The 144,179-nt window shown below is 47.5% G+C and overlaps 1 protein-coding gene and 1 pseudogene across 1 annotated transcript; one reads left to right on the top strand and one right to left on the bottom strand.

The window, feature by feature from the left end:
- Positions 1-39,271: 39,271 nt before the first annotated feature.
- On the bottom strand, positions 39,272-96,115 carry LOC149346435 (uncharacterized; annotated as a pseudogene).
- Positions 96,116-99,026: 2,911 nt separating this feature from the next.
- Positions 99,027-123,439, top strand: LOC149346434 (uncharacterized). The gene is made up of 3 exons (XM_089541329.1): positions 99,027-99,126; positions 105,113-105,242; positions 123,304-123,439. Exons 1-3 carry the CDS (start codon positions 99,027-99,029, stop codon positions 123,437-123,439), a joined length of 366 nt encoding a protein of 121 aa, XP_089397455.1.
- Positions 123,440-144,179: the final 20,740 nt, after the last annotated feature.

The following is a 144,179-nucleotide window of genomic DNA, read 5'->3' as shown; positions in this document are numbered from 1 at the left end:
CACCGGGCACCAGGCGTCCCTTGGAAGGAGCTTAACCCAGATCACAGCCCTCTCCTTTCTTTTAAAGAAATTACTGAGCACTATCGTGCCGAACACCGGCGATACCCAGTTCCTATGAAAGGACAGGGTAAAGCTGGCGAACGAATTCTCCTCAGGCTCTTTACAAACACCCTGCTGTGCCCGGCGGTTCTCAAGCACTTTAATCCTTCTTTTGACGGCCGCTGCTCATTCTGTGGGGAGGTGGCCGACACCTTCCACATGGTTTGGGCATGCAGAAAAAATCCTTCTCTCCCGCCAATCACCCCTTCCCCTACCCGAGAGGACTGGGAGGCGGCCCTACTCAGCTGCCAGGATCTATCGGCCCAGCAGGCCCTGGTTCGGCGGACTTGTGTAGCGGTCTCGGCCAACGGGATCCCGGAATGAGGGACTCCGACTAGTATTGTAAGGGGTGAGACCCACTAGGGGCCTCTCCCCGAGCACCTCTCTGTACATTACCAAATAAATGCTTTTCTCCTCCTCCGCCATGTGGAGCTGATATGGGTGCCTGCCCACTCCGGGAATCCCGGAAACGAGGCAGCCAACGCTTTAGCCCGAGCTTCTCTCAACCGGGCACCGGCGGCCTCCGACCTGGGCTTCTCGCGGGAGCGCATGCACTCATTCAGTGAAATGACGCAGGCCTGCAAAGCCGAGCGTCGGCTCTACCCCCGACCTCATCCTTCCCTCGACAATTATCGTCAGACACTTTGGAGGCGGCTCCAAACACGCACTTTGCCCTCCCCTTATATACGCTCGCGATATCACCCAGTCCACACGAACCCTTCCTGTACCCTCTGCCACCACCCCAAAGCCACTCTCGACCATATTATTTTCATCTGCCCGGCGGACCCTCCCCCGCGGGGCCTGGATCACCTTACCACTTGGGAGGCTTGGGAGACCCTACTGCGCTTCGAGGACCCGGCCAAGCAAGCCATCGCCACCGGCCGGGCTGCCAGCGTCATGAGCCTCCGGGGCATGAACGGTTGAGTGCAGTGGGGCCGTGCGGGGGCCCAAGGACCGACGTGTCCAAAACTCCCTTGTTACAAATAAAGTTTTCATTATCATCATCATCCCTTCTACAGTCTGACAAGGAAGGCTGTTTGTTGTGCTGCCTATGGGGCGGTTCAGCGAAAAATGTGTGGCAACCATGGAAAAACATTTTGTAAGTGCTTCGAAAAAGCCGCCCAAGGTAAGGTCCGCCGCTGAGCACCTCCTTGAAGAAGTCAATTTGAACCACTTGTTCAGATCCGTAATCTTCGCGGATTTCGCTACAAGTGTTTTTCTCAGCAGACACATAAGCCATCGGTACCATTGAGAGCCATCGTTATAGAAGAGGGCTCGTGGCAAGAGGTGGTTGGACACTATCTTCAACGACATCTGAATAGCCTTTTTCCAATAGACTCTTTCGGGATTAGGAACTAAGCGGCAATCGTGCAGGAGCTCCAGCAAGACCTAAAAGGAGCAAACATGGCCTTCTCTGTGGACATCGAGGACGTTTTCTGCTGTATCCCTCACGACGAACTGTTGCATGCGGTGAAGGAACTGATTAAGGCGGAAGCCTTTAATGCCTCATCGTTGTAAGCAGCAGTTGTCGACAGAAATGTCACGCTTTTCAATTGGTCGAAATGGTCGGGACGTCACAGTGCGCTAATTTCAAACGGGGTCAATTGTACTTTGGCTACTAACCATGCAGTCAATTAAAGGGATCGTATAGTGGTGCTCCAAATAAGTGGGACTGAGTTTAGTTAAATGCTTACTTAACCAATTAGCCTAATTAACCTTTCTAGTCAGGCCAGATAAATAAATAAAACCGAGTAGGAAAACGGCCGAGCTTGGGAATCGAACCCCGGTCTCCGGAGTGCGAGACGAGCACGCTACCACTCCGCCATGCCAGTTCGATGGTTTGGAATGAACAAAGGCGCGTTTTGTGAATACGGTGTCTTCTTTTACTCCCACCTTCCCCCTTCCCATTACGGCGAGGTTTAGGTGTCCACCGAGATATGAGAGACATAGACATTTCCTTTCCTCAAAAACCAATTTACCGACGAGCAAGGCGTAGAACCGAACGGGCGATGGCGTTCTATCGACTCTCTGGGAGCGTTGCAAAGACGCTGTCGCGTTCCGCTCTTAGAGGCAAAGCTTAACATCTTAACCACACATCAGTGACAAAAGCAGCAACACTGCGCCTAAGGCTTTCGCCTCACCGCACTTTAGGTCAACAAAGTGCCCCCCTGAATTTTTGAAGAGTCTGGTGAAGTGGCCTTTCAAACAAGATGTGGTATTCAGAGCGAAAGTTTTTTGGAGCTTCTTCCAATGTGCCTCTCTTCGACACTGGTTGAGTTTAATAACAATTTTGAGTTTAATAACAAGTTTTATATTCAGAAAAATGGAATTTGTATAGGAGCATGTGTAGCTCCAGTGCTCTGCAATATTTTTTTAGCAAAGATTTACCGCTCCCTTAGAAGGTTTTTGAACGACGGGTGTGTTTTGCGAGTTGTCAGATATGTTGATGACTTTATAGTGCTTTTAAACATCGGACCTAATGACTCCTATCAGATGATAGATGAACATGTTTTGGGTGCCTTTAGGTGCTGCTCATCCCATTTGAAGTTTACTCACGAATTAGCCACCAACAATTCCATCCGTTTTTTAGACTGGTTGTTAACCTTTTCTGGAGAAGGCCATGTGTGCTGGAAGCTAGGTATTTCCAAGGCTTGTTTCCATAACCCCGTGAAAAAAAGTTGCTGCCACACCGTGTCAACCAGTGTCACAACGCAAGCCCAATGTCTGTCTGATGCAGGCTTCCCAGCAGAAATGCTGAGAGCGGTCGCTGAATCCGTATTGAAGGAGATGAACGGCATGGCCAAGAAGGGAAGCAATGATGGCACTGACAAAAGCAAAAAAGTCCAAGTCATGCCTTATTTGCACAAATTGGCGCAAAATGTTAAGAAAGTCGCCGAGCCCCAAGGGGTCAATTTGGTTTTTTTCTGCGCCAGTTAAGCTTTCAGCTCTTTGTGCACGAATTATGCCTGGCAGAAATAAGAAGGGTTGCACGACCAAACACAGAACTGTGTACACAAAGTGCCGGACCGAAGTGATCTACAAGATCCCGCTGACCTGTGGCAGACGGGCGACTGTGTGAACGAGGGGTTGCGCAAGCACAGAACAAAAGTCGGCGCTGGTGAAGATGGTAATCTTGCTCTGCATTGCAGTAGATGTCCCGGCAAATGTTAACCACGTTTCGCAGATGTCACCATCCTGAGCTACGGAGAAACACGCAAGGCTCGTGAAATCTTTGAGAATTTCCAGATTGCCAAACATGGTGATGCTTGCGTCAGTTCACCATCGATAGCGTTGACGGCAAAAGAATTTGATTGTTTCAGTGATAATGTTTGAGTGTTTGCTTTGGCGCATGCGTAGTGATTACCTGGCGGTCTGTACTCAATGAAAAATTCAGTTGTTAGTCTAGCCGTTTTCCTGTGTCGTTCTCTTCTTGTCTTTCCGTATTTTTTGGCTGGTATTCTCCCTTGACAAAGCATTCCTGCGGCCGCGGTAACGATCTGATCAAATTGTGTTCACTATTTGACTTTTAAATGCGCCTTACTGATATTACGCCACGCTGAGGACGTTATTGCGTGCCACTCATCTATTTCTCTCTTGCAAGCTTTTGCCCACTCCGACTTGAGCTTCTCCCACGCGAGCATTATTATGACCTCGCTAAGGCCAGCACGGATGCATGGAAGGTAGGCGCCTCCCTTTTGAAACGCGGTGGTCGCAGTTATCACAACGCTAGGATGTTCTTTTTATAACTTTTTAATTCTTTAGTCGTTAAATAAACCGATGCATAAATTGGGAATTTTATATGAATACAATTTTTAGCCGTATATTTCTAAACTTATGTCACATCTCTGGTTTTAAGCCACCAATCATTCAAACCGCTTTTTGCCCACTTCATCCGCAGATTCATTCACATGAACAGTTTTACCTCTAAACCCTTGCGCCTCAGGAAGAGTGACTGTGCCTGTATCAACATCGAGATGGATGCCGTCATATTCGAGTACTAGGTGTTCAATTGTTCCAAAAGATCTGCCACACGCAGCACATGTGTCATCTTCTTTGTCAAATTTCCTTTTGCAGCTGCGCGTTGTGACACACCCTGACCCAGCTTCAAAGAGTAGGGCACTTCCTCTTGAGTTGGTATACAACGATTTCTTCCTAGTCTGCCTTTTTTAATTTCGATGTGGTTCAACAGCCTGCTTGTTTTTCATTGAATTAATCGAAGTTTTACTTCTCCGTTTTTACTTGTCGTTTGAAGCTCGTGATTTCGCCGTCCTTGTGTCGTACACACTTACTGCTTAGTTCCTTCGTCCTTTTCTCCCAAAAAGAGACAACACTCTTTTCTATAGGTATATAAATACCGTATATACATAAAATTAGAACAAAAACGCATTACATGAAGCAAGCCCTGGTACCTCTATTGCTTTATAAATACAACAGTAATATTTAATGGGATAGAACAAGTACTTCGTACTTGTTCTGTCCTCATAATGCCCTATGTTTTATTATCGGGACATCTGTTCGCCCTTTTGCCCTAACAGTCTGTTAGTGCTTTTTCACGTGAATATTTGCTCCCTTTAACCATACCCCAATACACAGGGTCCGTTCTGAAAGTAGTAGGACTCACTTTTTTAAATAAATGAGAATTTTACAAACGATTAGAATTTTTCAAATTAGCACCCTTGCGCACGCTGCTGCCAATGAGTTTTCTAAGTTTCGCACGCCTCCAGGAACGCCTGGACCGGAATGCTGTTCAGCTCCCTCGCCACGGCCTGTTGAACCGCCTCTACCGATCCGTGATGTTTCCCCTTGAGCGTCGATTTTATTCTCGGCAACAGAAAAAAATCCGGCGGGGCCAAGTCGGAGCTGTAGGGACGCGGAGGCAGCGTTGGCGCCTTGTGCTGGGCAAAAAATCGAGGTCCTCATTCACATGATGAAGAAGATCCTGGCAGATCGCTTTCCGGTTGGCCTTTTGCTCCTCTGACAACACTCCCGTCACCAACTTGCGCACACTTTCCTCATGGCTAAGTTTTCTGTAATTTCTCAAAACATTGGGTTTGAGGAGGGATGGCGCTGCGATCGCCGAGGTGAGCGGACGCGTTCACATCGGCTCTGTCTTCTACAGATGTTTTCGCAGCGATTTCAACAGCATTTTACCGCCAATATTTCACCAACGGATCCGTGAAGTCGAGAGGCATCGACGGATACCCAGTTTTGAGGTGGGCCACCATTCTTCTCAGAGATATTGAATTATCTGCATTCCGACCACGCCGTAGCTTCGCTGGGCCTAGGCGCGTTCGCCAGACGCTAGGCCTAGCGGGCGCAACAGCTGCGCGCCGCTGACGAACGCGGCGCCAAGTGTACGGACTGTTTTGAACGAAGCGGCACAAGCCGACGAACGTCACTCAAGAATGAACGTGCAAGTGATGGGGGAAGACATTTCCGCCGAAGAAATTACCGAAGAAGCCGGATGGAAGACCGCCGGAGAGCGGCGTTCGAAAACCCGAGACCGCGGTAAGAGTTCGACGCACGACATCGAGGCAAGAACGAACGCGCATGGCACCAGCCAGCAAGGTACGAAACCCAAGAATCTCAAAGGAAAGGTTATTAAAGCGGGACGCATGCCCAGACTACCGAAGGAGGAAATCAAAATCGTGGTTCGACCACAAGGTGGTCTCGACATCGTTAAGGTCGGCGCCCCGACGGTCACCGCCGCAATCTTCGCAGCCGCTGGCATAACGGGAGACGAAGGTGCAGAAGACACGGTCTGTCCCAACTCACACCAGAACATCGTCGTCGTCAGCACAGCGAAACGAACGAACGCGGACCGCTATGCGAAAATACGGCAAATTGACATCCAAGGAAAATCACATGCAGTCAACGCGTATGAAACGGCACCCGATAATACAACCAAGGGAGTGATCCATGGCATCCCCATTGCGCACGGACCCCAGGTACTGGACGAGAACATCGTAAACCCGAGAAACCCACTTGCACTGGCGGCCAAACGCATAGGCACTACGACCACGGTCGTTATTGCCTTTGACGGACTGAAGGTGCCCAACGTCGTCAGGTACGGCGCAACACTCGTCCGTTGCACGTTGTATCGCAAGCAAATTGACATCTGTTACAAGTGCGGACGCCTCGGCCACCGCATGGACGTTTGCCCAAATCCCGCCAACCGCATATGCAGGGGATGCGGAGACCGCGACCCCGACAAGGGACACCAGTGCTCGCCCAAGTGTAACCTGTGCGGCGGCGCTCACATGACGGCCGACAAGGGCTGCAAGGCAAGGTACAAGACTCCGTACGTGATTCGCAGGCGACGATGGGAACGCCAAAACGCAAATGCCCAACTAACACAGCAAGACTTCCCGCCCATCCAGCCGCCCAGACTGAGATCAACGTCGAGTTCGCGTGACGGATCCCGCTCCCGCAGCCGGCAAAGGGACAGCCGCGATCAGAAAACATCGAGATCCAGGACACCAACGCCCGGAGACAAGGTGAGCTGGGCGGATACTGTCCGGGGCACCGCGCGGGAGGGGGTCGTAACAGCGCCTGTAGTCCCAGGGCAAAATCAGCAAAATCACAAAGCCGATAATGACATTTTAGAGGCGCTCAGGAAAGAGAACGCAGAAATACGAAAGGAGAACGCGGTAATGCGCGAACTAGTGCAAAAGCTCATGCTGGAGATGCAAGAACTCAGACGCGAGCACGCCGTGGTGGAACAAAACAAACAAATCGCACAACAGCAGGCGCCAACGAGCGTTCCGGACGCGAACGCGCCCGCCCCGAAGAAACGCGCGCTACAACAACAGCACGAGGGTGATTTCGAGACCCAGGTTCCAGCCGAAATTACAGACATCAAGACAATGCTGTGCACAATGCAAAGTACCATTGAGACCCTTCACGCAACAGTCCTCGGGCTAGCAAACAGGACCACTAACCTCGAAGGAAACATGCAGATAATAATGAATCATTCCGTATTCACGCAACACGGACACGTGCCGGCTAGCTGTGATGTGGGACCGAGTCACCATCAAGGGCAGGCGGACAACTCGCTTCAGCATCAACATGGCCAATGACAACCAAGGGATAGTAATATGGCAGTGGAACTGCCGTGGCTTCGCCGGCAAAAAGGCGGTTCTACAGCAACACATCCGGCACGCAACACGTAAACCGGACGTAATATTACTCCAAGAAACACTCACCAATGCGGCTACTTTGACTGGCTACAAAACGCATGACAGCAAAATCAAGGGGAGGGGTGTATGCACGCTCGTTAGGAAGCGTCTCACATTCGTTGAACACGAACTAAGTGGCGTCCAGATGGAACACGCTTTCATCGAACTGATACCCACCAAGCAGAGGAAACAAAGTATATTCATATTGAACGTTTACAGCAGCCCGTCAAAACACCGCCAACGCTTCCGTGCGCTGTTTCAGAAGACGCTGAAGATTGCCGGGTCCCGGACGTTGATTGCAGGGGGCGATTTCAACGCGGCAGACACAGCATGGGGTTACGGATACAGCACGACCAAGGGAAGACAACTAGGACAAGATGCGCATGAACTCGACTTCATGTTACTTACGGACCCGGCGCACCCGACAAGAATCGGTAACTCTACTACCAGAGACACGACCCCGGACCTTACGTTCGCCCGAAATACCGAGACGACGGCCACCACGTGGAAAAACACGTCGACCGACCTTGGGAGCGACCACATGATCGTCGAAATATACGTCCAGACGCCAGACAAGGCGCAGGGCAGTAAGCGAAAGTTCCAATGGACCGACTGGGAAGACTTAAGAAAGAAACGAGACCAAAAAGAATCTGCAGGTGATACAATCACGGACATCGAAGCCTGGACCCGCTCGCTGGTTGCAGACGCCAAAGCGTCAACCAAGACCGTCGAAACTGAGGTTGAAACTGACAAGATGGACAGCCGCCTGGCGCATCTCATCGAGGCGAAGAATTCGATCCTGGCCAGGTGGAAGGGCCAGAGACTCAATCGGAGACTTGGAAAGAAAATAGCTGAGATCAACCGCAACATCGAGGAGCACTGCCGAACGCTCAACCCGCCAGCAATGGGACGAGTTATGCAATGCAGTCGATGGACAACTGCACAACGGGAAATCGTGGAACCTGCTCAGGTATCTTTTGGACGAAACGAAGACCAAATCCCACCAGAGTGACTGCCTCGCACGTCTATTACACAGGGAGCTCGAGAAGTACGGAGAAGATGCAGTGACCGACCAGTTACTAGCCAAGTACTTGCCGCACACGTCGACTGTACAACACGGCCCTTATGATGGAGATCCGAATGTAGAATTGGATAAGGACTTTAGTGCAGAAGAGATCAGGACGGCGCTGCACAACCTACACAGCAGATCGGCGCCAGGCCCTGACTGTGTGTCGAATCGCGCCCTGAAGAATCTTGACGACAAATCCGTGGAACAGTTAACGGCATTTATCAATGACTGCTGGCAGCGCGGCACCCTCCCGCAACAATGGAAAACTGCGAAAATGATACTAATCCCGAAACCCGGAAAAGCACCGAGCCTCGAAAACCTTCGCCCGATATCGCTGACGTCCTGCGTCGGCAAGACCATGGAGCACGCACTGCTTAACCGCTGGCAAGCCCACTTAGAGCACAAAGGGGCATACCCACCATCCATCATAGGATTTCGCCCACAATTGTCCACGCAGGACGCAATGATACAACTGAAGCACCACGTTCTTGATGGCAAGACGAGAGGCACCAAAGCAATTCTCGGCCTCGACCTTGAAAGCGCGTTCGATAGAATCGCGCACTCGGCGATCTTACACCAGATATCGCGGCATAACCTTGGTGTACGCACGTACAACTACGTTAAAGATTTCTTGACAGACAGGCGAGCTGTTTTAGTGGCAGGGGACCTCCAGCTAGAAGAGCAAACGCTGGGGAGCACCGGCACCCCGCAGGGCTCCGTCATCTCGCCCACGCTCTTCAACCTGGTCATGATCGGCCTAGCAGAAAAGCTACAAGAACTGAAAGACGTCCGGCACACAATATACGCCGACGATATAACCCTTTGGGTGCACAAAGGCAGCGACGGTCACATCGAAACAGCACTGCAACTAGCAATCGAGACAATAGAGGAATACCTAGAGGGTACGGGTTTACGATGTTCGCCGAAAAAGTCAGAACTCCTACTCTACCGCCCCACGCAGAGGGGCAGACCACCCGGGAGTGGTCGGAATGCGGCAACGACAAAGCGCGAGTACGAAGAGATCAGACTACGTACGAGAAACGGAGCAACCATCCCGATAGTACACACAATTAGGGTCCTCGGCATGATAACCGAGGCCAACGGTGTCAACGGCGAAACGATCACTAAATTAAAGCACAAGACAGCTAACGCCATGCGAATCCTCAAGAGGGTCACTAGCAGAAGAAACGGGATGAGGGAGGAGAGTCTCACACGACTCATACACTCTTTCTTCATTAGCCATATTGCGTACGTTGCGGCATTCCACAACTGGTACAAGGGAGAAGAAGCCAAGATCAATGTCCTCATTCGCAGGGTGTACAAGATAGCACTGGGTCTACCCGAGTCTACCAGCACGCATCGCTTGCTCCAGCTCGGACTTCACAACACGCTTAGCGAAATCGCCGAGGCGCAGCGCACTTCACAACTGGAAAGATTAACGGGAACGACAGCAGGCCGCCAGATCATGGAAAGTCTCGGCATCCGTTACCACGTACAACAAGGCCAGAAAGTCGCCATTCCAAACGCGATCAGACAAACGCTAAGAGTCGACCCGATTCCACGAAACGTCCACCCGGAACACAACCGGGGAAGAAGAGTGGCCAGGGCCAGAGCTCTCCTGCACAGCCATGGAGACGATACGGGGACAAGGTTCGTTGACGCCGCGGAATACGCAGAACGCTCGCGATTCGCGGTTGCGGTCGTCGATTCGTGCGGCAAAACGCGCATAACGTCAAGTGTAGCGTGCGAACGCGCAGAAGAGGCGGAGGAAGTGGCGGTGGCACTCGCCCTCACGGATCCGACGTGCACCGTGGTTCTCTGCGACTCGCGTCAGACGGTTAGAAACTTCGCCAAAGGATGGATCTCACAGAGAGCGGCCCAAGTCCTGAGGAACCGGCAAGTCCAGCAGGAGGTAGAATTCCAAACCAGAATTCAATGGTTCCCGGCGCACATGGGAGAAGTATCGAGGACGTATCGCAACCGCAACGAGACGGCACACGCCAAGGCGCGCGAGCTCGCGAACCGCGCCGGCGACCGTCGTCCGTGGAATAGCACCAAAGACTGCTTGACCAGCTACAACGAAATTACCAAGGCCCTCTGCCTGGCCCGCCGAACCTTCCCTCCGCCCAGCGACAAGCTGGACAGGGCGCACGCGGTGACCCTCAGACAACTGCAGACGCTCACGTACCCCAACCCGGAACTATACCACAGGCTTTACCCCGGTACATACCCGACAAATATATGCAAGGTCTGCAACGCCAATGTAGCCACTTTAACTCACATGCTCTGGGACTGTAAGAAAAACCTTCACGGTGCTAATTCCGGAACCCTCCCGCCGCGGTTGGCCGCTGCCTTGCGCAGCCCCAGCCTCGGGGACCAACTCTGGGCCGTCCAGCAGGCCCGCGAGGCGACGGCGAGGCAGCGCCTCGACGTCCCCACGTGGGAGACCTAAGGCCCCGTCGGCGAAAGCTCTGCAGGACTATGAATAAAGTTGTTACCAACCAACCAAATTGGGTTTGAGGAATCCTCAGGTCATCAGCAATCACTTGATACTCATCCTACGATCACTGTTCAGTAAATGTTTCACTCGCTACCCATTTTCGTTGGTCTTGCTGGTCTAAGGGCATCCGAAGCTGTCGTCGTCTCCCACTCTTTCCTTACCTTCTCGGAACAGCTTGTGCCATTTAAAAAACACCTGATGTACATATGCAGCGTCACCGTAGGCCTGCTTAATCATGTCGCGAGTCTCTTTTCCCGTTTAACCAAGATTTGCACACAATTTGATCGCGTATTGCTTATCCAGTAAACGCTCCATGATTCTACGTGACGAGACGTTTCGACGGGGGTTCACAGTTCAAGCGACCTGCTCTCTTCAACGGCCGAGAGCCGACTGCCGATTTTCCCCAGCATTCCCCATATCCCCCTTCAACGATCCTGTACGCGCAGACCGCCTCTCGTCCGCCCGTGCGCCCAGAAAAAAACCAGTCCTACTACTTTCAGAACAGACCCTGTATTTGTATTCTGCCAGTCTGGATATGCCGACTTTTTGTTGTAAGCACCTGATCATCTCAGTCGTTGAAAATAATGAGACCTGACTTAATTTCGCTACAACTTGAGCCTAGAGCGTTCCTTTAGTTTCCGCATTAATTAGCCACTGTTCGCAAATTGCTGCCAACAGCTAACTGCTTCGTCAGCGCCACGTGTGGCCTCTTCCGCCCTGCTCATCTTATCACACAGCGTCACGGCCAAGCACAGCTTTCCTTTCCTTTCCTTCTCGTTTTCTTTGACTGGTTATAAAAATCAAAGCCACGAAATAAACCTCGTTCTTTTTGCTCCAGCCACCCGTCTCGTTTCGTACTAGCGGGCTACGCCGGCGATTCGTTGGCAGGCGTCCGCCAGCCGCCGGCCCGTTTATAACACAACTATTCGTGGCTACCTACTGACAGCTCATTACTGTCCGCATACAATATAACCGGGGTGCCTCTTCTCTTTCTCTCTCCGCTCTCTCTCCTTTCTGTCTTTCTGCCCCTGCAGGCTGTTTCTCGTGTCTCTCTAGCACTCTTTCCTTCCTTCCACATCACGCTCCGTTGATGCCGCTACTGCTGCGAGCCACCTCCGCTTTTAGTACCTCTTGCACTCGGATGGCGGCAGCTTCGGCGTGAGCGGCGCTAGTTCCTCGTACTGCCGCTAGAAGCATTATTTCTGGGTGTCCCTAGTATCGTTCCAGATGTCTATACAGACTCAAACTCTCTAAGCCCTAGGACTGCGATATTATTGGAATGAAGGTGAAAAGTTTAGAGCAGTATTCAGAATTTCAAATGCGTAATTGTCAACTGAAATTGTTCTTTAGAGAAGACTTAATTCTCACGCAACTTGGAAAAAATATTTGGCTCAGACTATAAAATAAAAATTTGCATTATGCCCCCCCTCCCTCCCTCCTGCCCCTGATCGTTTCATATGGAACGCTCCTAAGTTCCACCTAATCATCCATACACCCGTCCGTCCTCCTTTTCTACTCTAATTCGCTCGCGTCGAAGGGGAACGCCAGTTCCTAATGCTTGGTCTAAGAGCATTGCGGCTGGTCTCCTCAGCCCTCCCTTTCTCCTCTCATTTGTTCGCCTCGCAGTGTATCGCCCCGTCCTATGCCGACACAGCCATCTATCTGGTCGCAACGGCCACAACGACATATTTAGAGATTAGCCACCTTAAACTATGTGGCATTCGAACCGCCTGAAAGTTTAAATGTTTCAATAGAACTAAGAATTGTGCATTTAAGCATTGGAACGCGTAGTTTGCTTTTTTCTGCGATGCGTTCTCTGCAGCGTTACAGCGCGTATTCATGCGTTCCCTCAACCGTGCTGTTGGCCGCCTCGCACAAGCTTTTAGTGTCAGAATTTTGGCACTTCGTGTGTGACAAATCTTCAGTTTCGTAGTCTTGTTGTGAGCAATAAATATGCCTTCTTGTACCAATGATTACGAGGCTTAAGCGTTTGCACAACAACGCTCCATAAGAAGTTCCGTAATCAGCCTGATCTGCTTATTATCATAGCGAGCTGGCAATACCGGGAGAAGAAAATGAGAAGCCTAGACGTTTAGAAAAGGTGAGGAGTCTACGGAGACATGGTCTAGACGGAACGTCAAATTTGTTGCAAAGCAACCTTTACCACTGTCGTCACAAATATACTGCATAAAATTTTTTTAGTAACATTGATAGCTTTACATCATCATCGTCAGCCTGACTATGCTTACGAACAAGGACCTCCTTCATCCCTCTCTATCTATGAAATCCAGAAAATCCGTGATAAACCTTGCCCCGCCCAAACATAACCCACCTTACTTCCTGCTGCCCCTTGATACGCTCGGCTGGTCTTGGAATTCATCCGACACCCTTAACCGTCATAGGTTATCATGCTTATACATTACATGCTCCACTACTGCCCATTTCTTGCAGATTGCAAGAACGTTGGTAGTAACTCACGCTTTCTCTCTGACTGCCTCTACTCTAATGGTATCTCGAACTGTGCGTTAATAATGTTATTTTCGAAGGCTGCTTGCTTTGTTCTCAAAATGGCTTCAATTTTCCTCGCTATCTTCAACGCCTCATCAGCAAAGATGGGGGGGGGGGGGGGGTAAAATACCGTTTTGATATATCGTCATCTTGATAGATAACCTTAAGCCGCCTTTCAAGGTCTGAGAGTAGCCGCTGGAAACGTTCCGTCCTGTTTTTATTTTCATAGTTATTTTGTTCCCAGTGGTCCGGATCTACGCTCAGAAACGGCCATAACTATATACAGTGTGTTACCACATCCAACACTTCGCAAATACTTGCAAACTCCTTTTCCTTTCCGAGTCTGTTCAATGTTGATCATGCTTCCAGTTTGTCTCTCAACTTCTTTAACTAGGCAATATCTGCGAATGACAAGTTATTAACACATCCCAAACGCTTTGATATCCAGTTCCCTGAATGTCTCCTATAAAAAAAGCGGTGTTTAGTACCAGATTGATATGTTGCCGGTACTTGGACACCTTCGCATTTTTATATTTTATTACTTTCTCTATTTTATTACTACTATAAGACAGTGACTAGCGAAGCTAATCTGTTCACACTGGCCTGTGTGCGATTCCCATTGCATGAAAATTTTAAGAAATTTAATTTTCATTTCCTTAAGACGTAGGCACTAGCTATGACGTCATGAGGTTACGTGGGTTTTTGGTCTGTCTTGCGTGGACAACGACAACACCGGATTTTGGGCCTCATGTTCGTGTAATGCCTTCAAAATATTTATAAAGACAAAAATCAAGCAATCCAGCTTAAATGCAAGAAATTGCAAGAGGCGGTTTCCAGAACTGTCGCGCGCTCTTCTCTTTTGGTGTTATTTTCGTCTGACCAGGTTAAAGCTTTGATTAAAGATTTGCGTGAGTAACAAAAAATACCTATGAGTTTTGGGTTTCTTTTGGAGATGCTCGTCCCTGCTGGTTGTAAAGTTGCAACCACAGTTTTTTCCTGCCTCGAAGACTTGGTGCGAGATACCATGGGGAGTGCCTATTTCTAGACGCATTGTAGGGGTCAAAACTCTGTAGACTTGCAGTACCCGCGCCTGAGTGCAACCCAGAGACTGTCAGGACTGAGCGGTAGAGCAGCGTCTACCTAAATTTGCTGCGCATGCCTCGTTCTGCTTAAACTTGCAGCAACTGGAATTTTAAGCCATGCTTTGCAAGACAATTACTTACCCAGACACCGTGAGCCTCCTTGCAGAGACATTGCATTTCCACTCTTCACATATACCTTTCGGATATTCGTAGTCACCGTCTTTGATAGTGTGCCCATGGAAACGACACGTGTCTTTAGAAAAAAGAAACACTATTTAAGATGAAAAACTGGAGAATATGACTTGGCGCCACCATAATGACTTGCAGGAATGGGCATTAATGCATGCCTTTTTAAAGAGGGCACCAGCACCTCATTTGTTTACCTCATGAAAATTTGCCTCACTGACCATGGTTTTTCGAGGCTGGCGAAATCCACAGCGCGTGTTATATTTCACAGGGTTCCTCTGATATGTTTACAGTGCAACGGCTTTTTTATTAATATCACAAAAGTGTGCGCCACGAGCCTACCATAATAATAGCTTTTTAATTACAGATAGCTTTCATTTCACTCTTTAAACCATGCTTTGCGATATTTTTGAACGCTTGGAATTTTCCGCATTGATTTGATTTTCTTCGTTATCTTTTGAAATGAAATACAACCTCTGTCCGATTAGATACTCATTCGAGAAGGTACCATGTCCTGCGATGCTAGCAATTGGAACAGGATACTCGTTTACAGTGAGAGGAATCATGTACGGTAGTAATGCTCCACATGCAGTAACGGATGACATAGTTCGTTGTTAACCTAAATTTAGGGCTTTGTTAACACAGTACAGGGCACGGTCCTTTCTACATTTTGAGAATCTGCGAGCCAAAAGCGTTTTATCGCATGCCTCCATGAAAGCTGCAGTGCAGGTTTAATTAGGTGAGGCCTCATATAACTTCGAAATAAACACTGAAGACTGAATGGAAACTGATTTTTTTTGGTAAACTCAACACATTGTAAGACCATTTGTTTTTAAAGTGTCAGAGTTATTTTTTCCAGGAACAGGACACCAAAATCTATACTAGTGTTGCCTACAAGTAAGTAGTTCATACAGAAATAAACGATAACAAACTCTCTTTTAATAAAAATGAAAATTGGTTTTTAGGATAGGAAATCACGCGGTATCTGTCTCACATCTCGGTGGGAATCCGAACCACGCCATAAAGGAAGGGATGAAGGAGGGAGTGAAAGAAGAAAGGAGGAAACAGGTGCTGTAGTGGAGGTCTCCCACTATCCATCCGCCTCCACCGAAACGCCGCCGCCGCGGTGGGTTCGAACCCGGGTATTCCTGCTCAGTCGACAACGCCTTGTACTCTGAGCCACCGTGGCGGGTGTGCACTCTTGCCTTGATAAAGTTTCTTGTATAGTTATGGTACGAAAATTCCACCGAACAGTCCAAAATTAGCATCAATAATTTCTTGCTGAGCACAAATTTGGTGGCTCCTTAAATGCAGAAAAAAATATATTATAGCTTTATGACGCTCAAAACCAAAGTTGGTTTCTATTCGTAAATGCGCCGCCTCAACGAAAAAAGAACGTGGTTTCCAAAAACATTATTTCAAATACAAAAACAGTTTTTCCCAGTCTAGACATTAAATCCTAACATAACACCGAAGAAATGTCGTGCGGTAGCTTGTTGAATAAGAAAACTGCTTTTTCATGGCGTAAGCCGTTCTTGGCTCATGAGTGGCGTGTATGGAAGTTTAACCTGGAAATTGTCCGAACGAAATGTCAGTGATAAATTGTATGATAATGAAATAAAACGTAAAACTTGATTAAGCAACACTTGATATGCAACAGGAGACAAAAGATCTGATTAAGAATCGCCAAAGCATGAGGACGCCTAACTCCACAGAGAGAATAAAACTAGCAGAGCTATCCAAATTAATAAATAAATGCAAGGTAGTCGGCATAAAGAAGTTAAACATGGAGAGAATCGATCATGCTGTAAAAGAAGTAAGTAGCCTAAAAGCAGTGAAGTAAAATTACGCATACGTAAAAACCAGATTTATGCGCTAAGAGAGAAAAACGCCAATGTCAATAGAACTATCGATAAGATAGTTAAAATAGCACAAGAGTTTTGCACAAATCTATACCGTAGCGAATGTAATCAGAACGTTACTGAGAGAGGCAGTCGAGCCCAGCAATGGGACATCCCGCCAGCACCGAAGGAGGAAGTAAAGAAAGCCTTATGGACAATGCAAACGAGGAAAGCAGCTGGTGAGGACCAGATAACAGCAGATTTGTTGAAGGACGGAGAAGCGACTGTGCTAGCAAAACAAGCCACCCTCTATACGCACCGCCTTGTAACCTCTAGCGTACCAAGTGCTTGGAAGAACGCTACCACTTTCTTAATTCATAATAAAGGAGACGTCAAGGACTTTAAGAATTACAGAACGATTAGCTTACTGTCCGTTGCCTACAAGGTATTTACTAAGGTAATCGCCAATACGGTCAAGACAACCTTAGACTTCAATCAGCCATTTGATGAGGAGGCTTTCGTAAAGGATACTCTACTATAGACCATATCCACGCTATGAATCAGGTGATAGAGAAATGCGCAGAATATAACCAACCCCTGTACCGGGTGTTTTTTTTAGAAGGTCCAAAATTTTTAAAGAAAGGTAAATTCCTTTAGATTTATTTTAACCCTGGGGCTATACTGAGGGCTACGGCGGACACCAGGTAAGAGGCAAACTACTTTAATTAGTTCGCTGATTAACTGAATACTACGTTAATTAACTTTTATAATTTTTATTTTAGGGGATATGTTTTATTAGCAGTATTGGACATCGTCTTCCAAACAGTGCAGCCAAGAAAAGAGATTTTCATGAAAAAACTTTTTGCGCGCGTAACGAAGCGAGAAAAAGTCACCCTGGTAGGCAGCTTCACACTAACACAGCGTCTGTGAGCGCCTGTGACGTAGCTCGCTCCGCCCTGCGCTTTGTGCCAGTGCGTTTTTGTTCCAACGCGGCATTCCGTGAGGCCGCGGAGCGAAGCGAGATAAGCAGCGATAGCGCAGGCCGCCAGTCCGGGACGCGTGACGCAAAGCGCAGGGCGGAGTGAACAACGTCACAGGCGCTCCCGCCGCTGCGTTACGGTGTGAAGATGCCTACCAGGGTGGCCTTTTGCGCGCCTCGTAACGTGCGTGAAAAATTTTTAATTAAAATTGTTTTTTGTCGGTTGGACTGTTTAGAGGACGATCTCCAATTCTGCGAATACAACATATCCCCTAAAACTAAAATTAGAGAAGTTAATTAACATATTTAGTTAATCAGCGAACTAATTAAAGCAGTTTTCCTCTTGCCTGGCGCCCGCCGTAGCCTCCAGTATAGCCCCAGTGCTAAAAGAAATCTAAAGCAATTTCCCTTGTTTTTTAAATTTTGGACCTTCTAAAAAAAACACCCGGTATACAGCCTTAATTGATTAGGAGAAAGCATTTGACTCTGTGGAAACCTCGGCTGTCATGCAGGCATTGAACAATCAGGAGGTAAAAATGTGTTATGTGAAAATATTAGAATATGTTTATAATGACTGCATAGCTGCCATAATCCTCCATGAATTCAGCAATAAAATTCCAATAAAGATACGTGTCAGGCAGGGAGACACAATCTCGCCAATGCTATTCACCGCCTGCATACAGGAGGTAATCCGGGGCCTGAAATTATAGCAGTTGGGAATAAGACTTATTCGAGAATAGCTAAATAATCTGCGGTTTGATGATGACATTGCCGTGCTAAGTCACTAAGGGACATGAACTACAAAGCATGGAAAATGATTTAGACAGGCAGAGGAGAACGATGCTGCTAAAAATTACCATGCAGAAAACCAAAGTAATGTTCTAGAATCCAGCAAGAGAGCAACAATTCGAAATTGGTAGCGAGGTGCTGGAAGTAATAGGAGAATATGTCTGTTTAGGGCAGGTAGTGACCGCTGATCTCGATCATGAGAGGGAAATAACTAGAAGAATAAGAATCGAGTGGAGCGCATATGGCAGGTTCTCCTAGATCATGAATGGCAGTTTTCCAATATCCCTCAAGAGAAAAGTACGCAGGAGCTGTATCTATCTTACCGGTACTCACTTTTGGGGCAGAAACATGGAGGCTAACAAAGAGCGTTCACCTTACGTAAAGGACAACGCAGCGAGCTATGGAAAGAAAAATGATAGATGTAAGGCTATGAGATCGGAAGCGGGCGGAGTGGGTGAGGCAAAAAACGCGGGTGAACGACATTCTAATCGAAGTCAAGAGAAAGGAGAGAAATCAAGAGGAAAAGGAAGAAATGGGCTTGGACACGGCAAATAATGCGTAGGCAAGGTAACCGCTGGTCCTTAAGGGTAACGGAGTGGATTCCGAGAGAAGGCAAGCGTAGCAGGGGGCGGCAGAAAGCTAGGTGGGCGGATGAGATTAAGAAGTTGGCGGGGATACGGTGACAGCAACTGGCAAAGGGCAGGGTTAATTGGAAAGACATGGGAGAGGCCTTTGCCCTATAGTGGGTGCCGTTAGGCTGATGATGATAATAGGTTTCGTAATTGAAACGAAAGAGAAAAAATCAAAACAATACAAAAAATACGGAAAGAAAAATATAGTTACAGTAGGAAAGCAGATAAATACGGTTTGAAATAGCATGTAAAAATAAAAAAAAATTATAAAGGCTTAAAAGGGAACAAAAACAAAAGACTAGAAATAAAACTAATAATAATAATAATTAAAAGTCAAAGAAATGAGGTAGTAGAGAGCAAAGCGAAATGCTTTTGCATTTTCGCACTTTAGCAGACTCAAGGAATACTGTTATTTTTCCTACTTCTCCATAGCAAAACATTATTCCGTGTGATGGGAATACAAAGCGACGCATCCTTTAGAAAAAACGTGACGATGGTGGTGATGATGATCTTCTCAGGCTTAATAGCACTAGAGAAAACTTGAAGTATACTGTTCTACCCTCTCGCGCTCGGTCCTCTCTGTCGCACGATTCCACGGTGCAACCATGGGAAGGTATGTTTTCTGAAAGGCCTCTTTTGCTTTTCACTTCTTTTAGAGGACACACCGGTTTGATTCTTTTATGTGGTCATGTTTCTATCTACACATTTCATTCCTTCCCCGAAAGTTTCAGTATTAAAGCTGCCTGTATTGCAGCTAATTAAATTAACCATTATTAGCATGCCGCAACTAGTTAGATGAATGAAGCTCACTTGTTTTTTAAGAAGCTGGTTAAAGAACTGACACTGACAATGTGCGTATTATTTAAGCAGCTACTATTCTAATTGCATATCGCCTTAGTGTAAAATGTAATGTTCACAAAACTCTGTGACGGCACTAATCTCCTGATTCGAACAGCATTTAAATGATGTATTGACTAATACAAAAGTTAAATGAATCGCGAAATTTTTGCATGACAATCAGTGTTGAAACATAACACCTGCCATGTTGCAGCAAAACTGCAGCTCTTGAATATGGTTTGAAACAATCAACATAATAATTCTACTGCTTTTGCACAATAGAAATCGACATGCCTGCGCGCACACGCCGGCACACTCAAGGCACGCAAACACAAAATGGGAAGAACCCACAAAAAGTTCTTCTGTGAATGGAGGGAGCTTTGGTATGTAAATTTATTGCCACAAATAATTGTGCGAACGTGAACCATAAACAGGCAAAGAATTTCATTGCCGGGAAGACTGGGAATTAGTATTGCAAGTGGAATGGCGGTCGTATTTCCCAATGTTTAGCAGATTTTTGGAACTTTGTTCATTTCCGCCGTGGTCGGATATTATAATGCGAACCAAGCAATATTTTTTGAATTGTCATAATATTTAGAGCCGCTGAGATAAAACGTGAAATCGAAACAAAAAAGCCCACTTTTCGATATTGGTTGATGCTTTTAATCTTTTCTCGTGATTATGGTTGTAAATGGTGAGGAAGATTGCACATAACCTAAATTAACCTCGCCATACACAGTATACAGTAGGATATTTCTTTATTAATTAATGCTTTCTTAGTTGTACCTTAGTGTCTTAGTTTCTTAGTTGTAATTTTGACGTGTTTTTCAAATTTACAAGCGTAGACAGGTGGGCTAGTTGGTGTGAATAAATTTTGAGAAACAGAGCGTAAGACAGGACAACAAAAAACGAACAGTAGGAGCACTGAAATTTACTGACGATTTCATTTAAGAAGGCTCAAACATACGGGCTTCGAACGGCTTGAAACAAAAAGAAATGTAAAGGCACAACTCAGAATGCGATAAAGAGAGAGAAAGCATACGTTCCCAGCTCGACTGCTAAAAAACCTTGAGTATGAACAAAAACCAAACAAGATCAAGAAAGGGTCCACAAAAAACAGCTTGTAAACACTGACAGCAAAAGAATAACTTGCGTCTTGGCGTTTCTTAAGGAACTTGATATAGAAACGCTATTTATTTTTGTAACGATGCGAGAGATGGTGTGCTGACACAAGCTTTATTTTGCTTGCGCGGACGCTGGTCCCGATATTTCTGTTGGACGAGTCTTTGGCTAAGAGGTGATAGGCAACCTTTGCAACTGACGCTGTGAACAGCTGGGCTATAAACTTCTGTAACTAGAAGAGAATTATCGGGTTCGCGCAGGCTTTCACTGATGCATCTGGCGGTATTTCGTACGGACGACTTGCCACCTGATTGCGGTATTCCATATAATACACGTGTCTCACTCTGCGTAAATAATCTAGTGTAGTTCCTGGCGGACGCAACAACTTCAGCCTTATTTTAGTTTACACGCTCACAAAATATTGCTATCTTGCTAGGCGTCGAGAATACTACACGCACTCCTGCCGTTTATGCTTTTTAACGCGACAGCGTTAAGGGCCCCGTGTCGCAGAAAAGCCGGTGTCGTCGTCGGCGGCGCTGGCCGCGAGCGAAAAATCCCAGAAGCATTAATAAAAAAAAAATTGGCAGTGGCTTAGCTCTGCTGTGCTAGGATGTACGCAGCGTGAGGTATTGCTATTAGAGCACTGCACGGGCCTCAATTTGAGGCCCAAGCCCGGCCCGGGCCCGGCTCAGGCCCGCTAAATTATCGCTCTAGCGAGCCCTGCCCGGCCCGTGAATCCCGGAGTGAACCCCAGCCCGGGCCCGGCCCGGCCCGTTTCACAGTAACGCTTGAGGCATACTGCTCACTCTGAGCAAGTAGACTGCTACCAGACCAATAAGAAACTGGTCGACAAAGGTTCCGAAACCACACTTTAGCTTGCAGAAAGTTGGTTCTTTTTGACCCAGAAGGAAGCGATTAAGAGTAGTGCTCGCCAGGCCTTCTATTGGACACTGATCTCGTGTAGGTGCGCAAAGATAAACTCGGAAGTTCCGAGAGCCAAATAAAAAGGGCTGCATACGCGCGTAATAGACTACTTTGCATTCTCCCATGATTTTAATCACTCATATTTTGCCGCCCGCGAAGTATAAACAATAAAGCTGCCTAGCAAGCAGTAGGATGACATTTTTTTTCAGTCAACGCGATCTCACAGGTGGAACTCATAGCTGAACTGGTCGCGTTTCAGGTGTGTTTTGAAGACTATAAGCGTCCTAAACTATTATGTCCTTCCCGAATGCATTTCTAATAGTGTATAGGTGTGTTTTGGGATGACCAACGTCAGTGGCCAATTAAGACCGGTTAAATTTTACTCTTGCTGGTGGAGCAGAAGATAACGCGCCAACCACGTGATAACTTACAGGGCAAAACACTTGTAATGTCAACCAGGCTAAAGAAGCAAGGAGGAATAGATGTGGTTATGCTATGAGATTTAAAAACACTCGCGAGCTTTTGTGGCTATTTTATTTACGACACGTTCCGGTCAGCTTATCAAAAAGAAAACCAAACGCGCTTTAGTTTGTGAATTTTCTCACATGATAAAAATATACCTATAAAATAAAAGCTATGTTTTGGGGTCTCAAGGGCCCAAGGGGAGTCAGGCTGTGAGAGACACCGAAGCAGAGGGCTCCGTATCATTCCGACCACCCGGGTTTCTTCAATGAGCAATGATACTACAAAGTACATGGCTGTCATGCTTGCCGCCTAAAGAGAAATGCGGCCGCCGAGGCTAGGAGCAAATCCTGGTTCCCCGGCTCAGTAATCAAGCGCCTTGACCACTAAGCACCGCGGCGTGTAAATAAGGAAATAAATAAGTCAATGAATAAAGCTTAGTTTTTTTCTCAGCGCGTACTATAACCCATAGCTCATCCGTGATGCTGCTCCTATGCCGCAGTTGTGTACATAACTCTGCAATAGTGAATGAATAGTCGGACACCAGCCGTTCCTATGCGGAACCAAGCCCGGCTCTGGTCCGCAGCTTTCAGCCCGAGCCCGTCCCGGGCCCGCAACTTCAGGTCCGGGCCCTGGCCCAGGCCCGGCAAAACACATCATGTCCCGGCCCGGCACGGCCCAGGGGCCGGGCCGGGCCCGGGCTTTCGGGCCGGCCCGAGCCCGTGCAATGCACTAATTCGTATAGCCTGCAGCGGCTAGCGCGCGAGGGGAGGCGCGCCAGCTATGCGCAGTGACGTCACTCGCTTCTCGAGCATGGGCAGTATGGTCGACGGAGGGAGCATGCGAAACGGCGATGTTGTGGACAATGTAGCTCACATTACAATAAAATTATCTCGGGTCGCAGGTTCGATTAGTCTATAAGGTTTTAACTAATCTAGTGTATAGACTACCCGGACGCGCAGACCTTGGACAGAACGGAAATGCGGCTACTGCGTTCGCCGAGTGCCTCTGGAAGTTTCTAAGCATAATGGGGGGAGGCGGAGGGGGGAAGCGATGCAAGCACACAGCCGAACAAACGACACACTGCTGCTTCGACCAGCTGCTTGTTGTTGATGTTGTTGCTGCTGCTCGGCCTGAGCCACAATTGCTGCCGCGTGCAGACAGAGGAGAGAAGAAAGATGTGAAAGAATAGATTGAAAGAACAGACGCACGTCGCAACCACCTTGTTTTGGTCACAGCGACGACGCCGGTTGGAACAATAGATACCCTCCTCATCCATATGGTTTGTGTGTTGTTGCGACTGACGCTGGCTGAAACAACAGACCGTTCCTTTCACACACTTCGCACTGACTGACTGACTGGACTGTCTAGACTGACTGGACTAACTGGACTGACTTGACTGGACTGGACTGACTCACTGACCGAGAGTGACTGACTGAGACTGACTGACTGACTGACTGACTGACTGACTGACTGACTGACTGACTGACTGACTGACTGACTGACTGACTGACTGACTGACTGACTGACTGACTGACTGACTGACTGACTGACTGACTGACTGACTGACTGACTGACTGACTGACTGACTGACTGACTGACTGACTGACTGACTGGACCGACTTGGCTGACTAAGACGCTGGCTAAAACAACAGATCGTCGCCTATCACACACTTCACACTGAGTGACTGACTGAACTGAAACACGATCACGTGTGATGCCGCACAACCCGCATATCTCCTGCTCTAGGGTTAAAGTTGAAAAAACAACAAATGACATAGCGGTCACTACGTGTCAACGCGATATTCAGCGACAGCTGTTCATGCAATATGTTGTGGTTGAGTATATGAGCGCGCTCTCTTATCTGTGTAGTTCTATGGCACTCTTTTCAGTATCTCGCACGCAGTCGTTTACGCACCAGCGTATACAGCTCGTTTGGTCGAAAAGCGTCGTAGTTGTAGTTGCCGGCACCACTCTTCGGATAAAATCGTATCATGCCAACCATTTGCAGCAGAATATTCCAGATGGCTTAATACATTCATCTTTTCGAGCAGCATAAACTTACGAGTTAAGTTAGACAGCTTGCGGCAGGAACTCGAACCGGCAACCTATAATCGGGGCTATGGGTGTCACCAGGGATTTGTGAGACAGTTGCTGCAACTTCCTTGCCTGAAATACAATTTTCGTTTCCTTCATTACGGGACCTCTCTCTCTTTTTTTACTCCCACCTACCTCCCTTTCCTCACGGTGGGGTTGGGGTGTCTACCGAGATGTGAGATAATTACTGAGCCATTTTCTCTCCTCAAAAAATGCGTTGCGTTGAAAGCTGTTTACAACGGGCGAGGCGTAGCGCTGAACGAGCGTTGGCGCTTCGTGGACTCCCTGGCAGCGCTGCAACACGCTGTCGCGGTGTAGACGGTACACATACGTAGCGAGAGTTACGGTATATCCTCTGCAAGCCTTCAACAGCCGAGCCCCTCGCGACCAATCGTACAATTTTGAACGGTGCCCAGTACCGTGACCTGAATGGAGGATTTGAACAGCTGGCTGCCGCAACGGACGCCGGCGGCTATAAAAACGGATCCGCGCTGAGCGCGTGTTGGCGGAGGAGGGGAGGCTTTCGGTTTGCAGCCTTTGGGCTGTATCTGTTTTTTCAGCCAGCGTCCGGTCCGGCGGACGCGGTTGTTGCGACGCGCGTATTTTCTCTCTCTTTTACTCTCTCCTCTCATCTTTCAACTCTCTTCTATCTGCACGTGGCAGCGGTGGTGGCTCGGCTTGAGCCAATTGGCAGGCCCGTGCACTTTTCCTTTTCATCTTTCTCTCAGTCACAACCAGCCCGTGTTGGTGAGATCGCGGCGTCGGCCGCTTATCTTTTTTTTTTTTCAGCAGCGTCCGCTTCGGCGGACGCAGTTGTTGCTGCGACGCACGTCTTTTCTTTTAATTTTCTCTTTCCTCTTATCTTTTAATTCTTCTCTATCGGCACGCGGCAGCGGTGGTGGGTCGGCTCCAGCCAGTAGGCAGGCCCGTGCAATTTCCTTTTCATCCTTCTCCCAGTCACAACAACAACAACAACAACAGCCCGAGCAGCAGACGGGCAGAAGAAGAGCCATCCCGCTGGAGCTACGCTCGCCGCCGGGCGCCGCCCTTCTTCTTTGTGCTAGCCAGTAGTGTCCTTGGCCCTTGTATCTATCATATAAAAGCCCTTGTACATATTGTACATAAACGTCCTTTGACTCACCGTCGCCTCGACCGTTTCTTGGCTCGGAGGCCCAGTCCCAACTGTGGTGGCAGCGGTGGGATCGACCGGCGTCAGCTACCTCGGCGCGGTGAGTAGCTGATGTTTTCTTCTTAATTCGCCAGACTGCTCTAGCACACGTGATTGTAGTTTAGAGTAGGGCTGTGTGTTGCACTGGAGAGAGCTTTGCTGTTTCGAGTCAAGTCGGAGTGCTTTGAAACGAAAACTAGTGCAGAGGGAGTAAACAAGGCGGTTTTGGAAAAAATTACTTGCGCTTGTCATGCTAGCTATTAGCTCTATAGAAGTGAACCGCAAGGGAATCCTAAAAGGTCAAGCTGCAAGAGACTATTGAGCGCGATGGAGAACCTTAAAGTGAAGGAACTCGTCGAAATTTGTGAAGAGCAAAGCTTTTCTTCCACTTGGCCCCGGATGGGTAGCCGTTGTCGCGGCCCCACCCGATAGGGGCTTTGGTGGAGAGGTCCGGCGTGCTGGTCGGTTAAAATGCGATGCTTGGCAAACGGCGTTTGTCGGACCTTCGGCGAGGACGAGGAGCACTCACTGTAGCTTCTATGGAGATTGCGGATCTTGTCTTGTCTGTTCGTTCCATGGGCAGGGCTGGGTTTATGTCGAAAGTGGGCGAGTTCTCTTGGTCAGGCGAATCTTCTACGGATGGGTCGGAGAGCATGAAGAAGTCTCGTATGTCGGATATTTTGTCGAGGAATGCAATCGTCGTTCCTCTGTTAACGTGCCGGTATTTTTCGCTGAAGTTAGTGAGCAGTACTTCGGCTTGTCCTTTGCGCAAATGTGCGATACCTCTTGCGATGTCGATTCCTCACTCGAGAAGCAACTGCATGTTCCCCTCGATAATGTCTAGTTTTATTCACTTCCGCGCCGCCTACGTTGAGGATGACGATTGAGTGGGGTGGGACGTTCCCTTGTTCCTCCAGGACACGCAGTGCAACGTGTCGTTCCGGAGTTCTTATCGAAGGGATGACCTCGTCTGGGGAAACTGTGATCAGTTTGGATCGCAGCTCGATGATAGCCTGATGCTCATTAAGGAAAGCCATGCCCAAGTTCACTACGCGGGAACATTGTTACAGAACAACGATGGTCTTGGGATAGGTATGCCCCTTGAGAGTCACTCGCGCTGTGCACCGTCCTGATGGAGCAATGAGGTGGCCCCTTGCGGTGTGAATTTGTGCGCCGTCCCACGCGGTCGTTACTTTCCTCAGCTGTGCAGCAAATGGTCACCGAATAATCGGCTCCTCTGTCGACTAGATCGGCAACTTTCTGGCAGTCAATAACCACTTCTAAGTCAGACGTTCTGGCTCTGGCGTTGCACGTCGTCCTCGGCGTAGGGTCACGGCTTCGTAGGGTATGTGAATCCTGGGTGGGGCGTGTGATCGAAGCTTTTCTTGATGGCAGAGTCGTTTTGAAGGCGGTTCGCGTTGTGATCGAGGTTGTCATTTTATACAGCGTTGGTGTACTGGGTGCGGCGTCTTCATACGACGTCGTCGCTGGAGGATCTTCGTCGTTTCCTTGGCAAGCAACCTGACCTCCACAGGTTACTTTCTCTAGTCTCCCCTACGGGGGCTAGGGGACTTTCCTCGGACAGCCGCGACGTGGCTGCGGCCCGGTGATGCAAAACGTGCGGTGGACGGCGGCGGGGAGCGGGAAAGACGGTTTGACAAAACGTGTTCCCCTCTGCTCAGGTAGACGCCGATTTCCCGTGGTCGCTGGCCTGGGAGCGGTCGTGGGGCCTCGATGGCGAAACCTCGCAGGCCGATGCGTCTGTATGGGCAGTGCCGAAGTATATGCCCTGCATGGCCACAATGGGAACACATTGAGCGGTTGTGAGGACTCCTCCACTAGTTGCATTGCCTAGTTGCGCTGGGTCGCTTGTAATTTGGGCGGGTGGGAGCTAGAGGTGGTCGTTCTTGTAGAGCTGGTGCCCGTCGAAGAGAGCTTGGGAGCAGCGGCGTAGGTCATGGCTTCACCTTCCGATGGAGCCGGCGGTGATGGGGAGCCAAGTGCATGCTGAAGTTCTTCACAGATGATGTCCGTTTGCAACGCAACCTCAGTCTGTTGCGTTGGGGATGGCAGCAGCCGAAAAAGTTCTTCGCGAATAATTTCGCGTATAAAATCTCGCTGGTTATCTCCATTTGCAAGGGTATCTTCTGGGGGGCTTACCGTCAGCACTTGAAGTGGTCGGTTGTAGTGACAGGTCCGGGCGTCAAAGGTCTTTTCAATGGTAGAAGCTACAACTCAAACTCGGCGACGGTTTTTCCAGGATCCCGGATCAAACCAGCGAGCAGTTGTTTCTTTATGCCACGCATCAAGAAGGAGTGCTTTTTTCTTCATTCTGTCGGTGTTGGCGCACTTGAAAAGCGTTTCACATCTTCTACATACGCAGTCACGGTCTCGTTTGGGCGTTGAATCGTTGAATGCAGCAGGACCTCCGCTTTTTCTTTCCACACGACGCTCTTGAACGTATACACTAGCGGCTTCTTGAAGGTCACCCAGATTGTAAGGGAAGATTCGTGGTTTTCAAACCCCGTTTTGGCAGTGCCGTCCAAAGCAAAATGTATGTTTCGAAGCTCAGCGCTGTCGTCCCAGGTGTTCAGCGCTGCCACATGGTCGTACATGTCCAGCCAGTCTTCCACATTATCGTGTGGTTCTGCACGAAAATCGGTGTCACGTAGTGGTGACTGCATGCCGGCGAACAGGAACACAGCAAGAATGTCTTCGAAATGAAACTCTTTATTTGGGCTGACTTGCGCCCGCAAAGAACTGAATCACTCCGCCGCGGTGTAGCAAGAAGCGTGCACGGCGGTCGTCGAAGAGAATGCCGGCCCCTCTCAGCCACGATCTTTTTAAAGCTTGTAGCGAAGATTCGACATAAAGCTTGGAAAATTTCTAGAACATTCTGGAACAACGTAGAATCGGCTCCGCTTGGATGCAATCAATCGAGTTAAATCTAGGCGCGTCTTGAATCACAAACAAAGCGATAAAGCGGCGTGCCGGCAGCATTGAAAATGAGCAAACAAGATGCCACGACATGACATTCGCGGCAATATTGTCTCCAACTCTCCATGCAAACGCGTCTAAACCTCCAGGGATCACGAACTGCACTCATTCAATTTCCGCATGGCGTTTCTGCATCCTCAAGAAAACAGCATAAAGGGCAGTAGCATGTCGAGTAGTCTCGGCACCTAATAAGCTAGCAATCTTTTGTAAATGGGTTAACTCAGATATAAATCGGTTACCTCATTATGTAGCATGTGAAACAAACCATAGGCGAAAATTTAGGCAATGTAAGACGATTTCTGCAAATAAACTACTGTTGTCAGGCAACTAAGATGATGGTGCTTCAGTGAAATTTTGTGCGAGCCCGCTAATTTTAAGGGAGCGACAACTGGTTGTAAGCTAGCTAATCACGGTGCAAGTTGCATAGATTGCCTTCCTCTTCTAACTAAACAAACATGTTAAAGAAATATCAGAACCAGCACACGAACAAAATTTGCAAAGCCTTGTTCATTCACAATAAAAGTCGTCTGCGTCTGCATACCATACATAAACACGTTTCAGAAAGAAATAAGTTTCTTCATCACCAGTACATTCAGACGCGCTAAGCAGCAAGTTTGCCATTTATTGTCGTTGATTGCAGACATTTTTGAAGCAAATGTTTCACTACACTAGGCAAAGCCAAGGTCACCGTGCTTGCAGATTTCACCTTCATTTGACCTTGAGGTAAATGTGCATCACACGCCTCCAGGGATAATGGACACTTTAGTTGCGGTTTAAGCTACGAAACACACTAAGAACGGAAGCTTCGAATGCAGGGAAAAGACACATTTTATCGTCTGTATCGTCTCATTCCTGTATAAAGTTTTTTTTTGTTTCTGAACCTTTGGCTCCGACCCATTCTCTGGCTTGAGACCGGTGAAATCTGGGCACCAAATGACCAAAAACTTCTTGACACTTGGTAGCTGTCCTCCGCTGAGCTTGCCACGCTGAGTCGAGGGCATTTCCTTTGAGTCCAATACTGCTACCCCCACACGCTCTAAGGGTGTCTGGGAACACATGTGGTGACATTATGTCCTTGCGTCCGCGACAGGATGTTTGTGTTTGTAAGCAGAGAGAGCAGAGAAAGAGTCCGAAGGAGTTTGCGAAGTGGTCGTAAACGAGTATGTAGCAACAGAATGATATTGTGGGTTGCCGCGTTGAAGTGGTTAGTGAGGTTCACCATATAGAAGTATCCTCTGCCTTGAAGAGTTCGGTCTCCAAAAATGAGCTTAGAGGAGCTAGTAGACCTTGGCATCCAGATGGGTATGACCGGAGCCGAACTGAGAAAATGGGTGGACCAGGAGAGAGAGACGGCTCGAGAAGCAGCTGGAAGAGAACGGAAGAGGAGAGAGGAAGAGGCCGAAAGGGATTTTCAAAAAGAGTATGCAATCCTTGAGACGATGCTTGCTAAAGTTCGGCATTTGTACGACGTCTGGAAGCCAATGGAGCTCAACCCCGGAGAGGCCGCGGGGAAGACTAACGAGTCTGATTTGTTGGAAACCACTGAAGAGGTTGTAACTAGCTCCACTAGTGAGATTGTGGTTTTCGAACAGTTGGTTTCTACAACTGGGATTGTAGAGAGTGAAGTCGAGACTAGAGTCGCGCTTCCGCAGGAAAGGGAAAGTGCAGCTACTACCGAGGTAGTAGGCACTGAGGAGAAGGCCAGCCTGACGCTTCAGTCAGAGGGCACTTTAGGGCAGTTGCCTGAAAATGAGGAAGAGATCTAGAGCTTCACCGAGAAGTCAGGGGTGTTCGACTCAATTTTGCATTAGTGACCACGAGAAGGAGCGGTTCACAGTCACAAAGTGCGAAAACTTCGACGTCGCCGTAGCTGCGCAGAACATTACATGTGCAAAACAGGAGTTGGTTGCGAGTGAACCCTTGAGCAGCGAAGGGGCCTCTCCCGCGGAGGAATGCGAAAGTGCGGCACAAGCAATGCTGCAGACTGAGAGAAAACCTTGCGACGACTGCTCCGAAACTGACGAGCCTAAGAAAGAATCAGAGGAAGCTGTATTGGAAACTCAGGAGCATGAATTTTCAATGACTTCTGAGCCGTGCTCAGGGCACTGCGCTCGAGCAGGAGTCAGGAAGAGGAAGGGTAAAAATATTGGGGGGAAAAGCATGCTTAGCCCACGAAGAACAGAAAGGGACAGAACTGTTGGCTTCATCGCGAAAACACATCTCGGATGATGCGTGTGGAAACGAATCGGGCGTGCCCCGCAGAACAGTTTGGAATAAAGTAAAGAGAAATAGAAGCGAATCGAGCACCACCCATGCAGGTGGAATCGAACAGGACAGGCCTCGGAGAAAGGTCAGGAAGAAACTGGGAAGAAAGAGAACCAAGCTAAAGACAGCTGAGTCAAATGCAAGCGAGCTGTAGGAACACCGCACCAAAGTGAGAAAGAAGTTCAGGCGAACGAGCCTAGCGTTCAGCAAGGACTCAGTCTGGAGGCGCTAACGGATACAGAAGAGCGCACGCCGAGAAGAAGAAAAACACGAAAATCGCAGACGTCATGAGGGCGTTACATTTGTTTGCTACATACGCGCTAGCCGCAGGAAAAGAGGAAGAGCTTTAGGTCTGAGCACAAACGCAGAAAGGAGTATGAATTGGAAGCGGAGTCAAACCACCGTAAAGAAAAGGAACCTCACTACAGACTGAAAAAATAGTCAAATCCGCGACAGGAAGAAAAGCAGCCGTCGCTTGCGGAAGAAAATTAAAAGTGCGACTGAAAGTTTACAGGAAACAATTCTATTCAGAACACACTGTGTAGGCCGAATGTGGAAGTATCGGCGAAAGTATGCCTTTTCCTTGTGCGCTTCAAATTTTTATTGTTTTGTTTATGTATTGCCCAATTACGGCGTATTTCATGTGCATTCTGTCCATTGCATTGTGTTTAGTATGCGAGAACGTCATTGTAATAATGCATGCACTTTGCCAATTTACAATTTAATTTGTGAGCGCATGCATGTGCGCGCGATTTTTGTGTTTTGTGAATATTTTTGAACAATCTTCTGAAGAGAAAGGTCAGGGTCACAAAATTCAGCGCATATTTTACAAAAAAAAAATAAAAACAGCGCCGCGCGGATGGCTCTGGCCGGCGTGCGTTCTAAAACAGGGAAGAAGGAGACCCCGGAAAGCGACTAGCTTTGTGTGTGGCTGCCCCCTCCACCACCGATCGCCGATGCAATGCGCCGACGGATTGCGTAAGTCGTAACGTCGATTGTTGTGAAATGTCGGAGACGTTTCTACTCGAAACCGACGTAGACGGTGTAGTCTTTGCGTGTGCTAAGAGAGGCCCTCCATTCTTCAGTGGCGCGTCAGCGGCGGTGCCGTATCGGAATGTTCTCGATGCTCCTCGATCCACTCCGCACGTTTTGACCAATGGTGACGCGTGCCCGGCGAGAGAAGGGGAAGGAGACCGCACGGCTGATACTGTGTGTATGTGCGTGCCTGCCTTGGCAGGAAGAACAGACAGACGTTAGTAAGCTTATATCAGAAGGGCATTGACCGCTGTCGACTACTCCGTGCTGCCATTTAAGCTTCAGAGAAGCGCGCCCGTTCGAGTCTCGGGAGAACACCACTCGCCCAGCCGCGGTTCAACGAGGCAGCGCGTGCCAGTCAGCGGGACGGCATCGTTGTGTACCTCTGGTCGTCGGACTGTAGCTGTGCCTGATGAAGAAATTGTGTTTTGTTTGTTTGTCTTTCTCTGGTGTTAGTGCACTTTAGATGCAATAATTCTCTGGTATTGTAATCTCTCTCGAGCTCAGTTTTGCACGAGTTGCATTGTTTTGTTAATCACTTTGTATGTGCTTGTACTAGCGATTGTGAAATCCTCTGTATTATCCCATTGCTGTATAAAGTTTGTTTTGTTTGAGAACCTTCGGCTCCAACTTACTCTCTGGCTGGCGACCTGCGAAAGCTGGGCACCGAACGACCAAAAACCTCTTGTCCCTCAGTAGCTGGTCTCCGCTGAGCATGCCACGCTGAGTCGGGGCATCTGCTTTGAGTCCGATACCGCTATCTCTACACGCTCTATGGGTGTCTGTGAAGGCACGCTAAACTGCGCGAAGTGGTGACACCGGAGGAGGCCGAAGAAGCTGCCATAGCTTTAGCCATTACCTCAACCACTGCTAAATACATCAGTGACTCTAAAACAGCAATTCGAAAATTTGCAAAAGGAAAGGCCCACTTCGCAGCCATCAAAATCTTACAAAGAGTCTCAAATATGCGCTTGTTTTCCGCCCGTTCGGGCCATCCTGGAAACAAGGCAGCGCACCAATTTGCCTGAGGATGCGTGGTAAACCGGGAGGTGGGCTGCCCCGTTCTCAGGTCGGCCAAGGAGGTAGTGACGACCTACAAAGAAATTACTACCCACTTCAAGAAAGGAAGACAAATCTTCCCAGAACCACATAGATCTCTTGGAAAAACACAACCAGTCAGTGGACGGCAGCTCTAAACAGACACTTTCTTTAATCCGTACATGTACTCTGTATGGTTTCCAGAGCAGTTCAGCCCCCGTTCGTTCTCTCTGTGGGCACCAAAGGGCAGACGCACCACACATCCTGTACTCATGCAATCAAGACAAGCCATCGCAGAGTTTCCAGCTCTCCACCCAATCTCAGAGGGAGGCCGCGCTGCTCAGCTCAGACCTGCAGGTTCAACTCCGATTCACAGAGCAGGCCAAGTAGGTCGCCGAACTACATCGTCGGTCAGCCACCCGGCATCTGGCCTAGAAGAGGAGCCCACCGCGGGGAGGGGAACGACACCCCAGCCCACGCCTAGGACCTCTTCTTTAATAAAGTTTACCTCCTCCTGGCCCCCTGGGAGAGTGGACACCTTAGCCGCGCTTTAAGCTATGAAACCGATGCGGTGCGGCAGCTTCGAAAGCAAAGGAAAGGCGCATAACTGGTTCGACCCACCGCATGCGGCAGCTTCGAAAGCAAAGGAAAGGCGCATAACTGGTCCGACCCACCCCATAGGCCGATCCGCCGCAGTGGCTCAGTGTTAAGGCGCTCGTCTACTGAGCTGGAGAAGCGGGGCTCGAACCCGACCGCGCCGGCTGTTTTCTCCTCCCCGTCCGATCAGGAACCCGATTTTAATCCGGTCTATACATTCAAAGATATTACAACATATTATCAAAATTGTCATCGCCTTTACCCTAGCCCATGTAAAGGCCTTAAGAAGGCGGATGAGCGGCTCCTTCTCCGCCTTCTCACCAATACATTGCTGTTCCCGGCAGCGCTAAAACATTTTGACCCCTCCTTTAGCGGCAGCTGCCCACACTGTAGTGCAGTGTCTTCTGACACTTATCACATGGTGTGGGCCTGCCCCTCCAACCCCGCTATTCCCCCCATCCCCCACCCAACACGGGAGGACTGGGAGGCGACCCTGCTCGGCTGCCACGACTTACAGGCCCTACAAGCCTTAGTCGGGCGCGCCCGGGCGGCGGCAACCGCCACTGGGGTCCCATACTAGGGACCTCCACCTAGTGTTTGTAAGGATCGGTCCCTTACGGGCTGATCCAAACATACCTCCTGCTCATTCGTAATAAATGTTTTCATCACCACCACCGGCCGCGTTTCGATATAGGCGGAAAGCAACAGGCGCCTGTCTGCAGTGCGATGTCAGTGTATGCTTAAGATCACCAGGTGGTAGGGAAGGGAAGGGAAAACTTTATTTACACTAATGGTTTTTCCTGCGGTTTGGGGGCATCTTCAGAGACGTCTTGGTTCTACCCAAATTATTCCAGACACCTCCACCACGGCAGCTCTTTCGCTCCAACCTAGCCCGGGAGGACTGGGCGGCGGCCTTGCTCGGCTGCTACAACTTACAGGCCCAACCAGCCATAGTAGTCGGGCGCGCCCGGGCGGCAGCCACCGCCACTGGGGTCCCATGCTAGGGACCTCTACCTAGTGCTTGTAAAGATCGCTCCATTACGGGCTGGCCCAAGCATACCTCCGATCCCTTCCTAATAAATATTTTCGCCCCGACCACCATCTCTTTCTCTCATTCAAGCCAACCTGCCTCCATTCCATTACGGTGCCTTCAGGTGTCCACTGAGATATGTGAGACAGATACTTCGTTATTCCCTTTCCTCAAAATACAGTTCCTGAGGCGGAAGCCTTTAATGCCTAATCGTTGTAAGGAGCAGTTGGTCGAAATGGTCGAAATGGCCGAAATGGTCATGAGGTCAGTGCGCGAATTTCAAACGATACCAATTGTGCTTTGGCTAGTAATGATTCAACCAATTAAGGGGTAGTATAGAGATCCTCAAAGTAAAGTGAATAAATGAACAAATAAATAAAACCGTGTAGGAAACTGGTCGAGTTGGGGAATCGAGCCAGGGTCTCCGGAGTGCGAGACGATTACGCCAACTCCGGCATTCCAGTTCGATGAGTTGGAATGTTTTTTTTTTAATGTTGTTTAACGTCCCAAAGCAACTCAGGCTATGAGGGACGCCGTAGTGAAGGGCTCCGGAAGTTTCCGCCACCTGGGATTCTTTAAAGTGCACTGGCAGCGCACAGTACACGGGCCTCCAGAATTTCGCCTTCATCGAAATTCAGCCGCCGCGGCCGGGATCAAACCCGCGTATTTCAGGCCAGCAACCGAGCGCCGTAACCACTGAGCTACCGCGGCGGGGCTGAGTTGGAATGAACAAAGGCGCGTCTAGTGAATAGGTGTCTGTTCACTCCCATCTTCCTCCCTTACCTTACGGCGACGTTCAGGTGTGCACCGGCGAGAGAGATGCGTTTCCTTTCCTCAAAAACCAATTTACCGTCGAGCAAGGCGTAAAGCCGAATGGGCGATGGCGTGCTGTGGGCCCTGGCAGCGTTGCAAGACGTAGCCGCGTTCCACTCTTAGAAGTGAAGCCTGACATCTCAACCACACGTCAGTGACACAAGCAGCAACACCACCCTAAAGCTTTCACCTCAACGCTATTTAGGTCAACAAAATGCCCCCCCCCCCCCCTGATTTTTTTTCGCCATAAGCTATCGGCGTTCATTGCGCTCATTGGGGTTGGCTTTGAGAACATTTGACTCTCAGATGATTTTAAGGAAATGAAGTGCGCATACCTGGCTCCATAGAACAGTGCACACCTGAATCATGCTTTGAAGTACGTGGGTTATTGAGAGAGAGGATGTGGCCTGCATGCGTTAGCACTGACTGCATTAACTGCACCATTCATTGGGTGTACAAACTCTCGCTATCAAGCATAAACTCCCACCTGCCAGGGTGGCAGGGTGAGCGCACTGCTTACTCAGTGTTCGTAACGCACTCAACGTTACAGACGCCAAGCCGATTATAGTTGCCCGATACCCCATAGCTTTCGCTCTCTAACCAGGCTCGGCACTAACTGCACCTAAATTTTTGCTGCCGCTTTTTGTTTTTGTTGTTCTTGTTTGGTTTTTCTGCAACAAGACGATCGCCATGGACGGTTTGGCTGCATATTTCTGAGTCTCGTGTTATAAGGCCTAGCCGGGACCTATGACACTAGCATGCAGAGCATTAAACACTCTTTGTGAATATCTCTTGTGCTAACTATCGCTGGAAGTGTTGGTTGGTTGGTTGGTTTATGGGGTTTAACGTCCCAAAGCGACTAAGGCTATGAGAGACGCCGTAGTGGAGGGCTCCGGAAATTTCGACCACCTGGGGTTCTTTAACGTGCACTGACATCGCACAGCACACGGGCCTCTAGAATTTCTCCTCCAAAGAAATTCAACCGCCGCGGCCGAGATCGAACCCGCGTCTTCTGGGTCAGCAGCCGAGCGCCAGAACCACTGAGCCACCGTAATTTCGGAAATAATGTCCCTGGTAGTGATGTAAAAGAACATTACCCTCTTTTGCATTTCTAAAGCCAGGTACTGAGCCTCTCCGCAGTGCTCTTTCTGACAGTCGTGGTTTGTTGGAGTGGTTTTTGCATTAAATCATATTAGATATCTTTCGTTGCCGTCTAAACTATTTTATCGACAGAAACCACGCTGTAAGATCGGATGGCATGCAGAAATAGAGGATTCTGTTACAGCATACCTTGATGTGCGTGTTGTGAAAGTGTAGCCGTGAGAAGGAAAGTAATTTCACACTTGCCAACGACCTCTGTGATTCTGAACATGGTGTTATGATATACAGTGTGTGTGTAGGTAGCGACCAGAGAATTGAAGAGTGTCGGTGCGCTGGTATTTCGCTGGCGTGATGCGATGCTGATGTTCTTGCTTTTCGATTGCTTCTTGCCATTCTTTTTTTTTTTTGAGAAAATAAAGAAAGGGAACGAAAATATTCTAGGCAAAAACTCCCTAATGGTTACGCTTTTCTGCATTGCTATTTTTGAGCGCTGTTGCTGTTGTATATGTAGCGTAGGCGACCGCACACGGAACGGGCAGTGCCGAACGAAAGCGACTACTTGTTTCGGCTTGGGCAGCGAACAGCGGTTCGCCGCCGCTGAGTCTCCTCTCGAGCGATGGACGACGGCGCGTAACTTCGCGCCCACTGTGGTGCCATCTCATAGCGGGTCGAAGCCGCGGAGCACATCTTCTGGATCTCGCGGCACTCTATTTCTCTCCTTTCCTCTTGGTGCTCTCTTAGCTATTGTCATATTCTGACCTTCCACGGTGCTTCGCATCGCTTTCTTCCACCCTCGGCTTTGTTGCTCGTTTATTCTACCGGTTGTTGTTGTTGTTGTTGTGACTGAGAGAAGGATGAAGAGGAAATTGCACGGGCCTGCTACTGGCTCGAGCCAAGCCACCACCGCTGCCACGTGCAGATAGAGGAGAGTAAGAGATCAGAGGAAAGACAAAAAGGAAAGAGAAGACGCGCGTCGCAGCAACAACCGCGTCCGCCGGAGCGGACGCTGCTCAAAAAAGAAGCGACCGAAGCCGCGCTCGCCGAAGCGAGAACAGATACTCCCCTCTTATTCTACCGGTTACGCTACTGTGGCAGACGCTCAAGGCGATGGACGCCGCTCAGCCCGCGAAACGATGCGTTAAGGTGCACTAAAGAGGAATCCAACTCGTCTTTTCACCGCAGAAACTCGATCTACACGCTCCGACCATGCTTAGAAACTAGAGTTATTAATGCGAAAGCACTTCTAGGCTATGTCGGCGGGGTCTTGTCACCAAAGTGTGTCCGCAAAACATGTCCGCAGCAGTTGTGACGTTCTAAGATCAGGTATCATCAAACGAGTGGCTGAAATCGAAAGAGGATCTTGTCAGGATGCTGCGCAAAAAAATATGTCGATAGGATGATGAGTTCACTAATTAAAGCCAAATATGTCGAAAAAATGTCGAAATATGGCAGACGTCCATAAATTGAGTGGACGGGAAAACAGCCGTCGATGGCAAAATAGTGGAAAAGTAGGAAAAACTGCGAAAATAAGGATTGAAATGAATTGAAATGTATTTGATGAGTGATAACTAATCAAACAAGTTTCATTGACATAGATTAATTAGTCAAATAATTATCAGCGAAAACCATTGGGAGGTTGAAAAGGCTGGACGGGGATATAGTACGTGGACGGGAAAGCAACTACGACGCCAAGTTTGGAAAACCAAAATGGTTGATTGAGATAAAATAAGGTGTAATCAGAGTTAATAAATTTACCTTTGATTAAAGCATAAGATAATTACGCTACTTCAGTAGCTAAATAAGTTAACCAACAAAGAGAGAACGATAAAGAGAGGCGGCTAGTGCCGAGGAGGCGTCAATGCTTTCGCATTCACCAAAGGGGAGTCACCGCAGTGATCTGAAAGATGTTATCTTGTGCGGCCTGCTTCCCTCATTTAAATTCGATTAGACGTCCAGGCTCCTGGCATTTTCTGAACTCACCGCTGACGGTACGAGGAGTCAATCAACCTTTCAGGCACGCCCGTTGCGGCTTGCCTCTCTGCCATCGGAGGAGTGATACGATGGGCGAAAGCAAAGAGACCACGCGCATTTTTATTTCCGTGGACCTAATGTGCAGCTATGTAGACTCTGACTGCAGCTATTTGATTATGAAAACCTAAAAAAACAAAATGAAATTGAAAGGGAAGCCATCACGCGACTTCCTGAAAGGCACTCAATGTGTTGGTTAACTCCTCCTACTCTCAGAGGGCAGTGCGTGAAAGAAAAAGGCGGTATCAGGGACGTTTAATCCTCTTTACATTAGGAAATCGGCCGCACAGGACAATAATTCAAAATTTATAAGATTGCACAGAGCGTGTAGATGGAGCTCTCGCAGTTGAAAGACGAGTTCAGATTCCTCTTGAGCGGACATTTAAGAGGTTCGCTACGAAGTGCTTGTGACCAGCAGCGGACTTGGCAGCGGACGCAACGGACCGAGCACACGCTCATTTTCTGCTTGTTTAGCAGGCGCATGTGAATACATACGACTCATATCAAGAGCAAGCCAGCGGGAAACAAAACAGCTGATACTGACGAACTGGTGCGACTGTGCTGGACGCCGGAGACGCCTTCTACGTCTGACCACGTGACCATTGTCTTCACCCGAGGCTGTGAAGAGGACGACGCAGCTGCTTCGAGAGACACTTGGCAGCGGACGCAACGGACCGAGCACTCGCTCATTTTCTGCTCGTTTCGCAGGTTGGAATCTCGCAACTTTGTTGCATTACTATTTCTAAGTCTTTCCCGTTACTTCTGCTGCCAGTTGCTATTACCAGTTGCTATTACCTACGACCAGTGTAAACGTGTTTGTTGTTCATCATGGGAACTGAGATAGCTGATTTCAAGCGTGAAATGCGCAAAGAAATAAGGGAACAGAAGGCTAGTCTAGAGCACATGAACAAAGATGTCGAGGACTTTCGGAGAGACTGTGCTGATCTGAAAAAAAGAGAATGCCGCTCTGAAAGTGACAAATGAGGAGCTGATCAAAGAACTTGAACAACTAAAAAAGATGGCAAATGAAAATTCGATGTGGATCACCGCACAGGATCAGTACTCGAGGAAAAAAAACCTTGAGATTAAAGGCATTCCTGAGGACGAAAACGAAAATTTGGTTGATGTTCTTGGCAGGCTTGGTGACGCATTTGGCGAATCTATAACACAAGAAGATCTTGAAATCTGCCACGGGGTTCCTGTGCGAAACACTGCTGCTGACCAGAAAGACGGCGACGACGATACTGTCGAAGAAAGGCCGCACCAAAACACGAATAGAAACAGCAACATTGTAGTAGCATTCAACAACCGCGCTAACGGCGATGCCATTCTTCAAAAAGCACGAAGAATTCGGTTCGGTGCAGATGAACTAGGTTTCTCAGAGAAACAGTCTGTCTTTGTTGATGAGCATCTGTGCCCAAAAATGAAAAAGTTGCTTGGGATGACAATTGGCAAGAAACGGGAGGTGGGCTGGTGTTACGCATAGGTAAAGAACGGCAGGGTTTACGCACGGAAAACGGAAACGTCCTGAGTTATCCGAATTGATTGTGAGTCCGACCTGGATAAGATGCGCAATGCAACCGCCTTTCCAAATGCAACCGCCTCTCTCTGAGTGCCTATGGCCTGCTCTGTTGTACTTGTCTGATTATTTTTGATGGCTGCTCCTTACGATGTTACCTGTCCTTCTGGCAACAGTTATATCAGTGTTCTGCATTGCAACGCCCAAAGTGCGCGAAGGAAAAACGACGAACTGGTTATGTTTCTTGCCGAATTCCGTTTCAAGTTTCAAATTATTATGGTTACCGAAAAGTGGCATTCTTCTACAACTGATGTTTTGAATCTCCCGGGATACGAGAGTTTTTTTCTAAACAGGTCCCACCGACGTGGTGGCGGTGTACTACAGCTGGTATCAAAATAGTTTGCATGTGCTATTCAGCCAGACTTTTCTGAAATTAATGCTGACTACGAGGTTATAACGACTCAAAGTAAAAATAAGTTGTTTGCTGTCTTTTACCGACCACCTATTCGGAACATGAACCAGTTTTTTAAGTTTTTAGAAACGCTCTTGAATTGCACAATTACGAATAAGCTGCAAATTATTATAGGCTGTGACTGTAACAGTAATCTATTGGGTAACAGTGCTGCCTCACGTGAACTTCAAATTTTGCTTACTTCTTTATCTTATCTTCTGGCAATGTCATAAGAGAGCCAACACGAATCACCAAGCATTCAGAGAGCCTTTTAGATTTCTTTGTGACTTATAATAAGAGTGGCTGTGTTAAGTCGGGTCGAATAATTACGGGACTAAGTGATCACTGTCCTATATACATGATCTACAAATGTAATACATTTCTTAAAAGAAAGATTAGCCACTCCGATTCGTACACTGTCAGAGATTTAAGTTCCAGAACCCTAGAGGTGTTCAGGAATGAAATAAGCAGTTTAAACTGGAGTCCGGTTTTTGCGTGCAAAACAGCTCAGCAAGCATATGAGATATTTCTCTCCTTATTTAAGTCATGCTATCACACATCTTATAGGCTGAAAACTGTAAACGAATCTAAAAAGTTACGCAAGCCTTGGATGACAGATGAGTGCTTTAAAATGACTAAAAGAAAGGAACAAATATACGCAAAGTTCGTGAACACAAGGCGCTTAGATGACCTCTCAGCTTTCAAAAAATACAGAAATTCTGTCACAACTACTTTGCGTAAAACAAAAAATCCGTATTTTGAAAACTTATTTAACAATTCAACTAGTCAGACTGATGTTCTATGGCGCGAACTTAACAAAATATTGAATACTGGCACACGCAACAACCAAGTACTTCAACTAACAGAAAATGCTAAAACACCAGAAGGGATGGACCTAGCGGACGAGTTTAACAAATCCTTTACAAACCTTTCCCCAGGAACACTTATACAAGACAGCGCTGAAATTAAAAAGATATTTAGGTGCACCAAATCCTTAATCTGCCTTTTGTGAACCGACTACTGACGAAGAAATTTACTCGACTTTTATGTCCTTAAAGAATAGTAAAGCCCAGGACATTGATTATCTTGAAATTAAACCCGTTAAGTACGTCTTAGACCTGCTGACTCCAGCTCTTTGTCAAATTTACAATACGTGTTTTTATACTGGTACCTTTCCAGATATTATGCAGTGTGCAATAGTAGGAGTGATATATAAATCAGGCGATCAAAATAACTTTTCAAATTATCGACCGATCTCAGTGTTACCCGTTTTTTCCAAAGGTCTAGAAAAAATAATATGCAAGCGAATCACCAGTGTCTGTGATAGGCACAAGCATTTATCTCCACAGCAATTTGGGTTCCGTCGAGGTATGTCCACTGAATTAGCTTTCTTGACGCAGAAGGAATTAATACTTAGACGGTTTGAAAGTAACAAAATGACCCTAGGTATTCTGATCGATTTCTCGAAATCATTCGACAGAATTGACCACAAAATTTTGTGTAAAAAGTTAGAGCATTATGGGTTCCGAGGAGTTTCTGGTAACCTTCTCAAGTCATATTTAAACCATCGTAAGCAATGCGTCGTGATTAACGAAGCTCACTCTTCCCTATTAAATGTCACTTCAGGTGTGCCGCAAGGCACTATACTCGGACTGGTTTTACTTGATATTTACATAAGTCATATAGTAAACACCTGCACACTTGCATCTTACATCATTTATGCAGACGACACAAGCATTTTTTTCCAATCAACCAGTATTGAAGAACTCACTGATTTCGCAAATGTTAAACTTGAAAAATTCTCTCAATGGACTCAAATAAATAGTTTACAAATTAACGTTGCTAAAACAAGAGTGATATTATTTACTCCTGTACAGAAGGTTATTAGTCGGGATATCGACATAAAACTCGGTTCCGAACAAATAAAAGTCGTTAAAGAAAAAAATTACGAGTAACTTTAGCGGCTTAAGTGGTGAAAGGCGAAAGCCTGAGTGCTGCATTCTGCTACGCGATTGTTCACTGCACATTTTGTTGGTGCATTAATTAACTGCCAATTAATGACGCTTAAGCTTCGCCTTTAGGACTGGAACGGGACAGCGTGTTGTAGCGCTGCCACGGAGTCCAAGGAACGCCACCACCCGTTCGGCGCGATGCGTTGCCCTTTGAACGCAACGCTTTTTGACGAAAGGAAATGGGGCTGTAATTCTGTGTCATCTCAGTGGACACCTGAGCCGCACCATACAGGAAGGGAGGAAGTGTTAGTGAAAGAAGAAAGAGGGGCCGTAATGAAGAAAATGAAAATTGTATTTGAGGAAAGGTAATTACGCATTAACTGTCTCACATACCTCGGTGGACACTAGTCGAAAATTGTATTTGAGGAAAGGAAGTTGCGCAGTAACTGTCTCACATATTTCTGTGGACACCCATCAAAATTCGCGCGCGGTGACGTCACGACAATTTGGACCAATCTGAAACCCGGACAAATACGCCTTGCTCGTCGGTAAATTGGTTTTTGAGGAAAGGAAATGTATCTGTCTCTCATATTTCGGTGGACACCTAAACCTCGGCGTAACGGGAAGGGAGGAAGATGGGAGTGAACGAAGACACCGTATTTACTAGACGCACCTTTTTTCATTCCAAACTATAGTGCCCAGAATTCCAAACCATCGAGCTGGCATCGCGGAGTGGTAGCGTGCGCGACTCGCACTCCGGAGACCGAGGTTCGATTCCCAAGCTCGGCCAATTTGTTACTGGGTTTTATTTATTTATCTGGTCTGACTAGAAAGGTTAATTAGACTAATTGGTTAAGTAAGCAATTAACTAAACTCAGTCAAACTTACTTGGAGCATCACTGTACGATCCCTTTAATTGGTTGCATGATTAGTAGCCAAAGTACAATTGGCCCCGTTTGAAATTCGCGCACTGTGACGTCACGACCATTTCGACCAATTGAAAAGCGTGACATTTCTGTCGACAACTCCTGCTTACAACGATGAGGCATTAAAGGCTTCCGCCTTAATAAAAATTACCGACGATTACGTTACTTCCTAATGCGAAATTTGAGCGCAGCAAATAAGCTGTTTCACCTTTTCGATAGATTGAGGCAAAGAAATCGAGCAACACATGTATGCGCTATCACAGAATTTTTTTTTTATTTTTCACACGTATTCCTTTAACAAAGACTCCACTAACAGTTCTTGACAGTCATGAAGGAAGCTTTGTGGTCGGAGAAATAGACTGATATATGTTCGACTTGGTACACCAATGCTTGATTCTCAAAGACGAGATCTATACAAGTGCCTCGCGAGGTTGTCACAGCCGTGGGACGCGTTACGAGCGAGAGGAACGGGATGTTCTCCCGCATAAGTGTTAGGAAATTGCTGTTTGTCTTTATGTCAACATGAAAGTCCCCCACTACTAACATCGGTGTGGATCGATGGACGGTTAATGCGAGTTGCAGGAAGTGCACGACGTCTTTCGTGAGTGCGGTAGGGGCGAAGTAGGCAGCTACTACCAGCAAGCCGTTGGGCAACTTTGCGGCGCACAGTTCGCCAACTTCATGTGACGTGCCAAACATTTCGACGGGTATTGCCGAGAGACCTGTGCGCAAGTAGATAGCGACTCCCGCCGCTCTGTTGTGGTCTCTGCGAGCACCACAGCAGTATAGGAAATCTATGATTTCGAGAGGCTCTTCGGGATCCATCCAGGTTTCAGCAAAGCAAAGTACAGAGGAGTGGCGCAGAATGTGATCGTGGTGTACGTCCTTGGCATGTGCGGCAAGGGAGCGTACGTTAAGAATGTGGTTGTGAATGATGAATCAAGTGCTGCCAGCGAATGACGCGTCCATTGGCTGTCTGCGTGTGTTACTGATGTGTGGTTAACATGTTAAGCTTCGCCTGTAAGAGTGGAACGCGACAGCGTCTTGCAACGCTGCCAGGGAGTCCACAGAACGCCATCGCCAATTCGGCTGTACGCCTTGCTGGACGGTAAATTTATTTTTTGAGGAAAGGAAATGTATCTCTCTCGCATATCTGGGTGGACACCTGCACCTCGCCGTAAGGAAAAGGGGGAAGATGGGAGTGAACGAAGACGCCGTATTAGCTAGACGCGCCTTTGTTCATTCCAAACCATTCAGCTGGCATTACGGAGTGGCTAGCGTGCTCGTATCGCACTCCGGAGACCCTGGTTCGATTCCCCAACTCGACCAATTTCGTTCTCGGTTTTATTGATTTATGCGGTCTAACTAGAAAGGTTAATTAGGCTATTTCATATTTATATTCTTGTATTTCTATCCATCGTCATTAACCTGTCAATTGTTGGAACTGTCTAGGATGTTCGACACAACGTATATGAAACGAGCAACGTCTTACTGAGTGGGGAAGTGCGTGGTGGTGGAGGGAACGCGGCTTCGTACTCTGTTTTTTTCAGCAGCGTCTCCTTCCGCGGACGCTGTTGTCGCTGCGGCGCGCGTCTTTTATTTTCTTCTGACCTCTTCATTCTCCTCTATATTAATTAGGCTGATTGATTAATTAAGCAATTAACTAAACTCAGTCCAACTTAGTTGCAGCATCACTATACGATCCCTTTGATTGGTTGCATGGTTACTAGCCAAAGTACAATTGGCCCCATTTGAAATTCGCGCACTGTGACGTCACGAGTATTTCAACCAATTGAAAAGCGTGACATTGGGGGCGGAGCTGTTTACGAGGCCGACGCCGACGCGAAACCCTGGAACGGACGCCAAAGAGCTGCGCTCTAAAACATTGGGTGTGACGTTCAATCAACATCTAAATTGGAATGCCTACGTGGAACGCGTGGCGGGAAACCTGGCAAGAGCTTGTGGCGTACTGTGTAAGTTTAGAACGATGCTTCCGACTAAAATTAAGTTAATTCTTTATAATTCAATTTTCGCTCCCGATATTAACTACTGCAGTCTTGTATGGACGGACACAACTCAATCCAACCTTACCAAATTAATGCTATTACAAAAGAAAGCAATTCGTCATGTAGCAAATGCCTCATATGAAGCCCATACAAGAGAACTTTTAGAGCGCAGCTCTTTGGCGTCCGTTCCTGGGTTTCGCGTCGTCGTCGGCGTTGTCGTCGGCCTCGTAACCAGCTCCGCCCCCCTTTCATCCCCCCAGCGCTAGCAGCGACCGACTGATACCGCTGGATGCCGCTGACGCCGCTAGAGAGTCAAGATAACGTGACTGCATAGAACACCGTCGCCGCCATGCAGAAAGAGGAGGAAAGGGTCCCCCCCCCCCCACTGTCCTTGTGTGGCGGATAGGGTGCTCTTCAGTTGCCGACGCGCCGGTTATTTCACGTAGGCCCCGGCACGTCGACGAATACGTGACCACCTTCCCACGGCTAGACCTGGTTCTTAGCGCTGCGGAAGCGAGGGTATCATATTGTTTGTGTCGGCATCGGCGGCGTTGTCCCTGAAACCAACTCCGCAGCTGGGGTTGACTCACTATCGAAAAGGTGAAACAGCTTATTTGCTGCGCTCAAATTTCGCATTAGGAAGTAACGTAATCGTCGGTAATTTTTTCTTCGTTTAATGTACTCCCCATACACCACATACATAAACTTAACCTTGTTATGAAGTACAAACACAGTGTTCAAACTAACAACGAAGCTTTCCTCAACTTATGTAATTTACATCGACCTTTAGAGGTGCCCTACATGTTCAGATACAGAGAATACTGGTCTATAGCCTCTTCCCGCACTAATCAGGGTCGGCACATGCTGCAGTACCGGATGCCTACATATTTGAATTTCCTACAAAATAAAAATATAGATATACATAACCTTAGCAAATACAAGTGGCACAAATACCTTATTCTTGAAGACATATGCGTTTAATTATCTTTCTCCGACACAAACTGCTTTTGTACTGCGGATGTATTGTATCTTTTTGTCATCGTCTATTTTCCTGCTTCTGTTATGTGAACTTCTGTACACCCTATTGTATTTGGCCCTTTGGAGCTGCTGACGCGATTTTTTTTGTTTTCCTGCTAGATATGTTTCTTTCATTTTCTGTGCGTTGAATTGTAATCTTAATATGTATAAATAGTCTGCGACGAGTTAACACAGATACATGTTCATTTCTCACATCAAAACTATTTCAGTACCTCTCTTACTGTAGATTTCTTTGCATACTTTTTTTTTCTCGCTGGTTGTAAGTCCTGCATATATATATATATATGTATATATATATATATATATAGGCCGCCGCGGTGGCTCAGTGGCTATGGTGCTCGGCTGCTGGCCCAAAAGACGCGGGTTCGATCCCGGCCGCGGCGGCTAGAATTTCTTTGGAGGAGAAATTCTAGAGGCCCGTGTGCTGTGCGATGTCAGTGCACGTTAAAGAACCCCAGGTGGTCGAAATTTCCGGAGCCCTTCACTACGGCGTCTCTCATAGCCTTAGTCGCTTTGGGACGTTAAACCCCACAAAACCAAACCATATATATATATAGCGAAGTATACGCTTCGTTAAAGGAAACATAGTTATTCGACTCGACGTTTCGATCGGAAGACCGATCTTCTTCAGGACTCCTGAAGAAGATCGGTCTTCCGATCGAAACGTCGAGTCGAATAAATATGTTTCCTTAACGAAGCGTATACTTCGCTATATACTCTTGTAAGCAATCAAGCACGTCGTGCTTTCGCAACATATATATATATATATATATATAGCACAATAAGACAAAAGTACTTGGTTGCTAGAAATAAGATACGAAATTAAGAAACGCTTCTTTTAAGTAAACATTTATTGGCAGTCGACGTTTCGGACAGAGCCTGTCCTTTTTCAAGACTGATATATATATATATATATATATATATATATAGCCTTAAAGAAACGCGCAGGTCTCCAGGATTTATGTCTCCGCCCCAAAATTGCTCGACTATCACTTTTTCATAAACTTTATCATTATCCATCGCTTCATAACGGCTTTTTTTCTTTGCCTCCTTCGATTTTTGACCGCCGCGGTCATCCCTTTAAAGTTAGGCGTTTCACATGCAGAACATTTAACTATGCGCATTCATTCTTACCACGCACAATATCTGACTGGAACACTCTGCCCTCACATATCGCAACCACCACTGATCCTGATAAATATTTTAAACTTATATCTTCAATAAGTACTGCTTAACTCTTCGCATACATTGTTATTTTATTTGTTCATGGCTTCCTTTTTTGCAGGCTATGTTACTAAAATGATTCATTGCATTAGTGTTCTGTTTGTATAATTTTAATACTGCAGTAATCTTCGTTCTTTGCCGCGCTGCCATTCTTTTGATTCTTTCGCTTACTTATGTCATGTAAAGTGTCTTATTTGTGCTTTTGTTTTGATTCTTTTGCTTACTTATGTCATGCAAAGTGTCTTATTTGTGCTTTTGTTGTTTGTTTTATATTTACGGTTTTGTTTTATTCTGTACAATTGCCTGTGCCCCCCCCCCTATGTAATACCCTCTCGAGGGCCTTTAGGGGTATTCTGTAGAAATAAATAATACACACACATATATATATATATATATATATATATATATATATATATATATATATATATATATATATATATATATATAGTAGTTGTGTATACCCTGAGGAAGGACGGTCCTCCGTCCGAAACTGTCAGTATTAAATTAAGATAATTGCAAGGTTGTGACCCCTTCTTCTATATATATATATATAATAACGTGACAGTCTGTTGGCCTTGTCAATTAGGGGTGGGAGCCCCGTCAAGCTACTGGGTTTGTAGCTTTTTGCTCCTACCCTAGCATTTCTTTTCTCTTGTTCAGGACAAAAAATGCTGAATAATGTTGATTGATTGAGTTGATTGATTGAAATACTGATGCATGTCGATGACCACAGCTACACGTAAAAAGGCACGAAACACACACTAGTGCTTCATTAGAGTACTCTGTATACTTTTATGAATGTGTAAATATTGCGGTGTCGAAAGATTTCCGCTTGCTGGTAATGACTGGCAACTACCTAATGGGCAATTAACAACTTTTCAAAGAGGCAAATATTTTTCTGAAAAAGAAGTTTAGCCATGAACTGAAATTGAAATGGCAAAAACCACCTCTGGCAATGCTAAAATATACGCTTCTATAGCGACAATTTTCATAGGAGGTATATACTTAGTAGGACAAAATACATAAAATGCACCTCAGTTAATTTATGAACGCTTTAGATCGACAAGGAGCAATGAAATAAGTATAAGAGTCAGGGCACTCCTAAAACGTGATGACTGCAACGTGGGCAACTTGCAAAAAGAACCTTAAATGCATTTACTATTCGCAGTGTCGACCTTCATAGTTCGACTTGCTTGTTATCATTATAATACAAAGCAAAGCGAGCACGGCATTATCATAGCACAGCACGAAAATGAACGAACAGTTTATGCTAGCGAAAACATAGTAGCGTGTGGTGTACACTTTACAGAAGGAAGTGGTAGTCGTTCATGATAATGTGCCTTAATGGTGAAACAAAGTCTTTTAACATCTGAGCCTCCTTACTCGATCACGCTGCCAGCCGTCAGAAGGTGGAGAGGCAAGAATGATTAAATACAGCATGCAACAACCATTCAACGTAGCTTCAGAATGCATGATTGCTGTTGCGATAATTCATGTCAGTTGGTGGCTACTCACCTTTTACAAATTCAAGCGAGGGCACATTCTTATTTTTCTCACAAAGCGCGATGTGCTCCGTGAGAGCAATTGTTAGCAGGAGAAGCTGCGTGACTTTCGACATACTCTAGTATGATAATTTCTGAAAGAGGAAAATTTTCTCACTCCTTGCAATACACACTGCACAAAATAAAATATATCATCAAATTTTTACCGACGAACTGCAATGTAATTTCAAAGGCATATGGCTGCTGAAAAATAATGTTACTGCTTAAAGACACCATTACTCTGCGACCGAATTTGCTAATATCTGAACTGGTTTAAACGATAACGAGATGCTTACTATAAATGGGATGTTTTAGATCGAGTGTTTTCAAAAACCTTGAGCATAGTAAACCGTCAATTGAAACAACGTGCCAGTTGCGGGTTAATTCTATCACCTCCCACTAAACATCACTTTCCACACACACCAACATCTTCATTAGAAACTAAAGCTTCTGCCCGGGCCCCACAACACTGCACCAGAATCTTTGGCCATGCTCAATATATGAACCGTGTGATAAAAGTGTTTTTTTTTCTTTTTTTGCACATTCATTTGTAGAGTGCTACAAAAGAAAGTGCACCTAATTAAAATATTTATTCTATCTCATTGCTTCGTCAATCTATGGCATCTCTACTAAATTACGGTCTGAAATCGAGCATGCATCTCTTTTGGCCTAGAGTTAATTGGTGCGTGCGTACCCGATGTTTTATTGGCCGCAGCTCCTAGCTTTATGTGTCCAACTTAATAACATAGACACTCCAAAGAAATCCTCCGCAACAGCTGTACGGAGCGTCTAAATTTTTTCCTTTGATCACTCTCCATCTTCGTCATCGCATCTCGTGGCTTTATTTTGAAAATGTAAACCAGCGCATTAATTAATATATATTTTGGATGGGGTACATATCCAGGAATGGCCAAGGTGAGCGTGAAGAGCTGTGCCCCTGGCGATGATATTGTCCTGTTGTACGCAAGAAAAAATTTCGCAAGCATGCTTTTTTATTAGGAGAATCTGCAGTTTAACATTTTGAAATTCTTAGAGTCTTATTCGCTTTTTATACCCGCACGGCATGGATTTCGGGGCTAATTATCTTGGGAAACCCCCTACTTGTCAGCTTCACTATCAAACTTGACTACCTTTCAGATCGCGCATCAGAAGCGAACTGTATATTTCTTTATTATTCTAAAGCGTTCGGTTAGGTATGCCACCGCTTATTGTTTTTAAATCTAAACGAACTGAATATCGACTAAATTGTTTCGAAATGGACTGAATACTTTCTTCTTAACCGATCACTTTTTGTTTCCGCCAACAATTTTAATTCAAGTTCTGGGAAGTTTACTCGGGCGTGTTGTAAAGGTAAGTGCTCGGACCCCTTTGATTTCTTATTTGCATCAATGATCTCCGTTCTATTGTATTATCTAACATTCTTTTTTTTTGCTGCTCTCTGCGTTGTTTACCATGAAATAGAATCCCCTGGCGATGCTAACCTTCTGCAGCGTGCTCTCCGACGTTTCTCTCTGATGTCATGAAGGACGCATGGAACTTAATACTAATAAGCGTAAATTTGTGCGAGTATCAAGATATACCACCACTCCGCATATGTACTGCCTAAATAAGTTTCCGTTAGAAGCGCTCACTCATATAAATAGCGTGGTGTCCTTATTTCTGCTGACCTTAACTGAACGCGCCATATTGAGTACAATACTATCAAAGCTTACGCCATGTTGGGCTACGTGCGCCGCAACTTTACTAAATTCCCATCTTCCTTGAAATTATTACTTTAAAAAACACTGATACGCTCTGAACTGGAATACACTGCCGCCATATGGGATCCCCATTATGAAAAACTAATTGCTTTGCCTGAGGTGGTTCAATATAACACAGCCAGTTTTATCTTTTCCAATTTTAATCGTAGCACAAGTGTAACAAGTGTTAAAGCTGATCTTCCTTTGCCTCTTTTAGAATCCCGCCGGCAGATAATTCGTCTGAGCCTTTTTCATCAACTGTATCGTCATCCCATGCTACGCGATGCCTTCATTTCGTCCCCCAGATAGGTGTAAAACCGCATTAATCATCGTCACAAACTTGGCATTGAAAAAAGTAACATTAAAAAGGCATTACAGTCTTCCTTGCCTTGTAAAACACGTGAATGGAACCGCCTTACCGCAGATAACGTCAGCATAAGTGATAACCAGATTTTTTCTCCAGTAGCTAACATTGTATAGCAGGATAAAAAAATACTTTGTTTTGGATTATGCGTTCCATCTGTTTCTGTATATTTTTGCTTGCAACCACTTCCCTCTTTTGTGCATTTGGCCCTTGCTGTTCAATAAACGAAATGAAATGAAATTTATGACTGAAGCTGAAGAAACGTCTAAGTGGAACAAGATTCGAAGACTTGAACTCGCTTTAAACTACCGGGAAGGAGTGGCGGCAGTCTCCCGAGGATAATTATGAGAGAAGTGGTTTAGTGGGACGGGAGTTATCCTGAAATTTTTTTTTTCCAAGGTCTCTCTGTTTTCCTTAAATGTGAGCTGCAAACATTTGTGGTAACTTCTCGCAAAAATATATACATATTAGCAGCATTTAACAGCAGGCAAACGCAAGAAACCGTAACAAAGGTTATATTACCGGTGCATCGATTGGATTTATGCAGGATTCTTTGGTTTGTTTTTCTAGAGTGTAATTTCGCAAACTGACTCAGGCTTTGAAGGGTGTCATAGTGGAGGGCTCAGAATAATTTTGACCACCTGTGGTTTTTAGCTTGCACTGAGATCGCACATTACACAGGACCCTAACATTTCGCCTCCATCGAAGAGCGACCGCCGCGTTTTTAGGTCACCAGCCGAGCACCATGACCACAAAACCACTGCGGCGTGGCCTATGCAGACTTGAGATTCTTTCTCGGTTACTGCCTGGTTGAAATTACGAAAAGGGCCTGCATAACAATATAATAGCTTTAAGCTGACTGGACTGAGTGGCAGGAACGGCTATTGCATTTCACAAATCCTCGCAAATTGTAAATCATAATGTGGCGATACCTGCTCAGATGGCGACAGTACTTGGAGTTTTTCCTGCATTTGACAGAAAAGGTGTTTATGTATTCTTAAAGACTTTGCGGCATACTGGTGGGGAAGTAGGAGAAGTAATTTGATAAGAGAAATGAGGAGGAAACCGCGCAAAATACGGGACAGAAGTGTCGCCTGAAAGATAGAAATCCTGGTAATTTGTATTATGTTAAATAATTGAAGAACATTTTGAAGAAATAACTAAACTGCAACAAACTAATGGTTCCAAAAAAGAAGCAGATGCTTTAGCTACTAAAAAGCCTTCCGGAACATTTAAAGCGCTTCTTTTCCAGGAATGTTGTTCTGTGTCGTGTTTTTTGCCCATTTCCAACGGCCTGATGCGCTGGCTCCACTTACACGATGAAACAATGTGGGGAAAGTTTTAAAGCTTAAGAAAATTTTCAGCGTTTCGAAAGCGGTAGAAAATTTTCGAAGGTAATGTACATTTGGAGCGTTTCAATAGCGGTAGAGTCACAAAAAAGGGAGTCTGAAAATTTTTACAGCCAGACGCCCTTTAAACGGCTTCAGTTATTTGTTGAGTCGTCCGCACCCATTTATCATGGCAGGATATTCTTGGTTATGATGCGTAAATACTGATGCCTCGAAACGTACTGATGACTGCATGTAAAAACGGGTGGATAAATTTTGGTAAAGGTAGTTATCTACTGTAGTGAAAAATTTCGTTAACTATGACACCGAGTCAAGAGAAACTGCCTAGCGATGTGGTATAAAAGAAAAGTATTCTTTCTTATTTTTTTTTTTTTGAAATAAATTACGAAATTACGGGCAGAATAGCCATACGTCACTTATTGCAAAATTTGCATGGTACTTTACATTACCAATTCGTGAACGCGTTTTAGAACTTCTAGAAGATGGGCACACTGAATTAATGGTGCCACGAGAAGAACGGAAATGGTATTTTATGGTATACCGGGTTTACCGTCCTAAAGAGACGTAGTGCAAGAGGGACGCCTTATTGGGTGTCCCTGAAATGTAATCGACGAATATCAATGAAGTATAAACGAACTTCCACCGACATAATACAGTTCACAGGCGCCCATATAACTCAGGAGTTCTTTACAAATATGTAATGGAACTAAATAGTGGTGCTCACGGTAAAAAATAGAATCCTTCTGAAATGTTCTCAAGGTTTCTTGGTAAATAAATATTTTGATCGGTAGATAGGTGGTTATATTTGCACTACCTGGAAGCTCAACATCACCTAGTTTTAACCACTAACCATTGAGCCACGCCGCGGTGGCTCAGTGGTTATGGTGCTCGGCTGCTGACCCAAAATACGCGGGTTCGATCCCGGTCGCGGCGGCAAGAATTTCTTTGGAGGAGAAATTCTCAGAGGCCCGTGTACTGTGCGATGTCAGTGCTCGTTAAAGAATCCCAGGTGGTCGAAATTTCCGGAGCCCTTCACTACGGCGTCTCTCATAGCCTAAGTCGCTTTGGGACGTTAAACCCCATAAACCAAACATAAACCAACAAACCTTAACCACTAGAAACAGAACCAGGCAGCAGCAATTTCTCAAGTTTATTCTGTGCCATCTTATCGGTGCTCCGTTTTTGCGCGCTGTTATCACTATAATCGTGAACCAACCGGCCCGGCTCCATTCCGTACTGATTATAGAACATATAGAATGCAAATCCTCGTCGTTCAGCAGCGCAAGTCTCTGGCGCTTGTACGTTTGCATACATAACTGCGAAACACTTCGCGCCGAAAGAAATATCACGAAAATGCCAAATTAATATACCACAATAAATTTTCTCTCACGAGTATTTCGCACTGACTCATTCATTCCCAAGCTGAGTGAACATTATTCTCATCAGTCGCTAAAAAAGCTGAAAGACAGTGTAGATTCTCGCCCGAACTAACCCCATGGAGTTCGTTAGACACTACCCATCTCTAAAGTAGGATTTACAGAAGGATGGTGTTAAGGCTCAAGACTCGCCTGCGTGCTTGAAATTTTCACAAATTGAGAAAATTCATACCTTTGTAGTTAGAGAAGCGAACCGACAAACGTGTGGCTACGCCGTCGTGCTTAGCGGAATGTTTAGCCATGCAGCGCATTTTATATCCGTTGAATACCAACTCGAGCATCCTTTGAACTTTTAAGGGTGATGTGAAGACGAAGGCGGTGAAGCCGTATGTTCCTCAATCAACCGGCCAAGTATGTTAGAGTTGACATTTTTTGGCCGACGTTGTACTGGCTACGAAGAATGCACGCTTTGACCTTTTCTGAGATGGCTTGAAAACCTTTAAACCACGCGGCCTTTTGCGTCTGTGCACAAATGACAATGTCCTCGAGCTGACTGCAAAGTATTTTGGCACGTCACTTATCAAAAGCTTGCACTGAACATCGAAAGGGCGTCACATCAAGAGCTACCATGAGGTTTTCCTTTTCTGCTCTTGCTCTGCTAGAAATCTTTATTTTGTGCTTCATTCTTTTCCACATCGATACAATCTTGAGCTTTGGCGCTACTGGTATTGACGAGAAACTTTTGAACAATTCAGAGAATCGTCCGCAATTATCTATCTTATTTATGAAAAAGTTGATTGGATGGAAGTTACAGTAAGATAGACAGTGGTGGAAATTGTCATTGACAATATAAAAGGTTTACACCAGCAATGAAGCCTGATAACAGGGAATAATACGTTGAAGAATAGATCACCTGATTTCACAACAAGATCTGTGGAGTGGTGAATTAGCGATAGGAGGCACAATAATAACACTTTACAAATTACTGATATTCGATGTGGTATTACACGGTTGAGACTGAGTATAACATCAAAGAATGCTTTTACACGCCTCCCAACTGAGCAGTGGTAATTACAAAGACTTTTCGTATATATTCGTGGAAACATACGAAATCTTCCAACAACCATTCCTAGGCCAGCTGCTGCAAAACTATGCCGCCAAACCTGAAAGTGTGAGCTGCTGCCTTTAACTTTTCCTTAAGCCTCAAATTAACTCGGCTGACCTAACCAATTCTCGTCCTTGCTTTTTCTGAAGTTTTCACAATGACTATGTACATTTTCTGCTTCAGGTTAGAATATTGTTAGTACTTGTTGGTTCCCCGAGAAAATATTGTATCTTCCTTTCTACTAGTCATGATGTTTAAATATCACGTTTTCTTTTAAAGCTGTTCGAGGCGAACTTAATTGAGTTGGGTCCTTTTCCTTGAGATCAAATTTCTTCCCCGTAGGGAAGTTCTGGCCGGGTAGAACTTGTACACACAATTATGTTTCCGTCCTTTCAGTTCGAAAGCTGAAATGGTTCACTAGTTCGTGTGAAACTTGACCTTGAGGGTCACCTTGGGCAAACCATAGATAAATGAACTCAATAATTCAAATAAGCATTGCTGCGACTAGGTACCAAGCCTGCCGTCGCGCGCACACATAACTTCACTGGCCACTGAACAAGAGTACTACTATAACATCGCAGCTGATGAAGCCTCGTGTTTAACTACAACACACGCGGCGCATTGAGCCTCGTCTATCTCATCAACTAATACTACGATAAAACTCATATTCGAGCTTTGAGCTATGCGGCGGTAGTGACAGAGAGGTGTGCGCTGCATGCGATGGCGCGGACAACAATGTCGCAGAAAGAGGGCACTAGAGGAATACGCGTTGGCGTTGCCATCACTGCTGCAGAAACGCGGCGCAGAGCATGGGCCGCCAGCGAAAGTTTCGGTAAATTGGCACTGACAGTGAAAAAGTTGAAAACACGCATAACTGGCTTTCTGGGTCAGAGGACACCTCAGACGCGCTTTTAGGTACGTGGCGGTGGTGTCCACTTGGAAAAAACTGTGCTTTCGCGAAATCTTTCGTTGAGGCCCGATCAAAACACACGACAGAGTTTTCTGTCGCGCGAAAAAAATTTTTGTCGCGATACAAGTTTTCTAATCGAACGTTGTGCCATGGGGCAGGGTTCGTGTCGTGGGTTCTTTCGTGCGACAAAGGTGCTTGTAGTGCGTCCTCTCGCACGATATTCCTGCATTTTATCGTGCGAAGGCGCCTGTCGCAGGATTTGTCGCGCGTCAGGTTTCTGTCGCAGGTGCTGTCATGCGACGCCGCGTGATAGGGCCTGCGTGCCTCGATAGAGTTGCGAAGGCAACTCTAACGAGGCACGCAGGCCCTGTCGCTGGTTCAGTCGCGCGACAGACTTCTAGAACGCGTATTTTAATGGGACAAAAGTGCAAGATCTGTCGCACGACAAAAAAGCCTATCGTGAGTTCTGTCGTGCGGCAGATACCTGTCGAGGCATGTGTCAAATGACAGATTGCTGTCGATGGTAATTGTGTTTTGCTGCTGAATTCTTGAAATTCTGTTGCGCCGTCGTGTGGCAGCGATAAGCTGACATTCACCAATGGAGCTAAATCACTTTCACACTAGCGAGCCGCGAAGACAATGCGAGTTGCTCTGATCGATTGGCGACGGGCATCACGAGAAAAAAAGTCTTAATTCACAAACGCGACACGAGTTTGCAGCTCACTTCCCGAGGACTAGCTTCCCACACGGGAATTGGCAGGAAGGTGAGGCGCCACTCGCGCGCCCTCTTCTCTTCAGTTCGCACATGACAGTTTGAGCGAAACAAGACCATGCTCAAGAGTAATGCGGCTTTAAAGCCCAGAAAGCTGTAATGCACCAGCGACAAAGCCAGCGGTGCCTTTTAATGCGCCCGTGCTTGCGGTGGCGGCAAGCTGCCAGCCACACGAGCGTCGGCATGCCAGTGGCTGTGAGAGCGACGAATGAAGCTACCGAACGTCAGTGTCCTCGTGGCTGCTGTATCCTGTGCGTCTCGCCATGTAACATGCTGTACCCACTACCACATGCGAAAAAAAAGGCTAAAGGCAGATATACGCGTCGCCTAACGACGCTTAGTGAGAGTAACCTGATCGCAAAAAAGCTGGAAAATTACCCGCAGTAATTGTGTTGCTATCACAAAGGCATCATGAATGTATATTCACGCATGACCTTTTGTCTCCATAAATGTTCAAGGGAACTCCGATATAAAGTTTCCACGTTTCAGTTTTGTAGCGGCGCATGCTGCTTATTATAAAATATGAAAAAAAAATATTTTTTACGGCTTCTTTCATTGCCTTCGCTCTAAATTTCATGGCAGGGACACAACCATCTTGCTAAATATAGAGAACAGCGTACGCAGCCTAAGGCCCAATACAGCCATCAGCGTGTTTGAACACTTGAAACTTGGAAAAAACCACCTAGGCGCAAATAATTTCACAAAGACAAAAAGAGACGAGGAGACAACGCACAGGCGGCAACAAGCCGTGTCTGAACAGGGGCGCCCAGAAAGGGTGCGCGCGGTGACCGCCGCCTCGCGCCTTCGCTGTAATTTCTCAGCGGAGCAAGAGCCTGGATATTTGTCGGTTGACGTGGCGTAATACCCCGCGACGCGAAGTATTGGGTGACGAATTCTGCGAAATGAAGTCGCGTCGCAAGAATTCGGTCAGCGAGTAGACCTCCCCATGAGGACGTACTTGTTCGGGGCTCCCCCTCCGTTACCAAGGGGCTGAATTAACTCGCGCGAACTCGGCGACTCGCTACTGCAAACGGGCATTTAGTGCCCATTCACACTTGCAACCTTCATCAACCTTCATTCTCACTTTCCCTCTCTTTCTTTTTCCCAAGTGTGGAGTAGCAGGCCAGGGTCATGTTACCACCGGCCGACCTCTCCTTTTTTTTCCTTTCATTAAAATTCCATGCTCTCTCTTTCTCTCTCTCAACTGGCACGCGACCAGCAGTCGCTTGCGATCAGGCAGCAGCTCCACGACAGCATTCCTCTCCCATTCAGGGGTGACCTGCGGGTCGCCTGCTCGTTTGATTCTCACGTTAATTGAGAAGTCTTGGGAACGACTTCCGTCGCGCGCTTTGGCCCTGCAGTCTCCTGCGCCCTCGCGCCCGGTCCTCTAAAGTGTTCTGGTCCCTCGCTAAACAGTCTGTTACGACAATCCGAACGAAGAGGAGGATGTCGTGGGGGTAATTATGTGCACCATGGCCGTACAAGCGCAAGGGCACGACGCTTCCCGGGGCTGGCCTGCCGGCCTGGATGTCGGCTGGTGGCGTCAGAAAAATTCACTGGTATTGTTTTTTCACTTCCATACTAAGCTCTGGGACAGAGCATCGCTAGCCAATATCGGTTGTTGGTAGAAGAAATAGCTTGAGTTTTCGGTAGAAGCTGTAGAAGCAATAGAAATTTCCTCCCATAGACGCTTTGCTCCTGCTCCATTGCAGCTCGCCTGGTATTTGCTAGCTCCGGTCCTAAAAGGGTCGCGGAAACCGAGCATATCTTTGACTGTGACATGGGGTTCACAGGAAAACAGTGCCGAGGGTAGCACCTCAGTGTTAGCCAGTTCCGAAGCGCACTCAGCTATGGCATTGGGTTGAAATAGGCAAGGTTTAGCGACGACAATTGCAGCCTGGGAGCAGCGCGCAGTTCGGCATCCTGCGCGCTCGCGGGCAGGGTTATTGCTGAAAGCTCGGCTCGCTCACAGAGTGGCTCAACAGCTTGCGACTTGCACTCGCAAGGCTGGCAAATCGAGCAGCTAGCGTCTGGCCTGCGACTGAGCGCACGTCTGCACTACAGGTGATCAACTTTTTGCGCACATATGCTTGGGATATCGGCTGCGTTTCGGCCACGTTACGGCGATTCTTAAGCTCGTCCTCGATGCCATCGTCACGGTTTGTGACACACTGGCTGAGAACTTCAATTCGAGTACTTGCTAAAGCAAGCTGCTCGTATTTCTCGGAAAAATCTGAACTCGAAAACACAGTTGTTTCTAATGGCTTCCATGTTGGCTCTTGCTTTTTAAAGTGCACGTGAACAGGATACGGTGTGCGAGACGCTGTTGCATATCAGCTAAAGTGCGACGCAAATACCGACGTAGTTTCGTAACGCAGTTGATATCAAGGTAACCCGCTTGCACGGGTCACAATGAAGCTCTCAGTTTTATGTACATCTCCGTCGAGCAAGCCAATGTCGAGAAAAGTAATGCATCGCAGCTGCTCTCCGTCCTACCGCTCGCGTCCAACATTTCCTTGATAAGCACCAGCTTGAGATACGGTGCATTTCTTCGCCCTTTATGTCGCAATTAAGGGATATTAGCTGGCATCAAGCGAAATTGCATTCCGCCAATAGCGTCGTCTGCTAGGACATCCGGGTCCGGGTGATGGGATCAGAGGGTCGCAGCTTCTACAAATGACATGCTAGCAAAAGTATCTAAGAGCGCCTTGTATTTACAAGTAATAAAAAATAAACTTAAACATTAACCGTGTTTTTGTTGTGAACACAATTCAAATCTTTGAGTGGTATGGTAGTACGCGGAGGAAAGATCTAGCTACGGTGGTCTCACGCCTGGCAACCTGAGTAGTTCGGCTGAGCTCCATTCGGCTTTATATAAGTATTTTAAAATATCTACCCTGATTTCGTAACATTTAAGGCCTGAGAAATGATAAGCAAATAATTAGTGTACTGATGTCATTAGTACATGAGAAAAAAATTCATCATGGAGTTCATGATCCGTAAATTATTTGCCGTGCATCAAACAAAGTACGAAGTGACCTCTGCTGGCTCATCTCTCTCTCTCAATTTCTCTCAAAGCCCTGTAGGGGACAGCCATTGAGAGAAAAACGAATATCGCTGAATGTAATGCATCTGGAGGCACTAAGCAAGCACCACTTCCACATGGCAACCCGTATTTTTCTTGTTACGTTTAGGCTTGCGGAAAAATATACCATACGTAAATGGGACCATGTACAAAATTTTCATCCATCTATTTTTCAAGGAGATCTACATCCTGTGAATACATGCTTTAATTTTGAAGCCAATATTTATAAACTAAGTTAACTATTCTGGACTAGTTGTTTAGATCTTGATAGCAGAAAACACCAGGAAGACCAGGCCACCTGGCTCTGAATAGCTTTTCACTGATTTCAATGTGGTAGGTTGCTCTATTTTAAAAGCTTGCATATTTCACTCCGACGCCAAGTATTTTTTGTAATTCAGAATACCCTAAGACCCCAGCTGCGCTTTGCATAGCGGGCAAGGTGATAATAGAGAAAGCATGACGGTAGAAAGCGAGCAGTCCTAGAGATGAAAAGTATATCTTGCGACAGAAAAAGAAAACATTTCAAGATATCTAGACAGGTAAACAAGTTAAATAGTTCAAAACTGATCAATACTAGCAGAAAACCAGTTCATGCAATACATGAACAAAGAATAAAAAAGGTATGCTGTGGAAAACGAGGAAGCAACTTATATCTGTGAAGCGTGTGAGCTCAGGTGGAGCAGTCCAAAAAGTGTTATCTATACAGATCTTATTTGCACTCCTGGCAAGGAAAATAGTGGTTCAGAGAAACAATCAGAAGAATATGTTTGAAAATCGCAAGGATGAAAGAGAAATATCAGGAATGTAGGCTGGATATTCCACAGGTTTATTATTGAAAGGATGCTAGATGGCAATGGGTTTCACTCATTAATGTCGAAAACAAGAAGGCAGTGTCAATATTTCTTGCTCGTGTGACATGCACGATAAAAACAATGGGGGCCATGCTGGTACTGAGCTACGAAAATGGAAGAGCATTACAATATATATTAGAGAAAACTCATGAGCGGCAATGTTTTCTGCGTGTGATTTGTGTTGAAATTTAAGGGCATCGGTAAAAGCAGACGTCCTTCCACGACGTTAATAAATAAGGCTATAAATGTCATGGCTATGTTTTAACCATTTCGAGGAGATTAGCAAGGCTACCCTGGTGAAAGTGCCTTAAAAGCGAAGCTGATTCTATGGAATTCCTTATAAGATTAGTGTAAGCGCAGTGCCTAGTGTCTTTTTTACCGAGAATAAAACGAGGTTCAGATAAAGAAGTTTCTTAAAGGTGTTTTATGTGCGTGCTCAAGATTAATTTTGATTCAGATAGACTTACGCACCTCGAACTCGGAACTGTTTAAAATACATTACTGTTCAATGAGTACAGATACAAGAACGATTGGACGGCGTTTGGAAATGCTAAACATTTAGTTTTAGCAACAATAATCGCTACTTGCCATATGCGACAGCAGTCTGCTGGCATAGTTCTATCAGACTCAAGAATAACCAACGTGTAGGTTATCTAGTTTCCTCTAAACTTAATAATCTTTCGCAAAAATATTTATTATTGAAGGTAATTTAGAGGCTCTGGAAAACAATTAAATAAAGAATCTAAAGGGCTATCAAGAGAACATTGCGGCACACTTGAAATTACTGTTATGCAGTTCAATTTCCACTCGTGAATTTTAACTGCAGGACAACGATACGTTAAAATACTGTAGGTGACACTTATGCTCCGCCTCAAAGGTATGATGCGATAGCTAATATATTATTGCGCATACATGCAGAATTGGTAACTCTCAGCTTAGCATTTAAAGACCCCTGGGAGTCCTCATATCAATCCTTGCGCAGTGGTTAAACGCTTAAGCGAAGCGCCACTGCCCTGCGCTGCACTGCCACTGCTGGGACTTGCGCCATCCATGTTGCTCTCCCTCAAGAACCTTTTGACATCAATCATTAATTTAACTCCCACCTGGCCGCCTGCCACAGACTCAGTTTGCACACGGGCAGGTTGTGATGACGCCACAAGGTCACGTTACCTAGGTGGCCCACCTACCTTCTAGGCTGCTCCTCTGGGGACTTTTCGTTTAAATTTCGCTCATGGGGAACGAATCCCAATGTTAACAATGTCGACGAGGACACCGAATTTTATGCGACACCAGCTTCTTAACGCTATGGCATTAGATCTATTCCATCAAGTTATATTAAGGTGAAGGTCAAGATTTGGAGTTGTTAATTCAAACTATTTGCTCTTTTACATTGTAAAAAGCTTTACAAATGCGTATCAGAACTGCATCGGCCTTATGGAAATATGTAGTGAATGGTTTATATCATCTGCAGTGCTGATTATAATAAAACAAAACATTCCGAAACGGATGATTCCCAAGGCGGGTATAAAGAAAATGTGTTCGAATAATTTGCGTGAAAGTAAGGTCATAAATGTTGACCGCATATTTGTGCTATTTTTACTGTTGCCCGTTTATATAGCCGTCGTTAGTTTCCGTCGTTAGCGGAACGTTCTCGAGACGAAGTGATGTAGGTTATCCCTAAACCGGTTGCTCCGGCTATTGTAGCGTCGTCATCTTCATCATCATCAGCCTGAGTACGCCCACTGCAATCTCCAATTAACCCTGTCCTTCGCCAGTTGTGGCCCCGTATTCCCGCAAATTTGTTAATCTCTTCCGCCCATCTAACTTTCTGCCGCCCCCTGCTACGCTTGCCTTCTCTTGGAATCTACTCCGTTACCCTTAAGGACCAGCTGTTATCTTTCCTTCGCATTACATGCCCTGCCCAAGCCCATTCCTTCCTCTTGATTTCAATTAGGATGTCATTAGCCCGCGTTTGTTCTCTCACACAGTCCGCCCGCTTTCGATCACTTAATGTTACACCTATCATTTTTCTTTCCATAGCTCGCAGCGTTTTGGAAAATTTTCAGCGCACACAGGACAGGGACAAAGAAGAGAACACCACAATCGCTGACTCGCAAGTAAGCGTCTATTCGAAAGCGCAGAAAATATATTCAAAGGAAAAAACGAAAACAGCCAAACTTGTGCAATCACGCAGGTGCGTCCAGATATGAAAATTCCCGTTCATGCAGGACAACAGATGGGTCACTAACACATGTAGGCTGGTTTTTGTAGATATGATAAGCTTCTGATACCTCTCTTGTCAATTGATTAGGATGCCTAAACAGAACACGAACAGAACAGAACGGGAATTTTCATATCTGCACGCGCCTGCGTGATTGCACAAGTTTTGATGTTTTTGTTTTTTCCTTTGAATATATTTTCTGTGTTTGCGAATAAACGCTTAGTTGCGAGTCAGCGCTTGTAGTGGTCACTTCTTTGTCCCTGTCCTGTGTGCGCTGAAAATTTTCCAAAATGCTGTACCAACTCGCTAGAATGTCAGTTTTACTCGCAGCGTTGTCCCTAACTTAAGCTGAACCCTCTTTGTTAGCCTCCACGTTTCTGCCCTAGAGGTGAGTACTGGTAACACACAGCTGTTGTATACTTTTCTCTCGAGGGATATTGGTAAACTGCCATTCATGATCAGAGAGAACCTGTCATATGCGCTGCACTCCATTCTTATTCTTCTAGTTATTTCCGTCTCATGATCCGGATCAGCTGTCACTACCCGCCAAATATAGACATATTCTCTTAATACCTCCAGCCCCGCGCCATGAATTGCGAACTGCTGTTCTCTTGCTGGACTGTTGACTATTACTTTGTTTTTCTGTAGTTGATTTTTAGCCCAACCCTTCTGCTCTGGCTGTCTATTCATTGATCATGCTTTGCAGTTCATGTCCTTAGTGACTTAGTAAGGCAATGTCATCAGCGAATTCCAGATTACTTAGGTATTCTTCATGAACTCTTATCCCTAAGCGTTGCCATTTCAAGCCCCGGAATATCTCCTGTAAAAAGGCAATGAATAGCATAGGCGAGATCGTGTCTCCCTGCCGGACACCTTTCCTATTGGAATTTTATTGCTGACTTTATGGAGAACTCTGGTAGCTGGGCAATGTTTATTATTATCATCCATTATTTTCACATAACAGTCTTCTACCCCCGGATTCCGCAGTGCCTGCATGACTGCGGAGGTTTCTACCGAGTCGATTAGTTTCCCGTAATCAATGAAACCTATATATAGGGGCTGGTTATATTCTTCGGATTTCTCTATCCCCTGTCTGATAGCGTGAATATGGTCTATTGTGGAGTATCCTTTACGAAAGCCTGCCTAATAATTTGGCTGATTGAAGTCTAAAGCTGTCCAGACCCTATTAGCGATTACCTTAGTAAATACATTGTAGGAAACAGACAATAAGCTAATCGGTCTGTAATTCTTCAAGTCTTTGACTTCTCCTTTCTTACGAATTAAGATAATGTTAGCGTTTTTCTAAGCTCTAGGTACAATCGAGGTCACAAGCATTGCGTGTACAGGGTGGCTAGTTTTTCGGGCACAATCTCCCCTCCGTACTTCAACAAATCTGCTGTTACCTGATCCTCACCACCTGCTTTCTCTATTTGCCTTGCTCCTAAGGTTTACTTTACTTCCTCCTTCGTTACTGGCGGAATGTCCCATTGCTCTGCTCTACTGCCTCTCCCAGTAATATTCTGATTGGAATCGCTAGTGTATAGATTTGTGTAAAACTCTTCGGCTACTTTAACTATCTTATCCGCATTGCTAATGACATTGCCCACTTTGTCTCTTATCGCATACATCTGGTTTTTACCTATGCCTAGTTTTCACTTAACTGCTTTTAGGCTACCTCCGCTCTTTAGGGCATGCTCGGCTTTCTATATGTGAAACTTCCTGATGTCGGCTACCTTGCGCGTATTTTATATAACCGGTGCTCATACCGTAGACGTACCCGTCGGTACTCTAACAGACAGGTGGCCTTAGCTCTTCGAGCGTCAACTTACCTGCGTTCTAGCCGAGCCCCTGTCGCCTTGCTCTGCTGGCCGAAGCATGATTCCGGAAGACTGGCAGGTGGCGAATGCCCGACTGCATGACCCCTTTGTTACCACTGCGGCGAAGCTGGCCACATGTTGCAGCTATCTCTCTATCCCTGAGCTTCATTTGTGGTTTTCCTTTATGCCCACGCAATCCTGACCTCCCCCGTTAAATGGAAGATTAGCTTCCGACGTGCCGGAGGTACCCCAATCTTCTTCGGCCTGAATGCGACCCACCTACCACTACCCGCTATCGTTAAGCTGAGCCCTCGTCCCTCGACAAGCCGTTCTGGCTTCTCAGCCAGCCCCCGTTTGGAAAACTAGAACCAGTGGCCTGCGGAGGTGAGGCCTTTGAAGAGCGATCAGTCCAAGATCCGCCATCACGTTTACGACCAGATGACGGCTTTCGGACGAGGGCAGTTGGTACTAACAACGGATACGCAACTTCAGACTTACCGATAGCAATTGATAATTTGGCAGTTAAGGACTTTGGTTCATACGGCAACAGACTATTCGGTCACGAGCGATCGGATGGCAACGGAGATCAAGTTTTAAGCGCGTTGACTGGGCCTCGGGTTTCCAACCCACGGATACGTCTACGTTTGCGACTTTGTGGTACTACCGCACTGTTCGCGCGACGTCATACTCGGCATGGGCATCTTGCAAGCTAACGGCACTATTATCAGCTTACAACAGCAGCACGGGACGTTTTCACCGGCACAATCCATTGCACAAACCGACCCAGACGACTCCAGGATGGCCGCCTTGCGTGTTGCTACTGTCGACGTGATGGTGCCGTCGCGGTGGAGCATGATGGTATCAGTGCAAAGCGACTCACCTGGTATCCGCGATGTTCTGGCGGAGAGCAACGTGAGCCTTCTGCCGGAGAAGGGAATCTGCGCTGCAAGCAGGGCTTGTTTGCTTACGAGATAACTGTGCGGCACTCTTCCTCACGAATTTCGGAACCGACTTCCTGCCCATTGCGAAAGGAACAGCCGTCGCATTTGTTACCGTCTTGGTTGACCGCACTGAAATACAGTCTGGAATAACCGTTGCCAGAAGGATGAAATACAGCCACCGTTCTGTCTACTTTGAACATCAATTCTGGCTGGTTGGCGGATCAGAGACAGCGCCTGCTGGAGTTCCTTCAGGATTTTGCTGAGTGATTTGCCACGTCTAGAAAGGTAGGCCGCACCGCAGTAGCCAAACACCGCATTATCGTCGACGACGAGACAAGCTCGGTATCCCGCCACCTATACCGAAAGTCGGCCATGGAACAGAAGCTGTACGGAGCGAAGTGCAAGAAATGCTTACCGATGACATAGTCCAGCCGTCCCCCAGCACCTGTGCTTCGTCTGTGTTGCTGGCGAAGAAAAAATGCAACACTTTGCGATTCTGCTTTGATTATCGCTAGTTAAACTGAGTCACGAAATGCAACATGCACCTAGTGCCATGTACCGATGCAGCCTTAGACCTACTGCGTAATGCTAAATATTTCTCCTCACTCGAACTTAAGAATTGCTACTGGCAGATCGAAGTGGAAGAAAGGGACAGACAGAAGACAGCGTTCGTAACCCCTGATGTCTTTATGAATTCGAAGTGCTGCCCTTCGGCCTCTCTTTTGCGCCAGCAACCTTGCAATGCCTGATCGACACCATCCTCTCGGAACTGAAATGGCAGGACTGCGTAGTGTACCTTGACGATGTCGTCATGTTTGCTCTTCGCTTCGAGGAGCACCTCAACCGGCCTAGAATGGTGCTACAGGCCCTCCATTCCGCGTATTTGACAACAAAACCACACAGATGCCACTTCTGCTTTCAGGACCAACCGTTTCCTAGGTGATCAGTTCTGAAGGCGTTCGTCCAGACCCTAAGAAGACATCCGCTGTAGCACAATACCCGTGCTCGACAGACAAAAAGTCCGTTTGAAGGTTTGAACGTTCTGTGTCTACTGCAGGCATTTCGTCGAAATATTTTCAACAGTTGCCGAGGCCCTTATACTATTTAACAGAGATAATGTCCGTTTTGCATGAGACGAGGATCAAGATGCCGAGTTCAGGGAGCTACGCAGGCGGCTTCAGGCTGTCCCGATACTCGCCGCAACCAAAATTCATACTGATGCCAGTGATCTTGGTCTCGGCGCTATTTTCATCGATGTCAAGATGCCAATCAGAAGGTTATCATCATCATCAGCCTGACTACGCCCACTGCAGGGCAAAGGCCTCTCCCATGTCTCTCCAATTAACCCTGTCCTTAGCCAGCCGCGTCCACCATGTTACAGCAAATTTCTTAATCTCATCCGCCCACCTAATTTTCTGCCGCCCCCTGCTACGTTTGCCTTCTCTTGGAATCCACTCCGTTACCCTTAAGGACCAGCGGTTATCTTGTCTTAGCATTACATGCACTGCCCAAGCCCACTTCTTCCTCTTGATTTCAACTAGGATATCATTAACACGCGTTTCTTCTCTCACCCACTCCGCCTGCTTCCGATCTCTTAACATTACACCTATCAATTTTCTTTCCATAGCTCGCTGCGTTGTCGTTAACTTAAGCTGAACCCTCTTTGTTAGCCTCCACGTTTATGCCCTATGGGTGATTACCGGTAAGATACACCTGTTCTATACTTTTCTCTTGAGGGATATTGGTAAACTGCCATTCATAATCTGAGATAACCTGCCATATGCGCTCCATGCCATTCTAATTCTTCTAGTTATTTCCCTCTCATGATCCGGATCAGCTGTCACTACCTGCCCTAAATAGACATATTCTCTTACTACTTCCAGCACCTGGCTACCAACTGCGAACTGCTGTTCCCTTGCTAGGCTGTAGGCTATCCGGTTTCTCTCGAAAACAGAAGCAAATTACTACACGACAGAGAAGCAATACATTGTGGTAGTAAGTGCTATCAGCAAGTTCAGATCTTATCTGTATGTTAATTGGAAAACCAGCTGAAAGGACGCATCCACAAGCAAGAGAAGTACACAGGGCAACGCTCTCGCTCCTGCTTTTCCTGCTTGTGAACACGTCCTTTCCGCTGGTTTGCCACTTAACATGTAGCAACTGGCCCAACATGCTATGCTTCTTCAACATTATCTGTATGTTCTCCCGTATCGAGCTGTGAATGATCATCGTTTGTTATGCTGGCTTGCCAACCTCAAATACCCCTCGGGCCGGCTTGCGAGGTGGAGCCTCTGGCTCCAAGAATACGACAGCACAGTTGCTTACAAGTCAGGCCGTAAGCACAACGTCGCCGACTATTTGTAACGTGCACCTGTTGACTTTGACCTGCCTGACAATATGGACGATTTTCCATTTTTTGCGGTCATCACATCGTTTGACATGGCGCACCTTCAACGGGCTGATCCCTAGTTGCGCCCGCTCATCGAACACCTCGGGGCCTTGACATCGCTGTTCAACGGGTTTTCGTCTGCGGATTATGCTTGTGTAGCCTCCGAGATCACATGCTGTACAAGAGGAACCTCGCACTTAGCAAGGAAACATATCTTTAGAATGTTCCATCCGAGGTCCCTCTTGCATGCCTGCCACTACGATCTGTTGGCCTGCCATTTTGGTGTCAGCCGAGCATTCGCAAACACTCGTGCGAAGTACTAGTGCCCGAAGTTCCTGTCTTCAGTCGAGCTCTACGCGAAGACGTGCTGTGACTGCCAGCGGCTAAAGACGGCACCTGTGAGACCTGCAGGGCTTCTCCAACCCATACCCCCGCTCACAGCATCTTTCCATCAAGTGGGCATGGATCTTCTAGGCGCATTCCCAGTGTCGTCATCAGGGAACAAATGGGTCGTTGCAGCTACAAACTACTTGACGCTGCCCGCGCTACTCCGACCGCGGCGCCTTAGTTTTTTGTACATACACAGCCTTCGTTCACGGTGCATAATCAATCGTCATTATAGACAGTGGCACCGACTTTCCTCCTGACTTAATGCACGCTCTCTTCGAGCTTACTCACACCAGCCACAGGAAGACCACGACTTATTATCCGCAATCGAACGGACTGACTAAACACCTCAACCAAACACTCGCCATGCTCGCTATGTATGTCGATATTAAACACCGCACGTTTGACGAAGTTCTCCCATATGTAACCTTTGCGAATAATACTGTCACGTTGTAGTGACGGCAGTCCAGCGGTCACGAATACACCAGAAATACTTGCAAACGAAGCTCTTTATTTGGGCTGACTTGCGCCCGCAAAAGAACTGAATCACTCGGTGGCGGCGTAAGCAACAAGCGTGCTCGTCAATCGTCGATCTACGAATGCCCGCTGCTCGCGGCATCGTTCAATTTAAAGCCGGCAAGGAAACTTCGAGATAACAGGTCGAGATCATCTAGAGTAATCTAGAAACAAGTAGATGCAGCTGTTCATGGCTGTGAACAATCTAGATTAGTCCGGTCGCTTCACGCGTCACGAAGAAAAGTGATAACAACCCGTTCCTGCAGCCTTGAGCGTTAACGAACAAACACTACAGTGATACGTGACATTACCCCCGTCCAAAGAAGCATTGTCTCGATGCTTTAAAATGAAAATAAACACGGAGAATGAAAACTTCGAGTCCTTTAGCGTTCATAATATGGCTTCAGGCGTACGACATGTGCGACTTGCGGGCGTGTGCGGCGTCGCTGAGATGCTGTCGTGCCGTCGGGGATGACTTCATAGTCGAGGTCACCGATGCGACGGAGAACCCTGTACGGGCCAAAGTAGCTTCGCAGCAACTTTTCACTCAATCCACGGCGGCGAAGTGGCGTCCATATCCAAACACGATCACCAGGCTTGTAATGCATGTCTCGTCGGCGCAGATTGTAGCGTCGGGCGTCGGTGTGCTGCTGGTCTTGAATGCGAAGCCGCGCAAGTCTTCGGGCTTCCTCGGCGCGATGAAGGTAGGCGGCGACGTCGAGGTTGTCTTCGCCGGAAACGTGCAGGAGCAATGCGTCGAGTGTTGTCGTGGCCTTCCCGCCATATACCAGCTGGAATGGGGTAAACCTGGTTGTCTCCTGGACGGCAGTATTATAGGCGAAGATCACGTAGGGCAGAATGGAGTCCCACGTCTTGTGTTCGGCGTCGATATACATGGAGAGCATGTCGGCGATGGTCTTGTTCAGACGCTCTGTGAGTCCGGTGGTTTGTGGATGATAGGCAGTTGTCCTCCGATGGCTTGTCTGACTGTAGTTGAGAATGGCTTGCGTCAGCTCCGCTGTAAACGCCGTTACTTTATCAGTGATGAGCACATCGGGGGCGCCGTGTAACAGAAGAATGTTCTCCACGAAAAATTTTTCGACTTCTGCTACTGTTCCGTTCGGTAGAGCTTTTGCCTCGGAGTAGCGGGTTAGGTAGTTGGTCGCCACGATGATCCATTTGTTACCCGATGATGAAGACGAAAAGGGGCCGAGGAGGTCCATCCCTATTTGCTGAAAGGGCTTAGTTGGAGGTGGTATGGCGTTCAGGAGTCCGGCTGGTCTAGTCGGAGGCGTTTTGCGTCGCTGACACTCACGGCACGTTTTCACGTAATGGGAAACATCGGCAGCTAACCGTGGCCAATAGTACTTCTCATGGATGCGGTGCAACGTGCGAGCAATACCGAGAAGCCCTGCAGTCGGCTCATCATGGCATGCCTGCATAATTTCTTGCCTGAGATTTTTGGGCACGACAGAAAGATGCACTGTCCTGTTGGGCGCGAAGTTCTTCTTCAGGAGGACATTACTGTGAACGAAGAAGGATGACCGTTGGCGCTTGAACCCTCGTGGAGGCGATGCGGTCTTTCCTTTCAGATAAGCAACTAGGCTTTGCAACTCAGGATCCGAGCGCTGCTGCTGCGCAAAACTGCTCGCGCTTACCGGTCCTAAGAAAGCGTCGTCGTCTTCCTCTTCCGGTGCGGCGTCGACGGGGGCTCGGGACAAGCAGTCCGCGTCGGAATGCTTGCGGCCAGATTTGTAGACTACAGTTATGTCAAATTCTTGAAGACGCAAGCTCCAACGAGCAAGGCGGCCAGAGGGATCCTTCAAATTGGCAAGCCAGCACATAGCATGGTGGTCGCTCACAACTTTGAATGGTCGTCCGTACAGGTAGGGTCGAAATTTGGGCGTGGCCCAAATAATGGCGAGACATTCTTTCTCGGTCGTCGAATAGTTGGCTTCGGCTTTCGACAGTGAACGACTTGCGTACGCGATAACTTTCTCCTGTTTACCATCTTTCTGAACGAGGACCGCTCCTAAGCCCCCACTGTTTGCATCTGTATGAATTTGGGTTTCGGCGTTTTCATCAAAATGTCCGAGCACAGGAGGGGACTGTAAGCGGCACTTCAGCTCTTTGAAAGCTTCCTCTTGCGGCCTTTCCCATTTAAAACGCACGTCAGCCTTGGTAAGTTGGGTGAAAGGTTGAGCGATGTGCGAAAAGTTCTTGACGAATCGCCGGTAATAAGCGCACAATCCAAGGAATGTGCGTATAGCTTTCTTGTCATTAGGCTGTGGAAACTGCGATCACAGCCGTCTTCTGGGGGTCGGGGCGAAATCCATCCTTGAATACGACATGACCAAGGAACAGCAGCTCCTCGTAGGCGAAGTGGCACTTCTCTGGTTTCAGTGTCAGGCCTGAAGACTTAATCGTTTCCAGCAACATCCGAAGCCCTCTGAGGTGGTCTTCAAAGCTTGAGGAGAAGACAACAACGTCATCTAAGTAGACTAGGCAAATCTGCCACTTCAAGCCTGCGAGCACCGTATCCATTACTCTCTGGAACGTCGCTGTGGCAGAGCAGAGGCGGAAGGGCATCACCTTGAACTCGAAGAGTCCGTCTGGCGTGATAAACGCAGTCTTCTCGCGATCTCTTTCGTCGACTTCAATTTGCCAGTAGCCGCTCTTCAGGTCCATCGATGAGAAGTACTTAGCGTTGCATAGCCGATCCAATGTGTAGTCGATGCGAGGGAGGGGGTACACATCCTTCTTCGTAATGCTGTTCAGGCGGCGGTAATCGACGCAGAAGCGAAGGGTGCCGTCTTTCTTTTTCACTAGGACGAGTGGTGCTGCCCAGGGGCTCCTTGATGGCTGGATGACGTCGTCACGTAGCATTTCCTCTACTTGCTTGCGGATAGCTTGACGTTCTATCGGCGACACGCGGTAGGGGCTCTGCCGCAGTGGTCGGGCGTGTTCGTCTGTTACAATGGGGTGCTTGGCAAGCCGGGTTCGTCGCACATTCGATGCTGATGAAAAGCAATCGCTGTACCTTTGAAGAAGACTGCGTATTTGGTCTTGTCTGCTCCGGGGTAATGCCGGGTTGATGTCGAACGTGGGTTGATGGCCTTGGTCAGATGGTTCTGCGGGTTGGTCGGGGAGGGCAAATATGTCTCTGATGTCTGTCAGCTCGTCGAGAACGGCAATCATCGTACCTTTGTATAGATGCCGGTATTGTTCGGTGAAGTTGGTTAGCAGCGCCAGGGCTTGGCCATTTCGGATTTTGGCGACTCTCCTTGCGACGCCCAATCCTCGATCCAGGAGTAGCTGGGTGTTCCCCTCGATGACGCCTTCGGCATTTTTGATGTCTCCAGTACCTATGCAGGCGAGAACACTTAATCGGAGCGGCACGCTCAGTGCTTCGTCGAGGACGTTGAAGGCAACGTAATGAGTCGCGCTCGTCGCAACAGGTATGGCTTCGTCCGTGCAAAGCTTGATCGACTTAGATCGAAGGTCGATGATCGCTCGATGTTCATTCAGGAAGTCCGTTCCCAAAATCACGTCTCGCGAGCATTGCTGTAGGATCAGAAAGTTTGTCGCATAGATTCTCCCATTTACTGTAACTCTCGCGGTGCAGCGTCCTGACGGCGTAATAAGGTCATCACCTGCAGTGCGGATCAGCGGGCCTTCCCAAGTTGTTGTCACTTTCCTGAGTCGGACAGCGAATGGCCCGCTCATGACGAAGTAGTCAGCTCCCGTGTCGACCAAGGCAGTAACCGCGTGACCGTCGATCGTAACTTCACGGTCACTTGTTCGCGTTTTCGTGCTACACGTGGTCTTCGGTGTACGATCTCGGCTTCGTCGGGTAGTGAGGCTGCGGTGGGCGTACTCCGACGTTACTTCTATGGGCAGCGGTAAAGGCGTCAAGGCGTAAAGGCGTCGGTGTTGTCATCGAAGTTTTCGTCGAAGTTGTTGTCGTAGGTGTCGTCGGAGGTGTCGTCGGAGGTGTCGTCGGAGGTGTCGTCGGAGTTGTCGTCGGAGTTGTCGTCGGAGTTATCGTCGGTGGAGGATCTTTGTCCTTGCGCTTAGAAGCAACCTCACCTCCAGAGGCTGCTTTATTCAGTTTAACCTTCGGGGGCTGGGGGAGCGTCCACGCGCCGCGTAACCTCGGGTAGGAGATACAAAGCGCGGTGAAGATGGCGACGGGGAACGTGATAAGCGGCTCGGCGATTAGCATCCTTCCCGACGCAAAAACTGCTCGATTCCGACTGGTCGCTGGCCGGGTCGGGGTCGTGGAGCGTCGTAAGAGAACCCTCGGATGCCCAGTCTTCTGTATGGGTAGTGCCGGAGGACGTGACCGGCTTCGCCACAGTGGAAGCATAGTGGACGGCGCTGGTCGGGAGTTCTCCACTCGTCGCATTTCCTCGTCTGTGTACGGCGCTCGTAGGACGGGCGGGTTGGGGCGAGAGGGCGGCGGTCCAACGCAGCTAGTTATGAGCGATAGGGGCTTGGGTCCCGTCGTCGAGGTGCAGGACGGCGCACTGCTGCGGCGTAAGTCATGACTGGGGGCTGCAGAGGCTGCGTGGATGATGGTGTCACACGCAAGGCCTGCTGAACTTCGCCCCGGATGACGTCAGCGAGCGAAGTAAGCTTCGGCTGCGTTCCCGTTGGCAGCAATCGTCGGAGCTCTTCACGCACAACTTGACGTGTAACCTCCTGCAGGTCATTGTTGTTAGCGTTGTCCAGGCAGCTTGCTGAGAAAACGCGCTGCTGGCGGTCATACTGGCGGGCTCGGGCATCAAGAGTTTTTTCTATCGTGGATGCCTCTTCTACAAATTCCGCGACGGTTTTCGGTTGGTTGCGGACGAGGCCGGCAAAGAGTTGCTCTTTGACTCCTCGCATAAGAAGCTTTACTTTTTCTTCTTCTTTCATGTCTGCGTCGGCACGCCGGAAGAGACGCTTCATCTCCTCAGTGTACATTGCAACGGTCTCGTTTGGATGTTGCATGCGAGCCTGCAGCAGCTGCTGAGCTCTCTCCTTTCGCACGACGTTCGTGAAGACCTTCAGAAGCTCCTCCTTCAAGGTTTCCCAGTTCGTGAGGCTAGCTTCCTCATTCTCAAACCAGATTCTTGCTGGTCCCTCCAAGGCGAAGAAGACGTACCTAAGTTTCGTAGCATCATCCCAGTTGTTGAAGACAGCCACACGGTCGAACTGTTACAGCCATTCTTCGGGGTCGGCGCCAGGCGAAGCGTCGAAGGTTGGTGGCACTCGGGGCTGCTGAAGAATGATTGGAGTCGTCGTCTGGGGCAAGCTCATGGTAGACGTTTCTGCTGGCTTTCGCTTCCGGGTAGGGTCCGGCAGAATCCCGAACTCAGGTGCGTCCCCTTGCAGGTGTCGGCTTGCGCGGTGGACTGGGCTCAGGTCCTGCGGTAGATGACTCAGAGGGCTGGCGTCACGACTTGTAGGGGGTGTCCGGAACATGGAAGGCTAGCCAGCACCTCCACCAGATGTCAAGTTGTAGTGACGGCAGTCCAGCGGTTAGGAAGACACCAGAAATACTTGCAAACGAAGCTCTTTATTTGGGCTGACTTGCGCCCGCAAAATAACTGAATCACTCGGTGGCGGCGTAAGCAACAAGCGTGCTCGTCAATCGTCGATCTACGAATGCCCATGCTCGCGGAATCGTTCAATTTAATGCCGGCAAGGAAACGTCGAGATAACAGGTCGAGATCATCTAGAGTAGTCTGGAAACAAGTAGATGCAGCTGTTCATGGCTGTGAACAATCGAGATTAGTCCGGTCGCTTCTCGCGTCACGAACAAGAGTGATAACAACCCTTTCCTGCAGCCTTGAGCGTAAACGAACAAACACTACAATGATACGTGGCAATACGGCAGAACAGGAAAAAACCAGTCTTACCGCTTTCCAGTTGCCCTTCGGACTGGTGTCACAAATATTCTGGACTCCATTCAACCCACTGGTCCCGGCGAAGATGACAACGACGCCCATTCTGACGTCAGCACACTCGTCCAAGTGGCTGATGAAGCCCGTCAGCTTGCAAGATGCCAAATTCAACACCAGCCAAACAACGACGCAACACCCTCTGACGCCGAGACGCTCGCTATCAACCCGGAGGTTTTGTGGAGATATGGACACCCGTCCGCTCTTACAGACTCTTCGAGAAGCTACTTAGCCGCTACTTCAGTCCATGCGAAATAGTTCGGCGTCTAAGTGACGTCACGTACGAAGTTGTACAGCGGGTCCCAGGATCCTTATCACGGTGGCGCCATCCGACTGGGACTATTGCCGTGCAACTCATGAAACGTTATCACGACAGGCTGCAACCCGCTCTGTTGCGAGCTTAACTGTAGTCTTATACCCTCAGCTCACACCAGTGCACATTACTATACAAGCTTGACGTTCTGCTTGTTGCTGGCGTCCGGCTGCCACATTGACAGAGGGAGTAATGCCGCGTGCTCATGGGACAGCAGGCGACAAGGGCAAAGTGGGCCTGTGGGCGAGTCAGCCATCTTATGTAGTCTTCTCTCCTGTGCGCGAGAGATTTTGGCGGTTTTATTACAATATACAGGAGCATATAGGGCGGCCTGTATACGTCTGGAAAGGATCTCATGTGAAGTCTTTGCTTAAATAGAAATACGTAGAGACACTTGTACCTGCTTACGTGTGAGAAGATGCAAGCCCGCCCACTCAATTAATGAACGCTATCGCTGCGCGCTACAACGTTATATTATCCGATTCCATGCAGCTGGCAATTCTACTTGTGCATAGCTCTGCCTGGCAGCCACAGCGCCGACGCCGCCTTCCTTATGACCTCGGCGCTAACTCCTTAAATGCAGCCGCCCATCTACCGCGCCTGCTCCCCCGTCATCTGCCACATCGGGATGCATCCGGATGCGCCGACCGTCTGAATGAGGCCGCTCTCATATTTACAACTATAGATCACTGGGAATCCTCATAACACTCCTGGCGAATTGGCGCAGCGCTTAAGAGGTGCCCAACTACCCTGAGATGGGAGGTGCTGCCACCGGTAGGACATGTGCGATCGAGGCTGCTATTTGCGAGCAACCTCGCGCGACCAGTCATTATTTAACTTCTAGCAACTTTGGGTGGCAGGTGATGCCACCGGTGAGACAATGTGCAATCCAGGTTTCTCTTCGTGAGCACCCTCACGCGGCCAATCAATAATTTAAGCACCACCTGCCGGGTTGCACGAGAACGCCATATTTTATGGGTACCATGGAGTGTTACCACGCACAAGCACACACAATGGGGCGAGTAAGGCTTCCGGCTTATTGAGGTCAAAACAGATGAGGTCTTAAAGGTTGATTCTAGAAGATTTGAGCTTCTACTGCTAGCACCAGGGCTTCTCACGGTCAGTGTCTCCGTTGCTTAGGCTGCGCCGTTTGCTTTTACTGTGATTGGAGTACTATTATGCCGTGCGACTGGTAAAGGAACTGTGACAAATCAGCGAAGTAGATATATGGAAATTAAGGTGCTCTACCTCCTGGTGAACTTGAAACCGGTTGTTCGGCAGCGGCCGCCGAGAGAATTCGTAGCTATCATCGGAGTGACTCAAGCAGCCTGTACACTGAGATGTATTCGGCGCCAAGTGGTCACTCCTCGACCGACGACGGGCTCGTACCGCTCGGTAGCAAGAAGGGAAGGGCAGACTGCTCAGACAGGCCGAGTCTCCGTGATCAAGCCACCCATCAACGATCATCACTGCGCGAAGTGCGCCGGCATATACCGTCTTGTTTGTGCCACCGCAAGCAATTGACAACCTGGGCCTCCTTAACAGGAATGCCACTACTGCGTGCCTGGAAAACCTCGAACCGAGAGCGATGAAAGACGTGGGGATAAATGCCTACAAAGCATCATTGTCATTGATGTCATCGAGCTAAGGAGACTAGAAAGTTTGACCGCCATCAACAAACTGTGCAGGATCAGCGTCCGCCTCTTTATCTTCCAAGGGAGCTGCACTACTGCCGGCGCAATTGTCACCCTGGACATCGCCGTCTTGGATTATTTGCCCATGTTAATCAAGCCTGCAAGCGATAACTATTCAAAAACCAAGTTGAGCGTCTCGGATGGTATAAATCTCACCTGCAAGTGTGACTGTCTGCTGTCGTACTTGAAGGTTGGGCACTTTCGACACCCAGTTCGCCCTTTAATCTCTAAGCCACTACTGTGGAGGAAAGACATGAGGGTTGATCACGAGAGCGGCATCTGCAAGTACTCCATCATTCAGCCGAGATGCTCTGAGCCACACAGTGTCATTTGGCGAGCGACTGCTTTGAAGTCGTCATCTGCATTGGCCCTCATGAGTCTTTCTCGAAAGTCTGCCCCTGTCTACAGAGTGAACAGGCGGTACAGAAACAAAAGGTGCGAGGCTATTCTACGCAAAACGAGGCCGCTGCAAAGGTGAGACGACGTCGTCCAAACCGCCGAAGATCATCAGAATTGCATGCACCTTTCAAGGGAAGGCAGGTACCGCTACTGCGGCATGTATAGTCTTCGTCAGAAGTTTAGAGCCCAGGGGGTTTGCCTCTGGGCCACACTGCTTTGCTCGTAATGCGCGCTCAGCGTCCCGAAATCTCCTGAAGGTAAGAAGATTTTTCGTCCTGCTCCCTCCGATGCGTAGGACTTCCATGAGTGCTATAGATGCGCCACAATAGTGCTTTGAACCAAACCCCCTGGGCTCTAAACTTTTGACAAAGGCTGTACGTCTCCCCCAAAAAACACTCTAAATCAGGGGAACACTAAATCAGACTCTTGCGACGCCTGACCTACTCTCTCGGATATTAATTGGCCACCCGTACCGAATTCTTGTATCCCCCTGGATCAGAGATGTTGCCGCACTCCCAATTCCATCGTCTACGACTGCTCGAGGCAAAGGCCATGATCCGGGCCGTGACAAATGTCTGCAAGTTATTGCTATGCTCACATCATTAATGAATATCATGCGTGCTCTGATTTCTAGCCTGCGCACATCAGCGGCAAACAACGCACTTCAAGTACTGGACACGCGCTATCTCCAGTTTTGCGGGCCAAATCAACAGCCGCCCTTCGGGCTCCACTCGTGCTCATCAGGCAAGGACCTCTGCATGAATGGCCAGTGGCCACAGCAGTGCACTGCCATCAAGCCCCACAAGGAAGTCTTTTTCTCTGAGGGCGACTGGCTGGGCTAGAGTGACAAACTGCGGCTGCGACCCTCACCTCCTCTATTTTCGTCCTCTATCCCCTCGTCCCTCCCGCCAACTGCAAGGTTGCCAATGGCAACACCCTGCTGGTTGTGGTTGCCTCAAAAACGATGGCCACTGGTTAACGCCTCTTCCTCTATCACTTTGACAAATTCAGCCCACTATTGGGGCAGCATGCCTTCTTAGTACTCTTAACCCGTTTGTGGTTTTCGTATTAAAAACACTGTAACTAGTTCGCATTCTTTTTTATCATATTAGACACTGTGAAACTATACACTTGCTGTGTTTTTCGTTTTATATTCCAACAAAATTTACAGGAGAAAGTTTTTAAAATTTTTCGAAGTCAACGGCTATATTACCTTGTGAATACTTTCAGTATAGGGGCGTTAACTTTTTCATATAGATGCTTTCTAGCTATGGGTATCTATGTTTAGGATTTTATTATTATTTTTTGGAAGCATATGTCCTCAGGTTTTTGTTTTGCAGAATAAACTCCAGTTCTGATCAGTAATGCGCTTAAAAAAGTTTGTTATAATGTAAGTTGAGCCCATATCTAGTGATTGGTTCGATCTGCCGGTGTTGTCTACATTGTTTCTATACAATAAAGTCTTGGGAGCCACCGCTTGTGTCATTCCATCTGGTTTCTTTCGCATCTACCGCTATAGGCCTTGTTTCAATAATGAACCTAAAACACCTTGCCCAGTAATCAGCACCAATATTCTTCCTCACGAATAAGCTCTTTTAATCGTAGTTTAGAAGCGTCTGTGTCGACAGCAAGCCGAAGCCGGTATTCAGGTTAAAAACGTCAGAAGGAGCGGCTTACATGAGGCTTCTCCTTGATGACCACACTGCGGCTTTTTGTTTATTTCATCAACAGAATGGTGGCCCCTTATGAGGATGCTGTCTAACGGCGCGGCGACTGTGCTCTTGTACGGTATGTACTTTCGAAAATACGTTACAGCCCAGATAACACAGTGACAATTTTCATGGTTGTCTCGAAGGAAGCATTTCTTCACGGGAAGTAGCCAAGACAGACAGAAAGACTTTTCATCTCCTGTAACAACATCCCCCAGGAAACTGATTGATATGCAGAAAAAAAATTTGATGTACTGAAATTTGAGGCTAGCTTACTCATTCCAAATATCCGTCTGAACTCGTAACACTCATTAACCTAAGCGGCAGCATGGTCGTCCCTAATTTTAACGCTATACCATTAGGGAGCCTGCGTAGCAGAAAATCCAGCCTCGACGGCGCGGACCTCGTTGAGCGTGAGCGAAAAATTCCCCAAAATTTCCAAAGAAGCAACTTAGGAGGTAGGCGGGTCAGCTGGGTCACGTGACCCTGTGAAGTCCTCAAAAACTACCCACTAGATTGTGTGCACACTGGCCACGTGGCAGATCGGGAAAGGTTGCTGCGAAGAGGAATTTGGGTCGCACAAGTCACACTGGTGACAGCATCTGCCATCGGAGGCCAGTGGCACATTGCATAACAGCTGCACCACTGTACGGGACGTGGTATGATGACTCCCAGAGATGTCTGAATGCAATTAGAGATTTTCGACTTCTGCATATATCGACATTAAACAATTGGCTATCGCGTCATGCCTTTTAACGCGGAGCTTAACTATCCCCTCCAATTCCCGCCTCTTGTTTTTCTCGGTGGCTCTGTAGCATCTGAACGCTGATTTTTTGTACAGAATAGCCTACGAGAAATTTGTAGAGATTCGAAAGTGTAACGAATACTGTGTTTTGTCATTTTTTGTGCCGCGTGGTAATCTGGTAAAAGTAATACTGAAAATAGGACTGCTGTTTGCTTTCAGTTGCGTGCGTCATCCGTTAATGGCTACTGCTAACCGATGTCCACTTTTTCTGCACACATTAGTCGGTAATAAACAGATATCTCTATATGTTCCCATTTCGTGCGAGTGAAACAGTGAAGAGCTTCATAAATTTCCATGGTCGCACAATATTAGCGATGATGAGTTGCTTGGTCATAATTTGAATGAGATTGCGTCGTGCTTGAGACGACATCAAATCGCTACAGAATTCTCGTCACATCGGAATATTCTGCCTCGGCAGAGGACTGTCTGTCGTTTCTTTCCCGCAGAAAAGCTCAAGTGTGGCACTTGAAGTGGGCAAACAGCTTTTCGCTTGTTTATGGAAAGCAGATCTACCGAGTCGAAGTATCTTGCACCTGCATCAATGTGTTCTTGTTGACAGCCTACAAACGTTTAGGCTTGAGGATTTATCAGATCTTGAAGTGAAAGCAAGCTGATACTATCAAGAATGAGAGACACATTTTTTTTTATCATTTAGAGCCTGCACTGACAGCCGACCGTCAAGAACAATGAACTGTGCGACGGAAGCAGATCATGCACAACAGATCACATCGTCAGCTCGATTCGAACAACGTTCTGCGACCCTTTGAGCGCCGGTGCCTAAAAAGTGTTCCTCTAGAGATCACAAATACGGATATTTGAAGAGCAAATTCGGAGAGGGACATCTTTTGCGGTCCTCTTAAGTTGCATTTGAAGTAGTTTGCGGCATCACACTGTTAGAGCCCCTTTTTTAATCGTGGCCATTCCATTATTGTGCGGTACTCAAAAGAAAAAGCTCCATGAAAACCAGTAAATAATGCTCCTTAAAACTCAGCAAAAATGTCTGCATACTAGATGACTAAGATGAACTGGATCAGACACGTTTTTTACTGTTCACGCTTAGCACCGCTTTTTCTTTGCCGAGATTGGAAAATTGCCCAGATGCTAAAAATCCACTTCTATTGATGACTTACTTTTAAGCAGAATTAGTGAAAATGTTCGTGGTTAATAAGGCTTTTCAAACCTCCAAACCTAGAAGTCCTCTCAAAATACGGCCGCTACTATCGTAGAGGTGGAACAGGCAGCCGCTTCTGAACTTCAGGAAACGCTCTACATTCGCTACGGTGGTTCACTTGCTTGCGCAGAATTTTTTTGATGGTTTCCTCGCATAGGGCGATTAGCAGACTTGAAGCGCTCTCTGCATTTATGAAAATACGCACTTACTACCAGCCGACAATGTTGAAGACAAGTTTTATTCCGTTTGGTTTAGGCACAGCTTTACATACCTTCGAATGAATGTCTTGCGATTCAGCAGACATATGGACCAGAGCATCTAGGACACAGAGGCCGAGTCGTCCCTCCTTTTACCGGGAAGCATAGCGGCACATTTCCTGCCCGTGTTGTGACAAAACTACTTTTTGTTTCTAGTTTAGAGCTAAAGAAAGCGAATTACATTGCCTATATCTTTGTCATCAATTTGTCGAACATGAAATACTGCTAAACAGGAGTGCGCGCGGTGGCTCTTACACTATTCAGGGCAAGATTTCCACTATTCCGGTATTTTTGTTCTTACTTCCGGCTGAACATATTTGCTTGCGCAAAGACGAAATTGCTGCTTCAGTGGAGCCTTTGTTTCCTGTGAGATCGTGCAGTGGTGCAAAAAAAAAAACCCTAGACCATTTACAGCACCAAACTAACGCCATCGTGGTTGACCACGCCGCAGAGTGTGAGTCGTACATTCCTTGCGAAAACCACAGCTTTGAACGCTTTTCGGATGCATCGATCTGCAAAGGTCATGAAACGAGAAATGCGAATAATATTTTGCCGCCATTGTTGCACTGCTACTGAGGCAAAATATATATTCACTGCTTTATGCATGTGCCACCATAAGTTATTCACTCGCTACCTCTGTTTCAATAGTGCCCAAAAGATTTTCTCAAGCGGTTGTGATCAGGGGCTAAGCAGCGCATAACTTAGGAGAAAGTTACAATATAAGAAACAGTAGAATTTATGGAAGGGAACGCGAAGCCGGCCCTTGTGTTTTATAGGGAGTCACAATATCATTCGCTGATTAATATCTGATTGAACTATGCACTCGCTCTGTTTTTATGTTGTCTATACAATTACACCAAACTAAATTAGTTTAGTTTATCCCAGAGCAGTGGATATATCAAAAACAAGGCATTCTAACCAGTAACAGAACGAAACGCATTTGTTCAGTGTCTAGCCGTATTTCAAAAATTCACAGAACGCAGTGGAACTAAATGTTCGTATTTATTTGCCGAAGCTCCTGATATGTTTTGGTAAAAACGTACTTGTAGAGCCGGTACGACTTTTGATCCTAAGGAGGTGTATATTGTGCACGAAATTTAAAGAGCAGATTGGCATTTTTCTTTCTTTGTTGTACCAGGTGTTTCAGAGAAGGTGATCACTAATTTTTAAAAATAGGGTTTTTCAGGTAAAGAGAAGCTTTATGCGGCATAGCAATATCAGATTGTGGACATCAAAAAACAGGCGAATCATGTTAACTAGCGAAGTTTTACTCAAATTCTGATTGTTAGTTATGTTTTTCACTATTGCTGAAAAGCGCCCGCTTGCAATTAGTGATTTGTAGCTGGCCGTTAGTAATAACCATATAAGCTTTTAGAATTTCGAAAACGTGATTACCATCGGTGCTTTGGCTCAACTATTTTGGGCCATTTCTGGCACCATTCGAAAACTGCGCACCGGCGGCAAGGCTAAAAGCGACGCCAATCAAATCGCGTCCTTTGTCACGTGGTCGGTACTATCCCGCCCAGACTGGAATACCGTGACATTGCGCGCGTCTGCTGGCGCTGCGCCGATGAAAAGTGATGAGGTGCTCCGACGGCACCAGCGGCGAGCATAAGCTTTGCTGTTGCATGGCAACAGTGATAACCCAGAAACGCCGACATCACATGCAACGCAGCATAAAGCGGTGCAAAGTATTCAGAAATAAAACAAGCATGAAAGCAGCGGAGACAGCTTAGGAAAAGTCTTGGAGTGGTCACCTTGAAGCAGTCTGTCTTCGCTTGAGTTGAGCGATGACATGGCCGCAACTGTTGGCGTCCACTTTTCGACAACTGAAATGATTGACTATGTTACCGCGTACGTGCGCGCGTAGAACGGCGCATCTTCGTACGGTTGTACGAAGATGAGCATCCTGCTTGCCGTTTGCCCTCTCGCTGCACTTTCACAAGAGTCTTCCGTCGTTTTGACAGGACAGGGTCGGCGCACCCTCAACGTCAAATAAATGGCTGTTTTGAGCGAAGAGCCTGGCACTGACGCCTTGGCCTCTGTGAACGCCAACCCACAGGCCAGCGTGAGACAAATCGCCGATGCACTGGGATGCTGTTTCTCGTTTGTTTGCAGAGTTCTCAAAAAGCACAACATGCATCCGCACAAGGTATGCCTACGCAAAGCACTGGGATGGTCTGATTTTCAGCGCCGGCTCGATTTCAGTAGGTGGGGCCTAATTAAATCCGAAGAGAGCCCTGATTTTTTAATACAGCGTAATGTGGACCGATGAAGCGCACTTCTTCACAGATTCCACGGTAAATATGCACAACGGCCATTAATGCTCGGCCGCCAACCCACATTTTGCACGAGGACAAAGACATCAGGGTCGGTGGTCCGCAAATGTATGGTGAGGGATATTTCAAGGACGCATTGTAGGCTCCTACTTTATAAACGGGAACCTCACCGGCAGGAACTACACCGAGTGCATCCTAATTGATATGGTCATGAACTTCGCCCCAGAACTTCCGGTTAACGTGCTTAAGTTGATGTGGTTTAAGCATTACAGGGTTCCGCCACACTCATCCTCTCGTGCTGTGGACTTTCTGGACACGAATTTTTCCAGGCAGTGGATTGGGCGCAGTAGACCGTCTGCTTGGCCTCCTAGGTAACGAGACTTATCTCCCCTGGACTTTTATTGCGAAAGAAATACTACGCTAGGTTTTGAGCCTTCAGCGTGGTGCCGGCGGCAGTCACGTTTGACCTTTAGACGGCCTCCAGTTTGATGACGCGTGGAGGCACTAGCGTCTGTGACGTCATACCAAGTTGAAATCTGAGCTACCAAGTCAGTTCGTAGGCGCGGTCCCATCGGTAGCCACAGAGCGCCGCAGATCCCAGGCAGTAAGAGAAGAATTACGTTCATTTAGAGGAAATGAAAGGCGTCTTACCAACTCTGTGGTTTAGTGGGCACCTCAATAACACTTTAAGCTAATTCCGGCGTTCATTGATGCGCTCTGACATAGACAGCGTTGTAGACTGCGTTGATTGGGAGGAAAGGAAAGGCGCCTTACCAAATCTGTGGTTTAGTGGACACCTCAATAGCACTTTAACCTATTTCCGGCGTTCCGTGCAGCACTCAGGCTTTCGCCTTTCACTTCCTTAGTCGCTAAAGTTGCTCGTAATTTGCTTTCGCAACCTTCCGGGCTTAACCAAGCTAAGCCTCAGCCAATTTTTTTCGCTGGGGATACGTGAAGAATAAGGTTTATACGACGCAGCTCTCCAGCCTTGTTGACCTGAAGCATAGAATTACTGTGGCCTTTACAAACATTCCGCAGGACATGATTGAGCGCTCTCTACGCGCGATGAAATATCGTTTTTTGCTGTGCATTGCCATGGAAGGACAGCCTTTCGAGCACGTGATGTTATGCTTTTGTATGGTACAGGTCGATGGAAAGAAATGCGAAGAATGCAGAGCCTAGGCACTTCGGTATTCTTGTTTCTTTTCATTGCGCTTTTACTTTGATGGCAGCAGATATACGCTAGATTCTTCCGTGATGTATCCTAGGGCACCTCTAAGGTGCCCATCCCGGAAAAAGCGCCATGAAAAGAAATTCGAGCCGCGGAGAGTGTGGGCGTCGCGTTCGCATTTCTTTCCATCGCGATAGTATACAGCGTAGTTTCCGACTGAGACACGCATTTTCTTCTTCTACACGCGGAAATTTTCTGCCTTCTAAGAAGAGATTTTTATTCCTCATGGTTGCACTCTCGAATGTGTCGGACACCGTTTTTAAAGGCTAAATGCTAATTTAGTCCGCTTGAGGGTCATCGCCATCCGCCTGAATGTCCCTAACATATGTTATTGCTCTTAAGCCTTTTAAAGGTGACCTGCGTCGCTTGGAAACAGAATCCATAAACTCATGTCAGCATACTGTTAGGTCCTGTGTTTTCTTTTCTTTTTATTTTATCAACGCTCGCTTGGAAAAAGACACCCGCACAGAAAACATTATACGTGTCGTTTGCTGACTCACATTTTGTTGAATACGAACGAGTCACTGCCTTGTTAATTATAATGTAAAACTAATTATGACTGCTCATGTCCTTACATACTCGTGCTATTTTTGTGAACACTATAGTTATTGAGCAATCTTGGAGAGGCATTAACAAATTTCAAAGCCTGTGAAAAACTATTAAGGAAATACAAAGAAAAACGGGAATGAAGAGCGAAGAAAACGAAGAGCTGGTAGCGCAAAACAAGCCTTTATAGCAGGAGGTATTATCAAACCACCAATTTTCGACACGGAAAATTAGAATGTCACGTGAAATCAAAATATATGGAGATAATTTACTGCGTTTTTAAGTTACAGCGTAAGTAAAACAACCGTTGAGCGCGCATTTCTTGCCTCAAAAGTACCTCCATGGCAAAAATGGAAAAAGAAATAAGAACAGTAGCGCGTAACTTCATTTTGCATCTGCCGGAATGACAAGAACTTGCACTGCCGGGGCTTTCCTAGCAAAAAGATCAGTGATGCCAGTTCATGCTCTTGGTATGTTTGAATGGGCAGGATAAAACCGATACACAGATAAACAAAAATCGCAAAATGCAAACAGTTCGGCACTATAGCTAGTCCAAGCCGCAAGCCGCGCATTCAGGCCAAGAAACTCGTTCGCCAAGTGCGGCACCCAATGACTAAGCTTCGCTTAGAAAGCAAGGTGGTGGTGGTGGTGAAAAGCATTTTTTACGGTTACACATAGAGAGGTAGTTTGGAAGATGACCCCTAGTGCGCCACCCCCCTCACAATACTAGGTGGGGTCCCTATTCCGGGACCCCATTTGACTCTACCGCCGCTCGGGCACGCCGGACCATGGCCTGTTGGGCCGGAAGGTCGTGGCAGCCGAGCAGGCCTGGCTCCCAGTCCTCTCGGGTTGGGTTGGGGGGGGGGGGGGGGGGGGGTGAGGGAAGGATTTTTCTGGCATGCCCACACCATTTGGTAGGTGTCAGCCACCTCCGTACAGTATGGGCAGAGGCCAGAAAAGGAGGGGTCGAAGTGTTTCCTGACTGCCAGGCACAGCAATGTATTTGTAAAAAGTCAACCTGCTTTTCCCAGCCCCTTGAGGGGGGTCGGGTACTTGCGGTGAGAGTCTTGAAAGTGATTGACTATATCTTTAGCACTCACTTCCCGGGCCCCTGGCGATGACCTTACCGATTCGGATCTGGACAGCGAACCCCTTTTAAAATTTAGAAAGCAAGGCAGCAGAAGACGGGCGGGACACACTAGGCCCCGTGACTGCCCCGTTCAGTGACGCGAGCTTGCGGAGCTTGTGGGTGTGGCTGTAAGCCCGCATCCGTCACGCGGTTTCGATTTCACGCGCTGCGAAGACCCAGAATATCATGCCGCGTAACGAAAAGCAGATTCGCATTTTCGAAATTCTTAAAACGTATGTGGTTTTTAAACGGTCGGCTACAAATCATTGATTGCAAGCGGCGGCCTATCGAGCATAGTTAAAAAGGTAACTATCAGAATATAAATAGAAGCTTTACTATTTAACATGATTCACCTGTTTTAGATCGCAGCTCTTTGGAGTCCGTTTCTACGTTTCGCGAAAGAGGCTACATCGGTCCTGTATACATATCATCAAATTACAACATTCTACAAACTCAGCCGCATGACACTGCCACCACCCCACAGTACCTTGTCGCCCTCATTCAGCGCCACATCGCGACAATTACAGACAGGCGGTTGTATTTCCCCCCACCGTCTCTCATGCTTTCACCCCACCTTTCCTCCTGATTGTACCACCTGTGGCGTGCCCAGATCTACACTTTTCCACTACCTTTGGGAATGTCCTTACCCAAAGGCAGTACCCCCCATCCCCAATCCTACTCATTCTTCCTGGGAGGCTGCTTTACGGACCGCTTAGCCCGCCGACCAGAAATGGCTGACGGATCGGGCTTTACGTTAAGCGCAAGCCCGTGGTCTCCTGGACCAGTAGGGGACAACCCTGGAAGATTTTTCACATATAACTAAAGTGGCTCGGATTCACATATATCTAAAGTGGCTGACAAACTTAACATTGATGCACATAATGTATTCGGTTGGTGCAGAAATAATTTGTTGTCCATCAATGCATCCAAATCTAGCTTTATAATTTTTAAGTCCCCCCATAAAATTCTTTGCGAAAACCCACCTGTTAGCATACGCTCAAACTCGATCTTTTCAGCTGATCACGCATCTTTTCTAGGTGTAGTACTTGACAAACATCTTAAATTTCAGAGCCACATTACATCCATTTCACAAAAAATGGCGTATGGTATTAGAGTATTAATTAAAGTTCGCCATATTTTCATGTGCCCATTCTCATTTCTCTCTATTATTCGTCATGCACTTCCATATTCAGTATTGCATTTCATCTTGGGGAAACGCATATCATTCGCATTTATCATCTCTGCAAACTATTCAAAACCAAGCCATTCGCTTTTTAACCTATAGTCACTACTCTGTAAATGCGCCTCGTCTCCTCTTCTCCCACAATATTTTGTCTGTGCGCAATATAATCGAATAAAAATTATGTACTATTATGTACAAATCTGTTACAGAGCTACTTCCTTTTTCGCTAACTACCGGTGAACAAATTCCGCGTCGCAACGACACACGTTTTGCTGATCGCAATAACTTCTTACTACCTAAACCTAACACTAATTATGGCAAACAAACAGTTCGGTTCTCTGCTACCACTTTATGGAACTCATTACCTGTTACCATTAAGCAATCACCAAATATCTGTGCCTTTAAATCCGCTCTTCGTCAGTTTTTACAATCCCCTAATAATATTTCTCAAGTTAAATGGTACTAGTTTTGTCATTTATATTACTCTATGATTTTTGTTTTGTGTGGTTATGTACGCTTTTAGGTGTGGAATCATTTTTCATTCAAATAAGTCTTTGCATTCTTTCCTGTATCTCACTTTCTGCCCTGTACTGATGAACATCTTTATAATTTTTGCATCTGCTGCCTCTATATTCATTTTTACAATTGTTCTCACAGGCGGTCCCGTCCACAGTCTCTGACTTTGAGACCTCCTTCTGTATTCCAGTGTTTTTTTATTCTTGCACCATAAACATGCAATAAACGAATCTTGAACCTTGAACCTTGAACCATTCCAAAAGTTTTCTTGAGGTCCATATTCAAATAGTTTATGCGGCGTCTCCAGTTGAAGTTCTCGTGGAAATGTACACCCAGAAATGTTTGAGTACTCACACGGTGTAATGTTTGCCCCATAAAAACAAAATTAACTTTAATGTCAATCGCCGTAAGATAATGCAGTTCGGTTTGGCTGTCTTGAGTCTTAGTTGGCTATGCAGCAACCATGTCGATAAGTTTTCGAGACTTGCACTGGCATTTTTCATAAGGGTGGTAAGACAGTTGCCATGAAAAACACATCAGTATCGTCAGCATACAACACTGTTTCGAGGGTTTGGGGTATTGATACAATGCCATTAGTATATAAGAGAAATAGGAGAGGACCTAAGATGGAACCTTGGGGTACGCCGTATTTATTACTTGTGCAGTTGATCTGGTGTTATGTATACTAACGAACTGGAGGCGGTTGTATAAGTAACTTTTTACCAAGTCAAGAGCTTTGCGGCGGATTCCATAATCGTAAAGTTTACTAAATAATATATCGTGTTTAATTGACTCAAATATGTTCCTGAAATCTAGGAATACACCAAGAGTATATAGCTGCCTCTCTATGTTTGTTATTAATTTTTCTTTGATAGTCAGTAGCGCTGATTCAACGGATTTTCCTTTTGGAAACCATACACTTGGTTCGCAATTATACCCTTAGAGAACAAAAAACTGCTGACTCTAGCGTTGATTATTTTTTCCGCCACCTTTGCAGAAACTGGAAGCATGGATACAGCGCGGTAGTTACCCAGATTGTTCTTTGCCTCGCTCTTATGTATTGCGCACACTCGGGCGATCTTCGTTTCATCAGGGAATGACGCACAAAGGAAGTGCGCATAACTGGCTCCCAGGGTCAGTGGACGCCTGAATCGCGCTTATAGATACGTCGGATGATGAGAGTGATGCCGTATGCAGGCATTGACAACGTTGCTCCAGAAACGCGGTGCTGACGCCATAGGCCGGCGGCGTTCATTGTGTTCACTGGTGTGGACGTTGACAACATTTTACATTAAGATCATTTCAAGAAAAGGAAATACGCTTAACTGGCTCCTTGTGTCAGTGGACGCCTGAATTGCGCTTAAGGTACGTGGGGTGATGAGGGAGAGATGTGAGCTGCATGTGTTAGCGCTGGCAACGGTGAGCGAACTCTCGCGATCAACTATTAAGTGACGCCTGCCAGAGCGGCAGGGTGGGAGGAGACTTTAATGTAAATATAAAGACAAACATGAATTTCTTATCACTTATGCGGGCAAAGTGATACTTGCCCGCGTAATACTTGCATAGACCTCGCCTTTGAGAACCAGGCATTGGCGCAGCAATTCCAGCATATATCGATCTATTTCTCCGACCACAAAGCTTCCTTCACGATAATCAAGAAGTGTTAGCGGAGTGTTTCTTGAAGAAGGAATATGTGGGAAGAATAACAAGTTGTCTGAAATTGTGCATACATGTCTTCCTCGAATTCTTTTGCCTCAATCTAAGGAAAAGCTGAAACAGTTGATGAGCTGCGCTCAATTTTCACATTAGGAAGTAACGTAATGGCCATTTTTCTGACGCCTGCCAGCACTGCAATTATTATGCCGCATATAGCCACCCTTTACCTCAGGAACCCTATTTTAAAAAATTACTGATCCCTTTCCATGAAACAGCTCGTGTAAATACAGCGGTTCTCGCACGTGGCTCAACCTCGCGATATAGTGCTGAGGAGCCGTACACTCAATGAGTGTACCATCGTAGATGGTAGAACAAAACAAACATCACTTGAGGCAATCAAGCTCTTTTTGTAGTACAGGCCGCTGTATGGTATCTTAAAATCTACTGATAGAATCATATGCACTAACAATATCAAACCAGCAGTAACTGGCTTCCACCCGTCACGTGAATATGCCGATTGTAAGCCTTCTTTCTAGAATAAAAAAAAGAAACTGCGACCATCATGGAACTATTTTTTGGTATTTTAAGGGGATGACAGCAAAGCCCCGGGACAAAATATCTGTTGCTATACGCTCAAACTGTACAGCACTAAAATACTGTACAATGAATTTTTAAATGTCATAAAACATTTCAAGCCTTTCAAAGTTCACCGTTTTCTGAAAGGGCATGGCGTGTTGCTTGAAGATCATCACCAGCATTTGAAAGCGAAACTTTTCTAGTGAGTGCACAAATAACTGGCGTCATACATTCTCTTTTCAAAGTTCAGTGCACTAGGCTGAACTTGTCCAATATTTTTTTTTTTCAGTCAGATAGGAGCACTAAGAATTCCTCTTCACCACCAAGACCTCGTTGGAGCCTTCGTGACAGTCGCGAATAATACGAAACATTTATGAAACGGGGAGCGTGCCTATCTCTAGTGACCTTTTTAAAAATGGCCACATAAACCTTTCATATTAAACTAAGTGGAAAAGGGACGCACACATTTTTTAACCGACAGACGGCCATCAAGGGTTCATCAATTCGAAAAACTTTGTATAAAAGCTTGTGGTTTGAGCACAGTTCTCATTGCTGCGAAGCCCTTTACTCTCTATCAAGCACCTGCGCTTTGTGAGTTCCATCTTAGCACGAAGTGCATATCCGTCTTTCGATGCGTTTCATCTTGAAGGGAGGATTTTTGTAAAGAACTTTGCGAAACTTGTAGTTTGTAGAAAATATTCAGAAAAGTTATCCGAACAGAGCCTCCCTAACTTGGGTTCAAGACGGGTTTTGCCAATCACAGAAGATTGCGTAATTTAGTTTCACCTTGGCGCCTGCCTTAACTAGCGAGCAAAATAATGTCCGCTGCGGCAGTTTTCAAAGAAGAATTTCTAAAACTGTCAAGTTCACAGAGATCGCTAGCTGTCAGTACGATTAGACGGCCATGAACTCTGCAAATGAAAAATAATTGTTTGTGCTGAAACAACGGAAATCATTTACCTCCGTTACCCTCATATAACTCTCATTGTAAAAAAAAAACTGCGGCCCGCATCTCTTATGCCGCTCACAATGCGGCTGCCGTTGACGTAATCAGGTGGCTAATACAACGTTTCACTTAAAGACAGGAATTCAGAAATATTTTCTGCTTAATAATTTACCCCACTTACATTGAATTTTCATTTTCAAGCATTCAGCAAGTTATCCTGCCCCAATTTCTTCGGCGCACTATACTTATTTTCTACTAGACTAGCTTTCTACTAGATAAAGTGGAAACCACCCTTGTCGTCGATCTCTGTATATTGTGTGGAAGCTATGCAGATTAAATTGAAATTTTTGAAATAGAGCAAGAACAATAACTTTTATTAAAGATTTCAAAAATACCATTTCAATATTATGATAAACGCTTCTAAAATTTTTTATAAGTTATCCAAGCAACGGAAAAGCCAGTTTTAGGTGCTGCTATATCGAGAGCACTGATCGTTGAGCTGATTAGCAATCAGTTAAAACCAGATTCAACACACTGTAAACAACTTGTGTTTAATAATATAAACTTGTCACTGGTGGGGCTTTCGGCACGTTTTAAATAGTCTTCTGCTAAAGATACACCATTGTGGGCTTTCAACTGCTTTGGATCGGAGTGTTCTGAGCAGTAATGGGCATTTGTATTGCACTACAAGTTACTCTAGAAGAGGTTGAGAGGAAATCGAATATATTATGCATTTAATGCACCAAAGACGGTTCTGTAATTAGCGAAATGTACTACCCTCCATATGTGCGTATATACGGATCTCTTAGCTGCACACCAATGGTCGATGTATTCACCGTTAAAGAAGGCATAAAATAGTTTCGGTTGAGGAATATCAAGCAAATAATTGAGTCAAATACAATTATTGCCATCTCCAGGCATCTCTCGGCGACGCCTGCGCGACGCTTGAAGGGAATCACGCTTACGTTTTAGTTTCGGGTTTAACGCATTAAAGCCCGGAGTACAGCCTATTTGAGGCCTTTAATATTTTTCTTGGTCATCAGAAAAGCCGACTGAGTGATTGGGCTGTCGGAGAGCACCAGAGTGAGCTTTATCGACCGCTGCGACGGTGCAGCGACCAATTTGCTACAGCTGTCAAGCAGAGCATTTATTGCCGCCATTTTTCACAACACTGAAGCCGCTCCTGCAATAGACAGCGATAGACGGTAAAAATGTCAATAAACCTAAAGGAAAGCGGCGTTTCTACGCCGCGTGTGCGGATATGTGTAAACTACAAGTCATATCGCTACAGTACATATCAAATCTGAGCAATTCGGTTTGGGAAAGTGTGGCTGATGCAGTGCCGTTGAGTATCTCCGTGGAGATCTTAGAGTAGGAGCCTGCAGGCAGTCTGGATGTGGACTAACTTGTGAGTAGTAAAAATTGCTATTGAGGACGATACGAGATTCTGGACGATAACGAACAATCTTTAAATACTGAACTGTGGAGGTCTATTTAAGCCGCGTTCTTCGGCGTCGGTTTTTGCTCAATTTAGCGGCAACTGTACGAAGAAATCTTGCTTCCTCATATGTTTGCCTCACACTAGAGGACGATCTCGTTCTTTCTTTGCCTATTTTAGCCGCGAATGCCATGAATTATACAGATTCTCATATTTAAGATCAAAAGCAGTGCCTGTACCGAGTTTCGGTCCGTGCATCTGACACAGAGGACTAATACACAATGGGAGGGGCATATATAAGACGAAGTTGTTGCCTAGATCGCACATGATCAAAATTTCCACCGCAAGAGGTCGCAAATTTGGTAACATACACAGACAATACGACCTAGGTCTTTTGAAAGGATGAAATTCTTTCCAGCACAGTGTGTTCCAGCAGCAATAGTAGCTACGTGATACCTCTTGCGGCACAGGATGATGCCAGCGCTTGTTCCTGTGTATTCTTCGTCTCGTCCCCGTTCGTTCGCGCTGTTGTTTTGCATAATGTATCACCAACTCGCCCGCTTATCTATCCTGCAGTTCGCTCCAGTGGTGGACTTTGACCTATATGTGCATATGAGAGTGGTGCCGTTCATGTGCACTTCCTCCAGTTGCAGGGATGAGTTAGGTGCGCGTAAACACGTCAACTCGGGGTCGGTATGCTGTGCGGAAGGCCGGTCTTGAATGGGAACCGGGGGATGCATCGTTGCGGCACGCACATGACTCAGAGCATCTGCAGGAATGTTGGGGGTGCCGCTGACGCGTGGAATGTTGGTGGTATGGTCCAACACATAGTGAAGCTGACGCGCTTCACGCGGCGTGTGAGGGCTGTCGGAGTGGTCGAGCGCATGCGTTAGGGACCTCTTATTGGTAAAGGTGTTGAAGGCATGACCTTAAAAAGATTACTGCAGTGGCGAAAAGCAAAGTAAATGGCGCGTAACACCCGGCTAAGCACGCTATAACGCATCACAGTACGGTTATACCCTTGGAGAAGAATGCGAGAGGTTGTCAGGCGCCACCAGTGCTCTGTTGGAGCGCAGTGCCGAGAGCAGTAGTGGAAGCGACCGTGATCAGTACGAGAGCACTGTCTGGATTAGGATGAGCAACCAGAGCTGCGTCGGCCAGGGCTTGTTTGACGGCGAGAAATGCTGTGTGGGCATCCGCGTCCCAGTGTCAGGAATGCGCCTTATGTTTATCTATGAGCAGGCTGTCATGCAGTTACACCAAGATGGCGCATTTCCGAAAAAAGCGGTGGTAGTAGTGACCATGCCGAGAAACTAGTGTAGGAAAGTAAAAGAGGCAGGTTTTCAAAATCCTCAACTTCTTGTATCTTGGACGTAAGAGGTCGAATGTCACTTGTGTCGACGTGGTGAACAAGGAAGTCAAGAGAACGGACACCAAACTCTTAGCACTGCTGATGACGATAAAGTTAGCAGAGAGTTTGTCACACAAATGGCGCCGTTAGTGCAAAAGGACGTCTATGGACTGGCTGGCAATGAGAAGGTCTTCTACGTACGCCAAACCGAAGGGCAGACCCCGAAGGAGGTTATCTGTAAAACTTTCAGATGTCTAGATGTTCGCAAGAATTCGAACATGTCAACGGGTTTTGTGAAGGTTGTTGGAATTAGGCGGCAGGCGCGGGCGAGGTCAATCTCGGGGGCAAATGGTCGCGCCATGAAGAGGTGCGATGAAGTCCTGCATATCGGGCCGTGGGTAGCAATCAGGTATGGTGTGGGCAATGAGAACGCGGTATTCGCCACATCACCGCTGGTCCCCGGTCTTTATGAGGACGATGCGAAGTGGAGAAGGCCAACTGCTAGAGGACGGTTGCATAATGCCCAACTCCACCATGCGCTCAAGTTCGGCATGTGCGCCCTTAATCATGTCTGGGGCAAAGGGATGTGGGCGGGTAAACACAGGAGTGCCAGACACCAGATTACGACGCACCTGATGCCGCACAGGCACAGTCGATTCTGGCGGGGCAGAGAGGGTCGGAAAGTCGCGGAGTAAGGAGCAGAACAGAGGAATCGAAACTACAGCCCATGAAAGAGCTGGAGCTTTAGTTCTCTGCGTTACACACCATTGCACCGAGAAGCGAGCGGTCGAGTCCAGAAGACGGCGAGATTTGACGTCGGCACAAATACCGTGATGACTAAAGAAGTCGGCACCGATGATCGACGTGCCATTGGTACGATGGTAGACGTGGGCATTGGTAGCCACGAAAATCTATTAAAAGCATCGACGGAGGCCTAAATACACAGTTTAAGACCGCTGCTTGTAAACCAGAATTCATGTGGTGTTCACTGAGAGCTGGTGGGTATGAGGCCGTGAAGCTTGGTCTCGGCGTTAGCATAAATGACACTGATCTGGGAGCCGGTATATATCAAGAACTTGGTTCCAATATCACTGCATTATTGTGTGTGTACGCAGGGCAGGTAGTGAACGCTGATCCGGATTTTGAGAGGGAAATAACGAGAAGAATAAGAATGGGGTGGAGCGCATATGTGCGTGCCACGTGGGTGGGTGGTGGTGGGTGCTCCGCGTTCTCTCAGATCATGAATGTCACCTTAACAGTAACCCTCAACAGAAAAGTATACATCTGTATCTTACCCTTACTCACGTATGGGTAAGAAACGTGGAGGCTAACAAAGAGGCTTTAGCTTAAGTACAACGCAGCGAGCTATGGAAAGAAAAATGATAGGTGTAATGTTAAGAGACCGGAAGTGTGTGGAGTGGGTGAGGGAACAAACGCGGGTTAATGACATACCACTCAAAATGAGGAGGAATGATTGAGCTTGGGCAGGGCATGTAATGCGAAGGCAAGATAACCGCTGGTCCTTAAGGGTAACGGATTGGATTCCAAGAGAAGGCAAGCATAGCAGGGGGTGGCAGAAAGTTAGGAGGGCGGACGACGTTAGGAAGTTTGCGGGGATATGGCGGCCGCAACTGGCGAAGGAAGGGGTTAACTGGAGAGACATGGGAGAGGCCTTTTCCCTCTATTGGTTGTAGTCAGAATGATGATGTTCCTGATTCTTGTCAGTCACGTAGAGAAAGTGGCAGGACTCCTGGCCTTTTCCGCTCGTCGCCTCTAGCTGTCTGTCGTCCGGTTGCACATTCAACAGCGCTCGCCTCGATGCTGGTGGGCCGAGTGGTGCTCCTGGAAGCAGAGACAGGATGAGGTACGCCGTCGTTGGCGCCGGCGAGGGCTACGGTGGTCATGAGGTGCTTCAGCAGTGATCAGCTGAGCGATGCGGGCCCAGACCAGATTGGCAGACACAGGCGCAACCTTCATTTCCAAATAAGAAAGGATGAGTGCCTGGAGCGCATAGGTGGTGCTGGTTGAAGAGGTGGCGGTGGCAAATTGTGGAGAGTAGTTGCTGACCTCCTGGCTCTTATCCGCTAAGGTGACGACTTTGGAGAGGCCCATTGTCCAGGCAGCATCCAGGATTATCTTAAAATTTCTCTAGGCCGCTGGAGGAACAGCTCACTTAGGAAAGTGTCGTCATCATTGGGGCTCAAGCACAAGGAGCTGCACCATGCAACAGAGCAGTGGTGTAGGGCGATGTGCTCCAAGCTTATGAACGGACACAAGTTGTTGAATGCGCATTCGCTCCGACGCTGCACTGCTTGCAAAGAGCGCCGCCTTGGGGTAGTAGAAGTATACGCAAGTAGATTGAGTCGGAACCGGGCCAAGATGTCGGCTACCTCTTTAGGCACGGTGAGAGCAGTGAGCAGGCGACGTGTAAACACCGCGTAGCTTGCGACATGGTCCGGGCCAAGTCGTAGTGTGCTTCCATTGCAAGAAATTAGAAAGATGGGTAGCTCTTTCGGTACGGCAGCAGGCGGGCCGCAAAACCTGGCAGGGTTTCCAGGTTATGAGGTGCGGACTAGCTGCGTTCCACGTTCTGCATAGAAAGGAGGCTATGGTGGTGCTCGATGGCTGTTCCCCGACTCAGAAGGGTCAGAGGAATCATCTCCGCAGGTTACCAAGTGTTGCGTGCAGGCAGAAACAGGACCCGAACCTCTGCCGTTTGCTGGACCACAGAACAGGCTTATTGAGGTCTCGAGTCCACCCGGCGTCCGAGGCTTTGTGGCGCGCGGCTCGTGTAACTTCATCTTCTCACAGCATATGCAAAACAGGTGGCGCTGCTACAGTAACTTTGCCAGAAATAAAAATATCCGAAAACAGAATGTTTAAACTGTGTCAGGTGCAGAAATAAAGCTGCTCGCGAAGTAGTCGCGTTTTTGTTGTTTTCATGAAAGGTATAACCTCGCATGCCGTGTACGTTTCTTAGGGAGAGAAGGATACTTCTTCGCACATGTGATGTGCAAAAAATGCTAATAGAAAATGCTCATTTGCGACAAAAAATTTAAAGTGGTTAGTTGTGACGTTCATGCCTGTTTATAGATTTTACGGCCGCTGCTTGCCATTGCGAGATCTACATGTATATTAGTCTTGAGGGTCATCCACTAGAAAATCAGTGTTTAAAACTACAGTCCATTATGTTTTAGAACAAAACAAACGCTAATGTTTATATGTTTTTTTTATAATTTTATAGCATTAGTATCACTGTTGTGTGTCAACCAAAGAAGGTTTTTTTTAAATGGACACTTCTTTCTCCACGGTGCCTTGTGCGTGTATAGTGCAGACTGCTGTCAGGTGTGTGAAGGAAATCATGTATCTGGTTATGCAGTAGAGTGAAAACGTCTAAGACAGTTAAGATTTCAGAGCAGCAAGGAACATTGGGTTGTTGCTGAGGAATTAAGGCAAGCAGACATACAGTACACAAGAAGATCTGCTGGCACAAACTGCGTTCGAATTGCTAGCCGGAGTGCTGCAGAGCCTTTGCCGAATATATTTCAATTTATTTAAGTATTACATAGGAAAAATCACAGAATTCCAGAAGGCATCGCAGTTTCCAGTTAAGAAATTATGACCGCCCCTTTTTGATATCTGCAAATAAAAACTGTCAACCGGTTTATAGTCAGCAAGAAGTTTGCGAGATGCAGGTGTACGAAAACAAATTCATGTCACAAAGTCATATATATCGTATTCCGAAATATCTTCCATTTTGGGCCAACGCCTACAGTTCTGCCGCTCCTCTCATTGCCAAGCGAATGCGCTTTAAGAAAACGCCACTATAAAATATTTATCGAGCACTCAAATTCTGCGAACTGGAGCCCGCAACTCCACCTCGCTGAAACGTACCATAGGGTGTGAACTTAAAGACTGAGGCAACGGCTTAAATTGTGCTAGGAAGAGTACTGTGACGAACGGTAATGATAGGGATAAGTGCGGCACAGTTTAAAAATGATTACAAAGCAAACAACGGATCTTCAAAATTCTTCACCTTAAATGGAAGTGAAAAATATAACGTGGATTGCCTCACTAGTCTGATAGTTACAACTATTAACAGGTGCTCTACTGCAGCCTTAGACTGTACACCAAGATAGGGAAAACATACAGTGGAAATTGCCAAGAGATGCTTGGAGTAATGAAAGAGAATGGTTTTGCAAGTATCACTTGTCTGCAATGAGCTCAAAATAGATATACGGAGATACTTTCGGTGTGGGATAATAAGTCCCTCCGAAGGAAAAAGAACCGTATTGTGGTAATGATGATGCATTCAGAATTGTTAACCATGTAGTCTTTCAGATATTTGCTGCGGCATATGTACAGTCCAGGGCACAATGAAAGAAAACATGTTAGCGCTTACGAAATAGCCGAGGGAAGCAATTGTGAAGATGCACTGCGGCCGCTTTCAGAACTAATTCCGCAAGGCAGAAGAAATTTTCTCAGCTCCAGACATTACGGCCACGCCCGTGTTTGTTCATTACTTGGAGCATTTCGTATGCTGCTGAGAGTTATAGCAAGCGGTTATCGTTTTGCAGTGACCTGCAATGCTCAGTTCTGTAGCAGTTAATATCGCTACTTTCCTCTTCATATTTTTTTGAAAACTTATCTCATCTCCGATTGTAACGATCGTGAGTAATAAAGAGTTACTATCGCGGCCGACGTTTGGGCATCAATAAAAAGCAAAAACCCAGTGTCGAGGTCATCGTGAGAAGGAAGGACAGCGAGAAAATCTTTATGAGCAAGTTGACAGAAGCGGCCGCCGTGTATCGTCAGAAGTAGGCTTTGAGGCTATATTTCTCGCGCTCCTGTGTAGTTTATTATAAAGGCTTCACTGAGTTTAGACGTTTTAAAAAGTGCACATTTTTTAGATTTTTCTTCTGCGTGATGAAAATAGCGCATGAAAAAACCCATTTTGTTGAATCCCTTCCAAAATATTCTTGCCTTTACTTGGCACTGCAGGAAGCGCTAAACGACGGATAAGATGAACCCAGTTGCACTGCTCTTCATAATTGGAGCTCATTCGGCGTTTGCTGCAAAAGACTTTAACGGAGGCCGCGATAGCTCATTACATGTGCAAGTAGGTAAGTGAAGCTTGTGATTGTGATTTGTTTAGGGTGCAGCGTGGCACAAATAATAAAATGTATATAAAAGCGTAATAAATACATGAGGCAGCTCTTAGCACCTTTCCACACTACTGCAGTCATTGACACTTAAAAGAAAGGTGGAGAAGGAAATAAATAACTAGAAGATTCTGCAAAATTCCAATTGGTCGTAGGCTTTTGTCCATCTTTGAATGAAAGAAACGCAATACATAGATGACGAAAAGCGCATAGTGTTGGGCGTTTGGTGGCCTATCAAAGCAAGGATGCGTTGCGCCTAGTGTGTTCCTCTTAAAAGTATCCCCTATGTTAAGCAAAAATATTTTGGAATGATAGTTAGTGAAAGAAAATTAGACCAAGAGAGAGGTAACTTCCTTCCCAAGAAGTGGTTTAATGCAGTTTTTCGGTGCAGTTCACTGTGTGATAGTAATTTTTGATACCAAGGAGCAAGCCTTTTCCCTTTCTCCAAGACATTCTTCAGATCAGCGCATAAATTATTTCATTTCTTCCACTTAGTTTTCATGAAGAAATCATTTCCTGCAAAACAAGTTGTGCTACTTCGTTTTCAAACTTGGTTCATGAGGCTAACATATGCGTGCAGTCCTCGCATTGAGTGCAAAACTAGTTGCATTTTACAGCCGTTGCTCTCGCATTACCACGTTCTGGAGCTTTGGTTGAATATATTTTTTTCAACAAATGAGTAATGAATGGTTAAAAATACCCCCCCCCCCCCCATCCCCATTCCTTTGCCCGATCACAGGCGTCGGCCACGCCTGCAATGTAGCGGACGCGGAGCAGGTTATCATTTTCTGATGTAGATAGGCGCGTTCCTCATAGAAAAAAGGAAACACAAGCTCTTTCAATTAGAGTGGTCCCTCGGCTTGCCAGAGAAGCCACTTTTGAGAATCCTCGCTCGAGACAAGCGCTGATAAGAGTTTGATTACGGTAGCGGTAAGTCTGCTCTTCATTTGTCTCAAGAATTTTATCTTCGAGTCATTATGCCGGAAGTTGCCCTTATTTCAAAAGTTACACCCCGGCAAAAGATATTTAAAAGTTAGACCCTGAAAATTTCAGGTGAAGTTAGCTAAGTGATGTATTCAGATCACATCATGTGCTTTAGAAAATAACGCAAGTATAACTAAAATGAAAAAAAAAATTACTCCGTGAACAAATCAACTTACTGCGCTCTTCGGGGGTAGTTACTAGGCTGTGTGCACCTAGCTGCGCATGAACACGCAATGCAAGGAGCGGAATCTCACTGAAACTGTCACAGGACAACAGGACGTTAAACCCTCTATCGAATGCTGGTTGATGCCTTAGTTTAACGCGGTATTCAGAATTAAACTGCTGGCATCCGAGGCACTGATAACTGATAGCGCTTCCGAGTTTGTCACAGCGCTCGCCACTTGCGGGGCGTTGCAGCTCGTTGGGGAGGCTATTCTCCCAGGCTCGATACAGGAATCTCTTGATGGCTTGCGAAGGCCGTCGGAACCTTGTTCGCGGGCAGCGCCCTAGCAACTCAACGCCGCTGCTAGGGTAGCTTTTTGGTTTTTATCTAGTCCAGCCATGGCAGTCATGCGTTATTTATCGCTCGGAATTTATCTTATTGATTGTAACATTCTGCAACAGGATCCGGATATGAGCTGCCAGTGCTGTTCTTCCAGGCAATGATTGTAAATTTGGGAGATGCAGTACATCACGTTTTCTGGGAAGAAAAAAGTGTCACACCATTCTTCATGCTCAGAAACACGGCCCGTACACGTGCAGGAGTAGTTAAGAACCAATCTTTTCATTTTAAGAGAAATATTAGATATCATGATTACATTGCCTTAACTGCCAATGAAGGAAGCACCACATTCACGGCATTCGTTCGAAATTCAGCATAACGTTCCCCGGTCAATACAAAAAATATGAACGGTAGATGCGTTACTTGAGTAAGCCTCGCTGTGTAGGGTTCATTATTAGAGTAACACTGACATTTGAGCTAGTTGATACAGTCACTTGGAAAAAGAAACAGTGCAAAAGACGACGGACATAGAAAGAACAGACATCAGAATCGCTGAGTCGCAACTGATCGTTTATTCACAAAACTTAGAAGAAACGCATGCGTCCACCTTCTCTGGCGCTGTTGTTTTCGATATCATTATCATAGAAAGTTTAAACACAGCTGAGAACATGTACACGGACGAGTGGTACGTTTTTACACTGGGAATAATAGCAGACGTAGCAGCGGCGCTATAAGAAAATTAGTTATAGCTCTTGCGACGTAACTTGAACGTTGGCATTAAATGCATTCAAATGTTTTCAATAACAATAATTTCAGAAAATTTTTGGCATTGGTAGGACACATTACCACTCCGACGCAGGTCCTCCTTCTGACTTAAATGAAACAAAAATCAATGGGTGATGAGTGCGACAACTGCCCATTTTAAGTATTCCTTCTTTCCAGGATAGTTCATCATTTAGAATTCCTTCCTCAACGAAATGGTGTCTTAAACCAGAAACGAAGTTTTGAGCTATAAACTGCTTCGAGCAGTGCTATGTTACTTGGGCTTTGCAACCACCGGGGATGTTTGTGTATTGCAACGGCTCAGCCGGACGTGCATAAAAACCAGTGTTTCACTACAAGCAGAAACAAGAACATACAGTTACGGCATTTCAGGCAAGAGGAACTACTAAAAAATTATGAACCACAAAATGAATAGTTAAAAAATGAGCAGTATCAAGCATTAAAGGTTATTTTTGTGCTCAACGTTTAAACGTAAGGAATTCATTGCTATCCATATCAAGTTTCGTTCGCGCTGCCCTCATACCATGTCCACACAGAACATCACGCCCTCCGCCGCCATTTCTTTAAGTACAAATTGGCTAAGAGGCAGGTGAACCATAGTTTCTTTTTGAAGGCTGCACGTGTATTGGTAATCTATTTTGCCTTAATTTTTGTTCTCAATAACTTCTTGTCGAGTACATACGTTTTCAGGCAGGTAATCGTGTCTGTTGTTTTCGGGTGTACCCGAAAACTTTATTAAGAGTAGTAGATGTCAGGTGAATGGGGATGACCTGAAGTGTAAGGTAGTGCAGAGCGAACATTGCGACAGCTTACGGCAACGAAAGTAAATTCCATAAATACGCAGAAGCTCATCATATAGACGCTGCTGCAGTAAAATACGTGACATTTAATGAAGGGAGCTTATGAATTTTTCAATGCATCGTGTGTCGTTGATCCCGGCCTCCCCCCCCCCCCCCCCCCACTCTTCCTTCGGTCTGTGTCTGTTTAGGCCCCGCCGCGGTGGCTCAGTGGTGACGGCGCTCGGTTGCTGGCCCGAAAGACGCGGGTTCGATCCCGGCCGCAGCGGCCGAATTTCCCCATGTACTCTGCAATGCCAGCGCACGTTAAAGAATCCCAGGTGGTGGAAATTTTCGGAGCCCTTCACTACGGCGTCTCTCATAGCCTGAGCCGCGTTGGAACGTTAAACCCTTATAAACCAAACTTATTTTCCTGAACAGTTAAGTGGAAAATTGGTGCAGAGAGCCCATGGGAGAGATGTACAACATTTCTGTGCCCTCTGTGTTCTCCCGAATAATCGTACCACTCGTGCTAGCTTCTCCCGTGCAATGGACAAAAAATGCTCCTCCCAGCGCTCTCCGCAGCATGACAGAACAAACTCCCTTGTCCCAAGGCATTCTTTATTCTTGCACTCTCGCAGCTCTGACTATAGTAGTAGAGCGTTTTCTTCGCCACCTTTCCTTTATCAAAGCCATGACTGCGCCGCTAACGTAGTTCTGGGAACCTCGACTAGTTGTGAGTAACGCAATGCTCAAGAAGAACGCTTTTCTATTGGAAATAATGTAAATCAATTATTGTTCAGTAGGAGGTCCCAGAGCACAAAGATGTGTCGGGATTTCCGATCAGCAATTACAAGCATAGAAATGCTGGCAACAACAGCATTTCTTAGTGAAAGGTTCCCAAATCCAGAATGAACCAAAAATAAGGAACGGAACATCAGAACTATACGCGTTGTACGGTATCAACAATGAATCACGGTAAGGAGAAGAAACGTAATGCTTGTTCACGTTTAAAAATACCAAAGATGACGAACATTTAGAGTTAGTGGGAAAGTGATTCCAACCTAATAGCCCAGAATAAGAATTAAAAGAGAAGAAAATACCGAAGCTTCGCTTTATCTGATCTCTAGAAAAATACTCTCAGTGCTGACGATAAATATTTCCTCATGTTCCGAGCTATAGACTACCGCACCTCAGTGCGGTGGTTGAGACGAGTTGCTGTAGTGTAGATGAATTTGTGTACAGCCACTTGAGTGCTGCCGTACTGTGCAAACTTGTGCTTCAAGATACGCATTTGCTATTACCACTGTTGAAAATTATCAACAGGGGGCCACTAATAAAAGTGAGGTAAACGCAATGCTCCTGTATTCTCAAAGGCAAGTTTAGAACATCTATTACTATTAGCAAGAAAAAGCATTTTTGGTCGTGATAGATGGCAAGCTCTATTGCGCCAATTTGTGAAGACATTAAGGAGAGAAACGGTCTATGCCCTGAAATTTCACACTCTGGCAGAAGGGAAGGAAAACGACAGAAAGAGGCACGTGCCAACATAAATAGGCATACGCAACAATGAGACGTGATAGAGAAAGGCACAATACTTGGGCAACTTTGTATCATGATGCAAAGAGATTAAATACTTCGCTAGGAGTCAGGAATAAAGAATAAAGTGCTGTTACAAGAAAACTGTGAAACTGAAAGAATACACACTATCGAGCCATGCTTTAAAATCATTTTGTATTGAGAGTAGGAAACTCTCTGGGATTGTCGACATGAAAGGCACCAAATGTCTTACTGAGAACCACTCTGAGTATGTGCGGAAATATTATAAGGCGGTTTTGTTTCAATCGGCAGAGCCATTGCATCACTTTGCACATAAAATCTCCTTCGGTGAGCAGTCACCATATCTCGCTTCCAAGCGGTCGCTAGACACAAAAACGGGCGAGTACAGCGAGCATGCAACTTCCTCACCTGCAGCTGAAGGTTTCCTTTTAGCTAAAGAACGTCAGCCTCCTGATCTGTAATCAAGCCAGCAATATCCTGTTCCCATTTCACCTTTTTCGAGGTTGCTTTTTGAGAGAGCTGATGAATCTCTAGAGCCACTTCTGGTCTTTAGTCTGGGAAGATCTCCGCAACTTTATTTTACTTCATTATTTCAATCAGCCGACCACTCACAGACAAACCAACGCATGAAAAAATATGAAGTTTCCTGCGTAATTTGCACCATAAGAATCTCCACAGTGCTCATCAGCCTCCAGGCAAAAACAATAAAGAGCTTGTGTTTTTTTACTCCTGTGCTGAAGCATGCCTCCGCGAAGTATTATTTGGCGCTGATTTGTGCGACTGAATTCACTTGCTCCCCATAAGCCGTGGTGGAACGGTCGTGTCATTAAATTTCATTCTTAATAATTCTTTTTCACTAAATATATACCAGGTGTTTCATTGAAGGTGAACACCAATTTTTAAACTACTGTTTTTGAGCTAAAGAGAAGGTTTTTGCAGCATAGACATATGACGGTTGGCGGACGTAAAAAAAAAAGGAAACAGGGGAATTACGTTAACTAGTACAGTGCTTAACTAAATTCTATCCGTAACACGAGGGTTTCATCCCAGCCGAAGTGGTAGAATTTTGATGGAGCCGAAATTCTTGAGACCCCTGTACTTTCCGTGTATTTTGGGCAGGCAAGATAAATCGGAATGAAGCTAGGCACAAAATTCATGAATGTGGGAGTGCATTGGTTTCTATTACTACATGTGCATACCTTTGTCTGTCTAAACAGAGGGAGTGAGGCGTGTGTTAGTCGTCCTCTCTTCTGTGTGTTCCTAAGAATTAGCACGGAGAACCACCTCGCCCGGTACTAGGCTTTGATGGACTCGTCTGTAAACTGGCTTGTTTTCTACTCAGATGAAGGTATTAAAGAGTGCTGGTACCAAGGATATAATCTTTCGATAAATGTTCCTAAGGATATGGAAAAACCATGCGAAAGATGGACATGCAGCTTCGGACGCTATTACCCAGAGGTCACTGTGGACGGGTAAGGTGGTGCTTTCGCTTCATTGTTTTCCTCTCGCATAGAAGGTTTATGTTACTTTGCTGTGCTCGCTCAATGTAGAAAGTTTTTTTGGGGACGGGGCTTTTTGCTACATTTGAGCAAAATATATTCTTATGAATAGTTATTTGCTATATCTTTAAAAACATTGGTTTATTGAAAACTATATAACAACGTTTCACGTAGTTGGTTTGGTTGTGGCCAAAATATTTTAGTCGAAAATTAGGTGTATTTTTAAAATTAGTTGGGATCAAACAATATTATTGACATGACTCTTAGATTCAAGAAGACGTAACATTAACTGGTCTATAAGCGGCGAAAGTAACAAAGTGTTTCCTCATTTCTTTCTATGAGAATAAAGCTACCCACGATCTGGAATACAAAAATAAAAATTTCAAATCCTCGCAGAGTGCGATCTAGGTGAGATTTATTTTGGATGGGTGCTGTGCGCTACAGTTTATTGTGTGGTGGTGTAGGCCGATGTAATCGAGCTGACCCTGGCAGCAAGGCTTCCAGTGAAAAAAAAATGACGCTCTGAATTTCTAGTAGTTTCGTTTCCACCTACAGATGAAGGTAATGAGTTTAAATTTTGAATCAAATAAAGGAGCGAACCATCTGCAAACCTGGTTTGAAGAAAGGCAAACGGATCTTGAATTATATGGAGTTCATTGTGGATACTTCGCAGGTACCAATAGTAAGCTACCAAAGGCATTTTAGTGCAAACTCTGTACCGCTTTTGTGGGTTCTAAATAGGTCTAATGCGCTTCACTGGCTTTTAAGAGAATTAAAATTCGCGCCAACTCTTAAATTTTTCAATATAGGACTCAGCGACACCTTGACCAGGGCACGAATGATTAAAAAGGATACAGAAAAAAAAAGAAAGGGCTGAAATTGCAGACGATATGAGAGACATTGCTTCACACGGATCTATCGCGCATCTGTTCAGGTTCTTCGTGCCTTTGCACAGGAAAACGCTCAGCATTCGGGACAATTAACGAATATTCGCACTTCTTAAAGCTCTTTTAGGATCCAGCAAGCGCTGATGTTGAATATTAAAACAATTGCAATCGCATTGTCCTTCTACGGGTTTACTGACTTGAGTATCAACAGGTATATCCAAATAAGGAAAGCGTAGCACGTCAATTAAAAGCGGCTGGTCTGCTCTGAGCGACGTTTCCATGGGAGCGGAGCGAACGCTTAGAAAGCAGTTTCGCATTAAGTACAGTTTTCAATAATATATTAAGACAAAAGCAGCTTGAACAAGTGCAGCCACTTCGGCCTGGATTTTCTTAAGGAATGGTGGAACCTATAATATTGTGTCAAACAAACCCATAAAGAGAGAAAAGGGATGGCAGCAATGGCGTAGAGTAGAACATCCGTCCCGCGGAAAAGAGGAACGGGGTGCGAATCCCGGTGTCACGCAATTCTCCACCTGATTTAAAAAAGAAAATCCGCGTGTCAATGGGATTGCATAATCAGGCAGGGGGTGAGGCCCGATCTCGGTGACCAGAACCGAGAACGCACTCCTTTGAGTAGTACTTGACCACAACTTTTTATGAACAAACTCGGCTATAAGTCTCCAGCGGCTGCGGCGCAACTGAACAAGGCAGTAGTCGGACGTGTGGTCCTCTTGAGGGCGTTAAGAATCAAGGGCTCAGCGCAGGCCGCGAATGCAAACTGAAATTGCCTACGTTTAACGCTGGAACCTCATTCAGTGAGGCTAGCTTTAGGCGCTGTTCGGGAAATTAGCGGATGTTAAAAGGGATGCTATAAGGCTTAGTGAGGCTATGAGGACAAATGAGGTGGCACGGTGCTCAAGAATGGACGTGTACGGTGCAGTCGTGGATTGGCGAGCAGACGAAAACTAGGTGCTGTATTCCCCATCTATCAGGATATGGCAATGTAGAGAAATACTACAGAACTAGTATCACAGATTACCGAATAGTTTTTTCAGAATCGTAATTGCGCTTAATATGAGGCAGAAACTGAAGGCGGTGCCAGCCAACACGCCTACATCCAGCTATGAGTGCCAGATCAATCAAAGTTTCAATGAACGCGTGCAATCGGCAGTGAACTATGAAAAACCCCAGTACAGCGCACTGATGGGCTACTTCAATGCGAAGCTAAGCAAGAAGCAGGGCGGAGAACTGGGTTTGATGATTAAGGGCACAGGGTAAGCCCTATACTTCCCATGCATTTTAGGGCATGTTGAGGTACATGTTTCTCGCTAACTAATAGGTGTACCCTGGTAATATATATATCATTTTGTTTCAAATTTTGCGCTCTTTTCACTGAACTAGAATAATTGAAATGTGTTGAAAATTTTATTTTTAATGAAATTTCTAACTGTAGTACATAAATTTCGGCTTTCTTTTCACATTTGAAAATTCATAACGGAAAAACTACTGAGTGAAATTGCTTAATTCTAGTTCAGTAGTTGCCAACTCTTATGTAGATGGTTGCAAAAGAAAACCAGCTGTCTGTCTTGAAAGAAGTTGGAAATAATGGTACCTTTGTAAGAAAAAACACTGTTTCGAGATAATTGAGCCTAAAGTGAAAAAAGATGTGAAAAACAATTTTTTATTCGAACAAACACATTCATAGCCATTGGTTTAATAGCCCCCTACTTCGTAGTCACTGTCGCTGTCAATGTTTAGCGTTTGGGCTTGAAATTGTGCTTGCCGGGCCTCTTTTGTCAGCTGTCGTGTTGCCCGGTCCGGAAAGTACATACGCTTGTGGTCAGCTTCCCTCAGCCACTCGATGGTTCTGCGCCCTGGGTTCAATCCACACGCCTTCAAAACGTTGGCCCATGCGATGCTACCATCATTAAATGAAATAACAGCGTCCAGTGCTTTGAAGCCTAACAAACACGTGCTTTGTCAGAATTTCTGTGAGCTCAACCCTTCCACCGCACTGTCTACACACACAACTGTGTGTAACTGCGGCACAAATGCCGTCCATGTTCATTAAGGCGTATTCGCTGCTGCTCTGTAGCACATCCTCTTCCTGGAAGCACACAGAAAATCTTGAAAGCTTCGATGTCGAGGAGCTGGCGCGTTTGGCGTTCGGCGTCTCATTAGGGCGTGGACATCCTTTTGATTTTGCACGATGAGTGTAACGATTGCCGTGAAATTCGCGCCTGCCGAAGGCGTTCTTTCCTCTAGGCATCTCCTCTTATTAACAACAACCAACACCGGCACAAAGTACAATACTCATCGGCAGGGAAAGCACTCGTATGCAGCTGCATGAAAGTTGCAGAAACGTGGAAAAAACGTGCGCAGCGTCTCAGGATTATCTTGGCTAAAAAAGAGAGCTGAAAAATTGTTGGCAAACAATTTTTTATATGTAGCTGATTTCAGACAAGCTTTCAAATCAGGTGGTGGACTTTTTGGTTGAAAAAATTGGCGATAAACGCGGAGGATATCCGGAAAGGGGGCGTGGCCGCTGACTACTTGGTTTCGGGAAAAGCGTTTTTTAGCCCGAAATATGGCTTTCTGAGGAAAGTGCGATCATGGAACATGTGTAGAAAGAACGGAACTTCTCAAATTTCAAAAGAAAAAAAAAACTATTTTTTTCTAATTTTGCCTTACCCTGTGCCCTTAAGGCATAGGCTCAGGAATGAGTTTGAAGAGAGAAATAACTTAGGGATCAAAAATACCTCCTTCTGCAAACGAGTGAACAGGAGGTAGACTGGAAAAGCCCTAAAGGTGAGACTAAAAATGAAATAAACCTCATACTGTGCGCTCCCACTGACATCGTGCACAATGTGAAGGTACACTGAAAGGCATTTTCTAGCGACCACATTAAGATAAGGTCACAGAACTGGCTAAGGCTTGAAGAGGTACGGAAAAAAACTAGTGAAGCGGAAGCCCTTTAACAAGTTAGCGGTAAGAGGAATAGTTCAGGAATTCAGGATATCGCTGAAGAACACATGCTAAGATTTAACAGAACAAGAAGATCTTAATGTTCAAACGAGAACGACAATCTAGCTGCTATTATTACGGAGTTCGCAGTAGAACGAGGGGATCGAATTGTTCTACAGGATACCGAAACGGTATCTCAGTAGACGAAAGATATGATTGAGAGACGACAAACCATAAAAGCGTCTAACCGCACTAAGAGAATTGAGCAGGCGGAGCCATCAAAGTCAAAAAATAAGCGCAAGGTAGCCCACATATATTTGGAGGGAATCGAGCATGCTGTAAAGAACGGCTTACGTAAAATCGAGATGTGTGTGTTGATAGAAAAGAAGGCAATACCATTGGCAAAATGGATGGGGATGGAAGAGTTCTACGCAAATTCATAAAGTAGAACATGTAACAAGAACGTAAATGAGAGTTGCATTTGCACGTAGCAAAGGGAAAAATGAAAGTAATAGGAGCAATGCAAAGAGGGAAAGCAGCTGGTGAGGTCCGCAGAACTGTTAAAGGACGACGGGGTACGGTGCTACGAAAACTAAGCACCCTGTAAGCGCAATGCCTTATGACCTCGAGCGTTCCAGAAGCTTCCAAGAACGCTAACGTCATCTGAATCCGTAAGAAAGGAGTGGTCAATTACTTGAAAATTACCGACGAAGCAGCTTACTCTAAATTGCTTAAAATGTATTTAGTTAGGTAATTGCTAATATATTAAGAACAATCTTAGACTTCAATCTACACAATCATCAGGCTTTCGCAAAGGTTACTAGACAATAGATCATACTCACAATATTGTCACGACCAGAGGAGCCGTGAAGGTAGACGTCAGAAAGAACCCAAGACCGGGAGCCTTCTTTTTAATTATCGAGCCAGCTTCCACCACACAGAACAGAACAGCGCGCCACGAGAGCTCACCGCCGCTTCGTCGTCGTCTTCGACTCAGCGCGGAGGCCGCGCGGCGCGTTAGGCGCGTGGCATTATTCCCCCCCGCGAAAGCAAACATCGTCTCGATGTGGAATGGGGTATGTACAGTGAGGGGAGGAGGAACAAAGAAAAGACTGGGGGTGAGGTGAACTATACAGTGCGCGCTAGATGACATGCAGGGAGAGTCAAGTACACACGTGGGGTAAGGGGAAAAGGTACGAAACAGCGTGAACACAGCGCTCAGTCACGCGAAAAGTACGGCTTTAAGCGCACTACATGCACGATTTCAGGCCGTTGACGCTGAGGGTCGGCGACCACAGTTCCATGGGGGACAACTTCGTAGTTGACGCTGTTCAGGCGGCGCAGGACTCTGTACGGGCCAAAATACCTATTTAAAAGCTTTTCGCACAATCCCTTGCGGCGCACTGGTGTCCACACCCACACGTGGTCGCCCGGCTCGTAGTGCACGTCCCTGTGCCGAAGGTTATAGTATCGGGCATCGGCGGATTGCTGGTCCTTGATGTGCAAGCGGGCCAGCTGACGGGCCTGCTCTGCTTGCTCCACGAAGTGGCCAGCTTCAGGGGGAAGCCGGTAGTTGAAGGCGCGCTGACAATAGGAAGGGCCTCGGGGGACAGGCCGCGGATTCTCCGGCTGGCACGATGGACAGGGGTGGTCACAAGAGGCGGACGCGTCGAGTCGTCCTCAGGAGTAGGGAGCATCGGCCGCACCTCCACCAGTGTCACGACCAGAGGAGCCGTGAAGGTAGACGTCAGAAAGAACCCAAGACCGGGAGCCTTCTTTTTAATTATCGAGCCAGCTTCCACCACACAGAACAGAACAGCGCGCCACGAGAGCCCACCGCCGCTTCGTCGTCGTCTTCGACTCAGCGCGGAGGCCGCGCGGCGCGTTAGGCGCGTGGCAATATCAATCAGGTGATAGAGAAATCAGCACAGTATATCCCATCCCTATATATGGCTTTTATAGACCACGAGAAAGCATTTGACTCAGTCGAAGCTTCAGCCGTCATGCATGCATAGCGTGATCAGGGTGTAGAAGAACCTTGTGTCAAAATACTGGAAGATTGTAGTATACAGCGGGTGCAAAGCTCCCTTAGCCCTCCATAAAGCACGCAACAAAATTCCAAAAAAGGTGGCAAGCAGGCAGGCAGGCACAATCTGGCCAATTTTATTGACAGCCTGTTTACTGGAGGTGTGCACAGGTCTAAATTGGGGACAGCTGGGAACAATAGTTAATGATGAATTCATTTGTAATATGCGATCCCCTGATGACATCGCCATGCTTAGTTACTCATGACGTGAACTGTAAAGCATGATCAGTGTGTTAAACATGCATAGCAGTAACGTGTGTCTATAAATTATTCGGTCTCGGACGGGAACAGCAACTTATAACTAGCATCAAGGTGCTGGAAGTGCTAAGGGAATACTTCTATTTAGGGCAAGTAGTGACTTCATATCCGGATCATGAGAGTTTTTTTATTTTTTTTATTTATTTGGTCATACTGTTAACCCTCAAATGAGGGTCGTTACAGGGAGGGAACAAAAACAAATTCATAAATGAGCAATCATGAGTCAGAGTTCAAAATTTGTGCACCATTTCTCAAAAATATATGAACACCTTGCTCAAATTGTTGCACGTTCATACTCTCCACAACATCACTTGGCAATTTGTTCCACATTTCAATTACATCAGGGATGAAAGAATACCGGTACACATCCGTACGTGTGTTAATAGGCTGTAGTACCCTGCTGTGGGTTTTCCGGGAACCACGTTTTAGAGGCGCTTTCACATAATGTTCTTTATTTATTTTTAATGTCCCTTGCATTATCTGGAAAAAAAGTTTGAGTCTATGTTTTATTCTTCTAATTTCCAGCGTTTCCAATTCACACTGCTGCATCATCTTTGTAACCGAGTCAGTACGGCGATACTTTGAGCATATAAAACGTGCTGAAATCCGCTGTACTCTTTCTACCTTCTTTTTTAAGCATTTTTGGTGAGGGCTCCACACAGCATTCGCATATTCCAGAACTGGTCGTATAAACGTTTTGTAGGCGACTAACTTAATTTCTCTAGTTGCGTTTGGAAGTTTTCTCCTAAGAAAGCAAAGCTTCTGGTACGCTTTTGAATATAGATATTCTCAATATGAATACGCCAGTCTAGATTATGCGTCACTGTCACCCCTAAGTACCGGAAACTCTGCACCTCGACCAAGGTATTTTCTCCAATATTATATTCAAATCTGATAACGTTCTGTTTTTTAGTTACGTGAGTGTATGTAGATTTATTGTAGTTAATTACCATGCCCCATCTTTGGCACCACGAGTTTAATGATTGTAGGCATTTATTTAGTTTGATCTGATCTTCCGTGCAGGCTACACGCGTGTAAATTAGACAACCATCGGCGAATAGTTTAATTTTTACAGGTGGGTTAATATTAGACAGAATATCATTAATATACAATAAAAACAAAAGTGGGCCTAAAACAGACCCCTGCGGCACTCCAGACACAACTTCACACTTCCCCGACTCACTTTTCCCGATTCTGACCCTTTGATAACGGTTTTTTAAATATGCCTGAATCCACAATACTACATTTTCACTAATTCCTAGGCTCCTCAATTTGGAAAGTAGTTTATGATGTGCAACTTTATCAAATGCCTTCGCAAAGTCTATACATACAACATCTACCTGTTGGCATTCATCTGTAGCTGTACAAAGGTCATGTACAGTTTCGATTAGCTGTGTCACCGTCGAAAAGCCAGATCGGAAACCGTGCTGAACTGGGCATAATAAATCGTTTTTTTTCTAAAAAATACAGAATATGTTTTGCTATTGCATGCTCTAGGACTTTACAGCACACAGAAGTGAGCGAGACCGGTCTGTAGTTGTTTACACATAGCCTATTGCCACTTTTAAATATCGGAACAACGGTGGCATCGCGCCAGTCCTGAGGTACTGAATGATCCCGCAAAGATTTTTCGAATAAAAGCTGCAAATAATACGACATCCATTCATCGTACCGTTGAAGAAATACCGTTGGTATTTCATCTGGGCCACACGATTTTTTTGCATCCAACCTAAGCAAATGCTGGAACACGCCCTCCCTTGTAATGCGTAGGTCTTCCATTGGGTATTGTATGGCGCAGACTAAAGGATAACCGTCACTGTCACATCTATCCTTCGTGAAAACTGATTGGAAAAAATGATTAAATACGTTTGCAATATCTTTCTTTTCTGTCACGACTGCGTCGCCATCCACTATCTGTTCTATTTCATTCTTTCTATCTGCGAAATATCGCCAAAACTTTTGTGGTGAGCTTTTAAGGAAGTTTGTAAGCGTTTTATTGAAGAACGTTTTCTTCGACTCCACCAATGCAGATTTTAGCATTTGTTTGGTTATTGAAAGTTCTGTTGCCCTGATTTTTTTCTTCCTTAACTTTTTTATCTTACGCTTAAGGTGTATGATGCTCCTAGTTATCCATGGATTTTTTTGCTGTGATTTCCTTATACGTGTGGGGACAAAATGATCTATGCAATATTTTATTATGCCTTTAAGTCGGTCCCATAGTTCTTCTACACTTTCGCGGTTGGATGCTATTTCAAATTCATTAAAGCTTTCTTCCAGAACGTCTAGAGGGATACTAGAGGGAATATACAGTAAACTGCGAGATTATGAAAAACCACCGAAACTGGTTATTGAAGATACGATTATGTAAAGTTTCAGTACCTATTTTATGCACTTTTGCGCGGATGGCGTAATTTCGTATGTGTTGTGCGCGCGCGCCATTTTCCGTTCGCCCTGGCAGGAGGCTTTCGCGACGTCACACGTCTCGCGGTGGCCTGGTCCCGTCACATCGTGACGGCCTCGGTTCAGCTATCGCGCCGGAAGTTCAGAGTTGGCGGCATGGAAAGATGGAGGGAGAGGTTGCGGAGGGAGGGAGAGGTGGAGGGGGGGATGGGAAATAGGAGTTATACATCACGTAAGCAGCATGAACACTGGAGTGAAGCTGGGCATATAATAACAGCCATTTTAATTGCATCAGCATAGCGAAAAAGTACGCAGCACGAAGTTTTAATGACTGGACTACTGTTACTGTGTTGCGAGACTTGCGTACGCAACTCCTCGCCTCGGTAGTAAATTATCAACATTCTTGCTTTTTGATCATCTCGGGCATGAGCCCGAGAAAGCACTATTACGCGATATATTTATTTTTCAGCCCGTTCAGTAATATACAGGGCATCACGTAACATGAACCAAGGTTTAAAAAAACTGGCTCACTGGAGCTGGGCGAAACCAAAGGCAGATTGTTTCCTGTCATGTGGCGCTCCTCAGAGTATTTTAAAATACCGCTTGATTATTTCATTATCTGAGATTAATTATGCAAATTTTCTTTTATTCACTTCAGTGTCGCATGCGTTCTCCCAAGTTGTAGAGGGGTTAAGAAAGAACCGATCTAGTTTTTTTTTTCAGCAAATCTACTACGTGGTTCTTTTTTGCGGCGTTTAATGAAAGCCCGCGAATTTTGAAAAAACGATGGCAGTGGTTTTGCTCTTGTTTAACCTGGAGCATTGCGAAAGCAACGAGGAGAGAGAGAGAGAAAGGCGATGGAGAGCGCGCGGCAGCGGCGGCGGCCCCGGCACTCTAGCTATGCGCCGCTACTGCGCAAGCGCAACTGGCGAGTGCGGCGTCGGCACCTATAAGTCACCTGCGCAGCGACGGCGGCGGCGCGTCAGCTCTGCGCCGTGTCTGCTCTTCGCGCATGCTCAGTATGGCATTTCGTCAGCTCCGCGAAATGCCTCGGCGACTCGCGTAGTGTTGCTTTCGCCACAAAAAAAAAATACCACGTGACGGCGCTCATGCGCTACCATATTCCAGCGCTTCCAACCGTGTTTTGAAGGAACAATACGTGCGCGCTGACCGTGCCCAATTGAGCGGCCACCGCAAAGTTTGACGGGATATGAAATGATAAAAATGAAAAAAAAATGAGCAGTGGCTTATCAAGGCTATGCAATGTTATACGTCGTGACATCTGGTTCTACTTGATCCATCTGAGCTGCTATGCGCCGCCTGTTACGCTCCTCATCCCGGCGCCTCCGGCTGGCAAGCCGTTCTTCTCTCTGGTAAGGCGTCTGTGCTGCACGCTTGGCCCTTCCGCGTTCATTCTTCCTACGCAGAGCGGCGAAGTGCCAGGCGACAACTTTTGGCCCCGATGACTTTATCTTCTCCTGTCGATACCTCCGGCGAGGAGCGAAACTCTCTTTTTCTCGTCTGCCATGCGAAACCACTGAGATACGGCCGCCGTGTCACTTCCGAGTTATACTTCGCATCCGCAGTTATGCATATCGATATCACGCGGTATCGACGTGTGTCACGCGTACGCGTGGCCACGGCAACGGCAATCGTCTGCCGTCGCGCGCGGCGCACCAGCTGCTCTTATTTGGTTTCAGCGCATGCGCACAACTGTCTACCCTGGCTGACAGCGAAATGTTCGACTAAGTAGCGTAGTGTAGCTGTCGCTACAAAACCAGAGGCCACCTGGAAATACGCGACTCCACTGCTTTTCTTTCCTTTTTGTTTTGCATATGCGATGGTTCAATAGAAGCTCCGTCTGAATTGGCTGTCGGTGGCCTGCTTATCGCTTATCGCGGATCAGGGCAGGAGCTTTCCATGTTCACAAAGAATGTGCGGACGCACTTTGAAGACAATGCTGAGAGCGGCTTCGGCCGCTCACTTCGAGACGGTGAGCACGCACGTTTCGTTCACTCACGACGCGCTTGGCAACGCTCAAGTGGTTTTTTTTTTGTTCATATTTCGCAGGCTTTGTTTAAATGCGGGACAAAAGGACAATGTAAAAGATATGGCGCTACAGAAAGCCGGACCGTGTAGTGCCGGACCTCCCATTTCGCTGGCGGGCCTGTCTAAACCAGCGCTGCGCGCCCGCCGGCGCTCAAAGCAGGCCCAGACTCTCTCGGACATGTCGCGACGTGCAGCGCCCGCCACCGCGGCGCCGACACGGACCCTTCCTCCTTCCCTCCTCTCCGCCGGTGCGAACTCCTCCGACGCTCGCCGGCTGTCGACCATTGGTCTAATTTGAACGGTGGCCAGTGCCGTGACCTGATTGGAGGATTTGAACGGCTGGCTGCCATAACCGTTACCAGCTGCTTTAAAAGCGGAACCGCGCTGAACCCGCGCAGCAGACGGGCAGCAGAAGAGTCATCACGCCGGAGCTACGCTCGCCGCCGGGGCCGCCCTTCTTCTTTGTGCTAGCCCGCGGGGCTCTTGGCCCTTGTATCATGTAAAAGCCCTTGTACATACTGTACATAAAAGTCGTTTGACTCACCGTCGCCTCGACCGTTTCCTGGCTCGGACTCACAGACCCAACAGTGGTGGCAGCGGTGGGATGCCCAGTCCCAACAGTGGTGGCAGCGGTGGGATGCCCCATTCCCAGCAGTGGTGGCAGCGGTGGGATGCCCCATTCCCAACATTGGATGGCAGCTGCGGGATCGACCGGCGTCAGCTACCTCGGCGCGGTGAGTGCCTGATGGTTTCCCCTCAATTCGCCAGACTGCTCTAGCACACGTGACTGTAGTCTAGAGTAGGGCTGTGTGTGTAGCACTGTAGAGAGCTTTGCTGTTTCGAGCCAAGTCGGAGCTCTTTGAAACGGAAGCTGGTGCAGAGGGAGTAAACGAGGCGTTTTGGAAAGAATTACTTGCGCGTGTCATGCTAGTAGCTCTATAGCAGTGAACCGCAAGAGAATTCTAAAAGGGCAAGTTGCAAGAGACTATTGTGCGCGATGGAGAACCTTAAAGTGAAGGAACTCGTCGAAATTTGTGATGAGCTAGGCCTTACCTTAGGCCGTGCGAAACGAAAACATGCGATTCTCGAGATCATGCGGAAGGAGAATGTAACGGCTGAGGGAGCCAACGAGGCCTGGGATGAGATCAAAGAACGGAGGCAGCTTGAGATAAAACGGCGTGCTCGCGTCAGGAAACTGAGGGGCCTGGAGCTTGAAGCGCACGAGATGAGTTTCGAGAGATATGAAACATCCGTTCTGAATGAGACTAATAGTCGGCAGCCGAGAGACAGGCCACGGCCCTTCGTGATCGCCGAGGACATGGCGAAATATCTGGCCGATTTCGAGCGCGCCTGCGAGAGAGAGCGCGTTAAGCGGTATGGTTGGGCACAGAAGTTGGTAGCCCTGCTTTCCAGCGAAGCGTATGACGTTGTAAAGCGCCTGTTGGACGACGGCTTGGCGAACTACGATGAGCTGAAAAGCTTCTTACTGACGAGATATAACGTGTCACCGATGGACCTTCGCCAAAGGTAACTGCGAGAGAATAGCACTCCATCGTTTAACAATTTTCCCTACCAGTTTAAAGCCGACATTTTAGAATGGCTGGAAAATGCTGAAGGGTCGGAAGATCGTGACACAGAGGTGGAGTGCGTAGCTGTAGAGCAGATCTGCAAGTGCGGCACAGAGAAACGTAGTCCGTACGTGGCAGATGTAACTGCTGCTGTAACAGTGGGAATTGCCCCGCATTCGCCAACCGAGGAAACCTCTATACCATCGGATAAGGTAGCCACAGCATCGGACGGTGAAATCACAGAGGTCTCGCCCATTGAAATTGTGGCGGAGTTACCGGAAAGCGGACCTCCTAGCGTGTCAGAAGCAGGAGAAGTTGCCGAACAGGGCAGAGAGGACGTCCGTCTGGACATTAATGAAAACGCCTGCGCCGACGCAAGCGAAGTAGATGAGGACGGCACACCGTGTTGTGCAGCGCGTTCGGCAGGAATGCAGAAACCCGGAACTTACGATCAACGGAAGCAGGCGCATGGAGAGTTTGCGCACGCTGAGTTGTGCGTTAGTGTCTCTGGCGAGGAATGCGAAACAAGTCCCGTGCTTTCGCACTGCTCTGAGCTTTGCGATATTCCAGAAATCAGCTGCAGTGGCGAGAACACCGCGACTGAGTGCAGAGCCGACCCTCATCCGAAATTGGCTGAAACGCGTCAGGAGCATGACGAGAGCTGGTGTCAGCAGTAATGTCAGTAGAAAACACTGGTTCGTCTGCGCCTCAAGAAACTAAGGTGCTGGACGACAGTGGAGAACAGAACGTTCCAGACGACATAGGGGCGGTAGACGTCAGCCCGTCCGAGAAAGATGAGGACGAATTGGCACTCAGAGACGCTGAGCAGGAAGAGCGCAGATTTGAGGAAGTTAGTAAAGGCGCCATAGATAGACGTGAGCCAGGTCGCGCAGGTGAATTGGCTGACAATCAAAGTGATGTTGTCAGAGAGCAGAAAACTAGGCGACGGAAGCAGAATGTGCTTCCACAGGCGAAAATGAAAGGAAAGCTCACGATAGAAAGCTGCAACCGGAAGAAAAGGAACCGCCAGTTCAGGAATGTGAGCTATCGCCACAAGGTGATAGCCAAACAAGAGAAACAGTATTGCCATCGAAAAATGAAAGGCAAGCATAAGAAAGAAAGCTGCAACCGGAAGGAAAGTAACAGCCAGTTCCGAAAAGAGAGCTATCACCACAAGGTGATAGACAAGCAGTGCTGCCGCCGAAAGGACAGTAAAGGCAAGCTCAAGAGGGAGAGCTGTCACCGAAAGACGGTGAAAGGCAGGCAAAAGAAAGAGTGCTGCTGCCGAGAGATGAAAGGCAGGCATAAGAAAGACGGGCGCTGCCGAAAAGAGAGAAAGGGCAAGCGCGCCGAGGTGGGTTGCCACCATCGGAAACGCCAACGTCGCCGGCAAAATGACCCTAGTAAAGTCAGTCACGTGGTTAGCCCTGAAACTAACGTCAGAACCAGACCTAGAGAAATGTGCGAGGCATCACTATCGCGCAAAGCGAAGCGCATATGTGGCTCGAGGCACATAGATCTTCGCAGTAATATAAACTGCAAAAAGAAATAATACAAGCATTCACGCGAGAAAGAGTATCAGGGGATGAAACTGAGATACAAGAGAGCGCTGCCCCAGAAGCTCAAAATAAAGGAGCGAGGCACCGGTGAATCTTGCCGCGAGCACAGAGAGGGCAAGACGCGCAAAGGCACGTGCTCTCATGCGGGCTCTCTCTTTCCGCTGCAGTCACGGGAGAAACCGCGCTCCCACAGAAAGCGGCACGCGCGCACAGGGAAAACGCGAGGACGGCTCAAAAACCGAACGACTGTACGAGGCCGCAGTGACAGGGTCAGGAAAACTGGCAAAAAGAAACTGCCTAAGCACTCGGCCAAGCATAGGTTTCGCGATGAAAAGCCGCGTGTCAGGATAACGCTATGCGGTAGGCGTGAAATCAAAAGGCCGTGTAGATACGAACCTCACATTCAGCGGAGATGCAAAAAGGTGCTCGAGAAATTGAAGACTCGTGGATCTCACTTGCCACCACGAACAGAGAGAAAGAAAGAACGGTCCCATCGGAAGCGTTGCGCACTCGCTATGGGACGTCGCGACTGGCGCGCGAGGCGCAAAGAAAGGGACAAGTCGCAAGTGAGTGAAAGCGAATCGCTCTCGTACTGTACCGCCCGTAGAAACTGGAAAGGCAAGTACAGAGAGAAAGGAAAGCGCGTCTACCGCGAAAGAGGCAGAGACATTAGCTTCCGCGGTAGTAGAAAGAGAGAGAAAAGCGCAGCTACAGCGAAAGAGGCAGAGTCATTAGCTTCCGCGGTAGCGGGTGTCGTTTAACCGAGTTAAACGCTGGCGTAGACGCACTAAGCCGTGTGTTCTAAGCAAGGCTGCCTTCGCCTCCTCATAACTTACATTTTGTCTCTTCGCGAACAGCTGTTAAGCTCGCTCGCAGATCGGGGAAAAATTGACATCCTCATTTGTGGCCTCCGCCGATTGTTTTCCTGCCCAAATGATCTCGAGGGACCCAATTTACAATCATTTCATTCCTTGTGTTGCTTGCGTTTGACACTTTGTTGAGTTTATTATTTTAAGAGTTCTGCTATCCTACATGTGTCTCTTGTTGAAGAGGAAGCGAAAAGGGGACAGAACTATTGCTAGCGGAGATTTTATGACCTTTAAGTCTGGCGTTTTGACGGGTGACGGAGGGCACTTGCTCGTGTTGGGTTTTGCCTGTTGTCGGTCGGTTCTTGGCAACCTGCAGAACGATCAACGACCGGTGCTGAGAAGCAAGTTCTTCCGAACGAGCGAGCGAAACTGATCCAGTCACCTGGGCGACAAAGCTGCGGAACAGTGATCCTGTCCTGACGAGCGGGACCCGTTCTCGGAAAGGAGCCTGGAGCTACCTGCGGCTGAACACCGGACGAGAACTTGGAGGAGCCTGGCGTACGAGCGCGCCCCGCATCCGAGCCACGCGGAAGTAGCTCGTCTTCGTGGCGCATTGTCTGGCGGCGGTGGTGCTGTAGTGCCGGAGCTCCCATTTCGCTGGCGGGCCTGTCTAAACCAGCGCTGCGCGCCCGCCGGCGCTCAAAGCAGGCCCAGACTCTCTCGTACATGTCGCGACGTGCAGCGTGACTCATCCCGCCACCGCGGCGCCGACACAGACCCTTCCTCCTTCCCTCCTCTCCGCCGGTGCGAACTCCTCCGACGCTCGCCGGCTGTCGACCATTGGTCTAATTTGAACGGTGGCCAGTGCCGTGACCTGATTGGAGGATTTGAACGGCTGGCTGCCGTAACCGTTACCAGCTGCTTTAAAAGCGGAGCCGCGCTGAACCCGCGCAGCAGACGGGCAGCAGAAGAGTCATCACGCCGGAGCTACGCTCGCCGCCGGGGCCGCCCTTCTTCTTTGTGCTAGCCCGTGGGGCTCTTGGCCCTTGTATCATGTAAAAACCCTTGTACATACTGTACATAAAAGTCGTTTGACTCACCGTCGCCTCGACCGTTTCCTGGCTCGGACTCACAGACCCAACAGTGGTGGCAGCGGTGGGATGCCCAGTCCCAACAACCGGTTGTTTTGTAGACCCCTCCAGAGTTTAATGAAACGCATACGACCCTAAAGCGTGAATATTAAAATTTTTGCGTAACTAATCTTAGCAAATAACTAATTAGACGGAATTAAAAACAAAATACTCTGAGGAGCGCCACACGACGGGAAACAATATGCATTTGGTTTCAACTAGCCTGTGGCGCCACTCTTTCCTAATCCTTGGTTCAAGTTGAAACACCCTGTACATCGACTGGGGGGGGGGGGTAGTTTAGGGAAGGTACTGCAGATTTGGAACAAGGAAAACGAGTGTGTTTATAATGCGCATTTGTTTTCCGTGTCGCATTCAAGATGATTTTCCGTGGGGGTTGTTTGATTGAACGAAAAAACTGGAACTAGTGGAAATACTTCCGAACCGTCTCTTGAGCAGGAAAATACGCATGTAACAAATGCTGCTGCGTTTTGGTCTTCATATCCTCTTTAGTTACGCACACTTTATGACATTAACACTTAATACGCGCACTTACTAATCACTAACATGCGTTACAGAGCGCACACCTTTTTGCAGTAACCTCCCCGCTCTTCATACGCGACCTGTAATTTTCATGTTTACGTCCATTCGTCGCCAAAGCGCGGCTGTCATGCTTTCGGTCTTGAGCTTTCTAGGGAATGTTGCCACCTAATACTGCGAAGTGGCGTACAGCTGGCCTGGAACAGAATGATGTAGCGCTTGGGCTATCGCTTATCGACCACCATTACCGCTATATCGAGGACAGCAACAAATGCTTACTGCTCCCTGCCTCCAGGTCTTCGAAAACCTCTGCCTCATAAGTATAAGTGACATTTTGTGCGGAAAACCGTCAGTTTTGAGGCGCTGTCCTTTCAATCACGTCAAAAAAGGTTTAAATCTTAGTCGCTGTGAGATTAAATTGTCGCGATAAAAACTTAGACCAAGGAGGTTTATCGCGAAGGTCGGCTGCGCCACCCGGATCTATTGTTCAGAACCACAACAAACACAAACCTACAGAAACTGTCAGTACTGGAAAAAAAGATGCTTAGAATAATATATGGGTTACCCTACGGACACACAACCAGGCACTTGTTAACCATATTCAGCATTGCAAACGTCCAGAAAATCTATAATTGCAGGTTAATTAAATCTTACATAACTGAACAAAAACCCTACTTCAACACAATTAGCAACTTAGCCTCACTTCAACATTTCCAGGCTACATACCCACAACGTCAGAAACCACACTGCTCTATACCTGTTACACGAACAAATTACGGACACCAAATGCTTAATTACCGTCTCCCGCTACTTTTAAACATATTCATTGACTCAAACGTTGATGTCCTTCATGTTCCATTTTCCACCGTACGAGATTTTATAATTGAAAGCACATAAATATACTCATTCTTATTCATAAGCAGCACTAACACCACATTTGGAATGAAGCGTTGCATTATGTGTTATTTTTGCGTTACCATGTGTGTTAATATTGTATTACTTGCTGTTAATTCTTTTCATGTTCTTTCCTGTTTGTTTCTGCTGCATGTGTGAAGCATGTGCAGTGCGCAATGTTTCTTGCTGTATGCCGCTGCCTGAGAGGTGGTGAGAACTCAGTCAAGCGTACTCGCTTTTTTTCTCACCACCTCCATCATTTCTGTGATCATGGAAATAAACATTATTATTATTATTATTATTATTATTATTATTATTATTATTATTATTATTATTATTATTATTATTATTATTATTATTATTATTATTATTATTATTATGCCAGGACTCCTGTAGTGCGAAATGCTTCTGACTGGATGATTTTAAGAGCACATCATAACATTTCGTTGCTTACGTGCAACAAAAGCGAATGCAGCTCAAAAAAGGTTTTCAAGGGTTCAGGAGGCGCTATAACACTGCTAGCCCCTCGTGGCCGCTTTGGGTTGAATGCACCGTGTCAAACCAAGGACGGAGCATTGATTAACTTACTGACGTCCGTTTTTAGTACTCTATGATGCACTGGCACTTGTGGGGTGTCAAATTATTATGACTGGACCAATTTAAAGGTGCTTGATATCCTTAGCCATTTAGGTCCCAAAAAAAAAATACAGTGAAAAAACGGTTCAAGGGTTCAGGACACACAATAAAAATGCTAGCGACTCGTAGCCGGCTTGGGTATATGCACCGTCTAAGCCAAAAAAACGTAAAATTACACTTGGTTGGAAATGTGAAAACTGTTGTCTGCACGTGCGCAGAATGCCGGAAATGAACTTTTGCTGCATTTTATTCTGCAGGTGTCCTCCTATGGATGTCAGTGCGAGGTACAATGAAGAAGTTATCCAGAACCCAAATAATGTGTTTCCAAAGTGCTGCAAAAAGAAAAATAGACGTCGTCGTGACCGCTTCCACAAAAATGCTGCTTCCAAATGAACTGCTGTGATGAATGTGGATATAATAAAGATGGCACTGCTATAAAGGTTGTCAGAAAGTGTTGATGCTTTACAAATAGACCGGCTTGTTGCTGGCTCCTTTTTATGCTCATTTGAATTTCCGGACAGTACCTATACTTTCGCTATCGGCAGTACAGACTGTTACCAATACGGTTGTGCAATCATCAAAAGGAAGTTAGTGAAAAAAAATTGAGGAAAGCACAAGTTTACCTTTTGCCAGTTAAGAAGACAGATTACATTTCTTGCACGTCCTCGGCTGCGAAAGGGTACAATTTCTTAACTATGGATCAACTGAAGAAGGAGTCACGTGCTATCGCAGATAAAAAAAAAGTACCTGAAAGGAAACAGCGCTCATTTAGGACGCATAAGATGAAACGCCCACCATGTAGAGGATTTACAGGTTTACGTCATAGGGTATAAATTGCACACCATATAAAGCAAACTGTCAAGAGCATACGTGAGGCGCAATTATCACATTTTTTTGAGTAAATGACCTGCACTAAACATCAAGAGCTCTGGGCAAGTAGAGGGTCCTGGGAGCAGTACACGTGTCCGCAGTTCATGTTATGGGGGTTTATCGTTCCGAAGCGAATGAGGCTATGAGGGACGCCGTAGGGAAATTTCGACCTGCTGGGGTCCTTTGAAGTACACTAACATCGCACAGTACATGGGCCTCTAGAATTTCTCCTCCATCGAAATGCGACCGCTGCGGCCGGGATCGAACCCGCGTCTTTCGCGTCAGCAGCCGAGCGCCGTAGCCACTGAGCGCCCGCAGCGGCACTTCATCATATGCGTATTACCAGAAGTCATTATTTGCCCAATATCATCGAAGAAGAAAAAACGGCTACTGAATGATGAGGTTTTGATGTTACGCGTTGAGCTGCCTGCACTTCTGCACACTGAAGCCAATGTCTTTTTTTCAGTTTCTTAAATGTGAAATTTCGTAGATGAGAAAGATGTGATGCGAAGAGAACGTCCGTTCGTTTAAAACTGGGTAGTGTGAGGTATCAATGATGCGACTGCGGTGCAGGATTCCCAGTTTAAATATATACCAATGCAGACGTGGGTGGTCACCGACAAACCTATGTGACTCATGCAGGGACGTTGAATCTGTGGACCATTTCCTTCTTTGCTGTCCAAAGTACGCACTTAAGAGAAAGATTTACCTGGAGGTCCCTCTCTCAAGGTTAGGGCACTTTGCGATCTAAAGTGCGCGAGGCGAAAGCCTTGCCACCAACGAGACGACGGCCGTAGGCACACGCGAGGCGGCTATGGGGCGACTTTGATTGGCTAGTCATGACCCATGACCCACTAGTAATGATTGGTTAAAGGCTAACTAGTGACTAATTAGTGCATGACTAGCTAGTCATGTCTAATTTGTTTGGTTTATGAGGTTTAACGTGCCAAAGCGACTAAGGCTATGAGAGACACCGTAATGAAGGGCTCCGGAAATTGACTACCTCGGGTTCCTAACACGCAATGACATCGCACAGTACACGGGCCACTAGAAATTCGACTCCATCGAAATTCAACCGCCGCGGCAGGGATCGAACCCGCGTGTTTCTCGTCAGCAGCCGAGCACCATAACCACTTTGCCACCGCGGCGGCTTAGACAAGACTAATTAGTTGATGACTAACTAGCCATGATTGATTAATGACTAACCAGTCATGACTGGGTAATGACTAGTTCGTCATTAGTAATTAGTTCGTGACTAACTTGTCATGATTGGTTCATTACTAAGTACTCATGAATCATTAGTGACTAACAATTCATGACTAACCAGTCATCATTAACCAACCATGAATGGTTATTGACTAGTTAGTCATGACTAATTGGTTGATAGCTAAGTAGTCGATTGGTTAATAACTAGTCATGATTGGTTAATGACCAACTATTCATGACTGGTAATGACACCAGTAATGACTAATTCTGCAGCGATGGCGTAGAGGTAGAGCATCTGCCTCGTGTGCAAGAGGACCGGGGCTCGAATCCCGGTGCCATGCAATTCTTCACCGGGTTAAAAAAAAAGAAAACCCTGCGTGTCGATGGAATTGCATAACCAGGCCTGGAGTGCGGCCTTATCCCGATGACCAGAACCGGCAACGCACTTCCTCACCAGCACAAGATTTGGCCACCTCTGCCCGCAACCTTCTATGAACAAACCAATTAACCCTCTTCCCTGAGTCCCCAGCGGCTGCGCAGCAACTGACCAAGGCGGCGGTCAGACCTGTGACGCAGCAGAGGATGCTAAGAATCTCTGGCTGCAGAAAGGCCGCCATTGGAAAATGAAACTGGAAACGTTTAATAGAAGACCCTAATCCAGTGAGGCTAGCTTGGCAGTGCTATTGGAGGTGTTAGAGAGTTTCAAATGGGACGTCATAGGGGTTAGTGAGGTTAGGAGGACAGATGAGGTGTATACAGTACTAAAGGGCGGGCAGGTACTGTGCTATCGTGGATTAGCAGATAGACGAAAACTAAGTGTGCGATTCCTCATAAATCAGGATATAGCTGCAACGTCCAGGAGTTTTATAGTATAACGAGAGGATGGCAGCTATCATAATTAGGCTTAATAAGAGGTTCAAGCTGAAGGTGGTGCAGGCCTACGCGCCTACATCAAGCCATGATGAGTAAATAGTAGAAAGTTTCTATGAAGATGTCGAATCGGCAATCACCAAAGTAAAATCATGTACACTGTACTGATTGGCGACTTTAATGCGGAGGTAAGTAAAAAGCAGGCTGGAGACCAGGCGGTAGGTAACTATGGCATAGGTTCTAGGAATAGTAGGAGAGATTTTAGGAGATTTCGGAGATAGAAATAAGTTAGGGTTCTCGAATACCTTCTTCCGCAAACGAACAAACAGGAAATGGACGTGGAAGAGCCCCAATGGTGAGACTACAAATGAAATAGGCTTCATACTGTGCGCTAAACCTGGCGTCGTAGAGGATGTAGAGGACCTTGGAAAGGTCCGTTATAGCGACCACAGAATGGTGAGGTCTTGTTTTAGCTCAGATTTGAAGAGAGAACGGAGGAAACTACTGAAGCGGAAGGCTATTATTCACAGCATTAAGAGGGAAGGTAGAGGAATTCAGAATGTCGCTGTAGAACAGATTTTCCGCTTTAACTGAAGAAGACGACCACAGTATTGAAACATTAAAGATAATCTCACAGCTATCGTTACAGAGTGCACCGCAGAAGTAGGTGGTAGGATAGTTCGCCAGGATACCGGCAAGCTATCGCAGGAGACTAAAGATCTGAATTAAGGAACGCCAAAGCATGAGCACTTCTAACTCCACAGAGAGGATAGAACTAGCACAGCTATCGAAGTTAATCAATAAGCGCAAGGTAGCCGACATAAGAAAGTTTAACATGGACAAAACCGAGCATGCTCTAAGGAGCAGAGGTAGCCTAAAAGCAGTGAGGAGAAAACTGGGCATCGGTAAGGAAGAGATGAATGCAATAAGAGACAAAGAGGGCAATGCCGTTAGCAATATGGATAAGATAGTTATATATATATATATATATATATATATATATATATATATATATATATATATATATATATATATATATATATATATATATATATATATATAAGAAGTAGCCGAAGAGCTCTATATAAATCTGTACAGTAGCGAATGTAATCGTAAAGTTACTAGAGAGGCAGTCGAGCAGAGCCACGGGGCATCCCGCCAGTAACGAAGGAGGAAGTAAAGAAAGCCTTAGGAGCAACGCAAAGGAGGAAACCAGCTGGTGAGGATACGGTAACAGCAGATTTGTTGAAGGACGGAGGAGAGATTGTACTAGAAAAAACTAGGCATCCTGTATGCGCATTGCCTTGTGACATCGAGAGCACCAGAATCTTAGAAAAACGCTGTCATTATCTTAATTCACAAAAAGGTGACGCAAGGGACTTGAAGAATTACAGACCGATCAGCTTACTGGGCGTTGCCTACAAGGTATTTACTAGGGTAATTCCTAATATATTCACGACAACCTTGGATTTCGATGAACGAAATGATGAGACAGGGTTTCGTAAAGGATACTCGACAATAGACTATATTCACACAATCAGGTGATAGAGAAATGCGCACAATTTAACCAACCCCTAAATAGCCTCCGTTGATTACGAGAAAGCATTCGACTCAGGGGATACCTTAGCTGTCATGCAGGCATTGCAGAATCAGGGTGTGGAAGAGTGATATGTAAAAATATTAGAATATATTTATAACGATTACATAGCTACTATAGTCCTCCATGCAGTCAACAATAAAATTCTAATAAGAAAAGGTGTCAGGCAGGGAGACACAATCTCGCCAATGCTATTCAGCGCCTGCTTACAGGAGGTATCCGGGGCCTGAAGTGGGGAGAGTTAGGGATAAGAGTTATTGGAGAATACTTGAGTACTTTGCGATTCGCTGATGGCATTGCCTTGCTAAGCCAGTCAGCACATGAACTGTAAAGCATGATGAATGAGTTAGAGACGCAAAGCAGAGTGGTGTGGCTAAAAATGAACGTGCGGAAACTAATGTTCAAGAGCCTAGCATGGGAACATCAGTTCGCAATTTGTAGCGAGCTGCTGGAAGTAGTAAGCGAATATGTCTACTTACGCACGTAGTGTCCGCTCATCCAGATCATGACAGGGAAATAACTAGAAGAATAAGAATGGGGTGGAGCGCATATGGCAGGTTCTCTCAGATCATGAATGACAGTTTACCAATATCACTCAAGCGGAAAGTATACAACAGCTGTCTTACCGGTACTCACCTATGGGGCAAGAACGTAGACGCTAGCAAACAGGGTTCAGCTTAAGTTAAGGACAACGCAGCGAGCTATGGAAAGAAAAATGATGGGTGTAACGTTAACAGATTGGACGCGGGCGGAGTCGGTGAGGGAACAAACGCGGGTTAATGTCTTCCCAGTTGAAATCAAGAGAAAGAAATGGGCTTGAGCAGGGCATGTAATGCGAAGACCAGATAACCGCTGGAAGGCAAACGTAGCAGGGCGGCAGTCATGGCTACTCCAGTCATGACCGGTCAAGACTAACCGGTCATGTCTAGTCATGACTGGTTAATGACTTGTTACTAGTAATGATTAGTTACGAGTTTCTGTTCAGTATAACAGATGGACGGAGAGTCATAGATGCGAGTACGAGCGCTTGAAGGTTATCGCCTTAATAGCTATCTGACAACTGGTACCAGACCTAACACACAATATACAACGAAATGGCCTTGCATGGAAGCTTAAACACCCGAGCAGCATCATGGTATGTCGGCGGCATTCCTTGCACTGCATCAGATGGTACAGTACATCCTCTCTACTCCCATGGAAAACAAAAAAAGAGGCCGATTGAGTCGCGTGATAGCGGAATTAATATTTGAGATGTAGGCGCAGTGTTCGAACCGATCATCGTTACGATAATGGCGTAGAAGGTTTCCGTGGTGGATATCTCCTAAATGAACCTCGTGAGAACTCACGACGCCCCTAAGCCTTGACTCAACAGGTAGCGCGGGCAGAAACCTCGTGTGAACTCACGACGCCCCTAAGCCTTGACTCAACAGGTAGCGCGGGCAGAACACACGCCATCCGGAGTCTCTCGGGTGTGAACGAGTGCATCCGGGCTCAACACCACCTTGCATGTCCGGCAAGCTCTTCACTGGCAGCGCCCCAGTGCGGTGAGCATACGTGCGATCTGGCCAGCGCCTAAACAAAAGTCGAGAGGACAGAGCAAGGAAAAGATCAGTGCGGGAGCGCTGCCTGCACACTTCGTGGTACTGGCAACATGCATCAGCCACCGGTGAGGCGTTTGCGGTTAACATTCGGCGGAAGCGACATTCTTCCCAGCTCCTTTACAGCGCGCTGCCGGTGCCGTTACAGCAGTGTCTGGCATGAGTGGCTGCGACACCGACGGCCATGTTATTTTTGCAGCGTGGAGGATCGACTGTCGTCGCGTAGTTTGTGAGAGCGTTCTTATCAATTCTGCAGTGGAACTGCCGCCGCTTCCGGTGCAAGCGCGCGCCCCTCACACTCCTCCTCCCCACAATTCCCACGCCCACATCCTTCTCCTTCTGGACACACATAGCCCTACCACACTTTCCAGCTACACATCTGCTCACTCGAACGCAACGAATACACCCAGGGCGTCCACACTCATACATCGCTCCTTTACACACCATAACCATCACATCACCTCCGAGATGCCCTGCGTGATCACATAAATCATACAAGATACACACACAATAGCATCTATTTTTATTGATAATATATACCATCCACCGTCTCACCCGATGGCGTCATTGGAAACCCTACTGCGAGATCTCCATCGTCTTGCAGGCAATCATCCAATGATTATCGGAGGAGACCTCAACAGTCAGCTAGTGACTGGAGCTACAGCACCACCACGGGGCGAGGCCGGCGACTCTGGTGCTTGATACAAGGGCTCCGACTCACACAATACACAACTTTAACACCCCCAAGAGGATTCGCAACAGTGTTAGCGCGGATCCCAGCCCGGGTTTGACACTGAGCCGCAACCTTGTTGATTATACGTGGAACACAACACGTCATACATTAAGGAGCGATCATTACATCCTCTCCATTACAGTAACCTACAAACAAAGAAAGAGCCGTCGCCTTTCGACGATGCACCTCTAACACCTCTCGATAATAAAGGCACGATTGAGGAAGCATGCACTACCTGCACAATATCGATGTATTTGTCCCATGAACCACTTCGTGTGTACTTACGCATACTTACCCGACACCGTTGTCACCCACTGGCGAAGATTCTCAATGAGCGGCTGGACAGCAGTTTTTCAAGTGCACTTCAGTGCTGTCAGCCTCAAATACCACCCGGCTATGCCCTTTCATATCGTTCCGTCAAGCCCCTGTGGATAATGGCTCTGCGTCCGATATGCCTGCTATTCCTGCAATAGAACGATATTAATGATACCAGTGTGTGCATTGAAGCATCATGCTCTGGCGTATATCCGGTCAGAATATCAGAACTACGTTGATGTATACAATGACAGATCTGTGTCACCAATGGCATCGACAGCAGCTGCAGCGAAACCCTGTTGGCAGGCAACGCTCATATTAGTGCTAGGAGATATTTCAACATCAACCGCTGCTAAGCTTTGGTTTTAAGGGAAGCGATTCGGCACATCTACGGGAAACAACCTCAAATATGGTATATATTCATGGACTGCTAACCAGGACTACAAACTCCAGGATGGTGTTGAAGCGAAAAGTTTCACTAGGCTAGTGAAAACCGCGCTTCACGTGAGCCGGAGGCCAGATTTGCCACTTCTGCGCATGCGCAAAACCGAGCGACGTCACGTACGCCGCAGGTGTCCGCCGTCACCGCCGCTGACTCCGTCGCCTGAGCTTTCGCCGGCGCCGCGCGCTACGGCGCATGTGCACCGCCGCTTCTCCTCCTCGCCACCGTTTGACATTTCGCCGCAGCCTTGCGCAGTGCGCATTTGGAAGCAGGGGTATAGACCAGAATTTTGAGCCTTTCCCGGGCGCGGCCATTTTGCACCGACTGGCGCGCCGCGGTGCGGGCGTTTCTTTGGGGACTGCGGGGCTGCGGCAGTTCCGCGGCCGCGTCTGCAGATAGCCGCGCTTCGGGCGCTAAAAAAACATTGTAGAGCATACTTCCGCTGCGTGGCTGTGTTGCAGGAAGTATTTACGTTATCAAAGCGATAACGTTGACGCGTTTTAATGACATTTAGTTTGAAATTCAGGTTAACTGTACCGGCGCTTAGAACGCGCTCGTGCTTATCGAATTCCGTCTTGGTGCTCCACCGCAAAGAAACTTTTTGTTCAATATCAAGCATTAGGTGTGCGGCTAGCATGCAGTTCCAATTCCCATGCACCCTTATTCCTTCCTGCTGGCCGGCCATAAAGCCCCCCCCCCCCCTCCACAAACAGGGCTTTCTTGTTACCGCGCCAGTTTATCAACAAATTACCGCTGTGAGCTCAACTGAGTCGCAGCACCAACAGAAAACAAATTTTGTCATGGTTTATGCAACCTGGTGCATAAAAAAATACTTTCGCTTAATTTATCAAAGCTTGAATAGATATGAGCAGCTAATCCAGCTTTCACTAATTCTGAGGTCCGAAGTCGCGTTATTTTATTCAGGAGCTCTCGCCGCGTGTGCGAGCGTTGCGTAGCCGTTTGGCAAAGTGTGGAAAATGTAATGAAATCGCGCATAGTATTTTCCTATGAATAAGGTAGATACCGCACCGTTGCGGTGGCTCAGTGGTTACGGCTCTCGGCTCTGGCCCAAAAGACGCGGGTTCGATCCCGGCCGCGGCGGCCGAAAATTTCGATGGAGGCGAAATTCTAGAGGCCCGTGTATGTGCGATGTCAGTGCACGTTAAAGAACCCCAGGTGGCCGAAATTTCCGGAACCCTTCACTACGGCGTCCCTCATAGCCTGAGTCGCTTTGGGACGTAAAACCTTAATAAACCAAACCAAACTAGTGCAGATACCAACAGCAGAAAGATACTATAGATAACCCTTTACCCCCCAGATCCCTCTGACATGCGTGCGGAAAAAGCCGCTGAAATCGGTAGCGGTCGTGCTTACAATCCTGTGCATGAAATGTGTTTAATGGGAACAAGAGCAACTTCAGCGCAAGGATGCCGAACACGTTCTGGTGATCGAAAACACGCGCTCCGTCGGGGCAACCTTCAGTCTGCAGCTCACCTATCCAGTTACTACTCCACTGAGTCAAATCAATAGATCTATATTCTGATGCATAAAATTATCATAGATGATATCGTACGTAAAAGGCGACAACAAACGACACGACAGCGCAGAAATCTGGTTAGAAGTGCGGGTTTCCAGTCCGTACACTACCTGGTCGACTACCGTCGGATGTCACGTTAACGAGTAACTGCGCACAAGATAACCGCAGTACTGTCTGGAAGAGAGAAAATGTGAGTAGTGACGCACAGCACACACCCTCATACGTTAGCTGATGGAGCACAACAACGGCAGAAGCGAACACGTAAACATGCGTTCTACGCGCGGCGCTGGCGCTACCCGCAGTCCCTCGGGCCGCGCGCGCCGACAGATGGCGACTGGTGTCGAGAGTAGGAGCGCGCCCGCAGCCTGCGTGCGAGGGTAAAAAAATCTGGTCTATATAAGGCGCGCTTGCCCGTAGAACAAGCGCAGACACTCGCCATGGAAGGAGAAGAAGCAACAGTCGGACGGTGCAGAAACACTGATCCAGAAGTGGTAGCTTGGAAGTTGTATGAATAGCAACGATAGCTTTTCGCTTCGTGATATCCAGGTTTAACCGTAGCTAAGCCACAACCAATTTTTGTGCCACACCGGCTACCAGTCTTGGCATTACACATCACTGAGCTCCTTTCACGTGCTCAAGGAAAAGGTCACAGAACAGTATTTCAGTGGATCCCTCGACACTGGGGCCACGATGGCAGTGAGATGGCCGAAGCCGAAGCCGTGAGCTTTCAGCATTAGCCTCCGTACAGTTGGGCCTTTCTGTAGACCGGACACTACTTGCCTTCTCTCGGATTTTATGAATGCTGGGACGGAGAGATACTTGGCCCAACCAGACATTCGGCATATACTCTTGGAAAGACTCTTGGTATAAACTTCGTTTATACGTCGCTTCCACACGAAAGTACTTACATTAAGTTGGAAGAGCGGACTGTTCTGACGTCCACTTGTGGCATACCCGAGACTCTAGAGAATGTATTAGTAGTGTGTCCAGTACACGCGCTTCAAAGACTAATGTTGGCTGTTTCCTTGAAGCGTCTAGACGGCAGGCTACTCTCGGAGGACTTACAGCTGGACGCTTAGCAGCAGAGTAGGCAAGCAGCGCAGGCAATGCGGGTGTTTTCCCGTATAGTAACACGAGCTTTCACTCACCGTTTCGGTGCCATTAGAGCATGTGTGTGCACATACTGTCATCTATCTTCTGATCCCATCGCCAGCCATCACATCATCAGCCTCACTACGCCCACTGCATGGCAAAGAACCCGTCTCGGTGGCTGAATGGTTATGTGTTCGGCTGCTGACTCGAAAGTCGCGGGTTCCATCCCTGCCGCGGCGGTTGAATTTCGATGGAGGTGAAATTATAGAACCATTCTAGAAAATCTAGAAGCCATTAACCATAAAGCCACTGCGAGTGCGTCTCCCATGTATCTCCAAACACTCCGGTGCTTAGCGAGCTGCGGCCCTGTGCGGTGGATGAGCTGCGGTGGATGAGACCGCGAGCTGCGGTCTCATCCACCGAACCCACATTCTGCCGCCTCCTGCTATGCTTGTCTTTGTAAGGAGATAGCGCCACCCAGCGTCGATTGTGAGGCAGAGTGAGTGAGTGAGTGAAAACTTTATTGTATCTTTCAAGGGATTCGCGGTTGTGAAGTCTCCGTCGTCTTCTCTGGCGCTGGCGACTTGAGGCTTCACGTCTGCAAGGGTGGGGCCTTATTCCAAGGCTCCACTGAGTCGTGCTGCATCAGTCGCGTGCTGCACTAAGGCCCTTTGGGTCGCGAGCTCGCCGGTGGTGAGCCGACTCTCCCATTGCTCCGCACTCGGGTGTTTGTGTTGGTGGAATACTTTGTTGCGTTCGCATTCCCACGTGATATGATAAAGTGTAGGTGTGGCATCGCACCAAGGGCAGGTGGCTCTGTATTGTGTCGGGAACATCTTATTAAGTATGTGCAGGTTAGGAAAGGAGTTGGTCTGTAATCTGCGCCAGCCGGTCGCTTCCTCCTTTGTTAGGGCTTTGTGTGGTGGTGGATATCTAATTCTAGCTCCCCTATGCAAGTGCAAGGTCTCTGCGTATCCCCCCTCGCAAGCCTGTAGGCGGAGCTCCGGAGCATTTGACTGCCCTGCTCGGAATGCGTTACCTCGAGCTAGGCTGTCTGCCCTTTCGTTCCCCACTATGCCCGCGTGGCCCGGGATCCAGATTAGGTTATGCCTGGGTTTCTCCTCGGCGGAGGTTACCCCGCTAAGTATTTTAAGGGCTGTTCTGCTGATCCTGCCCCTCGTGTATTTCCTACACGTCTCCTTCGAGTCCGTCAGTATGTTGAGAGATCGGCCCGTTCTGTAGCCTTCTGCTGCCGCCAGCGCAACGGCAATCTCTACGGCCTCCGCTGTGCCGGCGACCTTTGCCGTGGCACACGTGATCATGTTTCCTTCCTTGTTTACCACTACCATCGCGGCTACGCGTTCTCTCTCGCGCGGATATACGGCAGCGTCCGTGTATACGGTGTTGTCTAGCGGGGCTAGCGTTCTCTCCATGTATTCGGCCCTCGCTTTTCGTCTGTTTTCGTGAAGATTGGGGTCCATGTTTTTCGGCAAGTCCTACGTTAATGGTTTTCCTAAGGTGGTCCGGTACGTCCGCGTATCTGTCTACCAGTCCGCTCGTGTCCCGACCCAACCTTCTTAGGAGCGCTCGTCCCGTGGGGGTGCCTCTGAGTCTCGTGGTTTGCGTTCCCAGCAGAGCTTCGGCGAGCTCGCTGAAGGTGTTGCCGATGCCTAGCTGGAGCAACCTTTCGTTCGACGTGTACTTGGGTAGGTGCGGAGAAGTCCTGTACGCCTTCCTGAGAACAACGAAGAAGCGGCCCAGAAGATTAGGCGCATCATGCAGCTGAGCTTCGGGGGCAAGAGCTACGCCGTCAACGCACACGTGGCAGCACCGGAAGGAATGCTGCGCGGGGTCGTCCACGGCGTGGACCCGGGAACCTCACCGGAAGAACTCAAGACCAACCTCAGAGTCCGCACGCAAGGTGTGAAGATCCTGGCAGCCAGAATGCTCGGGAAATCCAGCACGGCCGTCATCACCTTCGACGGCCCCATTCTCCAGAAGCAGGTGCTGTACTACGGCGGGGAGATGTGGTGCTACCCGTAACGGCCCACGAGGCAGGTGTGCTACGCCTGCGGCCAACAGGGGCACCGAATGGACGTCTGCCCGAACCCGGACACCAGGACCTGCAGGCAGTGCGGATGCCAGAATCCGGCGGCAGGGCACCAATGCACACCCAAGTGCCTGCTGTGTTGCGGCGATCACGCGGTGGGCACGAGAGACTGCAAACAACGCCTCAAGGCAGCGAGCGAGCTGCGGTGGGGACCCCAGCAGCAGCAGCGGCGCAGCCGAGGCCGCAGCCGGGGAAGAAGACCAAGATGGTTCCGGGACGAGAGCCAGGACCCGGGCCGGAGCAGCCGCGGCAGCAGCCGGAGCCAGAGCCAAGGGTCCAACCGGGACGGGTCCTACCCACCCTTGGGCAACGCCGGCAAGCAACAGCTGCAGCAAAAGCAGCAGCCGTGCCAACAGAAGAAGAAGAGCGGCGGAGGTGTTAAGGTGAGCTGGGCAGACGGCCCTCCCAAATCACTTTTTGCTCCGCACTCTAACACTAACAACATACAAACCACACAAGACAAACAACTATTAGAAGAGATTACGAGCCTCAGGCGCGAACTCGAGCAAAGTCGCGAGGAAGCGAGGCAACTAAAGAAACAACTAAATGACATTATCAGAGAGAAACAAGAAATGAGGGCGGGTTATTCGCCGGCTAGAACGCCGACTCCACCACCTCAGGCGATGGACATGGCGCAATAAAACCACGAAGGGGGAGACCCCATTGATATAAAAAACCTCATAATGGCTCTACAGGGACAGATGCAGCAAATGCAAAGTGAACTGCAACAGACACAACAAAAGTTTGCCCTGCAAGAACAGAACTTTAGAACCTATGTTAAAAACCAGACCACGCAAAAAACCAACAAAGATGCCAGAGACAGACTATTCAACGAACGCAGGTTCGGCGCAGAGACCCCCAACACAAACAACAATAACAAAACATGGCAGAACGGCACCAACAACTAGAACTTTGGCAATGGAACTGCAGGGGGTACAAGCCTAAGCAAGGCCTCCTGCAGCAATTCATATACACCAGAGGAAACCCACCGGATGTAATTATGTTACAAGAAACAAACAACACCCCAACACTCAGGGGCTACACGTGTCAGGAAAGCGGTCGCACTGCGACCCTCATAAGCAAACAAGTAGTAGCCATAGCACACAAATAAATAGAGGACACCCAGGTCTAACACGTAATTACAGAGATAATTCCCAAAAAGAAAACGAATTCCAAAAGCACCTATATCGTAAATCTATACAGCCCACCCAAGCAAACAAATGGGAACTTTATTAGGCTCTTTGCGGAGGCGAAAAAGTTGGCGGGACAAAACACCTTAATCATAGCGGGCGACTTTAACGCGAAGAGTCCGAGATGGGGCTATAACAGAGAGGACAAAAAGGGGCGCGGCATCTACAAGGCGGCAGAGAACGTAGGATGCGAGCTGCTAACCGACGAGAATCAACCGACTAGGCAGGGGAACAGCGTCAGTCCAGACACGAGTCCCGACCTAACCTTCATAAGGGGCGCCAAACAAGCGGAGTGGGAAAACCTACTCGAGAACCTTGGAAGCGACCACCACATAATAGGATCTGTACGGTGGCGGACAACGTCAGGAGGAAGATTGGCACGGCTCGGCTGACGGACTGGGACGCCTTCAGAGCGCACTGCAAGCAGCTCGAGGGCGACATCGGTTCTGCGGAAGAGTGGAGCCAACAGCTCAGACGAATCCAAGACCTATACACGAAAGAAGTAGATAGAACGGAACAAACGCCGGAGGTGGACAAGCGGCTCCTCAACCTATGGGAGGCGAGACGCGGGCTCACCAAGCGGTAGAAGAGAAAAAACTCAACAGGAAGCTAAAAAGGAAAATTGCCGATGTAACCAAGCAAACGGAGCAGTACGCGACGCAGCTGGCCAGGCAGGGGTGGCAGCAATTCAGCAACTCGCTGAACGGCACCCTCAGCATAGCCAGAACGTGGCAGATCCTCAAGGCCCTCATGGACCGGAGCAAAAACAAATCCGAAGGCAGCAAGTCGATACAGAGGCTGGCGCACCAATACGAAGGCACGGACGAACAACTACTTGAAGAGGTCCGGATCAAGTGCTACGGCAAAGATCAGGTTGAGAGCTACCGAGAAGAATACCGTGGCGAGGACAACCCGGCCATGGACCGACCCATCACGAGAGAGGAGGTCAATGGGGCGATAAGATCGGCCACGAAGAATACGGCGGCGGGGGCGGACAAGATCCGGAACTCGCTAATAAGGAACCTCAGTGACGAGGTGATAGATCCGCTTACGACCTACCTCAACAAGCTCTGGCAAGAGGGAAGAGTGCCGACGGAGTGGAAACACGCCATCGTCGTGATGATTCCGAAGCCAGGCAAGAAGCTCCAGATCGAGAACCTCAGGCCGATATATCTAACGTCGTGCCTGGGCAAGCTGTACGAGAAAGTGATCGCGAAGAGAATGCAGTCGCACCTGGAAAACGAACAATGGTACCCGGACAGCATGTACGGGTTCAGAGCCAACCTCTCTACGCAAGACGTGCTGCTCCAACTCAAGGAGGAAGTGCTCGAGGCGATGCCGAAGGCGGGCGAAAACGTCGTCACGGCCCTGGACATAAAGGGGGCTTTCGACAACGTAAGCCACGCGGCCATCATGGAGGGCATCAACAACACGAACTGCGGGAAGAGAACGCACGATTACGCCAGAGCCTTCCTGAGCGACAGAACGGCGACCGTGCGGCTGGGCGAGCTGAGAAGTGACGTCTTCCCCACGCAGTGCAAAGGCACAACCCAAGGATCCGTCATATCGCCCGTCCTCTTCAACGTGGCAATGATTGGACTTTCAAGACGGCTCAAGGAGATCCAGGGCATCCAACACGCGATGTACGCCGACGGCATCACGATATGGATCACCCAAGGATCACTCGGGGAGAAGCAAGAAAAACTACAGGAAGCGGCAACTTGCGTAGAAACTTACACCAGAGAGAGGGGCCTAAGATGCTCGACGGAGAAGTCGGAACTCCTCAGGGTCGGCAAAATCCCACCCAAGCGACATTGGAGGTCGTTCTCGTGGGACAGAACATCCCGGAAAAGAACATGATAAGGATCCTGGGCATGTGGTTGCAAGGAAGCCGGAAATGCAGCCACACCATCAGCCTGCTGAGTAAGGCGGCAGAGCAGGTGGGCCGTATGATCAACAGTCTCCCAAAAGAGATATGGAATGAGAGAAGAAGACACTCTCAAGCTAGTTAACAGCCTAATTGTCAGCCGAGTCAAGTACTCCCTGCCGTACCACGCGACGACCAAGGCGGAAAGAGATCGAGCCGACATCATTCTCAGGAAGGCGTACAGGACTGCTCTGTGAGGCAGAAGAAAAAGCACGAGGAGCGCGTGCGGAGGGGTACGCCGGGACAGGTGGAAGAGGATTACGTGGCAGAGAAGAGAAGAGCGCGGTGGGCGACGGACGTGGACGAGTTCTGCTGGCTCCCCGAGTTCCGGGCTTGGGCCTCAGCCGCAGACGTCCGGGCCACCAGACCTGGACATCCGTCGTCGAGAGCCTCAACCACCAGGCCCAGGCGCCACTCTTCTCCGTCCATCCGTCAGCTGCTCCACACAGGCCGCCTCTGGCGCCTACGTGGCGTACCCGGGCTACCAGACCTGGGAACCGTGCTGGGAGCCCACAGACGCTGACGCTGCGGCAACTTTGAAGGCCAACGGGGGAAATGCCGGCAACAGTGCATCGACACTGGAACGCCCAAAGACTGCCTGACTGCCCGACACCCAGCCAGTCCTCCCCGCTCGATGCTCGTATGAGAGACAAGTAATGTGCCTTTCCTTTTATGCGAAGCATATTACTAGAGGTACACTACAGCCCTTCGCCGTGGTTACGCGCCGTGCACACCACGTGGCACAGTGACGTCACACCACGTGACATACACGTGACGCATGACGTCACGACAGAGGAAGATGAGGGTCCACCTCGCGCCGTCGCTGTGGTTGCACGCCGTGCAGACCACGTGGTACAGTGACCACACACCACGTGACATACCACGTGACACATGACGTCACGACAGATCGCCGTCACGCGCTGGGAGACGGAGAACGATGCCATCGCACAGACACCGGAATGTCCTCGAGCGGCATTCCCGCGCATTTCGAACGCGCGTTCACACTCGGTGTAGGTGAAACGCTCGCTCCACCGGGCAGGCGGACGCGGCTTCCGTGGCAATCCAGGCGCCCACCCAACGCGCGTCTCGGGGTTAGTCGGCGTTCCGCTGTAGCCATGCCGTTGTCTTCCCCCACGACGAAGGCTTCTAGTGGTTGTATTAAAATGACCAAGTATTCAACCAAGGAAAGCCATGTATTACCAAGCCTAGCCATCAATATCCTTCGCATCTGACCAAAGTTAACCAAGTTAAGCGTCAGCCATTTTTTGACTTTCTTTTTCTTGTATTTTTCGCGAGGATTTTTTTCTGTTCTCCTGTGTGTTTTTTCCGTGTGTTGTTGCGTTGCTCTCTTGTCTCTTTCCTCTTTTCACGCACATACTTAAATTCGTTTGCTTTCCTATAAAAGCCGCCTCGTTTATTGCTTATACCTTTAGTGTTTGTGTTAAATACAACCTGCAATCTCCCACATCCTCACAAATTTGGCCTCCGCTACGACAGGACGAGGTCTGTTTTTATTTCTTTGCCTGTTGTGTTACTTTAGGAACAGTATGAGCGCTTCAGAGTTGGTTGCTTTAGACGAGCGCATGGGCTTGTGCGGCGCGGAGTTGCGAGCGTGGGTGGAGGACAAGCTTCGTAAGGCACGGGAAGAGAGAGCCGCTGAGCTTGATGGTGGTGGTGAAAAACATTTATAGTGCAATAAATATTTACAGAGATGTGTGACTGGGGTAGGCCCTATTGGCACTTTCCCCTAACAATACTAGGTGGAGCCCCTATTCCGGGGCCCCATTGGCAAGCAACGCCGCCTGCGTCCGGTGAACCAAGGCCTTTTGGGTCTTTAGGTCCTGACAGCCGAGCAGGGCCGCCTCCCAGTCCTCTCTGGTGGGCTTGGAGTTGGCGGGGATAGATGGGTTGGATTGACAGGCCCAAACCATGTGGAAGGTGTCAGCCACCTCCCCACAGAACTGCCACGTGCCATCAAAGGATTCGTTGAAATGTTTAATTACAGCCGGGCATAGTACAGTGTTAGTAAGAATTTTGATGAGGAGGCGCTCGTCAGCGCGATCCAGTCCCTTACAAGGGGCCGGGTAGCGCCCGTGCTCCTCCTTGTAGTAATCGGTGATGTGTTTGAATGTAAGGGCCAGATTTTCTGATTGGGAGTAGGCTTCCAAGGACAGGGAGATAGCCCGGGGAGAGAGTTCGCGGGCCGCCTGATCGGCCTGTCCGTTTCCCTGTAGGCCCTGGTAACCGGGGGCCCAAATCAGGTTGCGTGGAGTTGGATCTTCGCATCGGCAGCTATATTCCAATATGCGCCAGGCAAGCGGGGGAGCCCAGCCCAACTCATAATTCCGACAGGCCCCTCGCGAGTCGGTGATGATGTGTTTCGGCTTGGGAGTAGTGAGAGCCAGAGCAATGGCAATCTCCTCCGCGTGTGTTGCGCTGTAGGCTTTGAAAGTGAGCCCGTTTACTGTGTTTGTGTTGTGTACGACTGCGGCCGTGTACCACACCCCGTGGTGTGGGCCGACAACGTCCACGTAATACACATGTTGTTGGTTACCATACTATCGCGCCAACGCTTCCGCGCGCGCCTGGCGACGACCGCTATGGTCTTCTCTGGACATGTTGCGGGGAAGGGGTCGGACCCGGAGAGCGCGTCTCCGGGGTTCTGGCACTCTCTCCCTTTCCTCAATATGGTAGTCATGTTTGATGTGTAGCCGGTCCAAGAGGCGGCGACCGGACGTGGTCTGTGCAAGACGCGTGTATTGGTTGACTAATTGGGCTTCTCGAAGCTCCCGGAATGTGTTTACCACGCCCAAGGCCAGAAGTCGCTGGTTGGACGTGGTGACCGGGAGTTCGAGAGCCCGCTTGATGACTTTCCGGTGTATGACCTCCAGTTGGTCATCATCATGTTTGCGCAGGTGCAAGTAGGGGGTTGAGTAGAGGATTCTACTCGTCACGAAAGCATGGGCAAGCCGCAGTGCATCCTTGCTTCGTAATCCGCCCCGCTTGTTGTAGACCCGGCGGACCATGCGACCCACCTGATCTCCCACTGTGCGAAGTTTGGCTAGGGTAGTGTCGACCCTGCGTTGATGGTGTATGAAGAGACCAAGGACGCGGATCTCCTTGGACTCCCGGATCGGTCCCGAGGGGAGACTGATGCAAAGCGGAGTTGTGTCCCGAGGGGAGGGATGTATGTGCACAAATTCTGATTTAGATGGGGCGCACTGGATTCCGCAGTAGGCCGCGTAGTCGTCGACTAGGGTCGCCGCTGCTTGCAGGCAGGATTCCATGTGGCCCAGGTTACCTTGCGTGGCCAAGATTGTAATGTCATCCGCATAAAGAGCGTGATGTATCCCGGGCAAAGAAGACAATTTGGAGGGAAGATGAAGCATTGCCAAATTGAAGAGGAGGGGAGACAGGACCGCGCCTTGAGGTGTTCCCCTCGAGCCGATGGTGTATGGCCCGTGTTCCGCATCTTGTATGCGTATGTAGGCTTGACGGTCTGTAAGAAATTGTTTTATGTAGTTGAATGTTTTGTGCCCACAGTTGGTGTTACTGAGGTGGTCCAGGATTACTTCGTGTTTGACGTTGTCGAATGCGCCTTTAAGATCCCAGGCCAGGACCACCTTGTCGTTGTGGGGACATTCGACAGGATCTAAGATGTCGTGGTGAAGCTGCAGAAGTATATCCTGTGCTGACTTGTGAGGACCAAAACCGAACATGGTGTCCGCGAAAGTGTGCTGTGTTTCGAGAAAATCGGAGAGTCGGTCGCGCACCATCGTCTCCATCAGCTTGCCGACACAAGACGTGAGGGAGATGGGGCGAAGGTTCTCCACATCAATAGGTTTTCCGGCCTTCGGAATAAAGGTCACGAGAGCCGATTTCCAACCGAGAGGGAGAGGAGTCTCTCCGTCCCAAATGCTATTGATGTATTTGAGGAGCACGGCGTAGTCTGCGTCGGGAAGGTTGGCCAAGAGCTTGACCGTAACCTTGTCGCGCCCGGGTGGAGTGCCCCGCTTCATTTTGCTTAAGGCTGCCCGGAGGTCGTGGAGTTGGAAAGGCTTGTCCAGCTCCGTGTTCTCTTCGCCTGCATACGAGTACGCCGCCTGCCGGGGGTCCTTAGTGGTGCACAGGTATCGATCCCTGAGGGTGTGCGCTAGCTGTTTTGTCGTTCCTGTAAAGTTGTGCAAGGCCCTATGTAATTGGCGTTGGGTTTCCGTGCGTGTTTGTATTGGATCGATGAGAGCGCGGAACAGGCGTCACGTGTTGCGGCCAGACATCTGGCGAGCAGCCGCGTTGCACCGGTCAACCCAGTTAGTGTCGGCTAGCTGTGTAGCATATTCCTCTGCCTGTTGTGTGAGTTCAAGGATGCGGTTCTTTAGGCGTCTGTTATGTTTCTGTTTCTTCCATCGCTTCGTGAGGCTGCGACGGGCCTCCCAAAGGTGGAGAAGGTGGTTGTCCCCGTCTGTTTGTGTTTCTGTGAGCTGTATCTGCTTTTCGTGTTGTGTGAGTGTAGACGTGAGTGATCTGGACCAGGCGTCGTATCCCGACTGGAGGGGGTCTACGATAGGTAGAGAGGTGCGGAAAGTCGTCCAGTCAGGGATACGAGCTTGTTTTAGTGGGCGTTTCAGGGGACGCATGTAAATGGTTGCGTTGATTATAGAGTGATCACTACCTAGAGTGTCCTCTGTATTCAGCCAGTCGGCATGGCGTATGTTGCGTGTAAATGTGAGGTCCAGGCATGTATCTCGTTGAATGGAATTGCCGACACGTGTTGGGTTGACGGGGTCAGTGTGCAGGGTGAGTCCAAGTGTGGAAAGAAGTTCCGCAAGCTTCCTCCCACGCCTGTCCTCCCGGGGGTATCCCCATAGCCTGCTCGGGGCGTTGAAATCGCCGACGATTAGGAGGGGATTCCTACCCGCCACCTGCATAGCTTGAGTGAAAATTTGATTGAACGTGACGTTCTTAAGTTTCGGTGGGCAGTAAATATTTAGAATGTGTACAGGTGGGTCAGACCGCTTTAGGGGCAGCACTGAAACCATCGTGTATGGGAAAGACGGTGTTGTGGGAAGTGTGACCTCCTGCGCAGTGTATCGCTTGTGAACAAGTATACATGTCTGCGGGTTGTGTTGAAATGTAGTGTAGTTTGTGAGTTTGGTACCGGCGCCAGGTTCCTGAAGGGCAACCAAGGCGACGAGGAACTCAAGGTTCCCAAAAAAAGAGGCGGAGATGAGTCCGCTTCTTGTGGTTCTTGAGACCCCGGCAATTCCACTGCGTTAGTGTAAGCGGCTGAGTTGTTCTTGCTCGCGACTTAGGGTTGGGGGCCATGGTCGGAGGCGGAGGGTGGGGTGACGTTGTTAAGACTCCCCAGTCCGCTAGTGCCCGGCGCAGACGTGCAGGAGTCTTCCGAAAAGTCAAACTCATCGGGAATAGCTCTATTGAATTTTGAGGGGCAGTTAGCGTCCCTGATGGGTCCTACGTGTTTAAGGACGCGCGGATTGTCTTTTATCCATTTTTGGATAATGTGCGTTACGGCTTGTGTCACCTGTGCGATGACACTCTCCACCTGACGCGCGATGGTATCATGGATAATTTTGGGGAGGTCAGCCAATTCTGTTTCAATTGCGGTCACCCGGGTCTCCATGGCCG

The sequence above is a fragment of the Amblyomma mixtum genome, chromosome 4 (genome assembly GCF_055824585.1).
Source record: "Amblyomma mixtum isolate Tamu chromosome 4, ASM5582458v1, whole genome shotgun sequence".
Taxonomy (NCBI): Eukaryota; Metazoa; Arthropoda; class Arachnida; order Ixodida; family Ixodidae; genus Amblyomma; species Amblyomma mixtum.
This window is presented reverse-complemented; position numbering and strand designations above follow the sequence as displayed.

Excerpts from the sequence above, each read along its gene's own strand:
- LOC149346434 (XM_089541329.1), top strand. The coding sequence starts at position 99,027 with ATGAACCCAGTTGCACTGCTCTTCATAATTGGAGCTCATTCGGCGTTT. Across the intron at positions 99,127-105,112 it reads CTCATTACATGTGCAAGTAG|ATGAAGGTATTAAAGAGTGC; the intron begins GTAAGTGAAGCT and ends TTTTCTACTCAG. Across the intron at positions 105,243-123,303 it reads CCAGAGGTCACTGTGGACGG|GTGTCCTCCTATGGATGTCA; the intron begins GTAAGGTGGTGC and ends TTTATTCTGCAG.